The sequence below is a fragment of the Pleurodeles waltl genome, chromosome 4_1, assembly GCF_031143425.1.
Source record: "Pleurodeles waltl isolate 20211129_DDA chromosome 4_1, aPleWal1.hap1.20221129, whole genome shotgun sequence".
Taxonomy (NCBI): Eukaryota; Metazoa; Chordata; class Amphibia; order Caudata; family Salamandridae; genus Pleurodeles; species Pleurodeles waltl.
Window position 1 is genome coordinate 307,159,297 of NC_090442.1, and position 144,179 is coordinate 307,303,475.

Below are 144,179 nucleotides of genomic sequence, written 5' to 3' on the forward strand. Positions count from 1 at the left end.
TGGTTTTCCGACCGCGGCTTTACAGCCGCAGTCGGAATGGGCAATGAAGCACCGCCAGCCTGTTGGCGGTGCTTCAGTCATCCGTGGCCCTGGCGGTCTTGGACCGCCAGGGTCAGAATGACCCCCTAAGACCTGAGAATTCAGAACTTAAGCGACCACTGTTGGAAGTGCGAGAGTTAATAGCTACTCGAATTGAGAAATTACACTCTTTGATCATCAGGAATATCTCACTCACACAAATGCTGAGAGTGATAAGGCGGGAACCCCCATAAGCATGGCTCACCAACCTCACTGCTCAGAATTCCATGATTCTTGAATTGGAATCAGAGGCCAAATCACCCCTTTGTGGTCAGTCTGCTATTAATAATAGTTTCGGGGGTATTTTATGACTCTTTATGCCCCACTGCTTGCACTTCTGCACTGCTTGATTGAGGACTTTCTCACACCTGTCATTCTTCCAGTGCTCCCACCAGACACTGCAGATACCTTTGAGGGAGCCATTACGATCCAGGAAATTAGAGCAGCCATCAACTCCGTGGCGCGTGGTAATGTGCCTGGAGTAGCTGACTGCCATTTTAGTTTTTTGCTTCCTATGGGGATCTTTTGGTGCAGAAGTTGATCGAACCCCAGGCAGCTGCTCGCGAGGCAGGTCACCGATCAGTATCAACTTGCGAAGCATTAGTGGTGCCACACCTGAAACCTGGGTGCACTCACACCGATGTCTGTGCTTATCACCTACTGCCCTTGCTAAATGCAGACTACAAGATACTTAGGCCCTCATTACAACATTGGCGGTAAATCCCGCTTACCGCCGTGCAGAAGACCGCCAACACACCGCCGCAGCCACGGAATTCCGCCACAGCTATTACGACCCACAGCTGGGAATCCACCAAAATCCAGACACCCACACAAGTCCGCCACACCACCTCCACCGTCACACCAACAGGAATATACGCCCACATTATCACGACCCACGAATCCAAGCAGCTGTCTTTCAACCGTGATAAACCATTGGCGGTACACATTGCCGCGCTCAAAATACACACTCACTTACAAAACACTACCACATTGGACAATTCCTAATATGCACACCTGATACACATACACACACCACTCCCACACACCCACACCACTATTAAACACATCCCACATCACCCACAAACCCTTACTACCTAAAATATTGACGAAGGCCAGAGAGATAGCACAGCAAAGACAACACCACCATACAGAGACACATAACACCATCACACAAAACACACACCTCTAAACATCACCCCACACATCACAACACACACCACCTCACACATCACCCACACAACCCCATGGCACCGCAAAGACATCCCAGGTTTTCCGAGGAGGAGCTCAGGGTCATGGTGGAGGAAATCATCCGGGTAGAGCCACAGCTATTCGATGACAGGTGCAGCACACCACCATAGCTAGGAAGATGGAGCTATGGTGCAGAATCGTGGACAGGGTCAACGCAGTGGGACAGCACCCAAGAACACGGGATGACATCAGGAAGAGGTGGATAGACCTACGGGGGAAGGTGTGCTCCGTGGTATCAAGACACCACATCGCGGTTCAGAGGACTGGCGGCGAACCTCCACCTCCTCCCTCACAACTAACAACATGGGAGAAGCAGGTCTTGGCTATACTGCATCCTGAGGGCCTCACAGGAGTAGCAGGAGGAATGGACTCTGGTAAGTTAAATTTTAACTACTTCATCCCCCACCCTACCTGCATGCTAACACATACCCCCACCCTCACCCTCACCCCCATCACTCCAACTCCTCACAAATGTCCCACTATCACAAACCACACATCCCACCACCAAGCCCTGCATGCAACACCAAAGCATGGACACCCATCACCAATGCATGTCCACTGCACATACCCACTCAGACCCCTAAACAATTATCGCACAAGGTCCCACACAAGAATGCAAACACTGGGATACAGGGTCACCCACCCATTGCACACCATGGCACACACAGATGCAATAATCATGCTTTTATACCCCTGCAGCACCCCTACCCAACGTCACCGGACAGGAGGGTCCAGACATGTCCACTCCACCCACAGAAGAGGCCCACAGTGATAACAGCAGCTGTGTCCAACTGGATCTAGATGACCAGCCCGGCCCATCTGGGACCTCGGGACATTCGGTTCCCCTCACACTGGCACAAACCACAACAGAGCCTCCCCCCTCTGGAAACACCAGCACAGCACCCACCCAGCGGGCCCATACCTCTGTCCCCAGGACACGTCAAGCAGCAGTGTGTCCACCACTACAGGAAACCCAGGCTAACCCACCACCCCAAGAATAGCAGGGACCTGGGGGCAGTGGTAGTGGGCACACAGTTCAGGGGACAGAGGCCCAGGAACACAGGGGAACTGGAAGGGCTGCTGTGCGACAGAGGGAGGACAGGCCCAGGGAACCCACTCTCCACAAGGCCCTCTCCAACATCATGGGAGCCTACCACCATTCCCAGGAGACGATGGCAACTGTACTGCCCAAGTTTCAGGAGACCCAGCAGCTGCAGGAGGAACAGTATTTTGGGTTCAGGGAGGAACTCAAATCCATCAGTACCACCCTGGGCACCATTGTAGGGGTGCTGAAGGAACTCGTGAAAACCAGGAGGGACACTGTGGCACCACAAGGGGCCCCTGACACTAGCCTGGATGATGAACTGCCCACCACCTCTGCCGGCGCTAGTGGACAGGAGGCACCGCCACAGGACCACGACGCCAGCACCCCACCCCCTGCAGATGGAGAACCACCCCGCAAGCGATCCCTGAGATCCAGGACAAAGTCAGAGAACAATGCCAAGAACCCCACCAAGAAATGAGACCACCCTGATTGTCATCCTTCTGTCCCACTTTGTCACCCTGTCCATCCATCAACTGCCCCAGCTCCACTCCCTATGCACCTGTGAGACAAATAGACTGGACTCTGTTGTGGACATTCCTCCACCATCACCCCTGCCCATTTTACAACCCCCTCCACTATTTAGCACTTAAATAAACACCCTTAAATCACAAAACTATCTGGAGTCAGTCTGTGCTTTCACAAATGTGTATTTGCAATAAGTGAGGGAAATAGCAATATCTATTGTACTGTCAGCATACCTATGTCACACAGCTCTAGTACACGAGGAAAAATAGCAGAGGTCACACAGTGGGACCCACATCTGTGAAATCGAAAGGGAAAGTGACAAATCAGGGTCCATACACTGGGTGAAAGTGACAGACAGATGAGAGGTAGAACTAGTGTATCAGATGTAGTAGGCAGTGATGTCTTCTTACCTGTGTCTCACTGGAAGTATTGATGAATCACGGTGTTTCTGTTGTTGATATCCTCTTCTTAACTGTCCACAGGCTCCACAGCTGCCACAACACCTCCTTCAGGACCATCCTCCTGCAGAAAAGGCACCTGTTGTCGCAAAGCCAAGTTGTGCAGCATACAGCAGGCCACGATGATCTGGCACACCTTCTTTGGTGAGTAAAATAGGGAACCACCCGTCATATGGAGGCACCTGAACCTGGCCTTCAGGAGGCTGAAGGTCCTCTCTATAACCCTCCTAGTTCGCCCATGTGCACCATTGTAGCGTTTCTCTGCCCTTGTCGTGGGATTCCTCACTGGGGTCAGTAGCCATGACAGGTTGGGGTAGCCAGTCACCTGCAAATGTTGAGGGACAACTGTTAGACACACACTAACCCTTAGGGACAACCCCAGACAACTATTTACACTGTATAGGGTCCATGTCCTCACCTAATAGCCACACACAGTGCCTCTGGAGTTGCCCAATCACATAAGGGATGCTGCTATTCCTCAGAATTTATGCGTCATGCACTGAGCCAGGAAATTTGGCATTCAAATTGGAGATGTACTGGTCGGCCAAACACACCATCTGCACATTCATAGAATCGTAACTCTTCTGGTTTCTGTACACCTGTTCACTCCTGTGGGGGGACCAAGGCCACATGTGTCCCATCAATGGCACCTATGATGTTGGGGATATGTCCCAAAGCATGGAAGTCACCTTTCACTGTAGGCAAATCCTCCACCTGAGGGAACACGATGTGGCTGCGCATGTGTTTCAGCAGGGCAGACAACACTCTGGACAACACGTTGGAGAACATAGGCTGGGACATCCCTGATGCTATGGCCAATGTCGTTTGAAAAGACCCACTTGCCAGGAAATGGAGTTCTGACAGCACCTGCACTAGAGGGATATCCCTGTTGGATGGCGGACAGCTGACATCAGGTTCGGCTCCAACTGGGCACACAGTTCATGGATTGTGGCACGGTCCAGTCTGTAGGTGACAATTACATGTTGCTCTTCCATTGTTGACAGGTCCACCAGCAGTCTGTACACCGGAGGAGGCCGCCATCTCCTCACCTGCCCCAGGAGATGTGCTCTATGGAGGAGAACAGCGAGCAGAGGGTCAGCCAACACTGAGGTACGAAAACACAACTTCATTGGACACATTTTTCAATCCGCTTTTGGCCTGTCTTAGTGGGTATGCAAAGCCTAGATATGTGTGGCGCAATTACAAATTATGCCATGTGTCCCCCTGAAATGGCGGCTTCCTGACCTGTAAGGTGCGACAATGGGATATGAGGAAACTGCGCTTGTAGTTTTACACCGTCGTGGTAGGCGGTTGAAGACCGCGGCGCAATCCTGCATTGGTTAACATTGGGGTCAATGGGTCCCAGGAGCCAATGACAATGTACGCTGGTGGTGACGGTACGCACCGCCGCCGACGTGACCGCCATTTTCTATCTGTTCACTCACTTGATACCTGATCTTCGACAGGAGAAGACCTACACTGCAAGAGCTGCTGTGACCTCAGTCTGGAAGCGACAATGGCTCATGTGTCTGGGGAAAGGGCCCGTGCCTTCACCACAGAGGAGGTGGAGAAACTAGTGGATGGGGTCCTCCCCCAGTACATGCTACTGTACGGTCCTCCAGTCAAACAGGTAAGTACACTGTGAGCATGCTGTATGGGCACTGCCTGTGTGGAGTGGTGTGGATGTAAGATACGGGGGGAGAATGAGGCGTGCATGAAACGACAGTGAGTGTATGTGCGTCATGGCAAGGGTAGGAACGCGGGCCAATGACTGTGACAGTCCGGACAGTTATATCTTCTCCTTTTCCCCTGTACTATTTCTGTAGGTCAGTGCCCACCAGAAGAAGGATATTTGGCGTGCCATCACCAAGGAAGTCTGGACCTTGGGGGTCCACCACAGAAGGAGCACCCACTGCCGGAAAAGATGGGAGGACATTCGCCGCTGGAGCAAGAAGATGGTGGAGGCCCAGCTGGGGATGGGCTCCCAACATGGGAGGGGTGCTTGAGAGCATCACAGCAGCCACAAGGGGGTGAGTACACTCTCATTCAGCTGAATCAGCGTGCATTGGAGGTGTGTGGGTGGAGGAGGTGGGCTGTGGGTACCCCTAGGCCAGGGCTAGTTTTGTAGGCAAAGTCCCTTTGTAAGGCAGGCCATGTGGGACCCCACCGCACCAGTGTTAAAAGCCAACTACACCTAGTCAGGATCCTGTGACGTCCATGTGTGCAGCAATCGGGCATAGGCCTTGTACACCATGGCCCTGTGATTAATGAGGGAACTCTAAGTGCATGGCTGCTGTGTCTGTAGTGTCCGCCAAGAGTAGCGGTATTGCATGCACTGAACATGTCTTTCTTCTGTCTCCCCCCCCCTTTATGTGGTCTCCCTGTTCTTGTGTGAAAAAGCATCATCAGGCAGAAGAGAAGTGGCACCGGAGCAAGCGGGAGCTGCATCCCACATGGCCCTGGAGGGTGAGACAACAGACTCAAAATTCACCAGTGGGACGGAGGGCGAGGGGAGCTCCACGGCGGGGACAGGAGCTGAGACCAGCGACATGGACTCCCCCTCTGATGGGAGCTCCCTTGCGGTGGCGGGCCCCTCTGTGCCCCCCGCATCTACCGGTACAGCAGCCACTCCCCCTACCAGCACCGCCCTCCCAGCAGCCCCTCAGCGTGTGCCCAGTGGTCGCTCACCCAGGAGGGTGGGCATCTCCTTCGCCCCAGGCACCTCAGCCGCTGCCCCTGTCAGCCCTGCTGCCCTCAGTGAGGAGGCCATTAACCTCCTCAGATCCCTCACTGTTGGGCAGTCTACCATTCTGAATGCCATCCAGGGTGTAGAGAGGCAGTTGCAACAGCCGAATGCATTCCTGGAGGGCATTCATTCTGGTCAGGCAGCCCAACAGCAAGCTTTTCAGACTCTGGCCTCAGAACTGATGGCAGCCATTGTCCCTGTGTTCAGCCTCCCCCTCCAGCTTCGTCCACCCAGCCCCAATCCCCTGTACCTCAGCCTATCCCAAGCACACCAACAGACCAGCATGCACACACCTCAACACACAAGGGTGGCTCTGGCAAACATAAGCACCACACATCCCACAGGCACTCACACAAGCATCATACCCATGCACACATACCAACATCCACTGCCTCCACTGTGTCCCCCTCCTCGTCTCCCTCCTCCCTCCCTGTCATGTCTCCACTCACACCTGCATGCACTACATCTTCAGCCACTACATCCATCACCAGCACGCCCTTCACCACACACCGCTCACGTGCACTCACCACCCCCACTACCATTCACACATCCCCTGTGTCCTCTCCCAGTGTGTCTGTGAGCCCACGTCCCAAAGTACACAAATGCAGTCACACACCCACCCAAGAGCCATCCACCTCACGGCAGCCTCCAGCCCATGCACCTTCACCCAAAGTCAGCAAACGTACACCTCCTACAACCACTACCTCTTCCTCCACTCCCAAACCCCCTCCACCTACCCGTCCCAGTGTGTCTAAAAAACGTTTCCTCTTAAATGTTGACCTCTTCCCTACACCTCCCCCACCCCTTCCATTCCCTAGGGCACGCATTTCCAGGTCCCAACCCAGCACCTCAGCCACCACATCACCGGGAACAGTGGTGCCAGCAGTAACCGGCTTCTGGAGTGCGCCAAGCAGCAGGGCAGCCAGTGTGCCATGGAGCCAGACCACGGACAGTCCCTCACCTCAGAAACATAAGAAGTTGGCCACAGCCCGGAGGGAGAAGGGCAAAACACCTGCCACCAAGGGCTCTCCCAGGACTACAGCTGGGAGTGGCAAGACAGCTGTGCCACCAACTAAGGTGGGGAAGTGGCAGAGAAAAAAGGGAAGCCACCGCCAACCTGCACGGTGGACAAGACTGCCACCAACACCGCTTCCCAGGACACCGTTGCCACCAGCACTGCTTCCCAGGACACTGCCACCACCAGCACCTCTGCCAAGGACACTGCCGCCACCAGCACCGCTGCCAAGGACACTGCCACCACCAGCACCGCTGCCAAGGACACCGCCGCCACCAGCACGCTCACTGAGCCACCCACCAGCACCGCAGGCCCATGAGCGCCACAAGCAACGTCGCTACTGAGGCCGCCGCAAGCACCGCAGCGGCCACGCCACATCATGTGCCAGTGGCACCACCGCAGACATGGCTGCCATCCCCAGTGGTCAGTCGTACAAAGCTGGTGGTCAGTTTCAGGGGCCTGGACAGCTTCCATGTAGGCCCATTGTCAGTGGAGAAAGGCATCCACTACCTCAGCCCTTGGCAGGATGAAGCACTCTGGGCACAAAGCCCCCTCCAGAACCAGTGGAGAAAGGCATCCACTACCTCTGTCCTTGGCAGGATGAAGCACTCTGGGCACAAAGCCCCCTCCAGAACCAGTGGAGAAAGGCACCCACTACCTCAGTCCTTGGCAGGATGAAGCACTCTGGGCACCATGCCCCCTCCAGAACCAGTGGAGAAAGGCATCCACTCCCTCAGTGCTTGGCAGGATGAAGCACTCTGGGCACAAAGCCCCCTCCAGAACCAGTGGAGAAAGGCATCTACTACCTCAGTCCTCTGCAGGATGAAGCACTCTGGGCACAAAGCCCCCTGCAGAACCAGTGGAGAAAGGCATCCACTACCTCAGTCCTCGGCAGGATGAAGCACTCTGGGCACCATGCCCCCTCCAGAACCAGTGAAGAAAGGCATCCACTACCTCAGTCCTTGGCAGGATGAAGCACTCTGGGCACAAAGCCCCCTCCAGAACCAGTGGAGAAAGGCATCCACTACCTCAGTCCTTGGCAGGATGAAGCACTCTGGGCACAAAGCCCCCTCCAGAACCAGTGGAGAAAGGCATCCACTACCTCTGTCCTTGGCAGGATGAAGCACGCTGGGCACAAACCCCCTCCAGAACCAGTGGAGAAAGGCATCCACTTGAGAGACTGTGACTTTGCACTCCCCAGGATGCAGCAGTGGGCAAACCACCCACTGTAAAGACTTGTAAGACTGTGGCTTTGCCCTCCTCAGGATGCAGCAGTGGGCAACCCACCCACTGTAAAGAATTGTGAGACTGTGGCTTTGCACTCCCCAGGATGAAGCAGTGGGCAAACCACCCTCTGTAAAGACTTGTGAGACTGTGGTTTTGCACTCCCCAGTATGCAGCAGTGGGCAAACCACCCACTGTAAAGACTTGTGAGACTGTGGCTTTGCACTCCCCAGGATACATCAATGGGCATGGAGCCCACTCGTGGATCTGGCATCGTGCACTCATCCTGCTGAGGTGCCCTCTTTCCCTTCCCCCTGAGGTGCCTGTTTTATTTCGATCTGATGCCCCTGCAGTGTTCTCTCCGTTTTGGTCAGGTATCTTGTGTGGGCCTCGCCCATGCATTTTGGGCCCAGTGGTCCACCGACTATGTATGTGCAGTACATGGACTTGAAATCTTGGTGTATATATTTGTTAATACCTACTATTTCTTCCGGTTCACGTCGCGGCGCCGGGTGGTTCACGTCGCAGAGTGCAGCGGAGGAGGACAGAGCACGAACGCTGCCGCTACTGCCCCCACCGTCATTGCTGCTTTTGGGGGGCCTGAGGAGAACTTTGCCGGTGGTTCGCGCGTGGAGCACGGAGCACGGAGTTTGGAGCCCGAGAGCTCGGAACTCACTGCGGTGTGCGGTGCAGTGTGCGGCTTTTGGGGTCGGAGGATTCTGCGTGCCTCGGCTGGGTTGGCATTCCGGCAGGGGCGCCCCCCCTCCCTGCACCTTTTCACCGCTGTGTTGTTCCTGTGCGGCGCGGCGGGTCCAGGCGTGACCTGGGCGCCGGAGGAGCCAGAAAGCCGGAGCCAGAAGGAGAAGGAGTCAGAGGGAGTCAGAAGGAGAAGGAGTCCTGCCATCCCCTGCCATCCCCCTGTGGACCCCTGTGACCTCCTGCGGAGGTCCCTGTTCATCCACTGTATACCTGTTATACGGGACCCTTCCTGGCCATTGAACCCCTCTCCTGCTCCTGTTTCTACCCTCGGCTTGGCCCCGGTTCCAGCTCAACCGCGCCACATCCGCGCCACGTCGTCTCACCCTGCCTCACTCAGCCTCACCCAGCCACAGCAACGGCTCTAGCCACAGCCACCCCTAGTCGGCCCTACTTTGCCCATTGGCCTTGGCCTTGGACTTGGACCTGTCGTCATTGTTGGTGGTCTCTTCTAAAGATTGAGCAAGGAAGGAACCCAATAAGGAACCAAGGAGTCGAGGGGAGCGGTGAGCAATGAACGGTGAGCAGTGAACTGTAACCGGAGGATGGTTGGGACAAGAGGAAAAACAAAGAAGGCTAAGGAGGCCAATAAGGCGCTCACTCACCTAGCGGAATTCCAAAGATCAGAGCAGGAGCTCAAGAGTTCACAAGGTCTAGGGTTAGACCAGAACCAGCATCAGGATCAGGACCAGGACCAGGACCAGGACCCCAGAACCATCCAGCAATCCCAGGGGGGATCCGCAAACCTAGGTGAGGACACAGCAGAGGGTGTCCAAGTCGGGTCTCCCGCCAACAAAACCGATTCCGACCCAGGAGAAGTGTCAGGTGGGACATTAGAAGCGGTGACACCGCTTTGCTTGCCAGCCCATACTGACTCTGATGATACAGGGGGTGCCCTACTGAACGCAGAAGAAACTGTAGGCGAAACTGTGGGGGGCCTTCTAAGTCCTCCGCGCAGGAGACTTAAGTATACACCGATGCACCCGGGCCCGGGTGGATCCACGGGAGGAAGGAAAACTAGACCAAAAATAAACACTATTACTAATTATTACAACCAAGTGAACTTGAACTCTGAACAGCCGCAAACGCAAAGTCCCAAAGCCAGTGGCCTCCGATCACAGCCACCGGGGGGAGTGGGTGGCTACAACATGGGGGGGGGCGAACTGGAGCTACCAGTGACCGGGCTCCAGGACACTCGCCTACTTCAGCAGCAACAGCAACCGGTTGGTTTATCGCAATTATTCTGCCCAATGAGTAATCCTCTAGGGGACGGTGAAGTGGAGTTAAATAACCCCCCAAAGTGGAGCAACTTCTCGGGAGAGCAAAGAAAAAGCAACGATTTGCTTTATCCTGACCCCCAAAGGGGACTATCGAACTCCGGGAATTTTTCACTAACATTCTCTCCACAATGTGCCCAAGCAGAATTCATAGCACTCCAAAATGTAATGGGTCCAGTAAAAGATTACTCGCCATCTAAACAGACCCATAAAACTCCAGCGCCACAGTTTCACTGCGGAAGTCAAATTGTTAAAACTAATTTAATGCTGGGCAGATCCAACAGTAGTTCCTTCAGTCTGGAGCTGTCCTCGCTCGACAACTCCGTTATTGGCAATATAGACCCTCAACTAAACAGCATAACATCAGAAGATCTAAATTTCCTGGAATGTAGTATAATAAAAGGCCACAGAGGGAAGGAAGGTAAGAATCCAGAAGGTCAGATAACCAACGAGCAAAGTGGAAATAGAGATGACCTCTCAGTAGATCAACCAATTCTTAGTATCATGAAAGTTATATGTACAACACTGGGCTCAATTGCAACAACGATTATGGCCCAGTCTCAAAAATTTGACGATCAACTTGAACTGACCAAACAACTTACATCCTCAATACAGTCTATAGATTACAGGATGGCTCTAGTAGAGGGCGTAATTAGGGAAAACCTGTTGCATCAAGCAGTGGCCGATAAAATGGACAAGTTGGACGGACAAGTCTGTGGACCACTGCTGGAAAAATTATTGGAAGTCCCAAAAGTAATCAAAGACATAATCGAAGACTGCAAACATAGCCTTAAAAGCACACATGGGTGCAATCACGAGCTAGGAAAAACAGAATCTAGTTTAATTGAATGGCCAACAGACAGAGAAAATATAGAAAGGCACTCCGGCCCAGGACGAGAGAACTATCCAGATGCAAAAAATCAGACACCTAAGAGGGAGAGAACAAACGGAAGTCTTGAATTTGGAATCAAAGTCCCAAACACAGTAGAAAAAAGGCCACCGGGTAAAAGGCCTCAACGAACAGGCAGATGGAAAAACACATGGAAGAAAGCTAGAGGAAAAAAAAAAGCACCAGCAGGAAAGGTCTTAAACATGTTACAACAGATAGGCCCAATAGGTGAAATCAGGAATACAGGTGATGAGATCACCCAACATCAGTATAAAGATAAAAGCATTAAGTCGGAGTTTTTTGAGGAACCCACTGATAAAGTTTTTAAATTTATAAATAAAAATCCCGGATTACTGTGCGACAAAAGTTGCACTCACCACTCCCATATAAACCGCATACCCACTGGCCCCAGGGGACACCAAGCATCTGGGCATGACATAGACAAAGAAAGGTGGTCTGGAAAAGATCCTGGAACAAATCACGGGACAAATGAGGCAAACGAGGTAAAAGATCCTCCAGCCAACGAACAACCCAAATGGAGCCCAGGAACATCCAAACTTAGCATTGGTATCGATAAGCACCTCACAGTTACAAAAACTGAACATTTAGTTAAGGTACACTACTTAAACACAGTAGAAGACCACTACGGAAAATGCCAGCAGCCTCCGAACTTCATTAGTGAGGGGGCAGAACAAGATAATAGCAAAGGCGGAAATAGAAGGGTAGAGACCCCAGAGTTTATACGAAGCGAACAAAGTATAAGAACAAACATGTGCGTGAACAATACAACAGCCCCAATTCCCGCACCCCGGACAAAGGCAAAATATTGTTCTCAGGGCAGCCCTGGAAATTATAACCTTAGTAACCAGCCTGGGTGGATCATTGATTCGCCTGCACCATCGCGCCCAGCACTGGACCTGGAAACCAATAAAATCAAAGGAAAAAGGGACAATTGGCCTCCAAAAAAGCAACCCGACGAAGAACAAAGGAACAAAGAACTGCAACTGGGGAGGGAAAAAGGCCAGGTAAATCGAACATCTATTAGTCGGGCAGTTACCACTCAAGACAGACAAAATGAGAACACCCAATTCCAAGGAAGACTGTCGCAGGAAGGTGGCGGGCACACTGAGATCCGGTCTGAAACAACTAAAAAGCCTGAAGCCACGATCTTGTTTATGCCTGAGTACTCCTCAAGAGGAAGTCACGACATCCTGAACAGGTCTAACATCTTATTTCTTGTCAACTCCCTGCCAGCCTTACAGAATGTAACAACTAAAGATCTCCTCTCAGTAAGATTCATACCAAAAAAAGAATTAGAGAACGGGGAATTAACAGAAACAGTCTGGGCCTCACCTTGGATAGCGGAACAGATCTTAAAATGTTCAAACACGATGAAGACCTGGGGAATATCCATCGCTACTCCGCAAAAAGAACTATATCCAACAATACTTTTTGAGAAAGCTTCAAACCGAAACATGATGCGTAGGCAAGAGACAAAAGGCAATTTTGGCTCGATACTTCAGGGAGCAATCAGCTCCAAACAACAACTCCCTGAACGAATAAACTTGAGTAATATGAGGTTTTGCCTGTTGGCTAATTCCCCTAGAAACAGTAGGGGTAATCCCCCACAGTTAGAGAATTGCAAAGAGCAATCTTTTAGAAGCTCGTAGCAAAAAATGGATAGCTTGAACATAAAAAATAAAATCAGTCCCATATTAAAAATTCTAAGCTGGAACATAGCAGGTTTAAAAAACAAAATGGAAGATAAAGACTGGGTTGAATTTATTAAAAAACAAGACATCAGCTGCTTTCAAGAAACTTGGTCTACTCATGCTATTGACCTAGATGTGTTCTCCACCTTCCACTTACCTGCTATTAAGCAAAAAAAAGGAAGACCCTCGGGAGGTCTGAGTATTTGGATCAAAACTTCATTACTGAGGAACTCCGTAGTAACTCACACCGTACAAAGCAAGGGAATCCAGACGCTTGCAGTCAAATACGAGGAATGGTCACTCGAAATAGTAAATTTGTATTTCCCACCTATCAGCCGGGCTCAAGTTATGCCAGGGGTGCGGCTCCTTAAAGAACATATCCTAAATAAAAGAACCATGGATCGGAGGATCCCAGTACCAGGTCACACGAATATTCGCTCTCTCCAACTTTGTAAAACCTTTTTTTTTATATGTGGCGACTTCAACACTAAACCTCATTCTATCCTCTGGGATGAACAAGTAGCAGAGGAAGATTATGTTTGGAATATCCCAACGCCTCTTATCCAACGTTGTAATGACTCCAAGAAAGGAGAATTAATCTTTGAAGCATTAATAGAAGGAGGATTTCGCACATTAAATGGGAGAACAAAGTCAGATAAAATCTTTAAATCTACCTTTCGAACTGGAAAAAGGCAAAGCATAATTGACTATATGGCAATAAACATCGAAGCCTGGCACTATGTCATCGATATGGAAATAAGGGACAGAATCGAGAGTGATCACGACCCACTGCTAATGGAGATAGTCCATCCGGACACGAGCCCAGGGAAGGCGGAGTCTCCATTCAACGGAAATAGCCTAACAATAACTATGAGACCAAACAGGAAAAACATATTAAGGTCAAATGAGGATGAACCTTATATGAGTGTTCCCAGCCAAACCTGGGTGTCATTACTTAGCACGTTCTTAAACCCATTAGTTAATGACGCTATACCCCTCCTGTACAACTTTAATAATTTGCTATTGCAAACAAAAAAGGAAAAGATCAAGCATCCTCAAATCAATCCTAAAATGATGGAGGGCTGGTTCGACGAAGAGTGTTTAAAGCTAAAAAAGACCTTATCACAAGCACTGAAGAACCGGCACTTGAATGATTCCAATGAGCAACATTTTCATGGATGTAGGCAACAGTACAAAAAACTATTAAGATACAAAAGGAAGATATTTCCACATAAACTTTGGAAAACTTTACTGCAAGCAATAACGGCAGGGAACTCCAAAAAGTTTTGGGAGATTGTCAGGTGGGGATGCGAAGGTCCTCCGAAAAACCTAGAACTGAATATCAACCCTCAACTTTGGGTAAAGCTTTTTACTGCCTTGTATCAGGAAGTGGCCAAAACAGCACCAGGGATGACCAATAACCCAAACATCCTCACTCAAGGGCTGGCAGGCAGAAATCAAAGATTAAGTAAAGTACTTCCTCTTCAAAAGACCCACGCAGCATCTTCAAATCGTCTTGTTAGATCGGTAAACGGAACCCAGAATGTACTAGTCTCCAACGAATTTCCCTGCACAAATTCCACGCAAGTAGCCCATGTCATTCCACGTGCAACGAAGTTAATATCGGAATTCAGCGAAAAAGAGATCAAACAAGTTATCCTTCTCCAAAAGCCGCATAAGGCTGCAGGCCCAGATGGCATCCCTTCAGATGCTTACCGTAACCAGCTAACGTTATGGTTACCTGCTCTAGCCCGTCTATTCAACAGTGTTTGGCATTATGAGGTAATCCCTCCTTCTTGGAAGGAATCAATAATCGTTCCAATTCACAAAAAAGGGCCTCAGGACATGGTGAGCAATTATAGACCTATCTCGCTGCTTGATAGTGTTGGAAAGATTTTTGCCAAATTGATCCAGTCGCGTCTAGACCAATGGCTAGAGGATGGAGATTTAATATCAACACACCAAGCTGGTTTTAGGCGAGGCCAAAGTACAACAGACCAACTTTTTAAGCTAAACATGATCTGTGCTAAATACGCCACCCTTAAAAACTGTCCATTATACCTGGTCTTTGTGGATCTCCAAACAGCCTTCGACAGCGTAAATCGCCAAACATTATGGCAGCTATTGTCAGACATGGGCATACAGGGAAAAATCTTAAGGCTGCTAATTCTATTGCATACAGGAAACACTGCCAGGGTCAGATATTCTATGAGAAATGATTATACGACCGAAATTCCAATTGAGCGAGGTGTAAAACAAGGCTGCGTTTTGGCCCCAACCTTATTCAACTGTTATATAAATAAAGTAAGTCAGGTTTTGAAGGAATTAAATCTGGACGTGCCAAAACTAGCCAATGAAAGTATACCTATCTTGCTCTTTGCTGATGACGCCGTACTACTGGCAAGAACAGAGATAGCAATGCATGGACTACTTAGGGGCTTCGAATCTTTCTGTACCTCAAGGAGCATGGTAATCAATGAGGGGAAAACAAAGTTTATGATTCTCAACCAAAAACAGACGTTGCAATCGACTTTTAGGGCAAATAATAAGCCTTTGGCCCGAGTGGCCACTTATGATTACCTGGGCTGCAGATTAGATGAAAAACAGACATGGAAACCACAAATCTACAAAAGCAGAATCTCCTTGGCCCAACAAGCCGGAGCAGTTCTCAGATTTGCAAAAGCTACAGGCAATCACTCCGTGAGCTCCGCACTGCTTGCATATAAAACAAAAGCAAGAGCCGCAGCACTTTACAGCGCAGAGATCTGGGGATTCAGAAAGATTCCATCAATACAAGTAACCGAGAACAAATTTTTACGCCGATTACTTTGTCTAGGCAATGCTACACCAATGAACGCAATAAGAATTGATCTACAGATGAGAAAGGTTGAGGACTACATCGCTCTGGCTCCAGTAAGATACTGGATCCGTATCTGGACAAAAGAGGCTCTTAAACCATTTAGAGACGTACTTAAGGATATCATGAAGTTGCAAAACCATCGGAAACTGCCCTGGTTCAAACATATTTCAACTATCCTGGCTGCTATTGGCCAGGATGACTTTTGGCTCCATCCAGAAAAAATTGGAAGGCCTAGTCTAGCTGTTATAAAAAAGGCATATTGGGAGCGAAAGACAGAAACTATGTGCGAGTCTCTTAGCCCTTTATTCAAGCGGTATATTTTGTTTAACCAAGAGCTTAAACCAGCAATATTCATAGACAGTATTTATCCGGAGGAAAAAAGGGCTCTCTACTTTAAATTCCGTATGGGCACACTACCAGTGACAGCGGTGGTTAACAGATGGCAATCCGCTCCTCCGGGTAGATTAGAATGCTGTCCATGCCTTCATGGCGGTCCGGAAACACTTTCCCACTTCCTTTTATTATGCCACTTTACGCTCAGACTCCGTAAACTGTACCTTCGTCCACTTTTCAGATCTTACGGAGTTAGGAAGTGCAAGGAGGCGGAAGCGCTATGCATGCGTTCAGATGAGAAATACATTGTGATAAAGGTCTCAACTTATATCTTGGAAGCATGGAAACTTCGTCTATCAATGCACCCACAGTTGGTACAGGCATAATAGCCTATGTTATCCCGTAGCTATTTAGCCTGGGAAATCGGTGCAGGGTAGTGAAAAACTGGGTTAGGCCTCGGGCTTTTATTAAATGGTTGGAAGGCAATGCAAGGCCCCAAATGATTCGTCCCATAATAAGACATTTAAAATATCAGACTTATAATGTTTTTCTAGAATAGGTTAAGTTTTTATGTAAATTATGGTCAAATTAGGTTTTACGATAATACATGGTAAATTGGATACATTTTTGGCACATGTTAAATCAAAAATTCAAGCATATTTTTCTTTTATTGAGATGTTTTATTCAATGTGATTTTTATTGAGTTTGATGGATTGATATCTATTGTGTGATTATTGTTAAGGCCGGATAGGCTAATAACAATTAAATAAATGGTAAATAAATGGTAAATGGTATATTTGTTAATAGTGTATATATATTTTATGAGTACTGGATTTTTATTGATTACAATCGTTCAACTCATTTCCTTTTGTCCTTGCATTCTTCCCGGGGGGGTTGGGAGGTGTAAATGTAATGTATCAACATGTACTTGTGTGTGTGTTGTAGCGGGTGAGGGTGGGGGTGTTTCGTGTTGCGTGTGTGTGTCACTCTCTTTTCCCTCCCCCCCTGTTTCATAGGTGCAGTACTCAGCGTGGTCTTCGCCGCCGGCGTTCGGGCTCCTGGTAGAGGAGCAGGAAGACAATGGCAGGTAGAATATGGAGTTCCAGCTTCATGGCATCCTGGTTCCTCGTGGGGTGTGTAGAGGTGAGCATTTCCCCTTCCAAGTCCTGCTTCTGCCATGTTTTTGTTTGCGGTGAATCCGCCCCGGAAAAGGTGGCGGATTGGCCTCCCATGATACTGTGGGCAGTACATTGTCTTCCGCCTGTCTGTTGGCGGTGACCGCCATGCTGTTTGTTTGTACTGCCGTGGCGGTCGGAGTGTTAAAGTGGCTGTCTATGTTGGCGGTTTCCACCACGGTTGTGATTCCATTTTTTTTACCGCCAGGGTTGTAATGAGGGCCTTAGTCACATATTGGTGACCCGTCTCTTCCCCCATATGACCATCTTAATCCATACCAACCAAACCATTTTCATTCCAGGTCATAACACCGTGACTAATATCCGAAGGCTACTTTTGATTCTGAATGATGACAGCTTCGGTAAACAGACAGCTTCTGTTATGGTGCTGGACATAGGCTGAGCTGGGATTTTCTTTACCGGGTCATGGCGAAGGCAGGTCTGGGTGCAAGCTTTATTCAATGAATAAAACTTCTCTATTCTGCCCCCACGATACAGGTATGCACTGGCAGGACAATATCTGACTCCTACTCTGTTGGAAGGGAACTCTGCAAGGTTGTCTTCTCTCCCCATTGCTGTTTGCTATAGTGGTGGAACCACTGGTCTGCAGTGCGCATACGGGTAGACACTATAATGGAATGATGGTTCAGGGCCGGAAACACTACGTGGCATTATGTGCAGACAATATGCTTCTCCTCCTCCAAGATGCAGAGCTAGACTCCCTGGCGGCAATAGACTTTTTGGTGCAGTTTGGAATGATATCTGGCCTTCATATAAACTGGCAAAAATCCCACCTACTCCCAATTACCAAAGATGCAGTACCGACCCAAGACCTTCACGGTCTTACCTGGGATGAAACTTAGAGTTATATAGCGCAGCTTATCACCCGTGAGAATCTCAAGGCGCTGTCCATGGGCACTGGAGATTAAGTGATTTGCCTGGAAGCACAGGATGTTGCACTGATGCCGAGTCAAACCCAGATCTCCAGCTCCTGAGGTGGTCGCTCTGACCGCTGCGCTACGTCCTCTCCCAGTTTACCTGTTTGATACCTGTTTAAAATATCTGGGGGCTGTTGGAGGCAGGCCCTCTATGCAGTGTACCAAAATCAAGTACACTATGCAGAGGGTCCGAGCAACCACGTTAGTTTTCAGGGGTAAAAATCAGACCACCTAATGCTCTAATTTTTAAGGTAGCTAGTCGAGCAGTTAAGCTAATCCAGGAGATGTGCTAAGTATTTCCTGTACTCACAAATCCAATCATGCACCACACACACTCAATCAATAACTCCAGACCAGAATATATCAAAATACTTCAGACTTTTATATAATTTTTAAAACCAAAATCTTTAGAATACGTTAAGTACTTTTTGAGTTATGATTTTTTACGTTTTTAGCAAAGTTAGCCTTTTTGTTCGTAATTACACACCATTGGAATCAATAGGCTGTCCCTTTGGAAATTCATTAAAAATTGCACAGTTTAGTTACCAGTCTCTTATTTTGCAGGGTGGTCGCAGTGGTCGGTGGGCACCGCATACAAGCTTGAAAGCCTCAGGCAGCTCCCGGTTCCGGTGGGAGCAGCTTTGAAAAAAGTTCTTGGCATAGGCACAGGGCCACCTGAATGGGACACTTGGAAAAGGGAGCTGGATTGCAAATTCAAAGTGGTGCCTGAGGGTCCCCTTGGGCTGTCGAGTTCACAAGGGATTGGGGACCAAGGGCACACAGCAGATCCCATGATGCAAGGCCCAGGGCGGCCAGGTGCAGGGGGTTTTGGAGGTTTTGGATGCTGTGCGCAACGAAATCCACTGGAGCTGGAGGTAAGTCTCTTTGAGGGCTGATTACAGGACTACGGGGGCACTCTGGTCGGAGGTCTGGGGTGTTCCTGAAGTCCCTCGACTAGGGCTTCCTCCTGATCCTTTTCAGCTCGAGGGGAGCTGGTTTTCTCCTGGTTCAAAGTCAGCTGTCCAGGACCCAGAGTATTGCTTTATCTTGGCCACTGAGAGTCGCAGCGCCACTAAACTTGGTACAGTTGGGGGGCACGTCCGGACTGCCATCTGTGTGTTGTTGGGTCTGGCTGTGCCTTCTGGTCACGGAGATATCAGCAATTCAGTGAAGTGCCCCTCACTGATTTCTTGGTCCTTTGCAGTTTTCTTGCCTTTCTGGAGTGGTGCCTCCACTCAGGATGGAGATCTGGGCTGATCCTTGAAACCTGGAGGCCCCCTGGGTTTCTTGGGGTCTGTCCAGTGTTCAGCTCCTCTGCTGTTACGATTGTCGGGACTCTGGTGCAGCAAGCAGGGGTCTTGGAGCCTCTTCTGGTGCAGCAGGTCCTCAGTTCTCGTCCTGGCTGTTTCTCTGGTGCTGGTCTTCCCTTTTCAAATCTAAAATTTTGGTCTAAGGGAGTCCACAAAATACTTAATTTAGCGGGCGTTTTAGGGGGGAACCTGGTACTGTCCAATAGGACACTTACCCTTGGGTGGCTACACCCACTATAGTGACGACTTCCTGTGGGATGGGTCACTTCCCTAAACCTGATTGGCTATTTTTCTCCATTCCAAGATGGAGAAAAATTAAATGAAGGGTCCACCTCGCCTGCAAGCCCCTTAGGGGTGATGCAGGCTAGGTGACGCCTTTCCTCCTACCATTTGTGTGGTTCCCTGCCTTTGCTCCCTCCAAGAGTGGGGGTTTGCAAAGGGGGGGGAGGCACCTGCTGCTAACAGCAGGCCTGGGGGTCGAGTTTCAAGGGCAGTAGCCCTTTGAAGCTCACTGCCAGGGCAGTGCACATTCCTGAGGGAGGGGGAGTTAGCTCCTCCACCCAGGAAGGGCTTTGTTTCACAAACCAGAGAAGCAGCCTCCCTCACAACTCCCCCAAGGTTTGAGGAATGGCTTTCTGGAGGCAGCAGGCTGGATAGAACCAGTCAGCAACCCTGCCAGAATAGTTAGCTTTTTCAGGGGGCACCTCTATGGTGACCCCTGGGTACTTTTTATAATAAATCTAGTACTTGTACCAATTTGGATTTGTTATTCTGAGTTGTTAGATACTAAACAACCCAGGGTTCAGAGTAGCCATTATATAGCTGGGAAACTCATATTGACCAGTGTATAGCACATATTTTAAAATGGCTGCTCTGTTCACTCACGATGTCCCAGGTTTGGCAAGGACACAGTGGGGGCATATTGCTCATGCAGTTATACCCTCACATATAGTATGGTGCATCCTGCCTTAGGGCTGGAAGGCCTGCTAGAGGGGTGACTTACCCATAGAATATGCAGTGTAGGGTGGACATGGCACACAGAGAGTGTGCCATGTCGAGTTTTTATTTTAGGTGTGCACCAGGACACTCAGCCTACTATGGCAGTGATGGGTGCATCTGGATGCGTAGCTCTTGAGGGTGGCACAATCAGTTCCCATAGTACCCCATGCCCTGGGTACTTAAGTACATATTACTAGGGTCTTATAGTGGTAGCTAAAGGTGTATCCAATTACTTACCATATTTAGAGAGAGAACACTGGCACTGGGAACATGGTTAGCAGGATCCCAGTGCACTACAGTCCAAGTTGCATTCAGAAACCAGGCAAAAAGTGGAGGGGTACTGCAACTAGGAGACAGTCTCTCACAGGGGCCAAAATATATCATGGCCCCCGAGACCTACTGGATGGGAATATTGGAGCTGCAATTAGAGCACTTTGCACTAGTGTAAACGTCTGGAATTCACTGTCTCTTTCCATCGCAGGTAAGGTTGCAGTGGCCAAAATGGTTGCAATTCCACGATTACCTTATTTTTTTTGCTACATTGCCACTGCTAATCGCCTGCCGATTGTTCTGTGGAATTGACTCCTTACTCATTGAATTGTTTTGGGGGATGGGCAGAAGCAGAATAGCACTGACAAACTTGAAACACCCTGTCCCCAATGGGGGTTTGGCAACACCTGACAAGGAGGCATATTACCACGCAGTGAAAATGCAATGGTTCTGTAAGTGGATTTATAATAGCCTGCATCCAATGGATGGAGATGCCACCGATCCCCTCGTCTTTTGGACCTTACATCCATCCTCACAATCCCCCAGCATCGCTTCCCTAATGCCTCTCCTGAGATGTTGGTGATGCAAAAATGCTGGCACTGTTTCCTTCAGAAGACCCACACACGTATCCTCTACTGACATGATATGCCAATGAGATGGCTGCAGAGGTTGATCCCTGGGGCAGTGGGAGGGGGGACTGGTGGGGTGGGCGACTAAGGGGCTACGTGTGTTGGAGTTCTCTATAGAGATGGCGTGTTACTCCCTTTTGAAGACTTCTCAGTTGAATTTGAGATACCGAGCGGTCACTTTATTTTACAGAGCTTACTGATCTCTTTGATACGCAACCGTTAGGGCATGGGAGACTCGGAACCTATAGTGTACCGGGGCTACCAGCAGCTTTGTTCTGCAACGGGGTGATTCAAGGCCGTAACATGTATATATAGAGTCATACGTGCAGATGTTATTATACGTTTACATGACCTAAAAGCTAAATGGGAAACTGATTTACCACAATAGATGATGAACGCAAACTGGGATGAGATCCTGGCAAACCTCCTGACTGCGTCACATAATGCCAGGTTTAAACAAATTAACTCATATTTCTTACATAGGGCCTACCTAACACCTGGTAAAATTATTAGACTCTATCCATCAGCAAGGGCGATCTGTCCTAGATGTGGCAAGGTTGGAGTTATCATTTACCATATAATATGAGCATGTCCTTCCAGTTATCTGGAAGGAGGTAATGCTCTATATTAATGAGCCGACCCTCAAGGCCATACCCTGTACTCCCATTATTTGCATCCTAGGAGGGGGGTGGTCCATCAGCCTAATAAATGCAAAATGACCACCCGTGTTACTGACTTGGCATTGGCCATTGATGAAGCAGAAAATGAAGGTTTTACATTTATTAGAGCGTAAACGTAGTGTGAAATAATCATGTGTGACTTTAACCGAACTAATAAAGATTGTACGGGGACAAAATGTGCCCTCAGAGTAGTTTGCCAACATTTATACGCGTGCTTTATATAACGTGGTGTACTAGAATTGCACTAATCCGACATAATCATAAACGTGTGCTACGATTTGCTTGTTTGAAATGTTTTAGCTTAGCATGACTTTAGCGGAGGCTTTGGCCTAGTTGCCTGGTCTCACGGTTTAGATGCTCGTATTTTTCCACTGTGCTAATAAACGTGTATTTTTGCTTGAAGCTGTACTTTTCCACTGAGACCGTTCACATGCTTATCTTAAGGTTTCGTGCCAGCCTGGCATATTTCTCTTTATTCCAAGGTCGATTTGCAGGTGCGGACAATGGAAGCTCTGAAAGTGAGTTAATTGGCATAAAATGTTGCAACTTGCGTACCCATCTCCAAGGATAATGTATGCTTAAGTAAAAGCTTGAGAACTGTCGTTTTTGATTGGACAATTTGAAGCTAACCTATGAACCCTCCAGTGGAAGACCCTACTGGATTTGAACTGTTGTCTATAAAAACCAGGTGCACGAGAAGAAAGTAGCCATTACCAGCTCGATACCCGCCATTTTGCAGACTTCGTAGCTATTATGGCCCACTTTGCTGCGACGCCATTTTGAGAGACTTTGATGCTTTCTCTAATCGAGAGAAAGAGACTTTAAATGATTCTTGCCCTAGAGACTTTAACTTTGATTTGTCCCTTTGCATGAAGTAGTAGTTCTACCTTGCCGCCGTGAGGCAGTTGCCCCGTCCACCCCTGCCCCTTTGCCCCGTCCTATGCTGATCGAAACGGTACCCATGCTGATCGAGAAACGGTACCTGTGAGACGAAGACTTCCTTGATTGCTGATCGTAATTGGTAAATATGAAAGGAAATTGTAAAATTGCATTGTGTTTCTTTTAGGTAACCAACTGCTGATTTTGATAAGATCCCTAGTTAGGAGTTTTTCTAAATTAATGTTACTAAATTGTTTTTGCATGAAGTCCCACATGCTGATGCTAATTTGAGGTTAGATGAGGATCCCATATGTCGCACGATGCAATTTGAGATCTTGTTATGCTGACTAAATGTATGCCATTAGTTCATTACAGATTATCGTATTAGTGATTTGCATAGCTATTATCGAATGCCTTGTGATTCAAATGCTACATAGATTACACTTGTTTCGCCGCTATGGACAGCTATTAATGTTCATATATGTTTATCATTTGGTGTTGAGACACATTTATATTGTGCTAGCTTTGTTAATATAGGGAAATAAAATTCACTAACTTTGAATAAACTGGTGTGATTATTCCTGACTGAAAGGTCAGGGTCCGCCGAAATGTATTCTGGATTAATTGTCAAGTGTTATGTTGATCAAGGTATTGCTTATGTTCGTTATTGATTATTGATTTGATGAAATTGATCGATTAAGAGTACAGAGAGTTCCCACTTAGTCAAAAGATTCATCGGCCTAAAGGAGCGTCCGAAAACAGGTAAAATTATTACTACGGACCGCTCTATCAGTAGATGGTAGCAGAGGACGGTTTCGTCTTTTGGGACCCTGTACTCTTAGAGTACATGGTGTTGAATTAACGGTTACGCATTTTGAGACCCCACTCGAGAAGTTGAATTAGATTTTTCTTGGATAAAACTGATTGACAGAATGATGATGGGCTAGGTCCACCGCGACTTTCCCGGGATCTCGGAGTTTGCGAATGGAGAGAATGGAGGTGTGGAATCAGCGTTGGCGGTACTAGTGATGGTATGAGTGAAGTTAGGGTTTTGCGCTTGCACAGCTTATTGCCGCAGGGTGTGTGAAAAGGTTGCGAGACTGAATTTTTCTTTTAAAGGATAGCGGAGGTGCGACTCCGAGTGTAGAAGTAGAGAAGTCGTCGAACTTCACAGAAATAGCGGAGGTGCGGCTCCGAGTGTGGGAGTAGGGAAGTCGTCGAACTTCATGTGCGTGTGGCGCTTTGTGCATAAAAAAGGTCCACGTGGTTGTTGTTGTTGAGACGGGCCCTGCGAGGTCAAGAGACTCCGGAGTATGTTGATCTATGTTGTGGTCTGGGCGGTTTAGTAGGTTGATCGGGCGTGGTCAACGGGTCGGTACGTGTGTTAGGGAGTGAAAGAAACTTCGACTTCGGGCTTTGACAAGATTCTAAGTGCACTAGAATAGATCATTGACAAGTTGAGAGTAGGTCTGCAGGTCAGATTTGCTTGCGAACGTGGGGACCGAGAAAGACGGAATAGCGGCCGAGGCTAGTGAAAGGTCCCTAAGGTCCTGAAGCGACTGTGTTACCCTTCCTGTAGTAAACCGACAGATCTGTTTTAGTTTTTGGTAGCTCGCGATACATGCAAGAAGTTGTTACGGGAGGAGGTGAGTGAAGGAGGACTAGCCGCGAGGCTTTGTCAGCCGCAGTGTGTGTGAGTGTGACGTCACTAGGAGCCGCGCTGGGATAGGTTGGTTGCAGAGAAGGGTCGCGCACGGATTGGACGCAGTCCGTGGGGCTCGATTGGAAGGGGGAAAGGCAAGCGAAGAGTATTCCGGGAATTAAAGTCACCTATTGATTACAAACTTTGTGAAATAAAAAGACGAGAAAATGAAATTCTTTAAAGCATTTAGGAGTGCGATGAAGGGGGAGTCTTACATTAAAGCGAGCGTAGGAGAGGAGACGCCGCCCGAAGGTACACCAGCTTACATTGTAATGGAAGAGAAGGGGGTAGCTCCGTGCCTTTGGCTAAAGCAATGGCACAAGTTGACAGAGAAACATGGGAGCGTAGCATTCCCGATACATGGGACATTCAATATAAGGATCCTAGAGAATTTGAGATTCACGATGTATGACATGAAGGTGCCTCCAAGGCCAGCCCAGTTTGAGGCTCTAGCGATTTGGGAATTAATGGCTAGACAGCAACAGAAAAATAAGTTTGAAACAAGGATGAGGAAGGTAGAAAAGACACTAGCGGACGCTAGGTGGGATAATGCACAGAAGGTGTGGAGGTCAGATGTATTGCAGGGGATAAAACTGTTTCCAGCAATTACTAAGGAAGAAGAGGAGACAGGTAAGAAAGCTACCTGTAAGACAGACAGGAAGTGTTCCAAGGATAGAGAGGACGAGGAAAAGTTGAGAAGAGAAGAGGAGTTAGAGGATGAGGAGTTAATAATGCAATTGCTGAACGACCGTCCACCACCTTATGCGGAGAATGGACAAGGTCCAAGTACCAGTTCTGCCCCTCCGGCATCGGTACAGAACAGTGAAACTCAGAGTTCAGGAGCATCATCGGGGTCTAAGGACCCGAGTTTATTGTTCACCCCGCAGATACCGCAGGTTAGGAGAATATATCCAGATGTGCCCGTGTTGAAACCAGCAGAAAATTATCAGCCGCAGATGCCAGGGTACTACAACAGTGATAACAGTGCAGGAATGATTCTAGATCCAACCGTAAGGGGAGTACAGAATGGTCACAACCAGACATTGTCACAAGCCGAATCAACCCAGTTTTTGATGCCTCAAAAGCAGATACAAGGGGGAAACGCACATACTCAGATGACGGGGAGCCAGATGGGCATGCCAGCAATGATGACCCATGGTGTGGGAATGAACATGCCTCAGAACATGGGGAATGGACAGAACCCAGATGCGATATCGCTACCCATTACTGTAGGTCCACCGGTACCTTTGTACAGTCAGCCTAATTTAGGTATGAGCGGTCAGGGAACAATGCTGCAGAATGGGACAGAAAGAAGGTGCATAGAAAACACTCCAGGGATAACTCCGATAGTGGCTCAGCCAAATGGATCTGGGACCTTGATGGAGTTTAGTCCCATATGTGCTCAGTCGACACTGGTGAGGTCGAGTCCCCCACTGATAATACCTCTAACATCGAACACTGAAAAGTTGCCGCAACCATCAATGGCAGTCGATGTGAACGCTACGCTGATGGGGGTGAATGCGCAACAGCTGACACAATGGTTCAACAGTCTAAATTCCACACAAAGTTCAGCCAGTGGGAAAGGAGAAGACTATATGAATAGGGTCAGGTTGAACATGGAAGCACAAGAATTGGTGGAAGGGACTATGGGTGTGAATAGGTTAGAGTCCTACACGGAAGAAGAGCTGAGGTATCTATGTCCCAGGATTACGAAGGAAGTGAACAAGGTACATAAGAGCTTGCAGGAAGCAGCTGACAGAAACGGGGTTGACATAGACAAGATGAAACACTTGAGCAGAAGCTACAGGTTGGATTTTGGGACCACAGATTTTGAACACATGAGGTCAGCAGGCATGAAGGCACACCTTAGAGAATTGCTGCAGAGTGCCCAAGTGTGGAGGTGTCTAGACAAGTGGGAAAGCAGGTGGGTAAAGAGGAAGGAAAAGAGGAGGGACAGTGCTACAGAGCACAATGAGAAAAGACCGCAGAGTAGTGATACAGTAACTATGTTACCAATGAGGGAGACAGCAGGGGGAAAGTTAATACATGTACCATGGCACAGAAGCGACATTCAGTCTTTTACGGATGATTTTCCCAAACTGAGAGAGAAACCGATTGAATGGTATCAGCAGACTGACAGGTTTGTGAAGCTTGCAAAATGTCTCTGGGAAGACCTGAACACTCTGTTTGAGATTGTGGTTCCGGCAGATTTGTGGGAGGATTGCAAAAGAGCTGTAGGTTGGCCGACGAGTGAACCAGAGAGAGACAGGGAGACGGGTGCACCATCGCCTATGGTGATGAGCCTGTACTATAAGGTGATTGAGCATTTGAAGACGAAGGTAGCCGCGAAAAATGTGGATTGGCAGAAGATCGATCGAACGGCCCAAGAGGTTAAAGAGTCGATCCATAGTTACTATGAGAGGTTGTTGAAGGCGTTTAAGAATTACAGTGGCACGGAAACAATCGAGGCGAAGGACATGCTTCATTTTGTGTTCAGATTTGTGGAAGGGCTGAGACCAGAGATAAGTCAGATGATAAAGTCGCATTTGATTTGTTGGCAATCGAAACCGATTGATGAGGTGTTGAATTATGCGAAATACTGTAGTGACGAAATTGAAGTGAAACAGAAAAAGCTGAAAGAGAAGGTGATGATGATGCAGCTTAAAGCAGCTCAGACAGGTTTGCAAGGTTTGCAAGGGATGCAAGGGTTCCAACAGCAGGTACCGCAACAGCAGCCGCAGTTGCAGGGAAACATGGCGTTTCAGCCACAGGCGAGAGGCAGAGGTAGAGGAGGTTTTGTGAATAATGGTCCGGATTTGAACACGGTTGTGACTGGTGTGCAGGCAATGAAGAAGGTGATGCCATGTCACGTGTGCGGAATTGTTGGTCATTGGAAACGCGAGTGCCCGATGGTGGTGCAGGAAGGTGCAGGTGCAGGTGCAGGTGTTGGTCAGCAAAACAATGATGTCAATGCATTTCAGACAATGAGGGGACCGAAAATGAGAGGTCCAAGCCCAAATTTTCAGACCGTAAATCAGTTGCAGGGATTGCAACCTATGCAGCCGCAGCAGATGCAGATGCCTCGTATGCAGATGACGCAAATGCAGCCAATGCAACAGCAGTTACCTATGGTACCTAATCAGCAAATGCAAATACCCTTGGCACCAATGAGTCAGCAGCAAGTGATGGTTCCTCCACAGGTCTCGGGTCAGGTAATGAGTACAAATGGCACCGTACAACAGTTCCCTTTACACAGTGAGAGTGGAATAAACAATGTATGGGAGAGTGAAAGTTCAGAAGAAGAAGGAGATTGTGTGCTTGCAGCATCCTTGGAAGTTGATCAAAGGGGTCCGTACGTGGAGGGAAGAGTGATGGGTCATCGTGTTTCATTCTTGGTTGATACAGGAGCCACACGTTCAACTGTTAAGAGTAGTGAAGTACCAAATTTGCCACTCTCAGGGAGGACAGTTCAAGTGGTGGGAGTGGCAAACAGACATCTGACAAACCCAATTACAGATCCGGTACCAGTCAGCATCGGTAACTATCAAGGGGTACATCAGTTTGTGGTATGTGACTCAAGCCCGATAGCACTATTAGGGAGAGACCTATTGTGCAAATTGGGTTGTTCGATCATGTGTTCGAACGAAGGAATAACAATACAGACGAGCAGTGATGGGGAAGAAGAGGACAGTGTAGAGGGGGACGAGATGGAAACTGTAGATGAAGAGTATCCTCTGATTTGTCTTTTCCCGATGATAACTGAAGAAGATATTCCAGCCGAATTACGGGAGACAGTCGGAAAGGAAGTGTGGGACATGACAGGGAAAGAGGTGGGATTGATGAAAGGAGTGGAACCAGTGAAAGTGACTGTAAAGCCCAATGCAATCTTTCCCCAGACCCCACAATACCACATGCCACAAGACACCCTCATGAAAGTTGCTCAACTTATTGACGAATTTGTAAAGCAGGGAGTACTGAAAGAAGTGTTGAGCAGTCCATGTAATTCACCAATAATGGGACTAATAAAGCCAAGCGGAAAGGTCCGACTTGTGCAGGACTTGAGGAAAATAAATGACATCATAGTCAAATGCTGCCCTGTCGTACCAAATCCAGCTGTGATAATGTTTCAAGTCCCTTGCGATGCTGAATGGTTCTCAGTCATTGATTTGTCACAAGCATTCTTCTCGTGCCTCTCCATGAGGACAGTCAACTTCTCTTTTGTTTCAAATTCTTAGACAGAGTGTACGGTTGGTGCCGAATTCCTCAAGGGTTTTCTGAGTCACCGTCAATCTTCAATCAGATTCTAAAGAAAGATTTGGAAGCATTAGAATTGCCATTCGAGTCAACCCTAGTACAGTACATTGATGACTTACTGGTTGCATCAAAGACCGAAAGTGGCTGCACAGCCGATACCATTGCTCTGTTGAACCATTTGGGAAGGAATGGACATAAGGTGTCTCCTTCCAAATTGCAGTTCTGTCAGAAGAAGGTGAAATACTTGGGTCACCAGATAGAGAAAGGGTCAAGGAGAATAATGAAGGAAAGAATAACAAGCGTACTTCAAATGAGTCCACCAAAGACAAGGAGGGAGGTGAGGAAGTTTTTGGGAATGGTGGGCTACTGTCGCCAGTGGATTCCCAACTTCTCGACTCTAGCAAAGCCTTTACTGAAACTGACCCAGAAGGATGCCTTGGATCGAATTGAACTGAAAGGAGATGAGATGGATGCTTTTGTTGAATTGAAAGAATGCATGTGTAGGGCTCCAGCTCTAGGTATGCCTGACTACACAAAGCCTTTCACATTGTTTTGTCATGAACGTGATGCATGTTCTCTGTCTGTCTTGACTCAAGCCCATGGTGGCGTAAACCGACCGGTAGCGTATTTTTCAGCTACTCTGGATCCGGTCGCAGCAGCACTCCCAGGGTGTTTGCTCGCCGTAGCAGCAGTTGGTATCAGCCTCACTCAGAGTGAAGGAATAGTGATGGGACACCCAGTAACAGTCATGGTCCCTCACTCAGTCGAGATACTTTTGACCCGCTCCCGAACGCAGCACATGACTGGAGCAAGACTCACAAGGTATGAAACGATAATTCTGGGCTCACCGAATGTGCAGCTGAAAAGGTGCACTACGTTGAATCCAGCAACATTGCTCCCTGGAGAAAATGCTGAAATTGAGAACGCTGAAGACATCGAGCATGACTGCCTTCAGGTGACTGAATTTTGCACAAAACCTCGACCGGACATTAAGGATACTAAGCTTGATGAAAATGATCAAATTCTTTTTGTGGATGGTTCATGTCTAAGAGATGGGATGGGAATTTTGAAAGCGGGATATGCTGTATGTACTGTAACAGGGGTCTTGGAAGCGGGATGGCTTCAAGGAGTCTATTCTGCACAAGTAGCAGAACTTGTAGCCCTTACCAGAGCATGTCAACTGTCTGCATTGATGAAAGTCACCATTTACACTGATAGTCAATACGGGTTTGGGATTGTGCATGACTTTGGACAACTATGGTCACAGAGAGGTTTCCTGACTTCTTCAGGATCCCCAGTGAAGAACGGGGAGAGGATAAGGGAATTGTTACACGCCATTCAAGCGCCAGCCGAAGTTGCAGTGGTAAAGTGTAGTGCTCATACGAAAGGACAGACTATGTTTCTCTGGGAAATGCATATGCGGATCAAGTCGCAAGATTTTGTGCCTTGAACTGTATATTACTCAGAGATGAATGGAATTCAATAAGTGAGCCGGAACTCGAACCAGCTGAAGCATTTGCCTTGAAGGTCGTAGATACAATAGATTAACTAAAAGCACTGCAGAATAATGTCAGGGAGGATGAAAGAGATTCCTGGATTAAATCACAATGTATAAAGAGACCAGACGAGTTATGGGTTTCACATGAGGGAAAATTTGTTTTGCCAAATAGTCTCTTATCACAGCTTGCGCGGTTCTATCATGGGCAGGCTCACCTAGGGAGAGATGCCATGATAAGATTGTTCAAAACTGATTGGTTTAACCCCAGATTTCGTCAAGCTGCAGAAGCAGTTTGCCATCGATGTGTCACTTGCCAGCAGATGAACCCAGGAAAGGGAACAGTTGTGAACGCGAGCCACATTGGTAGGGCAAGCGGGCCTTTTAGTCGAATGCAGATGGACTTCATTGAGATGCCTGTGCATGGAGGTCTGAAATATGTGTTGGTGATTGTGTGCATTTTTAGTCACTGGATTGAGGCATACCCCACACGTAGAAATGACAGCCTTACAGTTGCGAAGCTATTGTTGAGGGAGTTGATACCACGTTTCGGATTCCCGATCTCTTTAGAATTAGATAGGGGAAGTCACTTCAATAACGAGGTGATAAAGTTACTTTGTGAAGCGCTGAACATTGAGCAAAAGCTGAACTGTAGCTATCGCCCTGAAGCCTCAGGACTGGTGGAGCAGATGAATGGTACACTGAAATCGAGAATGGCGAAAATATGTGCATCGACAAATTTGAAATGGCCTGACGCATTGCCCTTAGTGCTAATGTCAATGAGAAACACCCCTGATAGAAAGACTGGATTGTCTCCGCATGAAATTCTCATGGGCCGGGCTATGAGACTTCCTGCAGTTCCCGCAAACGCGCTTTTGAATATTACAGATGATATGGTGTTAGACTACTGCAAGGGTCTGGCTGACGTGGTTCGCTCTTTCTCTCACCAGGTGGAAGCGACCACCTTGCCACCGATCCAAGGTCCAGGACACGCACTGAAAGCAGGTGACTGGGTCGTGGTAAAGAAGCACGTGAGGAAGTCGTGTCTGGAACCCCGTTGGAAAGGCCCTTTCCAAGTGATCCTGACGACAACTACCGCTGTGAAGTGTGCGGGGGTTCCCAACTGGATTCACGCCAGTCACACAAAGAAAGTGTTGTGTCCCACAGAGGAGGAAGTTGAAGCGCTGAAACTGCCAGTGTCTGACAAAACAGTGCTGAGTGCTGAGACAGAGCAAAACCGAACTGAAAGCGAACGGGCAGAAACGGGAGAGAAAGAGATATTCTCTGAGGACGAAGAGACCAACTTGCTTGGGGGAGACCAAGGAGAAAGTTCAGACAGCGACGAAGCAGCTGAAAGTGACAGAGAACCTGAAGCAGCTGAGGGTAGCAAAGAGCCTGAAGCAGCTGAAGGTGACAAAGAACCTGAAGCAGCTGAAAGTGATAAAGAGCCTGACGAAAGTAACGGTGACGAAGGGCTCAAAAAAGGTGAAAAAGCAGGAGAGCCTGATCAGAGGAGGGCTTTCCCAGAAGCAGACGATACAGAAAAAGAAAAAGAGAACGTGATTGATTCCCCAGAAGGAGGGGACAAGTCAGAACTGAACGAAAAGGTTCAAGATTCCTCAGAAAAGATCGCAGGTCCATCAAATGGACATGGTGCAAAGAGAAGACTAAGCATATCACCAATAAAACAAAGGACTGAAGAAAGTTTGAACGAGGGAGGAAGGCCAAAAGTGAAAGAGAAAAGAAAAGAAGTAATTGTCAGGGCGTCATCCCCGAGTGAAGAAAAAGACTCGACAAAAGAGGAAAGTACCAGCGAAGCAGAATCGAAAAGAGAAGCAAAATTGAAAAGGAAAAGGATACCGAACAGAAGATATTCCGGTCCTGAATGGGCATATGCAGTCAATGACGATTGGACTGACGAGTTTGTATCTCTAAGCATTGAGAACGAAGAAGAAGAAGAGATACCAATAGAAAAGAAAAGTTTTATGGACTCCGTTGATTGAAAGGGTAATAAATGATATTGCTTGCTACAATCTAACGTGAAACAAACAACCAGCTGAGACATTGCTAAACCGGATGAGACATTTGCTAACCTGATAAGACTTTTGAAAACCTGATTGCCAACTATTGCCAAATTGAGACAAAAGCTGCTAACCGATCAGTGACTGGCCTTTTTGAAGAAGACGGTGTGAACATTGCGCTCGCTCAGCTTTGTAACTGAATTGCTAAATAGTTTTATTTTATAGGTGCTTCCAGCTCTCTGATTCTATATAGATCATGACGCAAAACAATAGAAAGAAATATTGTAAATATGTGTGTATAGGCTTGGTAATTACATGTGTACTAATAACAATGGCAATTGTGCTTGGAATGCATGGAAAGGGTGAGAATGAGAATATTGAGGCTTCTACTTTTGCTCCTGTTACTGTCACTGAACTAACCGCATTGAAAAGACTAGCATTGGATGAGAGGCTCTTGCACGATAAGAAAGAGCTTTCGTATAACGTTTTCTATCGCTTGCTAACAGAATATGTTGAGACTATGGATGCGAAGGATTGTTACGTGTGTACACAGATACCGACATCAGTAAAGGAAGGGGTGACTTATCACCACATGCCACTTACATACGGGATTACGTGTAGTATAGTAATGTCCAGGTTTTATGGTCAAACTAACATACAGTATTTTTATTCGAATTATGATGTTACCTTTGCATATGTTCCTATAATAGCGCAGCTAAGCCAGATTGCTAAAGATTGGGATGCTAAAATAATGAGGGAATTTTTCGAGCCAATGCAACCTTTTGAAACGGCTCACGCTCATAGGGAAAATCTTACCTGCTCGCTCTCTGCAGTAGAAATAAGCTTTTTAGATCGCACAGATGATAGAAGGGCACAAATGAAGGCGAAATTAGAAAAAGAGCTACATAAGAGGACTTCAGTAGATAATTATGATTTTGCTGCAATAAAGACACAAGGGAAAATAGCTTTAGATGCTTGGCATGTAGGGAAATTTTGTATATATCGAGGAGAATCCTATTATGACAATATTTTTGTAGGAGCAAGTGAGTGTAAACATACGTTTATCTTTAAGGCCAAATGGACATTCATGATGGACGGACTTGACCCTGTCATTCCAGGTGTATATTACATTTGTGGGTATAATGCCTATTATCGTCTTCCAAAGGGGTGGTGGGGGAGATGTTATTTGGGTATAGTGTTCCCAAAGGTTTATCAACTGGATGACCTATCGATGATTCAAAAGACATCTGGATCCCATCGTATCCAGAAAAGAGAGACCGCAGCTGCTGTGGTAGGAGATATATTTGGAGCCATGATTCCTTCGTTGGGAGTTGTGCTGAATTCCATCAAAATAAGAAAGTTGTCTACTATAGTGGATAACATGTTGACGAAGTTTTCAGGTGCTATAATCCTGATAGATGCTGAACTTGCAGCGGAAAGAGCTATGACTCTTCAAAATAGGCTTGCTTTAGACATTCTTTTAGCAAAGGATGGTGGCGTTTGCAAAATGCTTGGTGCGCGCCACTGTTGTACTTATATTCCAGACAATAGTGTGAAAATTAAAACTATGCTTGCTAATCTAACAAAAGAAAGTGCAGATTTGAAGGAACTGAAAGAACCAGGAGTGTGGGAGAAGGTTGGAAAAGGACTTGCTTCAGTGGGACATTGGATTGGGGGAATTTGGAATGGAATATTGTTAAAAATAATAGAGGGAATTTTAATAGTTATAATTTGCATATTTGGAATTTGGGGAATAAAAAGGGGAATAATAATGATTATGGAAAGAATTAAGAGAAGAAAAGAAGATAAAATTATGAAAAGAATGGCAGAAGAATACAAAGCGCAAACTAGGGGAATTAAAAGGAAAAGAGAACTGACAGAATTTTAATGGAATAAAATTTGTGGGCATGGTTTGGTGTGATGACAAGTAGTCATCAGAGGAGGGATTGATGAAGCAGAAAATGAAGGTTTTACATTTATTAGAGCGTAAACGTAGTGTGAAATAATCATGTGTGACTTTAACCGAACTAATAAAGATTGTACGGGGACAAAATGTGCCCTCAGAGTAGTTTGCCAACATTTATACGCGTGCTTTATATAACGTGGTGTACTAGAATTGCACTAATCCGACATAATCATAAACGTGTGCTACGATTTGCTTGTTTGAAATGTTTTAGCTTAGCATGACTTTAGCGGAGGCTTTGGCCTAGTTGCCTGGTCTCACGGTTTAGATGCTCGTATTTTTCCACTGTGCTAATAAACGTGTATTTTTGCTTGAAGCTGTACTTTTCCACTGAGACCGTTCACATGCTTATCTTAAGGTTTCGTGCCAGCCTGGCATATTTCTCTTTATTCCAAGGTCGATTTGCAGGTGCGGACAATGGAAGCTCTGAAAGTGAGTTAATTGGCATAAAATGTTGCAACTTGCGTACCCATCTCCAAGGATAATGTATGCTTAAGTAAAAGCTTGAGAACTGTCGTTTTTGATTGGACAATTTGAAGCTAACCTATGAACCCTCCAATGGAAGACTGTAGGAAGTTGGCTCTGTATGTGCTATTTCAAAGTAAGGAATGGCATGCACAGAGTCCAAGGGTTCCCCTTAGAGGTAAAATAGTGGTAAAAATAGATAATACTAATGCTCTATTTTGTGGTAGTGTGGTCGAGCAGTAGGCTTATCCAAGGAGTAGTGTTAAGCATTTGTTGTACATACACATAGACAATAAATGAGGTACACACACTCAGAGACAAATCCAGCCAATAGGTTTTTGTATAGAAAAATATCTTTTCTTAGTTTATTTTAAGAACCACAGGTTCAAATTCTACATGTAATATCTCATTTGAAAGGTATTGCAGGTAAGTACTTTAGGAGCTTTAAATCATAAAAATTGCATGTATACTTTTCAAGTTATTGACAAATAGCTGTTTTAAAAGTGGACACAGTGCAATTTTCACAGTTCCTAGGGGAGGTAAGTATTTGTTAGGTTAACCAGGTAAGTAGGACACTTACAGGGCTTAGTTCTTGGTCCAAAGTAGCCCACCGTTGGGGGTTCAGAGCAACCCCAAAGTCACCACACCAGCAGCTCAGGGCCGGTCAGGTGCAGAGTTCAAAGTGGTGCCCAAAACGCATAGGCTTCAATGGAGAAGGGGGTGCCCCGGTTCCAGTCTGCCAGCAGGTAAGTACCCGCTTCTTCGGAGGGCAGACCAGGGGGGTTTTGTAGGGCACCGGGGGGGACACAAGCCCACACAGGAATTTCACCCTCAGCAGCGCAGGGGCGGCCGGGTGCAGTGTAGAAACAAGCGTCGGGTTTGTAGTGTTAGTCTATGGGAGATCTAGGGATCTCTTCAGCGCTGCAGGCAGGCAAGGGGGGGGTTCCTCGGGGAAACCTCCACTTGGTCAAGGGAGAGGGACTCCTGGGGGTCACTCCTCCAGTGAAAGTCCGGTCCTTCAGGTCCTGGGGGCTGCGGGTGCAGGGTCTCTCCCAGGTGTCGGGACTTAGGATTCAAAGAGTCGCGGTCAGGGGAAGCCTCGGGATTCCCTCTGCAGGCGGCGCTGTGGGGGCTCAGGGGGGACAGGTTTTTGTACTCACAGTCTTAGAGTAGTCCTGGGGTCCCTCCTGAGGTGTTGGATCGCCACCAGCCGAGTCGGGGTCGCCGGGTGCAGTGTTGCAAGTCTCACGCTTCTTGCGGGGAGCTTGCAGGGTTCTTTAAAGCTGCTGGAAACAAAGTTGCAGCTTTTCTTGGAGCAAGTCCGCTGTCCTCGGGAGTTTCTTGTCTTTTCGAAGCAGGGGCAGTCCTCAGAGGATGTCGAGGTCGCTGGTCCCTTTGGAAGGCGTCGCTGGAGCAGGATCTTTGGAAGGCAGGAGACAGGCCGGTGAGTTTCTGGAGCCAAGGCAGTTGTCGTCTTCTGGTCTTCCTCTGCAGGGGTTTTCAGCTAGGCAGTCCTTCTTCTTGTAGTTGCAGGAATCTAATTTTCTAGGGTTCAGGGTAGCCCTTAAATACTAAATTTAAGGGCGTGTTTAGGTCTGGGGGGTTAGTAGCCAATGGCTACTAGCCCTGAGGGTGGGTACACCCTCTTTGTGCCTCCTCCCAAGGGGAGGGGGTCACAATCCTAACCCTATTGGGGGAATCCTCCATCTGCAAGATGGAGGATTTCTAAAAGTTAGAGTCACTTCAGCTCAGGACACCTTAGGGGCTGTCCTGACTGGCCAGTGACTCCTCCTTGTTGCTTTCTTTGTTCCCTCCAGCCTTGCCGCCAAAAGTGGGGGCCGTGGCCGGAGGGGGCGGGCAACTCCACTAAGCTGGAGTGCCCTGCTGGGCTGTGACAAAGGGGTGAGCCTTTGAGGCTCACCGCCAGGTGTCACAGCTCCTGCCTGGGGGAGGTGTTAGCATCTCCACCCAGTGCAGGCTTTGTTACTGGCCTCAGAGTGACAAAGGCACTCTCCCCATGGGGCCAGCAACATGTCTCTGGTGTGGCAGGCTGCTGGAACTAGTCAGCCTACACAGACAGTCGGTTAAGTTTCAGGGGGCACCTCTAAGGTGCCCTCTGGGGTGTATTTTGCAATAAAATGTACACTGGCATCAGTGTGCATTTATTGTGCTGAGAAGTTTGATACCAAACTTCCCAGTTTTCAGTGTAGCCATTATGGTGCTGTGGAGTTCGTGTTTGACAGACTCCCAGACCATATACTCTTATGGCTACCCTGCACTTACAATGTCTAAGGTTTTGTTTAGACACTGTAGGGGTACCATGCTCATGCACTGGTACCCTCACCTATGGTATAGTGCACCCTGCCTTAGGGCTGTAAGGCCTGCTAGAGGGGTGTCTTACCTATACTGCATAGGCAGTGAGAGGCTGGCATGGCACCCTGAGGGGAGTGCCATGTCGACTTACTCGTTTTGTCCTCACTAGCACACACAAGCTGGCAAGCAGTGTGTCTGTGCTGAGTGAGAGGCCTCCAGGGTGGCATAAGACATGCTGCAGCCCTTAGAGACCTTCCTTGGCATCAGGGCCCTTGGTACTAGAAGTACCAGTTACAAGGGACTTATCTGGATGCCAGGGTCTGCCAATTGTGGATACAAAAGTACAGGTTAGGGAAAGAACACTGGTGCTGGGGCCTGGTTAGCAGGCCTCAGCACACTTTCAATTGTAAACATAGCATCAGCAAAGGCAAAAAGTCAGGGGGCAACCATGCCAAGGAGGCATTTCCTTACACAACCCCCCCCCAAACGAAAGAGGATGAGACTAACCTTTCCCAAGAGAGTCTTCATTTTCTAAGTGGAAGAACCTGGAAAGGCCATCTGCATTGGCATGGGCAGTCCCAGGTCTGTGTTCCACTATAAAGTCCATTCCCTGTAGGGAGATGGACCACCTCAACAGTTTAGGATTTTCGCCTTTCATTTGCATCAGCCATTTGAGAGGTCTGTGGTCAGTTTGAACTAGGAAGTGAGTCCCAAAGAGGTATGGTCTCAGCTTCTTCAGGGACCAAACCACAGCAAAGGCCTCCCTCTCAATGGCACTCCAACGCTGCTCCCTGGGGAGTAACCTCCTGCTAATGAAAGCAACAGGCTGGTCAAGGCCATCATCATTTGTTTGGGACAAAACTGCCCCTATCCCATGTTCAGAGGCATCAGTCTGCACAATGAACTGCTTAGAATAATCTGGAGCTTTTAGAACTGGTGCTGAGCACATTGCTTGTTTCAGGGTGTCAAAGGCCTGTTGGCATTCCACAGTCCAGTTCACTTTCTTGGGCATTTTCTTGGAGGTGAGTTCAGTGAGGGCTGTCACAATGGATCCATATCCCTTCACAAACCTCCTGTAATACCCAGTCAAGCCAAGGAATGCCCTGACTTGAGTCTGGGTTTTTGGAGCTACCCAGTCCAGAATAGTCTGGATCTTGGGTTGGAGTGGCTGAACTTGGCCTCCACCTACAAGGTGGCCCAAGTAAACCACAGTTCCCTGCCCTATCTGGCATTTGGATGCCTTGATAGAGAGGCCTGCAGATTGCAGAGCCTTCAAAACCTTCTTCAGGTGGACCAGGTGATCCTGCCAGGTGGAGCTAAAGACAGCAATATCATCAAGATAAGCTGTGCTAAAGGACTCCAAGCCAGCAAGGACTTGATTCACCAACCTTTGGAAGGTGGCAGGGGCATTCTTTAAACCAAAGGGCATAACAGTAAACTGATAATGCCCATCAGGTGTGGAGAATGCTGTTTTCTCTTTTGCTCCAGGTGCCATTTTTATTTGCCAGTACCCTGCTGTCAAGTCAAAGGTACTTAAGAATTTGGCAGCGCCTAATTTGTCTATGAGCTCATCAGCTCTTGGGATTGGATGAGCATCTGTCTTGGTGACAGAATTGAGCCCTCTGTAGTCCACACAAAACCTCATCTCTTTCTTTCCATCTTTGGTGTGAGGTTTGGGGACTAAGACTACTGGGCTAGCCCAGGGGCTGTCAGAGCGCTCAATTACTCCCAATTCCAGCATCTTGTGGACTTCCACCTTGATGCTTTCCTTAACATGGTCAGACTGTCTAAAGATTTTGTTTTTGACAGGCATGCTGTCTCCTGTGTCCACATCATGGGTACACAGGTGTGTCTGACCAGGGGTTAAGGAGAAGAGTTCAGGAAACTGTTGTAGGACTCTCCTACAATCAGCTTGCTGTTGGCCAGAGAGGGTGTCTGAGTAGATCACTCCATCTACTGTGCCATCTTTTGGGTCTGATGACAGAAGATCAGGGGGAGGTTCACTCTCTGCCTCCTGATCCTCATCTGTTACCATCAACAGATTCACATCAGCCCTGTCATGGAAGAGCTTAAGGCGGTTCACATGGATCACCCTCTTGGGGCTCCTGCTTGTGCCCAGGTCCACCAGGTAGGTGACCTGACTCTTCCTTTCTAGCACTGGGTAAGGGCCACTCCATTTGTCCTGGAGTGCCCTGGGAGCCACAGGCTCCAGAACCCAGACTTTCTGCCCTGGTTGGAACTCAACCAGTGCAGCCTTTTGGTCATACCAAAACTTCTGGAGCTGTTGGCTGGCCTCAAGGTTTTTGGTTGCCTTTTCCATGTACTCTGCCATTCTAGAGCGAAGGCCAAGTACATAGTCCACTATGTCCTGTTTAGGCTCATGGAGAGGTCTCTCCCAGCCTTCTTTAACAAGGGCAAGTGGTCCCCTTACAGGATGACCAAACAGAAGTTCAAAGGGTGAGAATCCTACTCCCTTCTGTGGCACCTCTCTGTAAGCGAAAAGCAGACATGGCAAGAGGACATCCCATCTCCTTTTGAGTTTTTCTGGGAGCCCCATGATCATGCCTTTTAACGTCTTGTTGAATCTCTCAACCAAGCCATTAGTTTGTGGATGGTATGGTGTAGTGAATTTAAAAGTCACTCCACACTCATTCCACATGTGCTTTAGGTATGCTGACATGAAGTTGGTACCTCTGTCAGACACCACCTCCTTAGGGAAACCCACTCTGGTAAAGATACCAATGAGGGCCTTGGCTACTGCAGGGGCAGTAGTCGACCTAAGGGGAATAGCTTCAGGATACCTGGTAGCATGATCCACTACTACCAGGATATACATATTTCCTGAGGCTGTGGGAGGTTCTAGTGGACCAACTATGTCCACACCCACTCTTTCAAAGGGAACCCCCACCACTGGAAGTGGAATGAGGGGGGCCTTTGGATGCCCACCTGTCTTACCACTGGCTTGACAGGTGGGGCAGGAGAGGCAAAACTCCTTAACCATGTTGGACATATTGGGCCAGTAGAAGTGGTTGACTAACCTCTCCCACGTCTTAGTTTGTCCCAAATGTCCAGCAAGGGGAATGTCATGGGCCAATGTTAGGATGAACTTCCTGAACAGCTGAGGCACTACCACTCTCCTAGTGGCACCAGGTTTGGGGTCTCTGGCCTCAGTGTACAGGAGTCCATCTTCCCAATAGACCCTATGTGTTCCATTTTTCTTGCCTTTGGACTCTTCAGCAGCTTGCTGCCTAAGGCCTTCAAGAGAGGGACAGGTTTCTTGTCCCTTACACAGCTCCTCCCTTGAGGGTCCCCCTGGGCCTAAGAGCTCAACCTGATAAGGTTCAAGCTCCAAAGGCTCAGTTCCCTCAGAGGGCAGAACTTCTTCCTGAGAAGAGAGGTTCCCTTTCTTTTGCTGTGTTGCAGTTGGTTTCCCAACTGACTTTCCTGTTCTCTTGGTAGGCTGGGCCATTTTTCCAGACTCCAGCTCTACTTTTTCACCCTGTGCCTTGCACTGTGCTCTTGTTTTCACACACACCAGTTCAGGGATACCCAGCATTGCTGCATGGGTTTTTAGTTCTACCTCAGCCCATGCTGAGGACTCCAGGTCATTTCCAAGCAGACAGTCCACTGGGATATTTGAGGAGACCACCACCTGCTTCAGGCCATTGACCCCTCCCCATTCTAAAGTAACCATTGCCATGGGATGTACTTTTCTCTGATTGTCAGCGTTGGTGACTGTGTAGGTTTTTCCAGTCAGGTATTGGCCAGGGGAAACCAGTTTCTCTGTCACCATGGTGACACTGGCACCTGTATCCCTCAGGCCCTCTATTCTAGTCCCATTAATTAAGAGTTGCTGTCTGTATTTTTGCATGTTAGGCGGCCAGACAGCTAGTGTGGCTAAATCCACCCCACCCTCAGAAACTAGAGTAGCTTCAGTGTGGACCCTGATTTGCTCTGGGCACACTGTTGATCCCACTTGGAGACTAGCCATACCAGTGTTACCTGGATGGGAGTTTGGAGTGGAACCTTTCTTGGGACAGGCCTTGTCTCCAGTTTGGTGTCCATGCTGTTTACAGCTATGACACCAGGCCTTTTTGGGATCAAAGTTTTTACCCTTGTACCCATTGTTTTGTGAAGAGGCTCTGGGCCCACCCTCCTGTGCAGGTTTTTGGGGGCCTGTAGAAGACTCTTTACTATTTTTAGTTTTGGTTGTCTCATCACCCTTCCCCTGGGGAGTCTTTGTGATCCCTTTCTTTTGGTCACCCCCTGTTGAAGTCTTGGACACCCTTGTCTTGACCCAATGGTCCGCCTTCTTTCCCAATTCTTGGGGAGAAATTGGTACTAGGTCTACCAGATGCTGATGCAGTTTATCATTGAAACAATTACTTAACAGGTGTTCTTTCACAAATAAATTGTACAGCCCATCATAATTACTTACACCACTGCCTTGAATCCAACCATCTAGTGTTTTCACTGAGTAGTCTACAAAGTCAACCCAGGTCTGGCTCTAAGATTTTTGAGCCCCCCTGAATCTAATCCTATACTCCTCAGTGGAGAATCCAAAGCCCTCAATCAGGGTACCCTTCATGAGGTCATAAGATTCTGCATCTTGTCCAGAGAGTGTGAGGAGTCTATCCCTACACTTTCCTGTGAACATTTCCCAAAGGAGAGCACCCCAGTGAGATCTGTTCACTTTTCTGGTTACACAAGCCCTCTCAAAAGCTGTGAACCATTTGGTGATGTCATCACCATCTTCATATTTAGTTACAATCCCTTTGGGGATTTTCAACATGTCAGGAGAATCTCTGACCCTATTTATGTTGCTGCCACCATTGATGGGTCCTAGGCCCATCTCTTGTCTTTCCCTCTCTATGGCTAGGATCTGTCTTTCCAAAGCCAATCTTTTGGCCATCCTGGCTAACTGGATGTCCTCTTCACTGGGGCTATCCTCAGTGATTTCAGAGGTGTTGGTCTCTCCTGTGAGGGAACCAGCATCTCTGACTATTATTTTAGGAGTCAGGGTTTGAGGGACCCTGTTCTCCCTAGATAGGATTGGTAGGGGGGAATTGTCCTCCAAGTCACTATCCTCTTCCTCTGATTTGCCACCCTCAGAGGGGTTGGCCTTTTCAAACTCTGCCAAAAGCTCCTGGAGCTGTATTTTGGTAGGTTTGGGGCCCATTGTTATTTTCTTTAGTTTACAGAGTGACCTTAGCTCCCTCATCTTAAGATGGAGGTAAGGTGTGGTGTCGAGTTCCACCACAGTCACATCTGTGCTAGACATTTTGCTTCTAAAAGTTGGAATACTTTTTAAGAATCTACAACTGGTTCTAGAATCTAATTCAAACTTTTACAAACTTTTAAACTCTAAAAGAAATGCTAAACAGGATCTAACACAAGGCCCTAGCAGGTCTTTTAAGAATTTAGAAAACTTTTCAAATTGCAAAAATCAATTTCTAATGACAATTTTGGAATTTGTCGTGTGATCAGGTATTGGCTGAGTAGTCCAGCAAATGCAAAGTCTTGTACCCCACCGCTGATCCACCAATGTAGGAAGTTGGCTCTGTATGTGCTATTTCAAAGTAAGGAATAGCATGCACAGAGTCCAAGGGTTCCCCTTAGAGGTAAAATAGTGGTAAAAATAGATAATACTAATGCTCTATTTTGTGGTAGTGTGGTCGAGCAGTAGGCTTATCCAAGGAGTAGTGTTAAGCATTTGTTGTACATACACATAGACAATAAATGAGGTACACACACTCAGAGACAAATCCAGCCAATAGGTTTTTGTATAGAAAAATATCTTTTCTTAGTTTATTTTAAGAACCACAGGTTCAAATTCTACATGTAATATCTCATTTGAAAGGTATTGCAGGTAAGTACTTTAGGAGCTTTAAATCATAAAAATTGCATGTATACTTTTCAAGTTATTGACAAATAGCTGTTTTAAAAGTGGACACTGCAATTTTCACAGTTCCTAGGGGAGGTAAGTATTTGTTAGGTTAACCAGGTAAGTAGGACACTTACAGGGCTTAGTTCTTGGTCCAAAGTAGCCCACCGTTGGGGGTTCAGAGCAACCCCAAAGTCACCACACCAGCAGCTCAGGGCCGGTCAGGTGCAGAGTTCAAAGTGGTGCCCAAAACGCATAGGCTTCAATGGAGAAGGGGGTGCCCCGGTTCCAGTCTGCCAGCAGGTAAGTACCCGCGTCTTCGGAGGGCAGACCAGGGGGGTTTTGTAAGGCACCGGGGGGGACACAAGCCCACACAGGAATTTCACCCTCAGCAGCGCAGGGGCGGCCGGGTGCAGTGTAGAAACAAGCGTCGGGTTTGTAGTGTTAGTCTATGGGAGATCTAGGGATCTCTTCAGCGCTGCAGGCAGGCAAGGGGGGGGTTCCTCGGGGAAACCTCCACTTGGTCAAGGGAGAGGGACTCCTGGGGGTCACTCCTCCAGTGAAAGTCCGGTCCTTCAGGTCCTGGGGGCTGCGGGTGCAGGGTCTCTCCCAGGTGTCGGGACTTAGGATTCAAAGAGTCGCGGTCAGGGGAAGCCTCGGGATTCCCTCTGCAGGCGGCGCTGTGGGGGCTCAGGGGGGACAGGTTTTTGTACTCACAGTCTTAGAGTAGTCCTGGGGTCCCTCCTGAGGTGTTGGATCGCCACCAGCCGAGTCGGGGTCGCCGGGTGCAGTGTTGCAAGTCTCACGCTTCTTGCGGGGAGCTTGCAGGGTTCTTTAAAGCTGCTGGAAACAAAGTTGCAGCTTTTCTTGGAGCAAGTCCGCTGTCCTCGGGAGTTTCTTGTCTTTTCGAAGCAGGGGCAGTCCTCAGAGGATGTCGAGGTCGCTGGTCCCTTTGGAAGGCGTCGCTGGAGCAGGATCTTTGGAAGGCAGGAGACAGGCCGGTGAGTTTCTGGAGCCAAGGCAGTTGTCGTCTTCTGGTCTTCCTCTGCAGGGGTTTTCAGCTAGGCAGTCCTTCTTCTTGTAGTTGCAGGAATCTAATTTTCTAGGGTTCAGGGTAGCCCTTAAATACTAAATTTAAGGGCGTGTTTAGGTCTGGGGGGTTAGTAGCCAATGGCTACTAGCCCTGAGGGTGGGTACACCCTCTTTGTGCCTCCTCCCAAGGGGAGGGGGTCACAATCCCAACCCTATTGGGGGAATCCTCCATCTGCAAGATGGAGGATTTCTAAAAGTTAGAGTCACTTCAGCTCAGGACACCTTAGGGGCTGTCCTGACTGGCCAGTGACTCCTCCTTGTTGCTTTCTTTGTTCCCTCCAGCCTTGCCGCCAAAAGTGGGGGCCGTGGCCGGAGGGGGCGGGCAACTCCACTAAGCTGGAGTGCCCTGCTGGGCTGTGACAAAGGGGTGAGCCTTTGAGGCTCACCGCCAGGTGTCACAGCTCCTGCCTGGGGGAGGTGTTAGCATCTCCACCCAGTGCAGGCTTTGTTACTGGCCTCAGAGTGACAAAGGCACTCTCCCCATGGGGCCAGCAACATGTCTCTGGTGTGGCAGGCTGCTGGATCTAGTCAGCCTACACAGACAGTCGGTTAAGTTTCAGGGGGCACCTCTAAGGTGCCCTCTGGGGTGTATTTTGCAATAAAATGTACACTGGCATCAGTGTGCATTTATTGTGCTGAGAAGTTTGATACCAAACTTCCCAGTTTTCAGTGTAGCCATTATGGTGCTGTGGAGTTCGTGTTTGACAGACTCCCAGACCATATACTCTTATGGCTACCCTGCACTTACAATGTCTAAGGTTTTGTTTAGACACTGTAGGGGTACCATGCTCATGCACTGGTACCCTCACCTATGGTATAGTGCACCCTGCCTTAGGGCTGTAAGGCCTGCTAGAGGGGTGTCTTACCTATACTGCATAGGCAGTGAGAGGCTGGCATGGCACCCTGAGGGGAGTGCCATGTCGACTTACTCGTTTTGTCCTCACTAGCACACACAAGCTGGCAAGCAGTGTGTCTGTGCTGAGTGAGAGGCCTCCAGGGTGGCATAAGACATGCTGCAGCCCTTAGAGACCTTCCTTGGCATCAGGGCCCTTGGTACTAGAAGTACCAGTTACAAGGGACTTATCTGGATGCCAGGGTCTGCCAATTGTGGATACAAAAGTACAGGTTAGGGAAAGAACACTGGTGCTGGGGCCTGGTTAGCAGGCCTCAGCACACTTTCAATTGTAAACATAGCATCAGCAAAGGCAAAAAGTCAGGGGGCAACCATGCCAAGGAGGCATTTCCTTACAAAGACCCTACTGGATTTGAACTGTTGTCTATAAAAACCAGGTGCACGAGAAGAAAGTAGCCATTACCAGCTCGATACCCGCCATTTTGCAGACTTCGTAGCTATTATGGCCCACTTTGCTGCGACGCCATTTTGAGAGACTTTGATGCTTTCTCTAATCGAGAGAAAGAGACTTTAAATGATTCTTGCCCTAGAGACTTTAACTTTGATTTGTCCCTTTGCATGAAGTAGTAGTTCTACCTTGCCGCCGTGAGGCAGTTGCCCTGTCCACCCCTGCCCCTTTGCCCCGTCCTATGCTGATCGAAACGGTACCCATGCTGATCGAGAAACGGTACCTGTGAGACGAAGACTTCCTTGATTGCTGATCGTAATTGGTAAATATGAAAGGAAATTGTAAAATTGCATTGTGTTTCTTTTAGGTAACCAACTGCTGATTTTGATAAGATCCCTAGTTAGGAGTTTTTCTAAATTAATGTTGCTAAATTGTTTTTGCATGAAGTCCCACATGCTGATGCTAATTTGAGGTTAGATGAGGATCCCATATGTCGCACGATGCAATTTGAGATCTTGTTATACTGACTAAATGTATGCCATTAGTTCATTACAGATTATCGTATTAGTGATTTGCATAGCTATTATCGAATGCCTTGTGATTCAAATGCTACATAGATTACACTTGTTTCGCCGCTATGGACAGCTATTAATGTTCATATATGTTTATCATTTGGTGTTGAGACACATTTATATTGTGCTAGCTTTGTTAATATAGGGAAATAAAATTCACTAACTTTGAATAAACTGGTGTGATTATTCTTGACTGAAAGGTCAGGGTCCGCCGAAATGTATTCTGGATTAATTGTCAAGTGTTATGTTGATCAAGGTATTGCTTATGTTCGTTATTGATTATTGATTTGATGAAATTGATCGATTAAGAGTACAGAGAGTTCCCACTTAGTCAAAAGATTCATCGGCCTAAAGGAGCGTCCGAAAACAGGTAAAATTATTACTACGGACCGCTCTATCACCCTCACTAAGCAATAACTGGTGAGGCGTTGGAAAGCAGCTTAGGGGCCTAGGCTTGCTAAATGGAAAGAGGAACTGCTCAAAGGGCGAGAATGGCAGAAATGGTGCTGTACGGGGAACTGAAACGGGGAAGATAGTGTACGGGCTTGTGGTAGTGTCATTGACACCCCCATGGGGACACTTATACAGAAGCAGACCCATCATCTAGCTCCCATGTATCCGAGTGGGACTCAGGAGACTGACAAGGATGACCAGTACTGCAATGCAGGGGAATTACGGGCAATGCCCAAATATAAGACAACGTAAAGGTCCTAGATACTCTGTATATCCATATCCTCTCCAGCTATATAAAGTTATGTGGGGCAGTACAGCAGTGGCACGGATGGTGGTTAGGGGGGTTTGGGGTAGTTTTACTGAGGTTATCCGCAATTGACAATGGCTAGGCTCTCCAGTACGACAAACGTAATGCATATATCGGTAGTATTGAAATCTCCTACAGATGTTTCTCAATATCTGCTTGACATGACTTCCAAGAGACCGTATTGTACTTTGATGGGCTGCCATTGTATTGCGTGTTTTTGTTGCAAAAAATAATAACATCTGTTTAAAAAAATATGCTGTTGGGCTGTGCTTGTCCCTCTTTTGAACAGGTGAAGTCGTAAGATTTTGGCAACGCTCTCAGTACTGCTCTCAGCACTGATTTCAGCACTGATAACACAAAATCTTCAAGAGAACTGAAGCTCTCTGCATTCAACCCTAAAAAGCTATTCGCCTTTTGGGCACTACGATTAGTGTTTAGTGGAGGACTGGCAAAATGCATTACAACTGTTGCTTTTGTTAAGTTTTCTGGTGCGGGGCACTGAATTTACCTCTTGCCTTTAAATATTGTTAGCTCGACCCCAAAGTCCAATAAAGATTAAGTTATAAAACGACTTGCCACAGAAATGGGCCTAGTTCAGTTTTCTAGAATGACTTCACAGCCCTGATGCTGTCGCCAGCTGCCTGTAGAATTGCACCGTAATGGAGGGCTGGGTTTATGATGCTTTAATACAAATGTTAATATGCAATTTTGTAGAAATCATATGGTATTGATATTGTTTATTGCCATGCCCATCGTTTGATCTCACTTTGAATTTGTTCAGCATGTAAAATGGATGCTGTTATCTGATGTAAGCAATGCTTCTCTGTTGGTTGCAATGGCCCCAAAAGGCCTGTGCAGTGGTCCTTTTTTTCTGTAAGCTCAGTGCTTTAGCCGTTGTTATTAGTGGGTGTTGTCAGGGGATCCCGGACATCTGGATCACATTGACATCTTGGATTAGTGGTACGGGGTCTGCGCACAATTATTGAATAATGAGTTGTTCTGGGTTGTTTTGCAGTCGATTTACGTAGCCAATTACAATAATAATGAACAGCAGCAGCACACCCTCCATTCCACAGCCCCACGATCTATAATTGATCAGAGGGTAAAATCGCAATATAAATATTTTGTTTTTAAGATCAGAGAAAACATTAAACTCAGTGGGGCTATTCTTGCATGCAGCCTGTATAGTTCTGTATATTTAAACATCTTTCAGTTGATAGAAAATTACATGTGACAAATGAAGTCTTGCCCCCAGTTTAAAAAAATGCCTCGAAGCAAAAAGGAAATACAGAACCCGTGTTTAGCAAAACGATTGGCATAAGCTGTATACTCGGTTCTTACAGATGGGACTGATCTAACCTATGACAAATTCCTCAGTCTGGGCCGGCATCCAAAAGCATTTCAGTCCAAATTGGCAGGAGAACTGAAGGTTGCATTCTGCAATAATTAACGGCCTTCAGGAGAAGACTACCAATGCAAATGCCTGCACACTTCATGCACACGATGTGAAATGGGGACGGTAGGACTGTTAATGGATGGCCCGTCTTGGCTAACGATTTTTTGGCAGCCATTTTGTTGTATAGCAAAATCTCGCGACTGAAATAAAACTCACCTTCAAAAATGATTATAAAACACTGTAATGTGAATTTTCACTAGTTGCGATGTTGATGTGCCCGGAGGAAAATTCTGTACCCTTTGCAGGGAATTAAACACGAAATTTAAACTTTTCATGCTTTTTGTACGTTGTTTGTTTCATAAATACGAGTAACCTGTATATGATCCCGGGTCCCATTTTGAGAAAACATTGTACAGGAGCTTATTTATGAAAAAAATACATCTCCCCCTCAGCATCTCGCAAAGTAATTTCCATTTCACAAACATTGCCAGAAGTACACCTGGAAAGTTTTCCAGCCGTACTTCTGAGAATGTCATGTGACGTTTCTTAGGGGACCTAGCCCCCCCTGAGCCGAATTATCTGTAGTGTAGAATTTCGTACAGGGACAGTAGAGACTCTTATGTAAACGCTCCTTCATTTCTCCACAGAGTACACATTTTTCCACATGAAGAAAGCGCTTCACTTCTACCTTTAATCAGTGGGTGATGTGTTCCATTTCCCTTCATGGAAGGGGTGGAAAGAGGCATAAAGGAGTCTGGGGATTTCCACAAACATAGGTTTGTGGGCATTCCCAAACTTCCCAAGTAAGATACACCTTAGAACACCCATTTATTACCCATTAAGTATGATTAAGGTGACTTGGCTGTACTCCTGACAGGGAAATCCTTTGTAATAAATACATTGATGCCCACCAGAAACCCCCCTGTGAATTTGTGGCAGATATTGTTGGAGTGTGATTTTTAAAATCAATATTAACATGAAAAGCTTGCAATGTTATGTCTAATGAAACCACATAAATGTAATACTAATGCACACGTTTGAAATGTGCCCACGGGGTGTGGCCGCCAATGTATACTATGACTAATGAAACTGACTAATAATGAATTAATGAAGTACTCATGTATGATTTTGTATTAGCATTTAAGAGTTATGGGTTAAGGTTCTGCTAAATTAATCAATAGGCCTTAGTTAGCAAGGGTCTGGGCCTAGCTGCCTGGTCTCATTTTAACTGTGTTTTCTAACGTGCAATGTGCTGCTTTCCTGAAAGACACGACGCTGTATTTTTCCAGAAGCTAGAGATATATGTGTAACCGTAGTAAATTCTTTCTCATGGGACCCGACTTGCTCAAGGAGACATTCTTGCCGAATGCAACAGTGTAATTCGCAACAGGTGCAAGGTCGCCTAAACTGGTAAAGACAATGGAACTACTGACTGGAGCGACAAGTGTAACTTTTCTTACCTGAGATTCCACCCGCTAAAGACGTCAATCACAGGAGCCAATAAACTGCATGAGAACTGTCTTAGGTGAAGATTCTAGTAAGGTGTGCAACAGATTATTGGACAGAGATAACGATGCACCAAATATTGCTCAATGAGAAATTAGGGACTTGTCCAAACACTTTGATATAACAAAGTGACACAACGAGAAACCAGCCATTACTCTGCCGTTCTTAGCCATTTTTCTTCCTAGCCATTACTTTGCCATCTCTTGCCTGTCTGAGAGACTTTGGGGGTCATTACAACATTGGCGGTAAAAGCCACTTACCGTCGTGCAGAAGACCGCCAACACTCTGCCTCGCCCGCGGAAATCCACCACAGCCATTATGATCCACAGCACGGAATCCGCCAACATTCAGACACCCACACAAGTCCGCCACACCAAAGGTCAGTGATAAACTGGCGAAAACAAAACCTCCACCGTCACGCCAACAGAAATACGCCCACACTATCACGACACACGAATCCACGCGGCGGTCTTTCAACCGCAGTATTCCATTGGCGGTACACACTGCCGTGCTCAAAATACACACACACATACAAAACACAACCACATTGGACAATTCAAAATACACACACCTGATACACATACACACACCACTCCCACACACCCAATACAATATAAAACACACACCCACATCACCCACAAACCCCTACGACCACAATTGAGAAAGAAGCACAGAGAGAGACACCACCATCAACAATACTAGCATCCACAGGCACACAACACCATCACCCACATAACTTCCACGCACCTCACACAACACCCCACTACATTTCAGCACACTTATCACCCCACACACCACCCACAACACCCCATGGCACGGCAAAGACACCCCAGGTTCTCGGAGGATGAGCTAAGGGTCATGATGGAGGAAATCATCCGGGTAGAGCCACAGCTATTCGGATTACAGGTGCAGCAGACCTCCATTGCAAGGAAGATGGAGCTATGGCGAAGAATAGTGGACAGGGTCAATGCAGTGGGACAGCACCCAATAATTCGGGATGACATCAGGAAGAGCTGGAACGACCTACGGGGGAAGGTGCGTTCCGTGGTCTCAAGACACCACCTTGCGGATCAGTGGACTGGCGGCAGACCCCCACCTCCTCCCCCACAACTAACAACATGGGAGGAGCAGGTCTTGGCGATTCTGCATCCTGAGGGCCTCACAGGACTAGATGGAGGAATGGACTCTGGTAAGTCAAATCTTAACTATTACATCCCCCACCCTACCTGCATGCCATCACACACCCCACCCTCACCCCCATCACTCATCCTCACAAATGTCCCAACATCACAAACCACACATCCCAACACCAAGCCCTGCATGCAACACCAAAGCATGGACACCAATCACCAAAGCATGCCCACTGCACAAACCCATACACCCCCCTAAACCATCATCACACAAGGTCCCACACAGGAATGCAAGCATTGGGGTACACGGTCACCCACCCATTGCACACCATGGCACACACCACCTGCAGGACCCCTGCTCAACGTCACCGGACAGGAGGGTCCACACATGTCCACACCACCAACAGAAGAGGCTCACAGTGATGACAGCACCTCTGTCCAACTGGATCTAGATGACCAGCCCGGCCCATTGGGGACCTCGGGACAGTCGGTTCCCATCACACAGTCACAGGCCACTACAGAGCTTCACCCCTCTGGAAACACCAGCACAGCACCCACCCAGCGGGCCCATACCTCTGTCCCCAGGACACGTCAATCAGCAGTGTGTCCACCACTACAGGGAACCCAGGCTAACCCACCACCCCAACAACAACAGGGACCTGGGGGCAGGGGCAGTGGGCACACAGTCCAGGGGACGGAGGCCCAGGAACACTGGGGAACTGGGAGGGCTGCTGTGCAACAGGGGGAGGACAGGCCAAGGGAACCCACTCTCCACAAGGCCCTCTCCAACATCATGGGAGCCTACCACCACTCCCAGGAGACGATGGCAATAGTACTGGCCAAGTTTCAGGAGACCCAGCGACTGCAGGAGGAACAGTATTTGGGCTTCAGGGAGGAACTAACAGCCATCAATTCCACCCTGGGCACCATTGTAGGGGTGCTGAAGGAAGAACTCAACACCAGGAGGGACACTGTGGCACAACAAGGGGCCCCTGACACTAGCCTGGAAGATGAACTGCCCACCACCTCCGCCGGTGCTAGTGGACAGGAGGCACCACCACAGGACCACCACACCAGCACCCCACCCCCTGCAGAGGGAGAACCACCCGCAAACGGTCCCTGAGATCCAGGACAAAGACAGAGAACGATGCAAGACACCCGCCAAGAAATGAGACCACCCTGAATATCATCTTTCTGTCCCACTTTGTCACCCTGTCCATCCTTAAACTGCCCCAGCTCCACTTCCTATGCCCATTTGGGCAATGCACCTGTGAGACTAATAGACGGGACTCTGCCATGGACATTCCTCCACCATCACCCCTCACCATTTTGCAACCCCCTCCAATATTGAGCACTAAAATAAACACCCTTGGAGCACAAAATAATCTGGAGTCAGTCTGTGATTTCGGAATAGTGTATTAGCAATTACTGTGGCAAAAAGCTCTTTCAACTGTAATGTCAACATACCTATGTCACACAGCTCTAGTCCATGAGGAATCAAAGCAGATGTCACACAGTGGGACCCACATCTGTGAAATCGTAAGGGAAAGTGACAACTCAGTGACCATACACTGGGTGAAAATGACACACAGTAGAGAGGGAGTAGTGTTAAAGTACATGTAGTAGGCAAGTTTTGTATTCTTACCTGTGTCTCACTGGAAATATTGCAGGATAACTGAATCCCTGTTGTCCATGTCTTCTTCTTCTGCTTCCTCGTCTTCACTGTCCACAGGCTCCACAGCTGCAACACCGCCGCCATCTGGACCATCCTCCTGCAGAAAAGGCACCTGTCATCGCAAAGCTAAATTGTGAAGCATACAGCAGGCCACGATGATCTGGCACACCTTCTTTGGTGAGTAGAATAGGGATCCACCTGTCATATGGAGGCACCTGAACCTGGCCTTCAGGAGGCCGAAGGTCCGCTCGATTACCTGCCGTGTTCGCCCATGGGCCTCATTGTAGCATTCCTCTGCCCTTGTCCTGGGATTCCTCACTGGTGTCAGTAGCCATGACAGGTTGGGGTAACCAGAGTCACCTGCAAATGGCGAGGGACAACAGTTAGACACACACTAACCTGTAGGGATAACCCCAGACCCAGACAACCATTCCCACAGTCTTACTTCCAGGTGCTCACCTAATAGCCACACGCGGTGCCTCTGGAGTTGACCCATCACATAAGGGATGCTGCTATTCTGCAGGATGTAGGCTTCATGCACTGAGCCAGGGAACTTGGCATTAACATGGGAGATGTACTGGTCTGCCAAACATACCATCTGTACATTCATCAAATGATAACTCTTCCGGTTTCTGTACACCTGTTCACTCCTGTGGGGGGGGGGGACCAAAGCCACATGGGTCCCATCAATGGCACCTATGATGTTGGGGATATGTCCCAGGGCATAGAAATCACCTCTCACTGTAGGCAAATCCTCCACCTGAGGGAAAACGATGTAGCTGCGCATGTGTTTCAGCAGGGCAGACAACACTCTGGACAACACATTGGAAAACATAGGCTGGGACATCCCTGATGCTATGGCCACAGTTGTTTGAAATTACCCACTTGCAAGGTAATGGAGTACTGACAGCACCTGCACTTGAGGGGGGATTCCTGTGGGTTGGCGGATAACTGACATCAGGTCTGGCTCCAGCTGGGTACACAGTTCCTGGATTGTGGCACGGTCAAGCCTGTATGTGATGATCACATGTCTTTCCTCCATTGTCGACAGGTCCACCAGCGGTCGGTACACCGGAGGATGCCGCCATCTCCTCACATGTCCCAGCGGAGGGTTCCTATGAAGGACAACAGCGAGCACAGAGTCAACCAACTCAGAGGTACGTCCCCACAGCTTACACAGAACACGAATCATAATCTAAAAAGTGGCCTGTATGTGTGTTGAGTCTAGGCCTAGGTATGTGTGAAGCAGTTAAAAATGAAGCCATGTGGGCCCCTGAAATGGTGGCTGTCTGACCTCTAAAGTGGGACAGTGGGATGTGAGGTAACTGCGCTGGCGTTGTACACCGTCACGGTAGGCGGTCAAAGACCACGGCGCAATGCTGCATTGGTTAACATTGGACCCTATGGGACGTGACCGCCATTTTCTATCTGTTCAATCACTCGATACCTGATCTTCGACAGGAGAGGACCCACACTGCAAGTGCTGCTGTGACCTCAGTCTGGAAGAGACAATGGCACGAGTGTCTGGGGAAAGGGCCCCTGCCTTCACATCGGAGGAGTTGGAGAAACTCGTGGACGGGGTCCTCCCCCAGTACACGCTACTCTACGGTCCTCCAGACAAACAGGTAAGTACACTGGGAGCATGCTGTATGGGCTATGCCTGTGTGGAGTGGGGTGGATGTAAGAAGGGGGGGGAGATTGAAGCGTGCATGAAACGAAGGTGAGTGCATGTGCCACATGGCAAGGGTAGGGATGGTGGCCAATAACTGTGACAGTGCAGTTGGTAATAAGTTTCTCTTCCCCCTGTACAATTCATGTAGGTCAGCGCCCACCAGAAAAAAGATATTTGGCGTGCCATCGCCAAGGACGTCCGGACCCTGGGGGTCTACCACAGACGGAGCACCCACTGCCCGAAAAGATGGGAGGACATTCGCCGCTGGAGCAAGAAGACGGCGGAGGCTCAGCTGGGGATGGCCTCCCAACGTGGGAGGGGTGCCCGTCGCACCATGACCCCCCTGATGTTCAGGATCCTGGTGGTGGCGTACCCTGAGTTGGATGGGTGCTTGAGGGCATCACAGCAGCCACAAGGGGGTGAGTACAGTCTCATCCTGCTAATTTTGCGCGCAGTGGAGGGGTCTGGGTGGGGGAGGTGGGCTGTGGGTTTCCCTAGGCCAGGGCGAGTTTAGTAGGCAAAGTCCCTCCGTAAGGCAGGCCATGTGGCACCCCACCCCACCTCTTTAGAGTGCCAAGTTCACCTAGTCATGCCCCTGTTTCATCCATGTGTGCAGATGTCGTGCATAGCCTAGTAGGCCATTTCCCAGGGATTGAACAGTGGAGCCCAAGAGCGCAACGTAGTGCAGGGGGCTTCTGTGTCTGTCGTGTCTGCCAACGGTAGCGGTAATGCATGCACTCAACATGCCTTTCTGCTGTCGCCCCCCCCCTTTTTCTGGTCTCCCTGTTCTTGTGTGCATTAGCATCATCAGGCGGAGGAGCAGTGGCACTGGAGCACGAGGGGGCTGCATCCCACATGGCCATGGAGGGCCACACTACGGACTCGGACTTCACCAGTGGGACGGAGGGCGAGGGGAGCTCCACGGCGGGGACTGGAGCTGACACCAGCGACATGGACTCGTCCTCTGATGGGAGCTCCTTTGTGGTGGCGGCAACATCTGTGCCCCCCCATCTACAGGTACAGCCACCAACCCCCTACCAGCACCGCCCTCCCAGCAGCCCCTCAGCCTTTGCCCCGTGCCCTCACACCCTGGAGGGTGGGCATCACCTTTGCCCCAGGCACCTCAGCCCCTGCCCCAGTCACCACTGCTGCCCTCAGTGAGGAGGGCATTGACCTCCTCAGGTCACTCACTGTTGGGCAGTCTACCATTTTGAATTCCATCCAGGGTGTAGAAAGGCAGTTGCAACAAACAAATGCATTCCTGGAGGGCATTCATTCTGGTCAGGCGGCCCTTCAGCGAGCTTTTCAGACTCTGGCCTCGGCACTGATGGCAGCCATTGTACCTGTCTCTAGCCTCCCCCCTCCAACTTCCTCCACCCAGACCCAATCCCCTCTACCTCAGCCTATCCCAAGCACACCCTCAGACCAGCATGCACACACGTCAACACACAAGGGAAGCTCTGGCAAACATAAGCACCACACATCCCACAGGCACTCATGCAAGCATCACACACATGCAGACACACCAACATCCAATGCCTCCACTGTGTCCCCCTCCTCCTCGTCTCCCTCCTCCCTCCCAGTCTCGTCTACATTCACACCTGCATGCACTACAACTACACCCACTACTGCCATCACCAGCACACCCACCAGCACACCTCACTCACGTGCAGTCACCACCCCCACTACCATTCACACGTCCCCTGTGTCCTCTCCCAGTGTGTCTGTGACGCCACCTCCCAAGGTACACAAACGCAGGCACACACCCACCCAACAGCCATCCACCTCACGACAGCCTCCAGCCCATGCACCTTCACCCAAAGTCAGCAAACGAATACCTCCTACAACCACAACCTCTTCCTCCACTCTCAAACCCCCTCCAGCTACCCGTCCCAGAGATCCAAAAAACTTTTCCTGTCCAACCTTGACCTCTTTCCCACACCTCCCCAACCCCGTCCGTCTCCTAGGTCCCGAACTAGCACCTCAGCCACAACATCTCCGGGACCAGTGGTGCCTGTAGTCACCGGAATCTGGAGTGCACCGGCCACCAGCCAGTGTGGCACGGAGCCACAGCACGGACAGTCCCTCAACTGTCAAGCATCAAAAGTTGCCCAGTGTCCGGCAGGAGAGGGGGAAGACTCTAGCCCCCAAAGCCGCTCCCAGGAGTCCCGGTGGGAGTGTGGAGTCAGCTGCAACACTTTCCAAGGTGGGGAAGGGCCACAAGAAACCAGGAAAGTCTGGGAAGAGCAGCATGGCGGAGGAGACCGCCATCTTCTCCACTGCCCAGGAGGCCACAGCCATCATCCCTGCTGCCCAGGAGGCCACCGCCATCATCCCCGCTGGTCAGGAGGCCCGCTGGGACAGAGAGGACCGCCAGCACAAGCCCCACTGGGACAGAGAGGCCCATCAGCACAAGCCCCGCTGGGACAGAGAGGACCGCCAGCACAATCCCCGCTGGGACAGCTGAGTCACTGCAAAGGAGCCCGCCGCCTCAAGCACCGCTGAACAGGGCACCGCCGCTCCAAGCACTCCTGAACAGGGCACCGCTGCTCCAAGCACCGCTGAACAGGGCACCGCCGCTCCAAGCACCACTGAACAGGGCACCGCCGCTCCAAGCACCGCTGGCCCATGAGCGCCAAGGGCACTGACGCTACTGAGTCCGTGACGAGCAGGATGAAGCACTCCGGGCACAGAGCCTCCTCCAGAACGAGTGGAGAAGGCATTCACTACCTCTGTCCTTAGCAGGATGAAGCACTCTGGGCACCATGCCCCCTCCAGAACCAGTGGAGAGATACATCCACTACCTCTGTCCTTAGCAGGATGAGACACTCTGGGCACCATGCCCCCTCCAGAACCAGTGGAGACTGTCATCCACTACCTCTGTCCTTAGCAGGATGAAGCACTCTGGGCACCATGCCCCCTCCAGAACCAGTGGAGAGATACATCCACTACCTCTGTCCTTAGCAAGATGAAGCACTCTGGGCACAAGGCCCCCTCCAGAACCAGTGGAGAGATACATCCACTACCTCTGTCCTTAGCAGGATGAAGCACTCTGGGCACAAGGCCCCCTCCAGAACCAGTGGAGAGATGCATTAACTTGAGAGACTGTGGCTTTGCACTCCCCAGGATGGAACAGTGGGCAATCCACTCACTTTAGAGACTTGACAGACTGTGGCTTTGCACTCCCCAGGATGGAACAGTGGGCAATCCACCCACTGTAGAGACTTGTGAGACTGTGGCTTTGCACTCCCCAGGATTGAACAGTGGGCAACCCACCCACTGTAGAGACTTGAGAGACTGTGGCTTTGCACTCCCCAGGATTGAACAGTGGGCATGTGGCCCTCTTGTGGATTTGGCGTCGTGCACTCAACCGGCTGAGGTGCCCCCCCTTTCCCTCCCCCTGAGGTGCCTGTTTTTTTGCTATCTGATGCCCCTGCAGTGTTCTCTCATAATGGTCGGGGATCTTGTGTAGGCCTCGCCCATACCGTGTGGGCCCAGTGTTCCACGGACTTCATTGGAGCACTACCTGGACTACTAAGCTTGGTGTATATTTTGTTTATGCTATATATATATATATATTTTTGCCTACTTGATTTTAATATATTACAATGGTTACACTAATTTCCTTTTGTCTTTGCATTCTTCCGGGGGAGGTTTGGGGGGGTGTAACTATAATGTCTAAATATCTATTAGTGTGTGTGTTGTAGTGGGTGAGGGTGGGGGTGGGGGTGTTGCATGTGTGTGTCCCTGTTTTTTCCCTCCCCCCTCCTCTGTGTCGTAGGTGCAGTACTCACCGTGGTCTTCGCCGCCGGCGTTTGTGCTCCTGGTAGAGGAGCAAGAAGATGAGTTCTGGCAGGATGTGCAGCTCTGGTTCCATGGCGTCCGGATTCCTCGTGGGGTGTGTAGAGGTGAGCGTTTTCCCTTCAAAGTCCTGTTTCTGCCGTGTTTTTATCCACGGTGAATCCGCCTCGGAAAAGGTGGCGGATTGGTAGGTTGTGACACTGTGGGCGGTACTTTGTCTTCTGCCTGTCTGTTGGCGGTGACCGCCAAGCTGTTTGTCTGTACCGCCGTGGTGGTCGGAGTGTTAAAGTGGCTGTCTTTGTTGGCGGTTTCCGCCACGGTCGTAATTCCAATTTTTTTACAGCCGGCCTGTTGGCGGTCTTACCCCCGCTTTAACACCGACTGCCAGGGTTGTAATGACCACCTTTGTCTTCTACTTTAAACCATCCTCGCCTTACCCCTTACCTAATATGCACTTCTACTCCTCATGAGGGAAGAGCCTTTTTGCTATGCCTTGCTGAGTCTTACCTGCTTATCCTAGCTGATGGCGAATCGACGGATGTCCTGAGGACGAAGACTGACACTGTATGCTGCCCCATTTGGATGTGTAATTATCTGATGATATATTGTAATTGTCTGTTTGCCTTTTCTTTCTAGGTACCAACTGCTCTTTTGACAGAGGCCATAGTTAGATGTTTTTTTTCCAAATTCATATTGCTAAATTGTTTTGCATGAAGCCCAACATGCTGATGCTAATCACAGGTTAGTTAAGGAGTTCACTAATATCGGGTGTAAATTGACAAATGATGGAATCTTTGCTTTGTTGAATAACGTACTAATGATACTCTGCTAAAGTTGATTCATGTTGACGTCGTGCTTTGTTCTAATGTTCATGATCTATGCTTTGATAAAGTCTTACTGGAGTTGCCATATCGTAGTTTTGCTGATGTGCTTACTGATATTGAGACTAACGAATATGCTAATTGATTGTAACTAATAGGGAATAAATATTCTAAATCTTACTAGATTTGTGTGGTTATTCATGGCTGAAAGGTCATGGTGTGTTTCATTCTTAATAAATGTTATTGAGTAGTTTGATTGAATAAGTTATCGCTAATATTGATTAGGTTATTGATCTATTGATTGACATGCTAGATAGATATCTCGTTCTGGGAAGTCCCCAAACGTGGTCAAATGATTCATTGTCCTAAAACGAGTCCCCTTGTAAATTAAATTAACAATGTTTGGACGCATTATCAGTTCTGGTAGCAGAGGACAGTTCCGGCCCTTTGGGGCCCTAGGACGGGGGACCATTGGTTGAACATTGTTTTTGAGATAATGCAAATTGGAGGGATGATGTGCCCCTAAATCCAAATGACTTTCCCGGAATCTCGAAGCTTTCCGAAGTGTGTTGGGGTATGTTCTCTCCGTTCTAGTGATAGAATGAGTGACATAGGGTTTGCCCTTGCACAGCCTAGGCATACCGCAGGTGAATTGTGAGGTTTGTGAGAATTTTAGGCCAGGTAATGTTTTAGTCGGAGTGTGCGTACTCCGCAGTATGAGAGTAGGGATGTTGGCGAACTTCATGTGATTGTGGCACTTTGTGCTCAAAAATTGTCCATGTGGTTGTTGGTGATGTACGGACCCTGCGTGGTCTAAGACTCCGGAGTATATTGATGGTTTATGTTGTAATTTGTGCGGTTTAAAAGGTCAATCGGGCGTGGTTGACGAGTCAAGTTTGAGTCATAGTGAGTGATTGAAAACTTCGATGGAGATTTGGTAAGTTCTAAAGTGCACTAGGACGAACCATTGACAAGTCGAGAGTAAAATTTGCGGGTCAAATTTTGCTTGCGAGTGCGGGATCTGAGAAGGAGAGAGTAGCGGCTGAGGCTAAGAACAAAATCTCTGTAAAGTTCTGAAGCGATTGTGTTACCCTCCCTGTAGTAAACCGGCAAATTTGAGTTTTGTTAGTGCGCGCAATATATTGCATTAGTTTTTGTGTGAATCAAGAGTGAGGAAGACAAGCCGCAAGACTTTGTCAGCCGCAGTGTGTGTGAGTGTGATGTCATTGGAGCCGTGCTGGGATAGGTCAGTTAGTGAGAAGGGTCATGCACGGATTGGCTGCCGTCCGTGAGAGGCAATTGTTTGAGAAGGGAGGCGAAGAGAGTTCTGGGAATTAAAGTCACTTCCTGATTCAATTGTAAACAAAATAAAAGACGCAAAATGAAGTTTTTCAAGGCTCTAAGGAGCGCTTTGAGGGGAGATGTGTACATTACCGTGAGTGTGGGGGAGCCTACCCCGCCCGAGGATTCTCCGGCTTATGCCGTAATGGAGGAGAGGGGAGTCGCGCCATGTCTTTGGCTAAAGCAATGGTGCAAATTAACAGAGAAAGATGGGTGTTTGGCGTTTCCGGAACATGGATTGTTTAATATAATGATTTTGGAGAATTTACAGAAGGTGTTAAATGAGCAAAAGCCACCTCCGAGGCCAGCACAGTTTGAGGCGTTATCAATTTGGGAACTGATGACCATACGACAACTGCAACAGAAATTTGAGAGGAGAATGAGGAAGGCAGAAAATACGCTAGCGGAGGCTAGGTGGGATAGTGAGCACAGGATGTGGAGAAGGGAGATAATAGATGGAGTCAGGATGTTTCCAGCAAAAACTCAAGAAGGAAGGAAAGCCATCTGTAAAACGGATAAGGGGTCTAGCAAAGATAAGGAGACTAAGAAGTCTTGGGCAGAGACAGATGACTCAGATGATGATGAGTTCCTTAATCAGTTGCTACATGATCGACCACCGCCATATGCCCTAGATGATAATAGACCAAGTACTAGTGGGGGTCCTGTAAATTCGACACAGAACCAGGGAGCAACAAATACAGCACAGGTAAATACAGTTGCAACACCAGCGCCGGGTACAGAATAGTGTCAGTGTGTCTACTGCCCCAGAGATGCCGACACAGTTGCAGCTGCCACCAGTTCAGAGGCTCTATCCTGATGTCTCAATATTAGAGGCTACTACGAGCTTGATGGTGCCATCTGATCCGGCATATACAAGACCAAAATTAGTTCAGATTGAGCCAACTCCACTTTTACTGCCTCAGGCACAGTAACAGATGGTTCCAAATTATACTTCGGTCACAGGACCACAGTTAGCCACAGCACCCACAATGAACCAGAATATGGGGGCTAATGCTCCACAGTGTTTGGGAAGCAGGCTGTCGCTGAAGCAGGGGATGAAGAAAATGTTACCTTGTCATGCGTGCGGGGGCGTTGGACACTTGAAGCGGGAGTGCCCGATGATGGTGCAGGAGGGTGTTGTTCAACAAATCAATTATGTCAATGCATTCCAAAATGTTAAAGGACCAAGAATGAGGGGTCCAAATCCGAACTTTCAGAATAACATGGTTCAAATGCAAGGTCTCCAACCCATGCAACAAGTGCAGATACCACGTGTACAACCAGTGCAGATGCAGCAAGTGCAACAGCAGATTCCTGTGGTACCTAGACAGCAAATGCAGTTGCCCTTAGCGCCAATGGGACAGCAACAGGTGATGCTTCCTCAGCAGGTCACAGGTCAAGGAATGAGTCAAAATAATGCAGTACAACAGTTCCCATTGCGTGGTGAGAATGGAATAAACGATGAATGGTCGGATGACAGTTCAGATGGCGAGGAGTGTAGACTTGCTGCGTCCCTGGAGGTAGATCAGAGAGGGCCCTATGTGCAAGGGAAAGTAATGGGTCACAAAGTTTCATTCTTGGTTGACACAGGAGCTACATGCTCTACAGTCAGAATTGAGGAAGTTCCGAAATTGCCTCTTTCGGGACGTACCATAAAGGTAGTAGGAGTAGCATATCAGCTCTTGACTAACCCGATCAAAGATCCGGTCCAGGTTGAGATTGGCTCCTTTCAGGGGTTGCACAGATTTGTGGTTTGTGACTCAAGTCCCGTGTCCCTACTGGGAAGAGACTTACTGTGCAAGACGAGGTGTTCTATCACCTGTTCTAACGAAGGGATTGAGGTGCAGACAAACAGTGACGATGAAGGGGATGACGGACAGATTTCAGATCCTGAGACGGAGACCACAGATGAGGAATACCCCCTGATAAGCTTCTTCCCAATGTTCACAGTGACTGATCTGCCAGCGGATTTGCAGGGGACAGTAAAGGAAAAGGTGTGGGATTTGACAGGAAAGGAAGTGGACTGATAAAAGGAGTGGAACCAGTTAAGGTCAGTGTGAAGCCAAATGCTGTGTTTACCCAGGTACCGCAGTACCATATGGTGCAAGATCTCCTCATATAGGTAACACAGATAACTGCAGACTTTGTGAAGCAAGGGGTCCTGAAAGAAGTGATGAGCAGTCCATGTAATTCACCAATAATGGGACTGAGAAAGCCTTGTGGGAAAGTTCGAATTGTGCAGGATTTGAAGAAAATCAATGACATAGTGGTGAAGTGTTGCCCAGTAGTGCCAAATCCAGCTGTGATCATGTTCCAGGTTCCATGTGATGCAGAATGGTTCTCAGTTGTTGATTTGTCCCAAGCGTTCTTTTCTGTGTCTCTTCATGAGGACAGCCAATTTCTCTTCAGTTTCAAATTCTTGGACAAGGTTTACAGTTGGTGTTGAAATTCCTCAAGGGTTTTCGGAGTCACCTTCAATCTTCAATCAGATACTGAAGAACGATTTGGAGTCACCAGAATTGCCTTTTCAATCGACTCTAGTACAGTACATTGACGATTTGTTGATTGCATCCAAAACGAGAAATGATTGCAAGTACGATACCATTGCCTTATTAAACCACTTGGGAAAGAACGGGCATAAGGTGTCCGCAAAGAAGCTGCAGTATTGTCAGAAAGAGGTGAAATACTTAGGTCATCTAATTGAGAAAGGGTCGAGGAAAATATCCAAGGAAAGAGTGACCGCCATATTGCAGATGAGCTCCCAACAACACAGAGAGATGTTAGGATGTTTCTGTGAATGGTGGGCTACTGTCATCAGTGGATCCCGAATTTCTCAGTTATCTCCAAGCCATTGGTAAGACTGACAGTTAAGGAGGTTAAGGATGGCCCAGATACCATAACTTTGTCCGAGAAAGAGATGAGGGTGTTCATTGAGCTAAGGGAGTGTATGTGCAGGGCTCCAGCTTTAGGTATGCCTGATTACACAAAGCCTTTTGTCCTGTTTTGTCATGAACGTGATGCATGTTCTTTGTCTGTCCTAGCACTGGTCCATGGAGGTGCAAACCGACCAGAAGCATATTTTTCAGCTACTTTGGACCCAGTCGCAGCAGCCTTACCAGGTTGTCTGCATGCAGTAGCAGCAGTTGGTCAAAGCCTCACACAATGTGAAGGCATAGTGATGGGACATCCTTTAACAGTTATGGTCCCACAGTCAGTCGAGATCTTGTTAACCCGAACCAAAACGCAGCACACGACAAATGCAAGACTGACAAAATATGAAACGATCATATTGGGGTCACCAAATGTAACTTTGAAAAGATGTATAGTGCTGAACACGGCAACTTTGCTTCAAAATGAAAATACAGAGGTGGAAGATGCTGATGATGTAGAACATGATTGTCTTGAGGTAACAGAAATGTGCACCAAACCGAGACCTGATATTAAAGATACCCAATTGGAAGAGAATGATAACATTATCTTTGTTGATGGTTCATGCTTGAGAGACTCAGCAGGAGTGCTGAGAGCCGGATACGCTGTATGTACAATCACTGGTATTCTGGAAGCGTCTTGGCTTGAGACAGTATATTCTGCTCAAGTGGCTGAGTTTGTTGCTCTTACTAGAGCTTGCCATGCTGCTGCCCAATTAAAAGTGACCATCTATACTGATAGCAGATACGGATTTGGAATTGTTCATGATTTTGGTCAGCTGTGGTCACAGAGGGGTTTCCTGACCACTTCTGGCTCTCCAGTGAAAAATGGTGAAAGAATTAAGGAGTTGTTGCATGCGATTCAGTTACCTCATGAAATTGCCATCGTAAAATGCAGCGCTCATGCGAAATCACAAGACTTTGTTTCAGTGGGAAATGGATATGCGGATCAAGTCGCAAGGTTTTGCGCATTGAACTGTATATCGTTCAAGGATCAGTGGGAATTGTTATCTGAAACAGAAAATGCAACATGCACAAGTTACGCCTTAAGTGTGGTTGACACATTGGAAGAATTGAAATTGTTGCAGGGACGTGCCAGCAGAGATGAGAAACGCACTTGGCTAAAGATGCAATGTGTACAGAGACCAGATGATTTGTGGGTTTCAGATGAGGGAAAAATGGTTTTGCCGAACAGTCTTCTGTCATAGTTTGCAAGGTTTTACCATGGTCAAGCATATATTGGGAGAGATGCTATGATCAGGTTTTTCAAGATTGATTGGTTTAACCCAAAGTTCAGACAAGCCGCAGAAGTGATTTTCCACAGGTGCATCATCTGTCAGCAGATGAATGTGGGGAAAGGGACAGTGGTGAATTTGAGCCACATTGGGAGAGCAGGAGGTCCATTTAGTAGAATGCAATTGGACTTTATTGAGATGCCTGTGTGTGGAGGTCTGAGATACGTGTTGGTGATTGTGTGTATCTTTAGTCACTGGATTGAAGCTTACCCTACATGCAGAAATGACAGTCTCACAGTAGCAAAGCTGCTACTTAGGGAATTGATTCCATGTTTCGGGTTTCCGATCTCTTTAAAATCAGATAGGGGAAGTCACTTCAACAACAAGGTGGTTAAGCTATTGTGTGCATCATTAAACAGCGAGCAGAAGTTGCATTGTAGTTACCGCCCTGATGTATCAGGATTAGTAGAGCAGATGAACGGTACCCTGAAGTGGAGAATGGCAAAAATGTGCGCAGCTACAAATTTGAAGTGGCCTGATGTGTTGCCCTTAGTGCTAATGTCAATGAGAAATACACCCAACAAGAAAACAGGACTGTCTCCTCATGAAATTCTCATGGGCCGAGCTATGAGACTGCCCGCAGTGCCTGTAAATGCTCTTGTGAATATCACAGATGATATGGTGTTGGACTACTGCAAGGGTCTGGCTGACGTGGTCCGCTCTTTCTTTCACCAGGTGGAAGCTACCACACTGCCACTGATAAATGATCCAAGTCACAATCTGAAAGCTGGTGACTGGGTTGTCATCAAGAAACACGTAAGGAAGTCATGTTTGGAGCCACTTTGGAAAGGGCCATATCAAGTAATACTAACAACTACTACTGCTGTGAAGTGTGCGGGAATTCCAAACTGGATCCATGCCAGTCACACGAAAAAGGTGGCGTGTCCAACTGATGAGGAAAGTGAATTGTGGAAAATAACAGCTGCAGAAAAGGGAGTCTCAGGGCCGGAAAATAATTAAAGGGGAACTGAGACAGAAGGAGAGCCTGTTGAGGACGGCTTGGTCACTCCAATAAGAAACGCGATCCAGAGGGGTGATGGTGGGCCTATCTCAACTGAGGCGCCAGGATGACCGACCCAGAGAGAGGTTCTCCCAGAACCAGACGGATGCAGTATTGAAGTAGAGCCCCTAACAGACCCAGAAGGCGAAGGAGTTGAGGCGGAAGAGAGTCAAAGTGTCCGGACTCCTCCTGAGCAAATTGCAGGTCCATCAAGAGAAAACACCATAAAGTCAGAGGAGGGCAATGAGCTGCCACAAGGAAGATCAAAGACCAGAGAGACGCTGAAAGGAGATAAGTGGTCAGAATCGCAAGTGACAAAAGGAAAAGTGGTTGTCGATGATACAATAGAGGAAGAAGTTGATACAGCAAGGAAGGAAGATCTGAGTGAAGGAGAGTTTCAGGGTGATCGCAAGTTGAAGAGAAAGAGAGTAGCAAACAGAAGGTATGCAGGTCCTGAATGGGCATACACAACATCAGCTGAGTGGCAGCAAGAGTTCTTGGCGTTCTGTTTTGATCGAGAAGTCCCAGGACCATACTATGATACCAGAGTCTGGCCAGAGAAAAGAGACTGTGCTAATGTGAACAAATTGAGTAAAGAAAACTGAGGAAAGAGACTGATAAATTACCGGATGTGACACTGTTATCCTGAATTGACTTTTGAGAACTGATTTTGACAAGCTGCTAACCGGATTTGACAAGGATCCTGGGAGTGAATGTGGAAGCTGTAAATAATTGCTGCAGAAAGACTTACGCTCACTTTGACTTGCTGAAAAAAAAAGGAAAAAAAAACGTTAACCATCCTCGGTTGGTCGTTGTTGGAACTTATAGCGCTTTACTTTCTGATTCTTTACAGATCATGCTTAGCACTAGAGATGATAATTGGGGAAGTAGGCGTTGTAAATGTTTGGGTGTTACTTTGGGCGTTGCATGTGTGATATTCATTATAGTTCTGATTGTGGGAATGCCTCTGGTGGATAAGAGTGAAACTAACAATGCTACAATTCCTGAGACCGCTACACTAACACCTTGGGAGAGGTTTTAGAAGGATACAAAATATTTGCATGAAGGAACTAACATGAAAGGGGAACTATCTACTAATGTTTTCTATTGCTTGCTGAGTCAGTTTGTTGACGCTATGGATGCGAAAGATTGTTATGTGTGTACACAAATTCCTGTTTCCGTACAAGAGGGAGTTACCTATCATAGCTTGCCTCTAACTTATGGAATAAGCTATAGTTTGTTATTAACTCGATTCTATAACCAGGAAGAGATTCAGTACTTTTATTCTAATAATGATATTGTGTTCTCTTATGTGCCTATCATAGAGGATTTGAATAGTGCAGCGAAATATTATAACATAAAGTTAGTTAGGGGTTATTTGAGGCGATGTTAGCAATTAGTACATCTTATGCACACTGCAATAATCTGACATGTTTGCTTACACCCGTAGAGAAAACCTTTCTGGATCACACGGAAGATAGAAGGAGAGCATTGAAGGGGAAGTTGGAGAAAGGATTGCAGCAGCGAGCTTTTGTGAATAGTGAAAGCTATAGTGCAATTAGGGAACAAGGGAAATTAGCTTTAGATGCAATACACGTAGGCAAGCTTTGCATAACGTCATATTATGACAATGTGTTTGTGGGACTGAGTGAATGTAAGCATGTGTTTTTGTTTCAGAGTAAGTGGACGTTCGTGTTAAATGGACAGGATCCAGCGATCCCTGGGATCTATTATATATGTGGACTTAATGCTTATTACTGTCTTCAAAAAGGATGGTATGGGATGTGTTATTTGGGGATAGTTTTCCCAAAAATATATCAGTAGGAGGATTTGAAAAGGTTTCCGAAATTGTCTGAATTACATTGTGCTAGACAAAGGAGAGAGATTGCTGCTGGTGTAGTAGCAGACATATTTGGAGCAATAATCCCTTCAGTGGGAGTTATCTTGAACTCCATAAAGATTCGAAAGTTTCTACTATTGTGGATAACATGCTGACAAATTTTACAGGAGCTATACTCCTGATGGATACTGAACTTGCTGCAGAGAGGGCTATGACTCTTCAAAATAGGCTTGCTTTAGACATTCTTTTAGGGAAAAATGGCGGAGTCTGTAAGATGTTTAATGAGCAACATTGTTGTGCCTATACACCTGACAATAGTAATGAGATTAAAAGTATGCTTACTAACCTACCAAGAGATAGTACAGATTTGAAGGAACTGAAAGAACCAGGTGTTTGGGAAAAGGTTGGAAAGGGGCTTGCTAAATTGGGAAGCTGGTTTAGTAATATTTGGCATGGGATATTAGCAAAAATAATACAGGGAATATTGATTGTTTTGGCTTGCTTATTTGGACTATGGTTGTCATGCAAAATTAGTAAAAGAATTAAATTGAAAAGGGCGAAAATTATCAGAGGAGGGAAGAAAAGAAAAGGGAAAAATTGTTCAGAGAAAAACTAGACGCAACAAAAATGGGGGATGAAATTGAGATGAAGGAATTCAGAAAATGAATAAACTCTAAAGGAAAGGTTTGTGTGATGACAAGAGTCACCAGAGGAGGGATTGTTGGAGTGTGATTTTTAAAATCAATATTAACATGAGAAAGCTTGCAATGTTATGTCTAATGAAACCGCATAAATGTAATACTAATGCACATGTTTGAAATGTGCCCACGGGGTGTGGCCGTCAATGTATACGATGACTAATGAAACTGACTAATAATGAATTAATGATGTACTCATGTATGATTTTGTATTAGCATTTAAGAGTTATGTGTTAAGGATCTGCTAAATTAATCACTAGGCCTTAGTTAGCAAGGGTCTGGGCCTAGCTGCCTGGTCTCATATTAACTGTGTTTTCTAACGTGCAATTTGCTGCTTTTCTGAAGGACATGAAACTGTATTTTTCCAGAAGCTAGAGATATGTGTATAACCGTAGTAAATTCTTTCTCATGGGACCCGACTTGCTCAAGGAGACATTCTTGCCGAATGAAACAGTGTAACTCGCAACAGGTGCAAGGTTGCCTAAACTGGTAAAGACAATGGAACTACTGACTGGAGCGACAAGTATAACTTTTCTTACCTGACATTTTACCCGTTAAAGACATCAATCACACGAGCCAATAAACTGCATGAGAACTGTCTTAGGTGAAGATTCTAGTAAGGTGTGCGACGGATTATTGGACAGAGATAACGATGCACCAAATATTAGCCATTTTTATTCCTAGCCATTACTTTGCCATCTCTTACCTTTCTGAGAGACTTTGGGCCAGATGTATCAAATGAAATCGGCCGTTTGCGAGTGCAAAATTGTGGTCTGCAATGCATCACAGGCATTTGCAGACCACAAAAAGAAAATCGCAAAAATTGCGATTTTCTGTGTTGCGACCTGGATTTTGCGAATCGCAATTTGCTATTCGCAAAATCCAGGTCGCAAAGCAATTCTGCAAAAAATAGCAAATTGCGATTTTTCGCAGAATGGTATTTTGCACATGCAAAATACCATTGTCTGCAACCAGGTGGTAACCTGGTGCAAAATTTAAAAGTGCAGTAAAACTGCATTTTTAAATTTAATATGTAAAGCACACATGCCCCTTTGGCATGTGTGTACTTTACATGGAAAAAAAAAAATGGGGTGCAGGAGAGGGGGCCTTAGGGCCCCAGCACCCTGGCCTTTTGCATTTCCCAAATTGCGATTTCTGTTTCAGAAATCGCAGTTTAGGAAATGCAAAAAATTTGCAGCTATGGGCCAACAGGCCCATAGCCGCGAATGGGACCAGTATCGCAATTTGCAATTCGGTAATTGCATTTTGATTTTTAAGAAATCGCAATTACCGAATCGCAAATGTGATACATGGCCCTTTGCGAGTCGGTAATTGCGACTTCTTAAAAATCGCAATTACCGAATCGCAATGGGCCAGATTTATACATCTGGCCCTTGGTCTTCTACTTTAAACCATCCTCGCCTTACCCCTTACCTGATATGCACTTGTACTCCTCATGAGGGAAGAGCCTTTTTGCTATGCCTTGCTGAGTCTTACCTGCTTATCCTGGCTGATGGCGAATTGACGGATGTCCTGAGGACGAAGACTGACACTGTATGCTGCCCTATTTGGATTGGTAATTAACTGATGATATATTGTAATTGTCTGTTTGCCTTTTCTTTCTAGGTACCAACTGCTCTTTTGACTGAGGCCATAGTTAGATGTTTTTTTCCAAATTCATGTTGCTAAATTGTTTTGCATGAAGCCCAACATGCTGATGCTGATCAGAGGTTAGTTAAGGAGTTCACTAATATCGGGTGCAAACAGACAAATGACTGAATCTTTGCTTTGTTGAATAACGTACTAATGATACTCTGCTAAAGTTGATTCATGTTGACGTCGTGCTTTGTTCTAATGTTCATGATCTATGCTTTGATAAAGTCTTATTCGAGTTGCCATATCGTAGTTTTGCTGATGTGCTTACTGATATTGAGACTAATGAATATGCCAGTAGATTGTAACTAATAGGGAATAAATATTCTAAATCTTACTAGATTTGTGTGGTTATTCAAGGCTTCACTCTTAATAAATGTTATTGAGTAGTTTGATTGATTAAGTTATCGCTAATATTGATTAGGTTATTGATCTATTGATTGACATGCTAGATAGATATCTCGTTCTGGGAAGTCCCCAAATGTGGTCAAAAGATTCATTGGCCTAAAACGAGTCCCCTTGTAAATTAAATTAACAAGGTATGGACGCGCTATCAATGTAAATTAAGTATTTTCGGCTATAAACTTACATTTCTTGCCACAAATACTGTGGCGAATTAGGCCTTACGTTACATGAATTAAAAGTTGATGCGTCACAAACGTACATTGATAATATTCCAAGCTTTTATTAAAATGAACGTGTTATTCTGCCCACCCTCACATTTTCCGGGCTACTGCAATACCAGGGCGTAGCAATGTTCCCTGCACCTCAGTGGCTTGGGCGGGCAACCCTTCAGGGCCCCCCAAAACCTTCAGAGGGTTAGCATTCCACCCAACGTCTATCAATATTTGTGGGATATTGGAGACTCTGGGGACCCTCTAGATTCTGCAGGGAGGACTCTTTTTTCAAAACACAAATGTGCAGTAAGCGCTGATTTGCAACTCATAAATTCAAATTATGGCAAGGCTGACTAAGTCTACATTTGTTCCAAATCAAGTACCATAAAATCAGTCATACCTGTTATTTACAGTGCTTAGAAACTTTGGAGTATGGCATCAAGATCTACCTAAAAAACTAGTTATTATTATTACAATTCTCCGTGGAGCTTGAATGTTGCACTATCCACTGCACACGTGCAAGCAACTATTGCAGAAGAGCAAAATCTAAAATCTGACAAGAACATTTTGGGCCCCATTGTTACACTTGTGAGACTTAGGGTTGTCTTTCCCCAAACTATTTGCCTTACTCCTTATTTTTCTGATCTGGTTTTTACTGGCCTTAGGACTCTGTGCATTTTACTACTGCTACCCAGTGCTAAAGTGCATATGTTCACTCATTAAAACACAGTAACATTGGTTTGTGCCCAATTGGCATATGTAGTTTTCTATAAGTCCCTAGTAAAGTGGTACTACATGTACACAGAGCGTATAAATTAAATATTATTAGTGGGCCTGCAGCACTTGTGCCATCCAGTTAAATAGCCTTGCAAGCCTATCTCAAGCATGCCACTGCAGCCTGTGTGTGTGTAGGAGGCTGGCCTGGTTTGTAGTTGGTACCTTGAGTACTAACACCTTATACCAGGTCCAGTTATCCCTTATTAGTGAAGTAGTAGTGTTCTAGAAGCTTAGGCTTATAGAAGTAGCTATAGCAGAGCAGCTTAGACTGAACTAGGAGACATGCAAAGCTCATGCGATACTACTTATAGTTGCCCAGTACTCATACACAAGTAAAGACAATACTCAGTGTTACAAAAAATAAAGGTATTTATTTGGGTGACACAGCACCAATAATATCTTAGAGGCAATACTCCTTCTGGAGGTAAGTATTATACACAATATATACACTAGACACCAAAATTAGACAAGTAATTAGTCATACAATAGTGCAAACAATAGGAAATGCTATAGAATGCAATGGGAGAAACTAGGTCTAGGGGCAACACAAACCATGCACTAAGAAAGTGGAATGCGAATCACGAATCCCACCCTAGACAAGGGTAGTGTGTGCAGAATCGCTGGGAGAGAAAGAATACACTAAAGGTAAGTAAATTACCCCACCCCAGAGTACAGAAAAGTAGGAGTAAAGTACTGCAAGTTTCCTTAGGACACACTACACCTCGTGATTGGGATTTTTTAGTAACCAACCAAGTCTGCAAACAACAACTGCTGGATTCCTGGACCTAAAGACCTGAAAAAGAAGGGGACCAAGTCCAGAAGCCGAAAAAAGTTCCAGGAAGGACAGGAGCCCCTGCCAACCCAGAAGAGGGTGAAAAAGAAGAGTCCCCAGTTAGTCGAAGACTGCAGGAATGCACCCTAGGAAGATGCCAGTGGGTTCCTGCACGATGCAAAAGATGTCCAACGACGTGAAGATGGATGCAGACATGATTTCGTGTTGGAAGTCTCCAACAAGTCTTATTTATGACAAATATGTGTTTTGCGTCAAAATGGCACTGGCTGGACCCAGGAAGAACCTGGGGGCCTCAACTCTGTGTTTGGAGGAAGAGGGGGCTCTCAGCACTTTAGAGAGTCCTCAGGATGCCAGGCAGCTACCACGGGAGTCCCAGGACACGGGGACAAAGGAGGTGCAAAATGTGGTTGGTGCAGCACAACAAAGGAAGGTCCCACGCAGCCGGAAACAACTCAGCGAGTTGAGCATCGCAGGATGAAGTGCTGGGGACCTGGGCCAGGCTGTGCACAAAGGAATTTAGCAAATATTGCACAGAGGCCTCAGGAGGTGAATAAGGCACAGTACACAGGATTACCGTCGCTCTCAGGGAAGGGAAGGTCTTACCTCCTCCAAATTGCATCAGTAGGACCTCAGGACAGTCTATGTCGATGGGGTCCACCCTCTGTGTCCATAGGAGCATGCTCGTCACTGTGAGAGGAGTCCAAGGGTACCGGTCGTCGTCTTAGAAGGTGCCTGCGTGAGCAGGGGAGTGACTCCGTCACCCCACGGGAGATTTATTTGTTCGTTCTGGTGCAGGATGAAGACAGGGAGTCCCCAGAGCATGCACACTGTGGAAACTGTTGCAGTTGCTGGCTGGAGCTGAAGTTGCAGAGGAAAAGTATCCCTTGTGGATACTTTGTTGCTGTTACAGTGGTTCCTGCAGCAGGTTGCGGTTGATCCGAGGTCAGAGGATGAAGTAGTAGTTGCAGAGGATTCCTGAAGGAAACTTGGAAGCAGAATCTGAAGAGAACCCACAGGAGAGACCCTAAAAAGCCCTGAGAGGGGGATTGGCTACCTTATCAGGTATGGACCTATCAGGAGGAGTCTCTGACGTCACTTGCTGGCACTGCCCACTCAGAGCCCACCAGAGTGCCTCCACACCTTGCAAAGCAAGATGGCTGAACTCTGGGACACACTGGAGGAGCTCTGGGCACCACCCCTAGGGTGGTGATGGACATGGAGTGCAGCATTCTTGCCTGGGTGAGAAAGACTGGACCTGAAACCTTGTACCCAGGACCACCAGAATGACTCCAAAGACTAGCCTCTTGTAAGGAGCACCTTGACTCTGCAGCTGTGAGTCCTACCCTGCCAAGTGATGCCACCCAAGTCCTGGACCCTTGGAGGTAGACCCAGCAGAACCTATGCATCTCCTATGTTGCGTGGCAAAATGCCAAGCAGAACCAATGCATCGCCTCTGCTGAGTGGACTCTCTGGCACCAGGACTTCGCATTACCCTCACAGCGCACAGCCTCAATGGAACTGCTATTTTGTGATGCATCCCTGACACAGGTCCTCACATTCCAAGCACCTTGTTGATGGCATCCTCGATGACAACACAGGATTTCACATTACAAGCCCCACAGCTTCTTATGAACCACCTGGTGCCTGATGTATCCTCAATGCAGCACTTTACATCGCAAGGCCCCTTATCGACTGCCTCCTTGATGATGATGCATGACTTCACATCACAGACTCACAGCTCTCTGGAACCAACACTGCGTGACATATCTCCAACCCATACCTCGCATCACCTCTGCTGTGTGAACCATCCTTGCCACAACCAGGATTTAAGGTATTCTTCTTTAATGGGCCTAACTAGGTCTTTGTAGCCGGCCAATGATCTATCTCGGTTGGCGTGAACTTGTGACTTTGTCCCAGTCCGGAGTGATCAGATAGCCACAGTTGGTGCTTTTGTGCTTTTTGCCACTATTTTCATTGAAATCTTGAAACTTGCATATATCTCTGTTTCTGCTGATTGGATTTTTGTTGTTTTGGTCTTGTTTTAATTTATGAAAACGTATTCTGTTTTTCTATTTGGTATGGTAGTCCTCTTTTGTTGTGTATTCATGGTATTGCTGTTTGAAATGTTGCAGAAATACTTTACACATTGCCTCTAAGTTAAGCTTGACTGCTCTGTGCCAAGCTACCAGAGGGTTGAGCAAAGGTTAATTTGAGGGCTGCTTGTGACTTCACCCTGACAAGGATTGTGGTTGCTGCTTGAGTAGAGATTTACCGCCCTCAACCAGTAATCCAATTTCTTACACACATTTAATAGGACACTGTCCTTCTACAATATAGTTGAAAATAAACACAATAGCCTGAGAGGCCACCATTTGGTGTACTTTCATAAACAAGTGCAGCAAACACTGGCATAAATTAAATACTATTTATGATGGACTTTGATCTCACTGTGGCAGCTTCCTTGGCCTTTTTCATTTTTAGAGTAATCAGGTGGATTCTTCCTCTCTGGCTTTTTAACAGAGGGTAAATGCAGTGTATTCTTTAATTTCTTCCCTCTTTAAGTATGCTAATGGTATGCCATTTAGTTTAATTAGTTGGTTAATATTTGTCTACCGTCCTCTCTCTAAAAAGGTAAGATCTTGCTATGATCTGTTTTGGACATGCCTCTCCTTTTGTTCTTCCAAATTTGGTGGCTTCACCATTCCAGTTCCTACGGCTCAGTTATGATATACATAGCCCGTTTAGCTCTGTACTACCTGCAAACCCTAAGATCCTGTTTTGCTGACTTATGACAGACAGTGATACTGAGAGTGGACTTCGGGTCTGCTTCTTGTTCATGATGAGATGTTGCCATCTCACTACAGACAGCTTTAGTTGCCTGCCACAGAAGCACATTAACCAAAAGTTTAACATTTACACGAAGTGAGCTTTAGATCTGCCCTTGCTTATGTTTGGATAGCTTTTTTGTCTATTTCAATTCCCTGCCCCAATACAATGGATGACTTCCTTATTCTTGTGCTTGCACCGCCTTGGATCATTTAAGTTTCAACCTGCTTTTTGACTCCTTTGAGCGTACCCTTGAACGACTAACTGCAGATTTTATCCTGACATTTGATATTTACCAGTCTATGGGAGTCTGCCGTTCTTCCCCACTACCTTTTCTCCCCTCTCCAGCTACCTCAGCCAACTTTGCACCCCCCCCAAATCCCCATGCATACACTGACTCCATATCATTCTCTCTTTCTTTGAATGTTACTGGGGCCAATTGAAGCCGAGTTGCTGGTTGTTGTCTTCAGGTCTCCTTGATGTGAAATGAGCTCTAGATTGATGTCTTCCTTGAATTAAGGGTTATTTTGTTACTCGCAATTACCACATAGCTGGTTACCTTAGTGGCTGGCAGCAGCTGGCAACTGTGCTTAACAATGTACAGGTTTGTATTCCTATAACGTTTTGTTGTCCCTCTTAGCCCTTTTACATCTTAGCCCTTTTACCCTTGACAAGGGTCCTCTGCTTTGCAATACATCATGGCCTTCTTTGCTGTTTCATATTTCTTCCATGCATACTCCCATTGTCTTGGTACCAGTGCTAAAGTAGCTTCTGATCAATATGGCATTTCACAGTGAGGAATATTGTCAGTTTGCTCCACAGGTAAAAAGCTATCAGGCTCATTTTTGCTAGAGACCTTGTTAAACCTTCTTTCTATACTGGGGACACTAGTTTGAGTGGTGAACAAGATAAAGGTAAGATTGAAAAGGTTCCATTTTCGCTCAGTGTTCCTGTTAATGGTCAGATTTTACTTCCATTACTAACCTACAAAAATTGGATAGCTGATGTGCAGTGCTGATATTCAGTGTCATCTTAAGGATTTTTGGGTGCAGGAAAGACATATTTCGGGGTCTCCTGCTCGTAATAACTTTGAACTTTAATACCCACTATCTACTAATTGAAGCCCACACGAGTCGAAACATACTTTCAGTAATGGGGATCACACAAAACAGCTGAAATATGTCTTTCGAGAGTACCCAAAAATTGTTAACACAACACCGGTCAGAGAGACGAAGTCAAAGGTAAAGGTGACCAGAATAAGAGAGGCTGGGTTATAAAAAGAGACCGAGGTGAGATACAGGTAAATAATATTTACTTTCCCAGGAGGTCCCCTGGAACTTTAGGCCCTGGGTAATTGCCCATTTTGCTCATGCCTTAAAACATCTCTGCTGATACTAAGAGTACAAACATATATTTAAACACCTCACCAGAGACTGACTAAGCATCCCAGTGGAGCTCTTGTCTTTGGGATGTGTGGTTAAGGGTTCATTTTGTGATGCAACCAATGTGCCTATACATCGCATTACAAAATTTTCATCTGCAAGAGGCCACAGAAATACCTGCCTAAGATATTTTAATTAGGGAGGTCACTACTTGCAACCGACTGCACTTGGCTACAAACTCAGGGATAGTGACCTACAAGAAGCAGCAGACCTCGATCTCTGCATTTGCATTTCCTAACCAGAAGCATGTTTTTTTAAAGCAGGCTCTGTTCGATAAAAGAATAATTGCTACTTTTACAAACGTTTTCCATTAGGGAAGACATTGGAAGAGAATGCAGTGGTCCCTCACCATTGTCTGCTGACCTCCGACCTGCTGGGGCTGCCTGATATGATTCCCAAAGGGAAAGCTGTCCCCACCGGGAAGCTTCCCCTTTGTGAATCAGATTCCACACCAATTTGTGTATTTCGTTTTTCAGATCAATGATTTAGGACTGCAATTGCAGTTGCAAATTATTGAAATGTGTAATTGCAAATCATAGTTAGGTGAGGATGCTCCTTTCACACACCTTCGAATTATGATTCATTATGAGTTGCAAACCCCCTTCATATGTAGATGACACACAATTTATCATCTCTTTCGGACACAATCCAGAAAATGCCAAAAGGAGATTCAGTGAATGCATGCAGAAAGTTGTGTGCTGGGTGATTTCAAACTGCTTACAGCTGAACTAAGACAAGATTGAGATTCTGCTGTTTGGCAAGTCCCAGGACTAATGGTCAGATGACTGCTGGACGTGTGAGCAAGGTTTCGCACCGCACCCCAAAAAGTTGGTAAAAAATCTTGCCATTCTAGTGAACGAGGACCTCTCCATGAGAGAGCAGGTTATGTCCACTTGCGGTGCATGCTTTATTAAGCACATTTGTAAAAAGGTATTTTAGTGGCTCCCTTCAAACTCTAGGAGAACTCTTACTCAAGCATTCATTGTGAACCACTTGGACTAGGGAAAAACCCTTTTGGAAGCTGCTAATGAGTAGCTCACTCTCTGAACTGCAAGTGGTTCAGAGCACGCCTGGTCTGCAAACTCCCTTCTCACTCCCCCTCAGAGCCCACATTCAAAGTCCTTCACTGGCTGCCTGTGAAAAAATGTACTTTGTTCAAACTTTTGTGTATTTTCACAAATCTCTGTTTAGTTAAGACCCACTCTATATTCGAGAGAAACTTCGTCCATACTTATCTAATTCGAATCTTAGAGCACAGTACGGTTAAATACGGTGGTCGGTCTTTTTCCTACCGTGTCTCCCTTCATTAGAACAAACTTCCTTTTCACAACCAGTCTTGCTGTAATTTGAACAGTTTTGAAAAACTTCATAAGACCTGGCAATTCTGACCTTCTCTTCTACCTACTAGTGCGCTGAGCGTGGAGATATTCTTTTGGGTGTATTTTGCTTCACTATATTAAGGGGGTCATTACGACCCTGGCGGACGGTGTAAAAGGTGCGGTAATACCGCAAACAGGCCGATGGACAAAAAAAGGGAATTATGACCCTGGCGGAAACCGCCAACAAAGACAGCCACTTTAACACACCGCCCGCCACGGCGGTACAGACAAGCAGCGCGGCGGTCACCGCCAACAGACAGGCGGGAGACAATGTACCGCCCACACTATTACAACCCGCCAATCCGCCACCTTTTCCGGGGCGGATTCACCGTGGATAAAAACACGGCGGAAACAGCTTGTGCTATGGGAAAACGCTCACCTTAACATATCCCACGGGGAACGGCGACTCCAAGGACCCCGAACTCCAAATACTACCAGCCCTTGTCTTTCTGCTCTTTTACGACCAACAGCGAAGTAGGCGCAGAAGATACCGGTGAGTACTGCACCTACGACACGGGGGAGGCAAAAGTTAGGGGGACACCCCCACCCTCGCATATTACAACATAAACACCAATGCAGTCAAAAATATCACATTAACAACCCACAATCCCCCCGGAAGAATCCAAAGACAAAGCGAATTTCGGTCAAACATTGTAATGTGCCAATATACATGTCATACAAAAATATACAGATATATATGTCTAAATCACTCATAATTATATATACAATACAAGAAGTAGTGCAGATATGTACACAACAATGTCCGTGCACCAACAGTCCAAAAATGCATGGGCGAGGCCCACAATAGATACCTGACCAAAATCGGAGAGAACACTGCTGGGGCATCAGATAGAAATAAAACAGGCACCTCAGGGGGAAGGGAAGGGGGGGCACCTCAGCCAGATGAATGCAAAGCCAGATCCACGACGGGGCTCCATGCCCATTGATGTATCCTGGGGAGTGCAAAGCCACAGTCTCTCAAGTCTCTACAGTGGGTGTCTTCCCCACTGTGCCATCCTGGGGAGTGCAAAGCCACAGTCTCTCAAGTCTCTACAGTGGGTGGCTTGCCCACTGTGCCATCCTGGGGAGTGCAAAGCCACAGTCTCTCAAGTCTCTACAGTGGGTGGGTTGCCCACTGTGCCCACTGTGCCATCCTGGGGAGTGCAAAGCCACAGTCTCTCAAGTCTCTACAGTGGGTGGGTTGCCAACTCTGCCATCCTGGGGAGTGCAAAGCCACAGTCTCTCAAGTCTCTGCAGTGGGTGGGTTGCCCACTCTGCCATCCTGGGGAGTGCAAAGCCACAGTCTCTCAAGTCTCTACAGTGGGTGGGTTGCCCACTGTGCCCACTGTGCCATCCTGGGGAGTGCAAAGCCACAGTCTCTCAAGTCTCTACAGTGGGTGGATTGCCCACTGTGCCATCCTGGGGAGTGCAAAGCCACAGTCTCTCAAGTCTCTACAGTGGGTGGGTTGCCCACTCGGCCATCCTGGGGAGTGCAAAGCCACAGCCTCTCAAGTAGATGCAGGTCTCCACTTGTTCTGGAGGGGGACTGGTGCCCAGACTGGATGCGTCTCCCCGTGAAAGTTCCTGTCCTGTCACTGTCCCAGCTTCACTTTGGATAAGGATGCCTGATGTGGCGGTCCATTCATTCCTACACGGTCCATGCCCTGTTCAGCGGTGCTTTACCATGGCGGTCTTTGCCCTGTTCAGCGGTGCTTTGCCATTGAGGTTCATGACTGTTCAGCGGTGCCTTTCCATGGCGGTCTTTGCCCTGTTCAGCGGTGCTTTACCATGGCGGTCTTTGCCCTGTTCAGCGGTGCTTTGCCATTGAGGTTCATGACTGTTCAGTGGTGCTTTACCATGGCGGTCTTTGCCCTGTTCAGCGGTGCTTTGCCATTGAGGTTCATGACTGTTCAGCGGTGCCTTGCCATGGCGGATTTTGCCCTGTTCAGCGGTGCTTTACCATGGCGGTCTTTGCCCTGTTCAGCGGTGCTTTGCCATTGAGGTTCATGACTGTTCAGCGGTGCTTTACCATGGCGGTCTTTGCCCTGTTCAGCGGTGCTTTGCCATTGAGGTTCATGACTGTTCAGCGGTGCTTTACCATGGCGGTCTTTGCCCTGTTCAGCGGTGCTTTGCCATTGAGGTTCATGACTGTTCAGCGGTGCTTTACCATGGCGGTCTTTGCCCTGTTCAGCGGTGCTTTGCCATTGAGGTTCATGACTGTTCAGCGGTGCTTTACCATGGCGGTCTTTGCCCTGTTCAGCGGTGCTTTGCCATTGAGGTTCATGACTGTTCAGCGGTGCCTTGCCATGGCGGTCTTTGCCCTGTTCAGCGGTGCTTTATCATGGCGGTCTTTGCCCTGTTCAGCGGTGCTTTACCATTGAGGATCATGACTGTTCAGCGGTGCTTTACCATGGCGGTCTTTGCCCTGTTCAGCGGTGCTTTGCCATTGAGGTTCATGAATGTTCAGCAGTGCTTTACCATGGCGGTCTTTGCCCTGTTCAGCGGTGCTTTGCCATTGAGGTTCATGACTGTTCAGCGGTGCTTTACCATGGCGGTCTTTGCCCTGTTCAGCGGTGCTTTGCCATTGAGGTTCATGACTGTTCAGCTGTGTTTTGCCATGGCGGTCCTGATACTGACATTGGTGTGTGGCATGACGATCTCTACACTGGGCATTGGTGTGTGGCATGACGATCTTCACACTGGACATTGGTGTGTGGCATGACGTTCCATCATTGGCCAGCGGGACTGTGGCATCCTGTCCCCTCCTGTGCTGTGACTCTGGCGGTGGTCTCTGGACCAGTGACGATAGTGGTGCCCTCCTGTGCTGTGACTCTGGTGGTGGTCTCTGGACCAGTGACGATACTTGGGCCCTCCTGGGCTGTGACTCTGGCGGTGGTCTCTGGACTAGTGACAATACTTGGGCCCTCCTGGGCTGTGACTCTGGCGGTGGTCTCAGGACCAGTGACGATACTTGGGCCCTCCTGGGCTGTGACTCTGGTGGTGGTCTCTGGACCAGTGACAATACTTGTGCCGTCCTGGGCTGTGACTCTGGCGGTGGTCTCTGGACCAGTGACGATACTTGTGCCCTCCTCGGCTGTGAATCTGGCGGTGGACTCTGGACCAGTGACGATACTTGGGCCCTCCTTGGCTGTGACTCTGGCGGTGGTCTCTGGATCAGTGACGACGGTGCTGGCGTTTGTGTCTGGACCGCCGAAAAGAGGGCGCACTTCTCTGCCCTGACACTCACAACAGGCTGAGCATACTTCCTCTGGATCTTCCCCACCTTTTTTGGAGTTACAGCTGACTCGCCAATCGCCTTCGATCCCATTTTACTTGTTGTCCCACCAGGAGTCTTGACACGGTCCCGTTGTCCACTCTCCAATTTTGGAGCCTTTACAGGGGGTTGGCTGCCAGTGCCTTGGCTCCGGGTCCTACTGCCTGCCCTGGTAGACGGTGCACTCCAAAAACCTGGAACACCACCACTGGTACTGGAGGCTTTTTGGCTGAGGCGCTACGACGGGACTGATGAATTGGAGGGGGGGGTGGGGGCAAAAAGGTCAATTTGACAGAGGGACAGTTTCTGACGAACACTGGGATGGGTAGCTGGAGGGGGTCTGAGAGTGGAGGAAGAGGAGGTGGTTGTAGGAGGTGTCACTTTAGCTGTTTTGTGTGCAGGTGCAGGTACTGGAGGCTGTTGTGAGGTGGATGGATGTTGGGTGAGTGATTGCCGGCGTTTGGGTACTTTGGGAGGGGGCGTTACAGACACACTGGGAGAGGACACAGGGGACGTGTGAATGGCAGTGGAGGTGGTGAGTGCAGGTGAGCGGCTTGTGGTGCTGGGTGTCCTGGTGCGGGTCCTAGTGCCTGTAGATGTGGTGCATGCAGGTGTGTGTGTAGACGAGACTGGGAGGAAGGAGGGAGAAGAAGAGGAGGGGGACACAGTGGAGACAGTGGATGTTGCTGTATCCGTGTGTGTGATGCTTGTGTGAGTGCCTGTGGTGTGTGTGGTGCCTATGTTTGCTTGAGCTACGTGTACAGGGGATTGGGTCTGGGTGGAGGAAGTTGGAGGGGGGAGCCTAGACACAGGGACAATGGCTGCCATCAGTGCTGAGGCCAGAGATTGCAGGGTTCGCTGAAGGACAGCCTGACCAGAATGAATGCCCTCCAGGAATACATTACCGTGTTGCAACTCTCGTTCTACACCCTGGATGGCATTCACAATGGTAGACTGCCCAACAGTGGGTGACCTGAGGAGGTCAATGGCCTCCTCACTGAGGGCAGCAGGGGTGACTGGGGCAGGGCCCGAGGTGCCTGGGGCGAAGGTGATGCCCACCCTCCCGGGTGAGCGGGCACGGGGCGAACGCTGAGGGGCTGCTGGGAGGGCGGTGCTGGTAGGGGAGGTGGCGGATGTTCCTGTAGAAGTGGGGGGCACAGATGGTGCCGCCACCACAAGGGAGCTCCCATCGTCAGACGAGTCCGTGTCGCTGGTTGCTGATCCGGTGGCCGACGTGAAGCTCCCCTCGCCCTCCATCCCACTGGTGCATTCAGAGTCTGTGGTGTGGCCCTCCATGGCCATGTGGGATGCAGTTCCCTCATGCTCCGGTGCCACTGTACCTCCGCCTGATGATGCTGATGTACAAAAGGACAGGGAGAGCAGAAAAAGGGGGGGGGGAGACAGAAGTAAGAGAGTTTTAGTGCATGGCATACTGCTACCGTTGGCGGACAAGACAGACGCAGCAGCCCTATGCATTACGCCGTGCTCCTGGCCTCTGCACATGCAATTTCTGGGATATGGCCTACATGGCAATGGTGGACATCTGCGCACATGGATGCCACAGGGGCAACTATACCTCAACTTGGCACTCTTCTGAGGTGGGGTAGAGTGCCACATGGCCTACATTACGGAGGGGCCTTGCCTACCGATTTCGCCCTGGCCTAGGGACACCTACAGCCCACCTCCCCCACCCAGACACCTCCACTGCACGCAAAGTCAGCAGAATGAGGTTGTACTCACCCCCTTGTGTCTGCTGTGATGTCCTCAAGCGCCCATCCAACTTCGGGTAGGCCAGCGCCAGGATCCGGAACATCAGGGGGGTCATGTTGCGACGGGCACCCCTCCCACGTTGGGAGGCCATCCCCAGCTGAGCCTCTGCCATCTTCTTGCTGCAGCGGCAAATGTCCTCCCATCTCTTCCGGCAGTGGGTGCCCCTTTCTCTGGTGGGCCACCAGGGTCCGGACCTCCTTGGCGATGGCACGCCAAATGTCCCTCTCCTGGTGGGCGCTGACCTACATGACATGCACAAGGGAAGAGGAACAGTCATTACCAACTGCACCATCAATGTGAGTGGCCCCCTCCCTACTCTGACCATGTGGCCCATTTATTCCCATTCTTTACTGTAGTACGAACTCTGCCCCCTTCACTCTCCCCCCCCAGCCCTGTCCACCCAGGCCTAGCCCATACAACGTGCTCCCTGTGTACTAACCTGTTGGTCTGGAGGACCGTAGAGTAGCATGTACTGGGGGAGGACCCCATCCACAAGTTTCTCCAACTCCTGTGCAGTGAAGGCAGGGGCCCTTTCCCCAGACGGAGCAGCCATCGTCGCTTCCAGACCGAGGTCACAGCAGCACTAGCAGTGTAGGTCCTCTCCTGTCGAAGGTCAGGTATCTAGTGATTTAACAGATAGATAATGGCAGTGACGTCCGCGGCGGTGACGTCCGCGGCGGTGCGCATCATCACCGCCAGCGCACCTGTTCATTGGCTCCTGGGACCCATAGGGTCCAATGTTAACCAATGCAGAATTGCGCCGCGGTCTACGACCGCCTACCGCGACGGTGTGAAACGCCAGCGCTGTTACCCCACAATCCCATTGTCCCAGTTTAGAGGTCAGGCAGCCGCCATTTCAGGGGCCCACATGGATTCATTTTCAACTGCGTCACACATACCGAGGCCTACACTCAACACACATACAGGAAGGGTTCATCGTCTGGTGTAGTCTTGTGTGTGACTGTGGGTACATACCTTGAGGAATATTGACTGGTTATTGGCTGTTGTCCTTCGTAGGCACCGTCAGCTGGGACATGTGAGAAGATGGCGGAATCCTCCGGTGTACCGACCGCCGGTGAACCTGTTGACAATGGAAGAGAGACATTTAATCGTCACCTACAGGTTTGACCGTGCCACAATCCAGGAACTATGTACCCAGTTGGAGCCAGACCTGATGTCACCAATCCGTCATCCGACTGGAATCCCCCCTGACGTGCAGGTGCTGTCAGTGCTCCATTTCCTTGCAAGTGGGTCTTTTCAGACAACAGTGGCCATGGCATCAGGGATGTCCCAACCTATGTTTTCAAACGTGTTGTCCAGAGTGTTGTCTGCCCTGCTGAAACACGTAAGGAGATACATCATTTTTCCTGAGGTGGAGGATTTGCCTACAGTGAAAGGTGACTTCTATGCCCTTGGACATATCCCGAACGTCATAGGTGCCATTGATGGGACCCATGTAGCTCTGGTCCCCCCGCAGGAGTGAACAGGTGTACAGGAACCGGAAGAGTTATCATTTGATGAATGTTCAGATGGTCTGTTTGGCAGACCAGTACATCTCGCAGGTAAATGCTATGTTCCCTGGCTCTGTGCATGACGCCTATATCCTGCGCAATAGCAGCATCCCTGATATGATGGGTCAACTCCAGAGGCACAGTGTATGGCTATTGGGGGACTCTGGTTACCCCAGCCTTTCGTGGCTATTGACCCCAGTGAGGAATCCCAGGACCAGGGCAGAGGAACGCTACAATGATGCCCATGGGCGGACTAGGAGGGTTATCGAACGCACCTTCGGCCTTCTTAAGGCCAGGTTCAGGTGCCTCCATATGACAGGTGGGTCCCTATTCTACTTACCGAAGAAGGTGTGCGACATCATCATCGCCTGCTCCATGCTCCATAATTTAGCAGTGCGACGCCAGGTGCCTTTTCTGCAGGAGGATGATCCAGATGACGGTGTTGTTGCAGTTGTGGAGTCTGTGGAGCCTGTGGACAGTGATGAGGATGAAGCTGAGGAAGAAGAAAACGACAACGGGGAGTCAATCATACAGCAATATTTCCAGTGAAACTCAGGTGAGTACATTTTCCGGTGTAACATTACATTAACTTTCACACGTCTACTTCTATCCCGTACCTACATTTCACTCACTATTTGTTAACTGAGTTGTCCCCTTCCATTTCAGTTTCACAAATGTGGTAACCTACGTGTCAACTGCTTACATCCTTGAAGGGCTTGTGATGTGTGACATTGGTATGTTAGCCGTCCAATGGGTAACCCATTATGACACTGTCATTGATAATAGAAAAATACAAGTCATAGACTGACTCCAGTTTTTTTAGTGTTTCAAGGGTGTTTATTTAAGTGCTAAAAATGAAGGGTGGTTGTAAAATGGTGACGGGTGATGGTGGAGGAATGTCCATGGCAGAGTCCAGTCTATTAGTCTCACAGGTACATTGCACATCTGCCCATTGGAAGTGGAGCTGGGGCAGTTCTGAATTGGACAGGGTAACAAAGTGGGACAGTGGGGGGACAATCAGGGTGGTCTTATTTCCTGGCGGGGGTCTTGCCATCTTGCTCTGTCCTGTTCCTGGATCTCAGGGACTGCTTGCGTGGTGGTTGTCCATCTGCAGGGTATGGGGTGCTGGTGTGGTGGTCCTGTGGCGGGGCGTCCTGTCCACTAGCGCCAGCGGAGGTGGTAGGCAGTTCATCGTCGTGGCTAGTGTCAGGGGCCCCTTGGAGTGCCACGGTGTCCCTCAAGGTCTTTTGAATGTTCGTCAGCACCCCTACGATGGTGCCCAGGGCGAAGCCGATGGTCCTGAGCTCCTCCCTGAACCCCAAATACTGCTCCTCCTGCAGACGCAGGGTCTCCTGCAACTTGTCCAGGACCGTGGCCATCGTCTCCTGGGAGTGGTGGTATGCTCCCATGATGGAGGATAGGGCCTCGTGGAGAGTTGGTTCCCTTGGCCTGTCCTCCCTCTGTCGCACAGCAGCCCTCCCAGTTCCCCTGTGTTCCTGTGCCTCCGTCCCCTGGACCGTGTGCCCACTACCACTGCCCCCAGGTCCCTGTTGTTGTTGGGGTGGTGGGTTAGCCTGGGTGCCCTATAGTGGTGGACCCACCGCTGATTGACCTGTCCTGGGTAGGGAGTTTTGGGCCCGCTGGGTGGGTGCTGTGCTGGTGTTACCAGAGGGTGGAAGGTCAGTGTTGGGCTGTGCCTGTGTGAGGGGAACCGACTGTCCTGAGGCCCACGATGGTCCGGGCTGGTCATCAAGATCCAGTAAGGCAGAGCTGCTGTCATCACTGTGGGCCTCTTCTGGGGGTGGAGTGGTGTTGTCTGGACCCTCTGGTGTGTTGACGTTCCTTCGGGTTCCTGCGGGGGTATGAGTACATGATTATTGCATGTGTGTCTGTAATGGTGTGCAATGGTTGGGTGTGCGTGAACCCCAGTGCAGGCATTCCTGTGTGTGAGATTGTGTGCTGATGGTTGGGGGGTGTTTTGAGTATGTGCAGTGGGCATGCTTTAGTGATGAGTGTCCATGGTTAGTTGTGTCATGCAGGTCTTGGGGTTGGGATGTGTAGTTGGTGTTCTTAGTACATTAGTGAGGAGTTTGGGTGATAGGGGAGGGTATGAGGGTGGGGGTGTGTGATAGCATGCAGGTAGGGTGGGGGATGTGATAGTTAAGATTTGACTTACCAGTGTCCGTTCCTCCGACGACTCCTCCGAGGCCCTCAGGATGCAAGATGGTCAAGACTTGCTCCTCCCATGTTGTTAGTTGTGGGGGAGGAGGCGGGGGTCCGCCGCCAGTCCGCTGCACCGCGATGTTGTGCCTGGAGACCGTGGAACGCACCTTCCCCCGTAGGTCGTTCCACCTCTTCCTGATGTCCTCCCTATTTCTTGGGCGCTGTCCCACGGCGTTGACCCTGTCCACTATTCTGCGCCATAACTCCATCTTCCTGGCTATTGATGTGTGCTGTACCTGTGATCCAAATAGCTGTGGCTCTACCCGTACGATTTCCTCCACCATGACCCTGAGCTCCTCCTCGGAGAAGCGGGGGTGTCTTTGGCGTGACATGGGGTGGGGTGTGTGAGTGTGGGGTGGTGTATGTGGTGATGAGTGTGGTGAGTGTAGTGGTATGTGGTGTTTTGTGCGTGGATGTTGTGTGGGTGATGGTGTTGTGTGGCTCTGTGTGATGGGGTTGTCAATAGCTGTGCTCTCTCTCTCGCCTTCTCTCCGAATTTCTGGTTGTAGGGGTTTGTGGGTGATGTGGGTGTGTGTTTTATATTTTGTTGGGTGTGTGGGAGTGGTGTGTGCATGTGTCTCAGGTGTGTGTATTTCGAAATGTCCAATGTGGCGGTGTTTTGGAGATGTGTGTGTATTTTGAGCGCAGCGGTGTGTACCGCCAATGGAATACCGCGGTTGAAAGACCGCCGCGTGGATTCGTGGGTCGTAATTGCATGGGCGTGTTTCTGTTGGCGTGGAGGTGGAGGATGTGTTTCCGCCAGTTTATCACTGACCTTTGGTGTGGCGGTATTGTGTGGGTGTCTGAATTTCGGCGGATTCCGTGATGTGTGTCATAATAGCTGTGGCGGTCTACCGCCGCGGCGGCGGTGTATTGGCGGTCTTCTGCACGGCGGTAAGCGCCTTATACCACCAGGGTCGTAATGACCCCCTAAGTCTCTCTAGCGTAACACACATTTTTGATGTTGTTAACGCGTCCCAGCTTTGATAATTTACTTACAATGGGACTCGTTTTAGGCCAATGAATCTTTTGACCCTGATTGGAGACTCCTCAGGACGAGATATCTATTTAACATCCCAACCGCTAGATCAATAACCAAATCAATATTTGCAATGACTAATCAACCAAACTAATCAATAACATTTAACGAGAAAGAAACACACCATGACCCCTCGGCCACAAAATAACCACACAAATCTAGTAAGATTTTGGATATTTATCCCCTATTCGTTACAACCTACTAGCATATTCATTAGTCTCAATACCAATAAGCACATCAATAAAACTACAATATGGCAACTGGAATAAGATTCTATCAATGCAAAGATAATAAACATTAGCACAGAACACGAAGTCAACATGAATTAAACTTTAGCAAGTATTATTAGTACATTATTCAACAAAGCAAAGATTCAGTCATTTATCTATTTGCCCCGTTTTGGTGACTAACCTCTAATTAGCATCAGCATGTTGGGCTTCATGCATTACAATTTAGTAGCATGAATTTAGAAAACATCTAACTAAGGCCTCTGTCAAAAAATCAGTTGGTACCTAGAAAGAAAAGGCAAACAGACAATTACAATTCATCATCAGATAGTTACCCATCCAGGTGGGGCGGCATACAGTGACAGTCTTCCTCCTCAAGACAGCAGTCGATTCGCCATCAGCCAGGATAAACAAGTAAGGCTCAGCAGGGTATAGCAACAGGCTCTTCCCTCATAAGGAGGAGAAATGAAAATCAGGCAAGGGGTAAGGCGAGGATGGTTTAGGGCATCAAACAGCTAAAGACAAAGGTGGTCATTACAACTTTGGCGGACGGTGTTAAAGCGGCGGTAAAACCGCCAACAGGCCGGCGGAAAAAAAATTGCAATTACGACCGTGGCGGAAACCGCCAACAAAGACAGCCACTTTAACACTCCGACCGCCACGGCGGTACAAACAAACAGCGTGGAGGTCACCGCCAACAGACAGGCGGAAGACAATGTACCGCCCACACTATTATGACAGGCCAATTCGCCACCTTTTCCGGGGCGGATTCACCGCGGATAAAATCACAGCGGAAACAGGAATTTCAAAGGGAAAACGCTCACCTCTACACACCCCATGAGGAACGATGACACCATGGACCCGGAACTCCAAATTCTCCCTGCGAAAGTCTTCCTGCTCCTCTACCAGGAGCACGAATGCCGGCGGCGAAGACCACAGTGAGTACTGCACCTAAGACACAGGGGAGGGGGAGGGAAAAAACAGGGACACACACACGCAACACACAATACCCCCACCCCCACCCACTACAACACACACACTAATGCATATTAATACATCACAGTTACACCCCCAAACCCCCCAGAAGAATGCAAAGACAATAGAAAATTAGTGTAACCATTGTAATATATTAAAAACAAGTAGCCAGAAATATATATATACACCATGTACAAAATATATACCAAGCATAGTAGTCCAGGTAGTGCACTAAGATAGTCCGTGGAACACTAGGACCACACGGTATGGGCGAGGCCCACACAAGATACCCGACCATGACGGAGAGAACACTGCAGGGGCATCAGAGAGCAAGAAAGCAGGCACCTCAGGGGGAGGGAAAGGGGGGGCACCTCAGCCGCTTGAGTGCACAACGGCAAATCCACGAGGGGGCCACATGCCCAATGTTACATCCTGGGGAGTGCAAAGCCACAGTCTCTCAAGTCTCTACAGTGGGTGGGTTGCCCACTGTTCAATCATGGGGAGTGCAAAGCCACAGTCTCTCAAGTCTCTACAGTGGGTGCGTTGCCCACTGTTCCATCCTGGGGAGTGCAAAGCCACAGTCCCTCAAGTCTCTACAGTGGGTGGGTTGCCCACTGTTCAATCCTGGGGAATGCAAAGCCACAGTCTCTCAAGTCTCTACAGTGGGTGGGTTGCCCACTGTTCAATCCTGGGGAGTGCAAAGCCACAGTCTCTCAAGCCTCTACAGTGGGTGGGTTGCCCACTGTTCAATCCTGGGGAGTGCAAAGCCACAGTCTCTCAAGTCTCTACAGTGGGTGGGTTGCCCACTGTTCAATCCTGTGCAAAGCCACAGTCTCACAAGTGGATGACAGTCTCCAATGGTTCTGGAGGGGGCATGGTGCCCAGAGTGCTTCATCCTGTTAAGGACAGAGGTAGTGGATGTCAGTCTCCACTGGTTCTGGAGGGGGCATGGTGCCCAGAGTACATCATACACCCCGTGACGGACTCAGTTGCGTCAGTGCCCCTGCCGCTCATGGGCTAGCGGTGCTTGAGATGGTGGCGCCCTGTTCAGCGGTGCTTGAGATGGCGGTGCCCTGTTCAGCGGTGCTTGAGATGGCGGTGCCCTGTTCAGCGGTGCTTCTGATGGCGGTGCCCTGTTCAGCGGTGCCTCAGATGGCGGTCTCCATTGCAGGGTCTCAGTTGCTGACGGTCCTTCATGGCCCAGCGGGGCTGGCGCTGGCGGTCCTTCATGGCCCAGCTGGGCTTGTGCTGCTGGTGGCCTCCTGGGCAGCTGGGCTGGTGCTGGCAGTGGCCTCCTGGGCAGCTGGGATGATGGCGGTCTTCTCCGCTGTGCAGCTCTTCCCAGACTTGCCGGGTTTCTTGTGGCCCTTCCCCACCTTTGAAGGTGTCACAGCCGACTCCACACTCCCAACGGGACCCCTGGGAGCGGCTTTGGTGGCTGGAGTTTCCCCCCTCTCCCGCCAGGCACTGGCCAACTTCTGATGCTTCACAGGTGGGGGACTGTCTGTGCTGTGGCTCCATGCCACACTGGCTGCCCTTGTGGCCGGTGCACTCCACATTCCGGTGACTACAGGCACCACTGGTCCCGGAGATGTTGTGGCTGAGGTGCTAGTTCGGGACCTATGAGACAGACGGGGTGGGGGAGGTGTGGGAAAGAGGTCAAGGGTCGACAGGAAAAGTTTTTGGGAGACACTGGGAAGGGTAGCTGGAGGGGGTTTGGGAGTGGAGGAAGAGGTGGTGGTTGTAGGAGGTGTACGTTTGGTGATATGGGTGAAGGTGCATGCGCTGGAGGCTGTCGTGAGGTGGATGGCTGTTAGGTGGGTGTGTGCCTGCATTTGTGTATCTTGGGAGGGGGCGTCACAGACACACTGGGAGAGGACAGAGGGGACGTGTGAATGGTAGTGGGGGTGGTGACTGCACGTGAGCGGGGTGTGGTGGTGGGTGTGCTGGAGAGGGACGTAGTGGCTGTAGCGGTACTGCATGCAGGTGTGAGTGTAGACGAGACTGGGAGGGAGGAGGGAGACGAGGAGGAGGGGGACACAGTGGAGGCAGTGGATGTTGGTGTGTCTGCATGTGTGTGATACTTGCGAGAGTGCCAGTGGGATGTGTGGTGATTATGTTTGCCTGAGCTTCCCTTGTGTGTTGACATGTGTGCATGTTGGTCTGTAGGTGTGCTTGGGATAGGCTGAGGTACAGGGGATTGGGTCGGGGTTGAGGAAGTTTTAGGGGGGAGGCTAGAGACCGAGACAATGGCTGCTATCAGTGCTGAGGCCAGAGTCTGAAAAGATCGGTGAAGGGCCGCCTGACCAGAATGAATGCCCTCCAGGAATGCATTGGTTTGTTGCAACTGCCTCTCTACACCCTGGATGGCATTCAAAATGGTAGACTGCCCGACAGTGAGGGACCTGAGGAGGTCAATGGCCTCCTCACTGAGGGCAGCAGGGGTGACTGGGACAGGGCCAGAGGTGCCTGGGGCGAAGGTGATGCACACCCTCCTGGGTGAGCGAGCACGGGGCAAAGGCTGAGGGGCTGCTGGAAGGACGGTGCTGGTAGGGGGGGTGGCGGCTGTACCTGTAGATGCGGGGGGCACAGATGTTGCCGCCACCACAAGGGAGCATCAGAGGACGAGTCCGTGTCGCTGGTGTCAGCTCCTGTTCCCGCCGTGGAGCTCCCCTCGCCCTCCGTCCCACTGGTGAATTCGGACTTCGTAGTGTCGCCCTCTAGGGCCATGTGGGATGCAGCTCCCTCGTGCTCCGTTGCCACTGCTCCTCCGCCTGATGATGCTAATGCATACAAGAACAGGGAGACCACAAAAAGGGGGGGGAAGACAGAAGAAAGACATGTTGAGTGCATGAATTGCCGCTACCGTTGGTGGACACGACAGACACAGAAGCCCCCTGCACTACGCCGCGCTCTTGGGCTCCACTGTTCAATTTCTGGGAAATGGCCTACAAGGCTATGGATGACCTCTGCACACATAGATGACACAGGGGCATGACTACCTGTACTTGGCACTCTACAGAGGTGGGCTGGGGTGCCAAATGGCCTGACATACGGAGGGGCCTTGCCTACGGAACTCGCCCTGGCCTAGGGAAACCCACAGCCCTCCTCCCCCACCCAGACACCTCCACTGCGCGCAAAGTCAGCAGAATGAGAGTGTACTCACCTCCTTGTGCCTGCTGTGATGCCCTCAAGTGCCCATCCAACTCCGGGTATGCCACCGCCAGGATCCTGAACATCAGGGGGGTCATGGTGCGACGGGCACCCCTCCCACGTTGGGAGGCCATCCCCAGCTGAGCCTCCACCGTCTTCTTGCTCCAGCGGCGAATGTCCTCCCATCTTTTCCGGCAGTGGGTGCTCCGTCTGTGGTAGACCCCCAGGGTCCGGACGTCCTTGGCAATGGCATGCCAAATATCTTTCTTCTGGTGGGCGCTGACCTACATGAAATGTACAGGGGAAAAAGAGAAGTTATTACCAACTGCACCGTTGAAGTGATTGGCCCCCATCCCTACCCTTGCCATGTGGCACATGCATTCACCGTCTTTCATGCACGCAGCACTCTCCCCCCTTACTTCTTACATCAAGCCCTCCCCACACAGGCATAGCCCATCCAGCATGCTCCCAGTGTACTTACCTGTTTGTCTGGAGGACCGTAGAGTAGCGTGTACTGGCAGAGGACCCTATCCACGAGTTTCTCCAACTCCTCCGATGTGAAGGCAGGGGCCCTTTCCCCAGACACTCGAGCCATTGTCTGTTCCAGACCAAGGTCACAGCAGCACTTGCAGTGTAGGTCCTCTCCTGTCGATGATCAGGTATTGAGTGATTGAAGTGATAGAAAATGGTGGTCACGTCCGCGGCGGTGCGTACCGTACATCGCCATTGGCTCCTGGGACCCATAGGGTTCAATGTCAACCAATGCAGCATTGCGCCGGGGTCTTTGACCGCCTACCGCGACGGTGTACAACGCCAGCGCAGTTACCTCACATCCCATTGTCCCACTTTACAGGTCAGGCAGCCACCATTTCAGGGGCCCACATGGCTTCATTTCCAACTGCGTCACTCATACCTAGGCCTAGACTCAACAAACATACAGGCCACCTTTTGTGTATGATAGGTGTTCTGTGTAAAACTGTGGGTACGCACCTCTGAGTTGTTTGACTCTGTGATCGCTGTTGTCCTTCATAGGCACCGTCCGCTGGGGCATGTGAGGAGATGGCAGCATTGGTGGACCTGTCGACAATGGAGGAGCGACATTTGATTATCACCTACAGGATTGACCGTGCCCCAATCCAGGAACTGTGTACCCAGTTGGAGCCAGACCTGATGTCAGCAATCAGCCATCCCACAGGAATCCCCCCTCAAGTGCAGGTGCTGTCAGTGCTCCATTTCCTTGCAAGTGGTTCCTTTCAGACAACAGTGGCCATGGCATCAGGGATGTCCCAGCCTATGTTTTCCAACGTATTGTCCAGAGTGTTGTCTGCCCTGCTGAAACACATGCAGAGCTACATTGTTTTTCCTCAGGTGGAGGATTTGCCTACAGTGAAAGGTGATTTTTATGCCCTGGGACACATCCCCAACATCATAGGTGCCATTGATGGGACCCATGTGGCTTTGGTACCCCCCCCCCCACAGGAGTGAACAGGTGTACAGAAACCGGAAGAGTTATCATTCTATGAATGTGCAGATGGTGTGTTTGGCCGACCAGTACATCCTCCCATGTGGACGCCAAGTTTCCTGGCTCAGTGCATGACGCTTATATTCTGCGGAATAGCAGCATCACTTTTGTGATGGGGAAACTCCAGAGGCACCGTGTGTGGCTATTAGGTGAGCACCTGGAAGCAAGTCAGTGGGAATGGTTGTCTGGGTCTGGGGATATCCCTCCAGGTTAATGCGTGTCTAACAGTTGTCCCTCACCATTTGCAGGTGACTCTGGTTACCCCAACCTGTCATGGCTACTGACCCCAGTGAGGAATCCTAGGACAAGGGCAGAGGAACGCTACAATGAGGCCCATGGGCGAACTAGGAGGGTGATCGAGCGGACCTTCGGCCTCCTGAAGGCCAGGTTCAGGTGCCTTCATATGACAGGTGGATCCCTATTCTACTCACCAAAGAAGGTGTGCCAGATCATCGTGGCCTGCTGTATGCTTCATAACTTAGCTTTGCGACTACAGGTGCCTTTTCTGCAGGAGGATGGTCCAGATGGCAGTGTTGTTGCAGCTGTGGAGCCTGTGGACAGTGAAGACGAGGAAGCAGAAGAAGAAGACATGCACAACAGGGACCCAGTGATCCAGCAATATTTCCAGTGAGACACAGGTAAGAATACAGAGCTGCCTACTACATGTACTTTGACACTACTACCTCTCTACTGTGTGTCATTTTCACCCAGTGTATGGTCACTGAGTTGTCACTTTCCCTTACGATTTCACAGATGTGGGTCCCACTGTGTGACATCTGCTTAGATTCCTCATGGACTAGAGCTGTGTGACATAGGTATGTTGACATTACAATTGAAAGAGCATTTTGTCACTGTAATTGCTAATACACTATTTCGAAATCACAGACAGACTCCAGATTGTTTTGTGCTTTAAGTGTGTTTATTTAAGTGCTCAATATTGGAGGGGGTAGTGAAATGGTGAGGGGTGATGGTGGAGGAATGTCCATGGCAGAGTCCAGTCTATTAGTCTCACAGGTGCATTGCCCATATGGGCATAGGAAGTGGAGCTGGGGCAGTTTCAGTATGGACAGGGTGACAAAGTGGGACAGTAGGATGACAATCAGGGTGGTCTCATTTCTTGGCGGGGGTCTTGGCATCTTGCTCTGTCTTTGTCCTGGATCTCAGGGACCGTTTGCGGGGTGGTTCTCCCTCTGCAGGGGGTGGAGTGCTGGTGTGGTGGTCCTGTGGCGGTGCCTCCTGTCCACTAACGCCGGCGGAGGTGGTGGGCAGTTCATCGTTCATGCTAGTGTCCGGGCCCCTTGTAGTGCCACTGTGTCCGTCCTGGTGTTCACAAGTTCATTCAGCACCCCTACGATGGTGCCCAGGGTGGAGCTGATGGTTCTGAGTTCCTCCCTGAAGCCCATATACTGTTCCTCCTGCAGGTGCTGGGTCTCCTGAAACTTGGCCAGTACTGTTGCCTTGTCTCCTGGGAGTGGTGGTAGGCTCCCATGATGGAGGAGAGGGCCTCGTGGAGAGTGGGTTCCCTTGGCCTGTCCGTCCCCTGTCGCACAGCAGCCCTCCCAGTTCCCCTGTGTTCCTGGGCCTCCGTCCCCTGGACTGTGTGCCCACTACCACTGCCCCCAGGCCCCTGTTGTTGTTGGGGTGGTGGGTTATCCTGGGTTCCCTGTAGTGGTGGACACACAGCTGATTGACGTGTCCTGGGTACGGAGGTATGGGCCCGCTGGGTGGGTGCTGTGCTGGTGTTTCCAGAGGGTGGAAGGTCTGTAGTGGCCTGTGACTGTGTGATGGGAACCGACTGTCCCGAGGTCCCCGATGGTCCGGGCTGGTCATCTAGATCCAGTTGGACAGAGGTGCTGTCATCACTGTGGGCCTCTTCTGTTGGTGGTGTGGACATGTGTGGACCCTCCTGTCCGGTGACGTTGGGTAGGAGTCCTGCAGGGGTATAAAAGGATGGTTATTACATCTGTGTGTGTCATGGTGTGCAATGGGTGGGTGACCGTGTACCCCAGTGCTTGCATTCCTGTGTGAGACCTTGTGTGAGGATGGTTTAGGGGGTTGTAAGGGTATGTGCAGTGGGCATGCTTTAGTGATGGTTGTCCATGCTTTGTTGTTGCATGCAGGGCTTGGTGTTGGGATGGGTGGTTTGTGATATTGGGACATATGTGAGGAGTTGGGGTGCTGGGGGTGAGGGTGGGGGTATGTGATAACATGCAGGTAGGGTGGGGGTTGTAATAGTTAAGTTTGACTTACCAGAGTCCATTCCTCCACCTACTCCTGCGAGGCCCTCAGGATGCAGAATCTCCAAGACCTGCTCCTCCCATGTTGTTAGTTGTGGGGGAGGAGGTGGGGGCCCGCCGCCAGTCCGCTGAACCGCCAGGTGGTGTCTTGAGACCACGGAACGCACCTTCCCCCGTAGGTTGTTCCACCTCTTCCTGATGTCCTCCTGATTTCTTGGGTGCTGTCCCACTGCGTTGACCCTGTCCACTATTCTTCGCCATAGCTCCATCTTCCTTGCAATGGAGGTGTGCTGCACCTGTGATCCGAATAGGTGTGGCTCTACCCGGGCGATTTCCTCCACCATGACCCTGAGCTCCTCCTCCGAGAACCTGGGGTGTCTTTGCCGTGCCATGGGGTGGTGGTGTGGACATGTGTGGACCCTCCTGTCCGGTGACGTTGGGTAGGGGTCCTGCAGGGGTATAAAAGGATGGTTATTACATCTGTGTGTGTCATGGTGTGCAATGGGTGGGTGACCGTATACCCCAGTGCTTGCATTCCTGTGTGAGACCTTGTGTGAGGATGGTTTAGGGGGTTTTAGGGGTATGTGCAGTGGGCATGCTTTAGTGATGGTTGTCCATGCTTTGTTGTTGCATGCAGGGCTTAGTGTTGGGATGGGTGGTTTGTGATATTGGGACATATGTGAGGAGTTGGGGTGCTAGGGGTGAGGGTGGGGGTATGTGATAGCATGCAGGTAGGGTGGGGGTTGTAATAGTTAAGTTTGACTTACCAGAGTCCATTCCTCCACCTACTCCTGCGAGGCCCTCAGGATGCAGAATCTCCAAGACCTGCTCCTCCCATGTTGTTAGTTGTGGGGGAGGAGGTGGGGGTCCGCCGCCAGTCCACTGAACCGCCAGGTGGTGTCTTGAGACCATGGAACGCACCTTCCCCCATAGGTCGTTCCACCTCTTCCTGATGTCCTCCCGATTTCTTGGGTGCTGTCCCACTGCGTTGACCCTGTCCACTATTCTTCGCCATAGCTCCATCTTCCTTGCAATGGAGGTGTGCTGCACCTGTGATCCGAATAGCTGTGGCTCTACCTGGACGATTTCCTCCACCATGACCCTGAGCTCCTCCTCCGAGAACCTGGGGTGTCTTTGCCGTGCCATGGGTTGGTGTAGGTGATGTGTGGGGTGGAGTGTGTGGTGATATGTGTGGTGATATGTAGTGGTGTGTTGTGTGAGGTGCGTGGAAGTTCTGTGGGTGATGGTATTGTGTGCCTGTGGATGCTGTTGTTCTTGCTGGTGTTCTCTCTCTGGCCTTCTCTCCGTAATTGTGGTCGTAGGGGTTTGTGGGTGATGTGGGTGTGTGTTTTATATTGTAATGTGTGTGTCGGAGTGGTGTGTGTATGTGTATCAGGTGTGTGTATTTCAAATTGTCCAATGTGGTAGTGTTTTGTATGTGTGTGTGTATTTTGAGCGCGGCTGTGTGTACCGCCAATGGAATACCGCGGTTGAAAGACCGCCGGGTGGATTCGTGTGTTGTGATAGTGTGGGAGTATTTCTGTTGTCGTGCCGGTGGAGGTTTTGTTTTCGCCAGTTTATCACTGACCTTTGGTGTGGCGGACTTCTGTTGGTGTCTGAATTTTGGCAGATTCCGAACTGTGGGTCATAATAGCTGTGGCGGAATTCCGCGGCCACGGCGGTGTGTTGGCTGTCTTCTGCACGGTGGTAAGCGACTTTTACTGCCAATGTTGTAATGACCGCCAAAGTCTCTCAGGATAGCTAAGAAGAATAACGGCTTCAAGAGTGGCAGGGTAAAGCCGAGTAATGGCTCAATAATGGCTGATTTCTCCTTGTGTCACGTCGTTATATTAAAGTTGCCGGACAAGTCTCTAATTTCAAATTGGACAATATTTGGTGCATCGTTATCTCTGTCCAATAATCCATTGCTCACCTTACTAGAATTTTCACCTAGGACATTTCTCATGCAGTTTATTGGCTCCTGCGATTGACGTCTTCGACGGGTAGAATGTCAGGTAGGAAAAGTTACACTAGTCACTCCAGTCAGTAGTTCCATTGTCTTCCCTTGGTTTAGGCGACCTTGTACCTGTTGCGAATTACACTGTTGCATTCGGCAAGAATGTCTCCTTGAGCGAGTCGGGTCTCATGAGAAACAATTTACTACGGTTACACACACATTTCTAGCTTCTGGAAAAGTACAGCATTGTGTCCTTCAGGAAAGCAGCACATTGCACTTTAGTAAACACAGTTAATATGAGACCAGGCAGCTAGGCCCAGACCCTTGCTAACTAAGGCCTAGTGACTAATTTAGCAAAACCCTAATACATAACTCTTAACGCAAATACAAATCATACATTAGTACAATATTTAATTTATCATTTGTCAGTTTCATTAGTCATCGTATACAGTGGTGGCCACTCCCTGTGGGCACATTTCAAATGCATGCATTAATACTATTCTAACACCTTTTCTATGCAGCTTTATTATACTTATTTTGCAAGCTTTTCATGTTAATATTAATCATAAAAGTCAAACTCCAACAATGTGCAAAAGGTTTTTGTAAGTTTATTAAATAGCTGTTTTGTGGTTGCAAACCCTGCAATTTTACAAATTGTAGGCTTTTAGACCAGTGAAGTTCTACGACCTTCAGCCGTAAGTTTCCTGCACTGAAAAATGTTTATATAAGGTGAGCCCCATGTTGTAAAATGAGTGAGAAAAGCTTTGTTTCATGGGATCCAATGTTGTCTGCGGCCTTAGTTGCTAAATTGTTAATAGGAGGGTGCCAGGTTCATTTAACAGAAAGTCGTTTCTCTCTGAGCAAATTACTTAATCTCTCTGTGCCAAAAATGGTCAAATTCAAACCGTGCCTGCTTATTCTACTTCCGGCAAAGTGGGCTTACGCTCTATAGACTAAGGGCCAGATGTATCAAAGGTTTTTTCCCATTCTGTGTCAATGGGAACATGTGTTCGTACATATGGCCCTAAGTTTTTATGTAGATGCCAGGCTATCATTGCACATTCTTGTGTTATACGCCATGCTATGGCTTGCAGTGCTCTGAAGTATACAAAAAAGTGTTGAGTGAAATGCTTGGATAAATCTCAGCCACTGGTAATCAGTCACTCCGGCCGCATCCTGATCTATTATTTACTTGCACACCATGCCATTTCAGTTTAGACTCAGCCACTTGCACATCATTCTTAGCTCTGCTCCAATGGGAACAGCCGAGCATAAACTGAAACGTGTCACATATCACATATAGTTAGGGTGAAATGAGGCATGGTGGGTCTGCTCTCTGCCAGTATCTTAAGTGGCCTGCAATGCCATTAAATGTTACCATTGATGCTTCCAGAATACAGCTTATTTGTCAATATCTTGCTGTTAACATCATGACTTATCTGTTTGCTCAGCAAATGAGTTCCAGCACCTATTGTGCTAAAGGTAAAAAAGTTAGCTGTAACAAACACCGAGAGTGCAGCATCTCAACCACAGTACATTTTCATAAATGTGTGCAGACCAAAAAAAAAAGCACACAACGTTGCACCTGAGACAGTATAGGCAATGAGAAGGTAGGAGTGGCACGAATTTGGACCACGTTTTTAGGTGTCTTCGGATTCACCATTTAATATATCAGCTGTTAATTCCTATGAATATTAAAAGTCAAGGTTTGTCTGGCCATGTCTGTTCCCCAGGCACCCTACTGCGACTGTCACAAACAATATTGTAACCAATCCTTTAACGTACAAGCGGTCTTTGGGTCCGCCCCTTGCTCATGACTTTGGGGTGTTCTTGCCTATTTCAATTCTCTGCTCCACATTCCTTCCCATTCTTGCATTTGTCCTGGGCCTGGAGCATTAGGTTTCACCCTATTTTTTGAATGGCTGAGTGTATTGTTCTGCTGCTGGCACAAGGAGCTACTTTTCTGTTTTTGCATGGTTCTCTGCCAAATTAGCTTTAGCACTCAGTAGGAGTGCATGTCCTGCTCATACTTCTTTCTTTCGCTCTCTCCTTCCCTTTCTCTCTATTTACCACTCCCTCTTCACCAGTTCTCCTGAGTATTTCTCTCCCTCTGCCTCCCCCTCTCTTTTCCATGGTTGGCTTTGCCGTTGCTTGGAGAATTGAGCCACAAGCACTTGCATAGCCATTTTGTATACTTTCTGAATGGCTGACAAGTTGCATCTAGATGTAACTGAAGAGCCACCATGCCATTTTCTGACAATATTATTTTGTTCACTTATTGTTACACCATTCCAAGATGGCAACCTGCCACTATTGAGTTTGCTAATGCTTGCTTTAAAATTATAGAAACATTGGGAAAACCAAAACCAACCGTGAACAAGCAGCAGCAAAATGAGGCTGGTTGGCTTCTTCAATCACTTTCTGGAATGTTTTCATTTTGAAATTCATAATTTATTTCCCCATAAAAAGAGCTGCTCTTTTCGGAATTTAAAATTATATTGGTATTAATAGGACTAAGCTAGGGCAACTGCAGCCTACGGAGACTAGCAGTTTAATTTGTATTATTCAGATCCGCATACAATATCTTATAATTATACAGCAGGACAGATATTTACTTCCTTTGTTCTCATATGTCATTCCTGAGTTCGAAAAGTTCTTTAGAGTGCATTTAACTGGTGATATATAGCAACCTTTTCAATGGAGGCCCACACAGTGGCGAGGGAGTGGTAAGGTTGTTTCTTCTACAGTTTACTGTTGTTTCAGTATCCAAGTGAGGGCACCTAACCATCTTTGAGAGAGAAGATGACAACTAGACAAGCAGGTGCCAACTCCTAATAAACTACACACAATATCATTTACATTTATATTATGTAGCAATGCTTGCAGGAAGTCCCGCTTTATAGATTCGGGGCATTCTGTTTGTGTTTAGGTTTTCAGCATGTTTCTGTATGTGTTTAGGCAGGGTTGGCAGAGCTCAAAGCATCTCCCCCTTACCTTTTTTGGCATGTTTCTGAACAGAGAATAGGGTTGGATTTTTTTGGCGTGTTTCAGCAGATCTATTTTAATCATGCTCTGTTTTTGCATGGTTCTCTGCCAAATTAGCTTTAGCACTCAGTAGGAGTGCATGTCCTGCTCATACTTCTTTCTTTCGCTCTCTCCTCCCCTTTCTCTCTATTTACCACTCCCTCTTCCCCAGTTCTCCTGAGTATTTCTCTCCCTCTGCCTCCCCATCTCTTTTCATTGGTTGACTTTGCCGTTGCTTGGAGAATTGAGCCACAAGCACTTGCATAGCTATTTTGTATACTTTCTGAATGGCTGACAAGTTGCATCTAGATGTAACTGAAGAGCCACCATGCCATTTTCTGACAATATTATTTTGTTCACTTATTGTTACACCATTCCAAGATGGCAACCTGCCACTATTGAGTTTGCTAATGCTTGCTTTAAAATTATGGAAACATTGGGAAAACCAAAACCAACAGTGAACAAGCAGCAGCAAAATGAGGCTGGTTGGCTTCTTCAATCACTTTCTGGAATGTTTTCATTTTGAAATTCACAATTTATTTCCCCATAAAAACAGCTGCTCTTTTCGGAATTTAAAATTGTATTGGTATTAATAGGACTAAGCTAGGGCAACTGCAGCCTCCGGAGACTAGCAGTTTAATTTGTATTATTCAGATCCGCACACAATATCTTATAATTATACAGCAGGACAGATATTTACTTCCTTTGTTCTCATATGTCATTCCTGAGTTCGAAAAGTTCTTTAGAGTGCATTTAACTGGTGATATATAGCAACCTTTTCAATGGAGGCCCACACAGTGGCGAGGGAGTGGTAAGGTTGTTTCTTCTACAGTTTACTGTTGTTTCAGTATCCAAGTGAGGGCACCTAACCATCTTTGAGAGAGAAGATGACAACTAGACAAGCAGGTGCCAAATCCTAATAAACTCCACACAATATCATTTACATTTATATTATGTAGCAATGCTTGCAGGAAGTCCCGCTTTATAGATTCGGGGCATTCTGTTTGTTTTTAGGTTTTCAGCATGTTTCTGTATGTGTTTAGGCAGGGTTGGCAGAGCTCAAAGCATCTCCCCCTTACCTTTTTTGGCATGTTTCTGAACAGAGAATAAGGTTGGATTTTTTTGGCGTGTTTCAGCAGATCTATTTTAATCATGCTCCCCTCTTCCTTCCGCCTTCTGAGTCTTTGTTCTCTAGTGGACTTAACCCCTTCACTGCCAGACCTGTTCCCTCCTGTGCCAAGCCTTTTTATGGCTATTTAGGGCAGTTCGCGGTTAAGCCCTCAAACATTTTTGTCCACGTAAGCTACCTATGCCAAATTTGCATCTTTTTTTTTCAACATCCTAGGGATTCTAGAGGTACCCAGAGCTTGTGCGTTCCCCTGGAGGAGACCAAGAAATTAGCCAAAATACAGCAAAAAATGACGTTTAAAAAAAAAAAATGGCAAAAAGGGCTGCAGATAGAAATCTTGGTGGTCATTACGCCCATGGCGGTCTGAGACCGCCAGGGCTAAAGTGTCGTCCGTACCGCCAACAGGCTGGCGGTACGGAGACCCATATTTCGAACGCGGCGGTAGCCGTTTTAGCCCTGGCGGTGATAGTCCGCCAGGACAGCGCTGCAAGCAGCGCTGCCCTGGGGATTATGACTTCCCTACCGCCAGCCTGTTTCTGGCGGTTTGCACCGCCAGGAAGAGGCTGGCGGTAAGGGGAGTCCTGGGGCCCCTTGGGGCCCCTGCACTGCCCATGCAACTGGCATGGGCAGTGCAGGGGCCCCCTAACAGGGCCCCATGCAGCTTTTCACTGTCTGCATAGCAGACAGTGAAAAGCACGACGGGTGCAACTGCACCCGTCGCACGGTTGCAACACCGCCGGCTCCATTAGGAGCCGGCTCCTATGTTGCGGCCGCATCCCCGCTGGGCCAGCGGGCGTAAACTAGGTTTGCGCCCGCCGGCCCAGCGGGATGTTGTAATGGGCACCGCGGGAGTGCGGCCGCATTGGCGGCCGCATGGCGGTTACAGCTTGGCGGGCGGTGGAAGCCGCCCGCCACTGTTGTAATGACCCCCCTTGTGTTTTTTCCCCTGATAATGGCATCAACAAAAGGTTTTGTGGTCACCATCTTCCCAGCTTTCAGGAAAAAGCAGACTTGAATCAGAAAACCACATTTTCAGCACAATCTTGGCATTTGACTGGGGCATACCCCATTTTTAGGGTTGAGCCTGCGTCGCATGCACTTGCACATGCGTTTTACTAAGCGAGACGCTTTAGTAATTAAAAAGGGCTCAGAGCCCTGTCCACGTCACGTCAGTGTCTGTCATTGGCTTGTGGGCTTGCCTGTTGGAATGTGCTTGATTTCATTAGTGGAAGGCATGCACATGTCATGCCTTTTCCGGTGGATAGCCCTTTTGAGCGCATCGACCAAGTACAGAAAACTTGAGAGGCTCGCTGTTTTCTGTCCGGCTCGTGGACTACTTTTTCTCTATTTTCTCTATTTTCCCAGCGAGATCTTGCTTGGCAGAAGTCGAGCGCTTTACATAATATCGGCCCTGTTACACAGTTAATTGCACTTTTTCGGGTTACGTACATAAATGCACTTTTGCCGATAGGTTTCATTACCAATGAAAAGTCAGGTTAGGAGTTTACAACGCTGTCAGCTCTAACACGAGCAAACCCGAGACCCGTTGCATTGCAAATGCTTGTTACTATTTATTGTGCTTTCAGCCTCCTTCCAGTTAGTGACAGAAATGGGTGTGACACCAGTGCTGGATCCCAGACAGCTAAACATTTCTAAAAAAGTAGACAAAATTCTAAATTCAGAAAGTGGTCAATTGTGTAGATCCTTTAAGATTTTCCTACACAGAGTAACAGCTAAAATAAACAAAATATTGAAATTGAGGTAAACAAAAAGCCATTTCTGTTCACGTTTTCTTATATAACTTTTTCCAGCAATGGCAGATTTTTAAAAGCAATATACTGTTACATCTGCTGGACATTTATCATTGTGGGGATATATAGGGCTTGTAGGTTCATCAAGAACCCTAGGTATCAAGAGCCAATAAAGGAGCTGCACCTTGCAATGGGTTTTGCATTGTATGCCGAGTATATAGCAATTCATTTGGTGAAATAGAAAGAGTGAAAAATAGGTATCAAGGAAACCTTTGTATTTCCAAAATGGACACAAGATAAGCTGTTGAGAAGCAGTGGTTATTTGCACATCTCTGAATTCCGGGGTCGCCATACTAGCAAGTGAATTACAGGACATTTCTCAAATAGACTTCTTTTTTACACACTTTTACACACTGTCTTACATTTGGAAAGAACAAATTTAGAGAAAGACAAGGGACAATAACAATTGTTTTTCTATTCTGTGTTTTTACATTAAAATCTGATGTGTTTTTTGGAAAATGCCTAGCTGTGGATTTTGGCTTCTAGCTCAGCCGGCACCGTAGGGTAACCTACCAAACCTGTGCATTTTTGAAAACTAGACACCTAGAGGGATCCAGGATGGTGTGACTTGTGGGGCTCTCACCAGGTTCTGTTACCCATAATCCTTTGTAAACCTCAAAATGTTGCAAAAAACACCTTTTGCTCACATTTCGGTGATGGAAAGTATAGGAATCTGAGAGGAGCCACACATTTCCTTCCACCCGCCATTCGCTCAAGCCTCTCGATAAATATGGTACCTCACTTGTGGGGGTAGGCCTACTGCCCGCGACAGGAAATGCCCCAAAACACAACATGGACTGATCACATTTTCCCAAAGAAAACTGACCTGTTTTTGCAAAGGGCCTTGCGATGGATTTTGGCCTCTAGCTCAGCCGGAACCTAGGGAAACCTAGCAAACCTATACATTTCTGAAAACTAGACACCTAGAGGAATTCAGAATAGGGTGACTTGTGGGGCTCTCAGCAGGTTCTGTTACCCAGAATCCTTTGCAAACCTCAAAATTTTGCAAAAAAACACTTTTTCCTCACATTTCGGTGATAGAAATTCTGGAATCTGAGAGGAGCCACAAATTTCCTTCCAACCATCATTCCCCCAAGTCTCCCAATAAAAATGGTACCTCACTTGTGTTGGTAGGCCTAGTGCCTGTGACAGGAAACGCCCCAAAACGCAACATGTACACATCAAATGTTTACATTGACAACTGACGTATTTTTTGGAAATGGCCTAGCTGTGGATTTTGGTCTCTAGCTCAGCCGGCACCTATGTAAACACACGAAACCTGTGCATTTTAAAAAACTAGACACCTAGGTGAACCCAGGATGGGGTAACTTGTGGTGCTCTCACCAGGTTCTGTTACCCAGAATCCTTTGCAAACCTAAATATTTAGCAAAAAAAACACTTTTCCTCACATTTCGGTGATAGACAGTTCTGGAATCTGAGAGGAGCCACAAATTTCCTTCCACCCAGCATTCCCCCACATCTCCTCATAAAAATGGTACGTCACTTGTGTGGGTAGGCCTAGTGCCCGCAGCAAGAAATGCCCAAAACACTATGTGGACACATCAAAATTCTCAAACACAAAACTACCTGTTTTTGCGGGGGAGGAGGGCACCTAGGTTTTTGGTCCTGGGCTCAGCAGCCATCTAGGGAAACCTACCAAACACAGACATTGCTGAAAACTAGACACCCGAGGGAGTGCAGGGAGATGTGACTTGCGTGGATACCCCAGTGTTTTCTTCCCCCGAGTCCTTAGCAAACCTCAAAGTTAGCTAAAAAAAAAATCAAATTTTCCCCACATTTCTGTGTGGGATCACTGCACCAGCACAAATTTCCTACCACCCAATATTCCCCTCAGTCTCCAAAATGATACCTCACTTGTGTGGGTGAGCCATGTGCCTGTGACAAGGAAGAGCCAAAAACATGTCCAAATTGAGGGGGAAGCAAAGCAGGTCCAAAAGGGCAGTTTGAAAAAAAATGCTTTTAGGCAGACAAGTGGGGCAGAATTTTTATTGGTATAGATGGGACAATGCTGGGTGGTAGGAACTTGTGGATTCTTGCAGATTCCGGAAGATTTCATCACAACAATGTGGGAAAAATGTGTGATTTCAAGCAAAGTTGTAGGTTTGCAGGGCATTGTGGGTAATAAAATGGTGCGGGTGCATGTAAAGCACACCACCTTGGACTCACCCAGATGTTTAGTTTTCAGATGTGTCTAGGTCTTGTAGAATTTTCTACATTGCAGCGTCCCAAAGTCCAAAAAGTGCAGCCTCACCATTCCAAGTGGGACAATTTTGAAAGTTAGACAAGCTCTCATGGCCCAAATGTATAACCAAAACCCAAAATAATCAAATGTCCTCTTGCTTACCATTGGGATAAGATCTTTTAGTATGCGGGGGAGAGCTGAAAGATTTTTATCACCTTCAGTTGGGGTGGGGGCATAACCATGCCCATACTGGTTGATAGCCACCACCCCACTATTTCTTTTTTATTCCCTAGCATCTAGTAGGCTTTCTGCCCCCTCCTCCCCCCCAGGAGTGGATCAGGGGTAGTTGCCCCATCTGCCCACTGGTGGGCATAAGAACTTTAGCCCCATTTATTAGGGGTGGCAATATGGCCATACCTCCACCCTCTTTTTAAAAAATAGATTCATCCCTGATGGGCTTTCTACCCCCCTTGGGCGCAGATGGGATTGACAAAGTTAGGCCAATGTGCACCAGGGTGGCAGAAATGGCCAACAGTAATGTGCCCCCCTGGGGAGTGACCCTCGCCCAAGGGGGTTGCCCTCCAAAACAAACACACACACACACCAATCCCGGGTGCCTAAGTCGTTTCTTCCCCCCACCCCGGGACAGATCAGCCTAATAGAAATAGGCCGATCTGCTCCCAAGAGGGGCAGAAATGGCCTAAAAATAAATTTGGTCCCGGGGAGTGACCCTTGCCTCAGGAGTGAAATTGCAGTGAAATAAATCCCTTGTGTCTAGTGGTTTCCCTTGGGTGCAGATTGGTCTAATAAAAATATGGCCTAAAAACAATTTGCCCCCCAAGGAAGCGACCCTTGCATAAGGGGTCGCTCCCCATGTGTAAATAAATAATAATATATATCCCTGTCGTCTTGTGGCAGAGCAGCCTAATTGAAATAGGCCGATCTGCCCCCGGGGGGTCAGAAAAGGCCTGATAAAAACATGCCCATTTGGGGAGCGGCCGTTGCCCAAGGGCCCGCTCCCCTCATGTGTTTACAAAAGTAAATAGAAATCCCTGGTGTCTAGTGGACATTTGTGCAGCCTGATCCCTTTTTGACCGGGTTGCAGAAATGCTCAGAAAGACATCAAACGAAAGGAAATCCCTTTCCTTTCCTTTGATGTCTCTCTGCCATCCCCCACCCCCGATTGGAAGAGAAATGCAAGGTCGGGCACAAATCGCTGAGGAAGTATGGCTGCTGTATAAAGGAACAAAGGGGGTCATTCCGACCCTGGCGGTCATGGACCGCCTGGGCCGGGGACGTAGGAAGCACCGGCAACAGGCTGGCGGTGCTTCAGGGGCAATTCTGACCGCGGCGGTAAAGCCGCGTTCAGAAAAGGGAAACCGGCGGTTTCCCGCCGGTTTTCCCCTGCCCCAGGGAATCCTCCACGGCGGCGCTGCAAGCAGCGCCGTCATGGGGATTCCGCCCCCCTTCCTGCCAGCCTGTTCCTGGCGGTGTGGCGGGAACGGGTGTCGTGGGGCCCCTGCAGTGCCCATGCCAATGGCATGGGCACTGCAGGGGCCCCCTAACAGGGCCCCATTAAGATTTTCAGTGTCTGCAAAGCAGACACTGAAAATCGCGATCGGGGCCACTGCACCCGTCGCTCACCAGCAACTCCGCCGGCTCCATTCGGAGCCGGCTTCATCGTTGCTGGGGCTTTCCCGCTGGGTGGGCGGCCTTTTGGCGGTCGCCCGCCTGCCCAGCGGGAAAGTCAAAATGACCGCCGCGGTACGGTCTTTTGGCGGTCTCCGCCCGGCGGGCGGCGCCCGCTGCCCGCCGGGGTCGGAATGACCCCCAAAGTGTTAGAAGAAAGATGGCGCAGCCTCCAAAATAAACAAGTGGCACAGACAGGCATTCTGCAGCCTTTACAAAACGGGGAACGGATACAGACTATACCTTGACCAAGTCAACAGGAGGCAGAGTAAAGCCCAGAAAGGCCCTGTAAAGTGTTGCCCACACATATTGGATCATGCTCATTATCACCTTGTCCTCTGGTAGTGCTGACCTCTATATGCGACACCAACTGATGCGCATGGGCACTGTAACACACAACCCCCACCCCATTGAACTCTCCCATTGGTTTTGCTGCTTAATTGAGTGATTGTTCACGTAGCAAGGATGTGGCATAGTGGTAGAGATGCCAACTATGGAGCTTGGGAACTAGGTTCAAAATTTGCATTTGGCTTTAACATCCTGTGTTTTTGAGCAAATCACGTAATCTCTCTGTCCCTTCAAAAGCAGGCGCATGTAGAAAATAAGAAAGGCTTGCAACCTCCAAAGCTGCTTCTATGCTCAGTAAGGGGGAGTGGGAGGGGCTACAATGCTTCATGCCTCTACAGAGAGAAAACAAACAGTGTGGCGTGGGGTACCTGGGGAAAAAGATGAAGTGCAGGAGACATAAAGTGTGCGATGTGGTGAGCATGACGAATGTACAAAAAAAGCTAAAGTGTGGTGGAAATGAAGTGTGCTCCGAGCTGAGCTTGAGGAACAGATAAAAAAAGATAAAGTGCGGCAGACATGAAGTGTGCAATGTACTGAGACAGGGAAACACAAGGAAAAAAGTGGCCCCAAAAAAGCACATAACCACCTAAAGTGTAAGGATACAGTACTTGGCTGGTGCTCTGTGGTGAGGAAGCAAAAAAAAGGAAGGACAAAGAGTAAGGAATGTTCATTAGCAAGTAAGGATTTTGAAAGGACAATGACATAGACAAAAGGGAAACAATGGGCAGAGTTAAGGCCCACAAACCATATACGACAGGGTGCTAAATGACAGCACAAGCGCTGTCTAGACTCGACCTAATGAATGAAGGGCAAAAAGGAATGAAGGAAGGCAAAAAGGAAGGAAGGGGTAGCAGGTAAAAGGAATGGAAGGAAGGAAGGCAAAAAGAGAGAAAGGAGGAAAGAAGAAGCAAAAAGAAGAAAGAAAGAAAAAATGAAAGAAGGCATGAATGAAAGAAAGAAGGTAAGAAATAAACAAACGAAAAGAAAGAAAGAAAGCAAAAAATAAAGAAGGAACAAGGATAAAAGAGAAAGAAGGAAAAAAGAAAAAGGAAAGAAAGAATGATAGAATGGCAGAAGGAAAGGAAAAAGAAAGAAGGAAAGAAAGAAAGAAAGAAGGAAAGAAATAAAGAAAGAAAGAAAGAAAGAAAGAAAGAAGGAAAAAACAAAGTAGGAAAGAATGAATGAAATGTTATGTTATGTGAAGCTGATTTATAGAGAGCAACTTATCACTCGTGAGGGTATCCAGGTGCTGGAGCAGGAGTGTAGGGTGAGCAGACCTCCTAGTTTAACAACCGGGTGTTCTGTTTCTTGTGGAAGTAGTGGGAGTCCTGATGTGTTGAGGAAGGCCATTGCAGGTTTTAACAGTGATGTAGGAAGAGGATCAGCCTCTTGTTTTGCTTCTGCGAATGAGAGGGATATGTGTGAAAGAGAGAGAGAATGAGTGTAGTTATTTGGTTGAATGGTAGAAGTGAAGTCAATGGTTGAGGTAGGCAGGTCCTACTCTGTGGCGGATGTTGTAGGCGTGGGTGAGTAGCTTGTATTTGCAGCATTTCTCAGTGGGTAGCCAGTGTCTCTGAGGTGGGGAATCAGGTGTGCACTGCTGGGATGTCTAGGATGAGTCTGGTGGTGGTGTTCTGGGTGGTCTTGAGTCTTTGGGTGAGCTAATTGGAGATGGCGGCATAGAGTGTTGCGGTAGTCTATTCTGTTGGTTATGAAATCCTGAGTGACCGTTTGACTCATCTTGTTCGGGAGACACTTGAATGAGGAGAAGGGGGAAATAAAGGAGAGCAAGTGAAGAAAAAAGCAAGATAGAAGCTAATAAGGCAAAAAGAAAGAAAGGAAGAAGGCAAGAAAGAAGGAAGAAGAATGTAAAGAAGGCAATAAAGATACAAAAAAGGAAAGACAAAAGGAAACAAGGAAAGAAAAAGGAATTTAGACAAAAAGAAAGAAAGGAAAGAAGGAAAGAAAAAAGTTAAGATGGCAAAAAAGAAGGGAAGGAAAAAGGAAAGTAGGCAAAGAAGAATCAAAGAAGGAAAGAAAGAATAAAAAGGCAAAAGGGAAAGAAAAAAGGAAAAAAGAAAGAATGAGAGAAGGAAAGAACTAAGGAAAGAAGAATAAATGCAGGAAAAAAATGAAGGAATAAAAAAAGAAGGCAAAAAAGAAAGAAAAAGAAAGGAAAGAAGGCAAACAGAAAAGAAGGAAAGAAAAAAGGAACGGAAGAAGAATATAATTAGAGGAAAAAGGGAAGAAAGAAGGCAAAGAAGAAATAAAGAAGGAAAGAAAGTAGGAAATAAAAAAGGAACAATAGTTCACAGTATAAAATATTGGATAATAAATCCTAAATTACACACTACCGAGTGTCCTCCAAATTAAACATGATACAGTTTTTTTTTTTTCCACAGAAAAAGTTTATGAAAGAACCATTGGTGAAACCGTGTCCAGGGACACAATATGTATTTTTAATATGTTTTATTACGTTTCATAGACATTATACAAAGTTTAAGACAAGTATGATCGCAGGCATAGTGACATTTCCCAACTAGCCATGTAGAGGATATCAGCTGAGCATGTCATTACAATCATTAGTTTATGCCAATGATTGGAATCAACATGATGAACACATGCACAAATAAACAGCTATTGAAAGTTTGCAAGTGTGGAGTCTGCTTTTAATAACAGTGTGGTGGAGTGTGTAGGATGGCCTGGGTGTCAGGGCTAGGTCGTCACAGTAGGTCCCTCACGAGGGGGTGGCACGTATGCAGGGCATGTTAGCAAGCAACGTCAGTAGGGGGGTATCAGCCCGATGTCACTGTGTGCTCAGGGAGCAGAGCGCGTGTCCCATGGAGTCATAGAAGTGGTGGCTGTGTGAGTTAAGGGTTGCGCACCGGGGGAGTGGTGCGGCTGCTCTGCACAAGGTGGGAGACCCACGCATATACGTGCAAGTGCGATATGAAGCGTGTGATGGGGAGACATGATTCACAAGGGATGTGTATAATATTTGGCTTTAAACCAAAGCAAGAAGGTGTCCCAGAATTTGCCACCAATCCTTGTGCCCCCCTGTACCCAGAGTATCTGCAAGGTATTCTGCCTGCCTCTGCCTGAGTCCATGTCAGCAGTGTCGGTAGCCAGCGCTGGAGGTCTTCCATGCCATGACTATCAGCCTTTTGAATTGCAGAAAGGCGAGATCAATGAACCTGTGGAGATGCCTATCCCCTGTCACATTGGTGCATGGTCCCAATAGACTATAGTAGTAGTAATTGCATGGCACTAGCTATCCGCACTTAGAAGTGGATGCAGCATGGTGAGTGTGGAGGGCTCACTGTCGCCACAACGCAATGTAGCGATCAATGCCCCTTGTATTGTGTGGAATGTTAAGAACTGACCAGCTCCTATTCCGCAGATGTGCATGTCATCCTGAAAGGACATGATGGAGCCCTCTGTGTAGAGTTCCCTCAACTCTTCTTCATTCCAGTGGGTCATGTCACCATTGCATGATGCTGGGGTGGTCCCAGGTCACTATGGACAGTGAGTATGCGAAGTGGGCAGCTGTGACATGCACGTATCTGCACCCGCAGGAGTGGGCCGCTGCCATCTGATGAGTCTCATAACAGGAGTGGGTTTCAGCTTGGATAGCCATGTGTAGATACTCAGGGTGCTCATGACTGCCCGCATAGGTACCAGTTCAGCCAGTTCAGGACCTGTGAGTATGCACAATCAGGTTAGCAGGCATTACAACTGAGCTGCTGCATAGTAAAGCTCAAAGTTTGGTGCTCCAAGGCTGCCCTCTGACAGTGGACGTTGCAGAGTGGTAAGTGCAACCCAGTGACGTCCCTCGCTCCAGATCAGCTTGAGCAATAAGCCATGCAGTTTGCGAAAAATCTAATAGGAAACACTAATGGGAGCACAGCAGAAATTCAGTTGGCGACGGAGCATCAACTTTTTGGAGATCACCACGTAGCCTAGCGGGGACAAGGGCAGTGACCACCAAAAGTTTAAGTACCAATGGATGGAGCCATTCTCCTTGTAAAAAATTGTCCTCCTTGAGGTCTCTCTCTGAGTGATAGATTAGAACACCCAGGTACTAAAAGGTGACATAGCACCACTGGAGACAAGTCCACAGAGGATTGATTCGAAGTGAGGAAAGGCGTGGTACCAGGGGGAATAGGCATGAATTGGCCCAGTTCACTTGAACCCTGAGACGTCCGCTGATTCTTCTAGCAAGCACATTATACTTCAAAGAGGGGCCTCCACATCACACAAATAGACCAGAACATCATCTGCGTAAAGTGATATGAAGTGATTGTCCCACAGCTCTGGGATACGCCAGTCAGGTGTCCGCCTGTGAAGATGGTAAGCCAATGGTTCCATGGTAATTGCAAGGAGGAGCGGGGATGGTGGGCAACCCTGCCTGGTGCCTCTTTGAATAACGAAGATGTCAGAGATCACCTGACCAGTCTTGACCCTCGCTGACAGACTATCATATAACTTGTTAACCTAATCCAAGAAGCCCAGGCCAAACCTCATTAAAGCAAGTGGAGGAGGAGAAAGTCCCAGCTCAGGGTGTCAAACGATATGGTCACTTACTGGAAAGTGTCAGTTAGAGTATCAGGCATGAAGTGTAGGAGGTGGCAAATGTTGGAAAAAGTGCTTCACCGCAGTATGAATCCTGACTTATCGACATGGACCAGAGCAGTAATTATTGGGAGGAGACGATGCGCCAGCACTCTGCCCAGGATTTTACAACTGAGGTTCAGCACAGATAAAGGGCTGTAAGAGCAAACATCAAGGGGGTCCCTTCCCAGTTTAGAAAAGACCATGATCAGGGCCTCATGTAGTGAGACCTGAAGACACCCCAGTGTTTTGGCCTCAGTGAACATGTCCAGCAAGTGTTGAGTGATTTGAGTGAAAAAGGTTGTGTAATACTTGATCGACAGGCCATCGGAGCTCAAGGTCTTATTGCCGACAGTTTGTGATATGGGGATGCATATTTTATCTAAGCGTAGAGGTTTGCTCAGTTCAGCCCACAGCAACGGGTTCAGCTTGGTCATTGGAGGTTACAAAAAAAAATGCATGCATGCCCTGGTGTTGGGGGAATTGGTGCTATATACTGTCGTAGTTTGACTTTTGCTCTAGGCAAGGCTGCCGGTTTAAGGGTGACAGTACTTATGTTTGTAGGCGACTATGCCAATCCTACAACAAATCTCAACTGTCGTACCAACCCTCCCAACTCACAAGCAGTACCTCACATAAAAAATCCAAACAGTAAAAGGTGATTTGTGGCAGCCTTTACACATGGACTCAAGAGTGTGACATCTCAGGGAGTGTCACGGTTAAACAGAGATTACCCCTTTCTCATGTTAACAACATGTCTCAATCAAACACAGGGAATGAAGACGATGCAGTAAGGTTTCAATAAGTTTTAATTTAACAAAACTGCAATCTACGATAAGTTGCACGGGCTGCAATGATTAGGATGATGAATAATGCAAGAAACAGAATGGTAAAGACAATACAAAGACCCCCACCATCTTACAATGACATTAAATGACATAAAGTATGAGATATGTCCTAATACCCTAATTTGATGTACCTAATCTCTAACCTAAAAGAGAGCTAGGCATGTTAAACCTAATCTGCCAATGCCATGTGCATGAGAAGAGCCCCTCAACCCTCGTTACCTTGGAATGAGGTCTCTAGGACACGAAGACTGGGTCAGCGTCAAGGCCACGTGCAGCGATGGCATCCGGTTAGAATCCCTCTGACTATCTGTCTAAGTGAGGTGCATTTATACAGATCTGCTCAGACCCCTGACGTAGGTCTGTTCCCAAACAATAGATAACAAGACATGCTTGGGGCGGTAATTTATATAAACAATTCCCTCAAAGGCGTGAAGAGGGAAAGTACCTAATGTCAACACCTGCAGTTTGTTTATCTTTGTCGCTTGATATTGATGCCTTATCGGTGGCACTGATAACGTGAAACAAAAACATAGGCCTAACTAAAAAACAAGTCAGTCATCTTAAAAGATATAATTAAATAAATGCACTAAAACAGAGCAAGCTAAGTAGGGTAAAAGTCACTAGGTGACGGGGCACGAGTCTGCAAGCCAAAGGCTAAGCTAACTCCTGTTTCTCATTAAGACAAACTAGGATTCACTACAATACAGCTTCCAGTAATATTCACGAAAAGTGGCATTCATGGCTCGTTCAGAGGAGATGAATGTGCCATCATCCAGGGGGAGCACCCCAATTGGAGTGCTTCATCAGTCCTTCTTTATGAGGTCAGTGCTGAGTCTGTTTAGTCCACTCAATTAACTAGCTTGTGATGATCTGCTCCTAAAAGGTTCACGTCCAAGCATTGATTTTCATCTTGAGGGACCTTTTAGTGTCCAGAACGGTGTGGAGAACTTTTTTTAACTGAGTGGAGTGCTTGTCCGGGGTGGTGTCTAGGGGCCAGATGTAGCAAACACTTTACGACTCGCAAACGGCGAAAATCGCCGTTTGCGAGTCGCAAATGCGTGTTTGCTATGTAGAAATGCATTTTGCGAGTCGGAACCGACTCGCAAAATGCATTTCCGAGTCGCAAATAGGAAGGGGTGTTCCCTTCCTATTTGCGAGTCACAGTGGTATGCAATTCCATTTGCGACCGCGTATAGTCGCAGTTACCATCCACATAAAGTGGATGGTAACCCACTTGCAAACGGGAAGGGGTCCCCAAGGGACCCCTTCCCCTTTGTGACTGGACCCAAAATTATTTTTACAGAGCAGGCAGTGGTCCCTTGGACCACTACCTGCCCTGAAAAAATCCGAAACTTAAGGTTTCGTTTTTTTTTCTAAGTGCAGCTCGTTTTCCTTTAAGGAAAACGGGCTACACTTGGAAAAAAAAAAACTGCTTTATTGAAAAGCAGTCACGGACATGGAGGTCTGATGTTCCCAGCAGGCCTCCATCCCCGTGAGTGCCCTGAGTAGCTATGGGGTCGCAAATTGCGACCCACCTCATTAATATTAATGAGGTGGGTCTTTGCGACCCCATAGCGACTCGCAGAAGGTGTCTGAGACACCTTTCTGCATAGCTAATTGCGACTTGCAATTTGCGAGTCGCACAGACTCGCAAATTGCAAGTCCCAATTTGCTTCTTTCCTACATCTGACCCTAGGTTTCAAAGGCCCAGCTCCCAATGTGTGGTCAGCAGAGGGTGGGAGCGACCTGATGTGTCGGGGTCAGGGAGTGAGGTCTTGGCAGTCCTGATTTTCTCTGTTACGTTTTGGTGAAGACTGGAGGCAGACATCAGGAGGCATTGGTAGCATGCAGGTCAGGGCTACCCCACTACAACAGTTCTGCCATTGCATGTAGTGAACAGCCAGGAGGCCAGAAAGCCAGAACTTATCCAGATTTATAGGGGAAAAACATGGCGGAGGTGGCAGGCCTTGTGTGCAATCTCGGATGAAGGGCACCCAGCTTGTAAGGGAGCACACTGGGAGGCAGACTGCCACTGCACGCTAGAAGGCACAGTGCATGGGCTTTGTCCAGCCCACAGGTTGAATGTAGAGCTCCTGGCTCCAGGATCTTTACAAAGGTGAAGTGACACACCAATGCAGAAGTTCAAGGGCTGAGGGTGATCCCCACTAGACCACACAGCATACAAAGACACAGGTGGTGATGCCAGCACAGGTGTACTCCAGAGCGCAGAACCCAGATGCCTCCACAGAGAGACACCGACGGGGCATATCCAGATCAATGGCCTGCAGGGTGCCCATGTGTTGTGGGAGTGCGGCAGCAGCAGTCAAGGGGCCAGCAGTTCTCAAGGGCCAGGGACAGGCAGCAGCAGCACTAGGGGAACATCCAGAAGCCCCACTACATTGTAGGATGTCCACGGGGGTGCATGTCCAGACATCCTTCTCAAATGTATCTGAAAGCCTGTGGGTTGATGCAGCATTTAGGCGGGACCCAGTACCTCAGGGGGCATCTCCAGATCAGGCAATTCACGTGGAGTAATTGTACAGTGGCCCCAGTCACTGGACCCATATAATTGTGGGGGCCCACTGCATGCGAGGCAATCCAGTCAGTGCACCCAGGAAAAACAGGTGGGCACAGGGTGCCTACCATCAGGTATAGGGGAGCATGCGTCCTCATACCCCTCCTCTTCGGAGCAGCAGGAAGGCCACTTGCAGCAATGGTGCAGCAAAGGCCTAGCACCTCCAGCAGTGCACCACTCCTGTAAGTCCTCCTCCAGTACCTCAAGCACAGCTCTGTTCAGGTGGGCAGAGGCAGGCATACAGCCTCCTTGGTGCGCTAGGGGATACCACGATTTGGCCTGTGCTGCACTAGCACCAGTCACTGGGAGCCCAACCCTGAGGAGCGTGGGCTCACCTCGGGCAGCGAGGGACAGCAAAGATATCAGGGAGCCTCCTCCCAGGTGAGGGATGCTCCGGCAACAGCGGTAACAGTTAAGAAGCACCCAGGTGGGCATGTTTGACTCAGACGGGGTCCCACTAAGGTGTACAGGCAAGAGAAGGGTCAAGGATGAGCACAGTAGCATTGAAACCAGCCTCCTGGCAGGTTGCGAGTAGGTGCCTTCATGGCCCGGGAACACCAAAGGCCGTGCACAGTGTTGCGGTCCTTCAGTCTTGCACAAGCATTCTGCAACAGTGCATTCACCAACAAGTAAGCTCCGTGGCAGGTGGGATGGCTGTGGTTATTGCAGAATATTGTGCAGAGCCAGCATGCAGCTCAACGACCAAGCGACCACTGCGACCGCCATCTTGGCCACACCCCTGAACACAATATGGTTTCTTGTGAAAAAGCAGCAGTCTACTTCAAAAATAACTTACAACCACATTGGAAGGAGACAGGAACTTATAAAGTTGGAATGTGCCCTGTGCTCACTTCAAATGCATCATACTATTACATCAGGCAATACTGGTACTAAAACTACTACCTTGTTTGCTGATGTGCTTATTATGAAAGAGCAAAATGCAGTCACTCAACTTCCACTTGACAGAATCACCTATAGGAGCATCATTGGGCCTGAATATTCAGTCTGATTTGGCCTGAGGGTACACCTGGGTGTAGCTGTGACTACAAGCTGGCCTGATCACCGAGGACCTGTGAAGCCTGAATTTTGCTTTATCTATCTTATCAAGCAGTTAAACCAAATGGGTGCTGCCTTCTATTAGCATGCAGAGCACGTGTAGTAATGTTGCACCAGTACACTTTTAGGAGAGGATTCAGGGAGTAAAATCTTTGGTCCTGAAGAAAAGCCATGGGGATTGGCTACAAACATGTAGACCCATAGAAGGTAGGGAGATTAACAGCTATGTTTTCTATTCTTCTTCCCAATTTTTACTGGACAGATATTTTAAACTTTTCACTATATAAAAATAAACCCCTACCAACTCCTATTTCTTTAATCATTTAGAGCATACCTCTCAGTGTTACCGCGTATACAGCAGCTCACAGCACACCCGTTCCTCCAGTGAAATGGGAGGAACCCTGTGATGAAGAATGCCTCCAAGGGGCAAACCTAGTGGGTGAGGGTTATATATAAAGCCTAGTGCTTTTCTTCACCCTGTAGAGGTTTTAGCATAGCAGAGAACTGATGGGCTCTTGTTTGAAGTTATACATGATTAGGAGGGAGAGACCCTCTGGGATATTCCTCTCACCTCCCTCCTTTTTCTGGAAAGGGCATTTTATCTAACTAAAAATTCCTTAATTTTATTCTCCAGGTGCTAAACTAGATTCAGGCGTTTTTACAGCAGTGCTCCTGAGCAAAGCTAGATGGTGTTGTGCAGATCTCAAATCTGGGACCTCTTAGATGGCAAAAAGGAGGCCACTACATAGAACGGGGAGGTGGAAGAGCAATGAGAATTCTATGGCTTGGCAGAATATCCACAAGAAAGAGCATTATTGAAGATAGATAACTTGTTCTTTTGATGGCTACTTCAAACTGCAGGCTTCTTAACCCTAGAATAGATAGTAAAGCAGTCCCTCTCAGAGGTGAAGAGTCTCTTGATTGAGTTCAGGCCTGAAAGCCCTGAGGGACCGAATAAGTGAAATACCCTTCCCGTTCAACCTGACTGTCAAGACATTACTGCTTCCTGAATGTGTACAGTGACACCCATGCCGTGGTCTGGCTGTCAAGAACCCCTTTTGCCAATACAGTCATAGCAGACTTGGCCCAGATGGAATAAGCCCTCAGTCCTTCTGGAGCTTCTTGGGCAATGTGGAGCAAATCTTAATGCAGAGGACTATCCACCTTAAAAAAGTCCTTTTCTGTATCGCCTTACCTTTTTTGCCCCAGAGAATTCCACAAAAAGCTGATCATCCACCCAATGGTCATTAGTGCAATTGATTTATGGTCCAGTTGATAGAGTCTCTCCGCCTCTTTCTAGGATTGAAGTAGGGCAAAGAACATTGACAAGGTAATGGATTGCCCAGTGTGAAAAAGTGTTAGGACTTTAGGCAAAAAGCTGTCCTGTTTCCCATCACTAGTTTGTCAGGGCAAAGGTGTCATAGGGTAGCTCAATGACAGAGTCTGGAGCTCACTCATTTAATAACTTGAACTGATCACAATGAGGAAAAATATTTTTAGAGGCAGAAGACACAAAGGGTAGCTGTGCATTCTCTCAAAGTAGGTACACCTAAGGACCAAATTCACACCCCACTGTGGCATGACAGATGGTTTAGGAGGGACCAGGCGAGACAAACTTTTAAAGAACTGTATCACAACCGGGTATTTAAACAATAATGATTTGTCCAGGAAACATAAAATGTCCGGAAGGGCCAACAAGTAACCTTTAATAGTGCCCACTCTAAAACCTTGCTGAGCTAAAGGTAAAACAAATAACAAAACAGCTGACAATTTGGCTTGTAGGGGGTCTGTACTGCAGACTTCATACCACGCCACAAAATTAACCCAGTGCCCTTTGTCACTAAATTTTATAAAGGGATGCCTGGCTGCGCGAATGGCATCCAAAACCTCAGTAGCACTGCTTACTTTGAGCCAGTGGTTTCCAGTGCCCGTCACTAGCACTTAATTGTCAAAAACAGCGCTTATGACAGTCTGCCATGCAGTGGCACTGTTTTTCTACTGTAGAGACAAGCACAACATATTAACTCAATATACCTTAAAATGCCAATTACCTGCCTTCCTACAGCAATGGGGGTCTTGAAAAGTCTGAATTGTCACACTTGTAGGGTTTCATGGTTAGTAGCATTGGTTCTGCCATAGGTGGTGCTGACAGGAGCAATGGGCCGGTGCAAGCCGCAGTGGCCTCTCAATGAGGGACCTGGCACTTATTTTTTCACAAATTAAGCACTGCTCAGTAGATACATCAAAGTCAGTTAACTGCATCCTTTTGATCTCCACACATGTAGCTGAAGCAGGCTCAGGTGCAGAACCCTGCCATGCTGCTGTGGCAGAAGTTCCCCCAGAAGCAGAAGACCAATCGGAGGACAAATGCTAATCCCCCAAGGTTCTGGATAACACATTCGCCTGGCCCAAACCAGACCCACTTTGGATAACCTGGGCCCTGATGATCTCTCAGAACTCTGGGGAGAAGATGCAGTGGTGGAAAGGCATACAGGAGTCCCATGTACCACTCTAGCCGGAATGCATCTCCTTTGTGAGAGCCTTATTGGGACTGCCAATGTACATACATTTTGACACTATGGTGGTCATTATGACATTGGTGGCGAGTGATAAAGTGGCTGTAATGCCGCCAACAGGCTGGCGGTAATTACTGCCAAATTATGACCATGGCGGTGATAACTCCCATAGACAGCCAATGTACCACATCAACAGCCAGGCAGCAGACAAGGTACCGCCCACCATATTATGACATAGCACAACGCCACGATTTCCAGGGTGATACAAACGCCATCAGAAGTTTGGCGGAAACAGAACACGAAAGGCTCACCCTCGGAGACACAGAGAAGATCAAGACTGACATGGAACCGGAACTTCAAGTCTTCCAGTTACTCTTCTACGCCATGCTCCACCTAGAGTACCAATGCCTACGAAGACAACAACGGTGAGTACAGCCGCCTAGCACACAAGGGAGGGAGGGAGGGAAAGGAGAGTGACACACACACGCACAACACGCACCAGAGACACACACACCAGACACACAACCAGCTGCAGAGGAAAACCAGTCTCACAGGACCCACGTCATAATAATGCATGGACTACAGCATTCCAGAACTGAAAGTGTAATTGGATGAAAACAGCCACCATATTGTCCATGTGACAAGATACACATGAGTCACTGTGCAGTAAGGGCCAATGCCCAGTCCAAAGTACAAAAGGCTCACCTGGCCACAGGGCACAGTCCAAGCCCCAACTCTTACCCTGATGTAATCCGCACTACACTGTGCAGGGGCATCATGGTGGAAATGGCTAGGCACCTCAGGGGGAATGGGGGTCGGGGGCACCACAGCTGAAGTGGGGAACTTTCCCACTGGTTCTGGAGGGGGATCCATGCCCATTTCACTTTGCTGGGGAGTGCAAGGTCACAGTCTCTGAGGTGGGGAACATGCCCACTGGTTCTGGAGGGGGCTCCTCGTACAACAGTCCCTGGGGGTGGCCTACATGCCTTCTGCTGGAGGTGAGGGCTGCTTTTTCCCAGCCTGAGGTGAGGGCTGCTATGTCCCAGCTGGAGGTGAGGGCACCTTGACCACTGCTGTTGGGGAGCCTCTTGCCCCTCTTAGTTGGTGGAGTGGGATCCTTCCTTTTCCTGGGTGGTGGAGTGGGATCCTTCCCTCTCTTGCCTCCACGACTAGGAGGTGCCTCCACTGTCCCTGTGGACTGTTTGGCTGAGGTGCTGGGCTGGGTCGTTGGTACCCTGCTCTTACGGGCAGGACAGAGGGTTGGAGGGGGAGGGAAGAGGTCAAGACATATACGAAAAGCTTGTTAGGGGCATTGGGGCAGGATGTGGGACGAGCGATGGGAGTGGAGGTTGAGGGAGTGGTTGTTAGCGATGTACGTCTGCTGGACTTGGGTGCAGGTGCATTGGCAGTGTGCTGATGTGAGGTGGATGGCTGTTGGGTCTCTGTGTGCATGCGTTTGTGTCTCTTCAGAGGTGGTGGGGCAGACAGGGTGGGAGAGGACACAGGGGACGTGTGGATGGATGTTGTGGAGGTGTCTGCAAGTGAGGTGTGTGTGCTGCTTGGTGTGGTGATGTTGGTGCTGGCTGTTGATGCAGTGCATGCAGGTGTGAGTGTGGATGTGACAGTGAGGGAGGAGGAGGAGGGGGAGAAAGTGGAGGCAGTGGATGTTGTTGTGTGTGCAACTGTGTGAGTGCTTGTGGCCTGAAGTGTGCTGCCTGTGTCACTTTTGTATGATGATTTGTGTGCATACTTGTCTGTAGGTGTGCAAGGGATGGGTTGGGGATGAGGAGACTGGGACTGGGAAGTGGTAGTTGGAGGGGGGATGGTAGGAACAGGGACAATGGCTGCCATCAGAGAGGAGGCCAGAGCCTGAACGATCTCTGTTGGGCCTCATATACTCCGTGAATCCCCTCCAGGAATACATTGCATTGCTGCATGTGGGATGCCAGCCCCTGGATGGCATTCACAATGGTTGACTGCCCTACAGAGATGGTTCTAAGGAGGTCAATAGCCTCCTCACTGAGGGCAGCAGGGCTCACTGGGGCAGGGCCTGAGGTACCTGGGGTGAAGGAGATGCCCACCCTCCTGGGTGAGCGGGCACGGGCAACTCAGTGAGGGGCTACTGGGAGGGCGATGCTGGTACGGGGTGGCAGCTGTACCTGTAGCTGGGGTGGTCTCAGAGGTGTCTGCCACCACCAGGGAGCTCCCATCGGAGGAGGCATCAGAGTCTGTGTTGTCACATCCTGTCTCCGCCATAGTGCTTCCCTCGCCCTCTGTCCCACTGGTCCCCTCGGCGTCGGTGAACTCTGCTTCCTGGGTCCTGTGGGATACAGCTCCCTCTGTCGCCGGTGCCCCTGCTCCTCTGCCAGATGATGCTAATGCACACATGGACAGGTTGACAGAAGAAAAAAAGGGGGAGGTAGAGAGAAAGGGAGCAGTGGGTCAATTACCGCACCAACACCACAGATGGCATACACATTACCATCACACACAGGGATCAGGATTGTATCCCATGCATCGCATTGGCATTACATTGGCTAGGTACCACAGCAAGATGAGAGCCAAACACCGCAAACTGCACCCCCCCGGACCCCATACACCCTGTCTGACATGGTATGCAACCTAGCTATGTTTGCTAGATTTAGCAATACACCCATTACCCTTGAGCTGGATTACGCTGAGTTCTCTGAGCTGGCATTAAGGGGCACCCACTAACTGACACCCTCCACCAGGTTCCCATGCCACCTACCATTCATAGTTGTAACACACTGTACTCTCCCCCTTGTGGCTACTGTGATGCCCTCAAGCACCCATTCAGCTCTGGGTAGGTCACCACCAGTATGCAGGCCATAAGTGGGGTCAGGTTCCGACAGGCACCCCATCCTCGTTGGGAGGCCATCCCCAGCTGAGCCTCCGCAGTCTTCCGGGCCCAGCGTCTTAGGTCCTCCCACCTCTTCCTACAGTGGGTGCTCCGCCTGCTGTAGACCCCCACGGTCCGCACCTCCTTGGCGATGGCATGCCACAATCATTTCCTCTGATGGGCGCTGACCTGCAGAGGAAACACAGACACGAGGACACCATTACACATACAATCCAGCCATCACACATATGGCCCACAAATCCCCTTCCATCCCCATTGGAGCACATATTACTCAGCGTCCACCATGTACACTACCACCAGACATACGACCCTCTCCAAATGACACAATGCTTGCACACACATCTCCATGCAACCCTGTCACATGCCTTTTGCCCAAGGTGTGCTCACCTGTTGGTCTGGAGGCCCATACAGCTGCCCATACTGAGGTAGGACCCCATCCACCAAATGCTCCAACTCCTCTGAAGTGAAGGCAGGGGTCCTTTCCCCGGTCACACAGGCCATGGTAGGATCCAGACACAGGTCACAGCAGCACACGCAGTGCAGGTGTTGTCCTGTCGAAAGTCAGGAATCAAGTGAGGTTATTGTCAGAAAATGGCGGTCAAGTCTGCTGCGGTGTACACCGTCACCGCCTCCGGTGATCCCCATTGGCCACTGTGCTCCATAGAGCCCCATGTTATCCAATGAGGAATAGCATGGTGGTACAAGACCGCCTTCCACCACGACACGCAATACTGGCAGAGTTACCTCACTTCCACCTGTCCCTACATACAGGACAGGCAGTCAACTTTTTATGGTGGTGGACAATACTAAGATAATCGAGAACTGCGTCATTTCCATTTTTGCACATACATTGCCATTCCCAGTGTCCAATCTCGTTCCTGCTCTATGTACACTGAGGTGGTGGATCCATTGTTTAAATTGTGACAGCCCACTCACTCTTGTGTCCCTTAGATCACCTACCACTGCGGAGGAATCAGAGGAGGAGACAAGCCCCGTTTACAGACCCCTTGTGAACATGGCTACACTGGAGGAGAGGCATATAATACTCACCTATAGACTGGACATGGCCACAATCACAGAGCTATGTGCTCAATTGGAGCCTGATCTGAAATCAGCTACCCATCATCCAACTGGGATTCCCCCTCTAGTGCAGATTCTATCAGTGCTCCTTTTCCTGTCAACTGGGTTATTCCAAGTGACAGTGGGCTTGGCAGCAGGAATGTCACAGCCAATAATATCAATTGTGCTGGCAAGTGTTTTGTCTGCCCTGGTGAAACACGTGCAGCTACATTGCTTTTCCCCAGGTGGAAGATTTGGCCACTGTGAAAGTAGGATTCTATGCAATGGGACCTATACGTAACATTATTGGGGCGATTGATGGTACATATGTTGCATTTGTCCCCCCCCGCCAAAATGAACAGGTGTTCAGGAATCGGAAGAGTTTCCACTCACACACTGTGCAAATGGTGTGTCTGTCTGACCAGTACATCTCCCATGTCACTGCCAAGTACCCTAGCTCGGTGCATGAAGCCTTCGTACTGAGGAATAGCAACATTCCACATGTGATGGCACAACTACAGACGCACAGGTTGTGGCTAATTGGTGAGGCTGAGTCCCCATCCAATGTATCTCAATGTTTGCCTTCTGGTGTTCACCCCATACCATTGTGTAAGGCTAATGTTTGTCCCTCAATATTTGCAGGTGACTCTGGCTACCTAAACCTATTGTGGCTCCTGACCCCTGTGAGGAATGACAGGACAGGTGCTGAGATTCGCTATAATGATGCACATGGGAGAACCAGGAGAATTATTGAGAGGACCTTCGGCCTCCTGAAGGGCAGGTTCAGATGCCTCCATCTAACCGGTGGATCCCTGTACTACTCACCTGATAAGGTCTGCCAGATAGTAGTGGCATGCTGCATGTTGCAGAACCTGGCCCTCAGAGGACATGTGCCTTATCTGCAGGAGGAGGAGACTGGAAATGCCCCTGTGGCAGCAGTGGACCCTGAGGACTGTGAGGATGAGGCGGCAGAGGATGAGGATGTGGACAACAGAACATCAGTTATACGTCAATACTTCCAATGACACACAGGTGAGACAGTGGAACTGACCATTCCTCTGATTATTGCTGTGTTATGTGTGGCTGTAGCAGGATGGCATTCATTTCCTTTGCATCTCTACTTACTGTCACCTTTGGCTTCTCATTTTGCTGATGCTGGTGATATGACAACAGTGTACTGATGTGATGTAAACAGACAGATACATGTCTTGAAATGTATGCTATCACAGTTTTCAGCTCATTTGCACAAGATGTAACCGTTTCCATATATGCACATTTTCTTCACATAAAACACTTTCACTTAGGTTGTGTTCAAGGGTATTTATTGTAGTGCAAATAATTGATGGAAAAGTGCAATGGAATGGGGTGATGGTAGAGGTTAGTCCAGGATATTGTTCCAGACTGTTTGCAGCACAGGTCCAGTGTCCAAGGGACCATAGGAAGGGGAGCAAAGGTAGTTCAAAGTGGCCTAGGTGACAAGGTGGGACACAAGGGAGACACTCAGGAGGGTCTCATTTCCTGGCGGTGGTCTTGGGCTTGGCAAGTGTCTCTGGCTTCTGTCTGGGTCGCAGGGAACGTTTGTGGGGTGGTTCACCTTCTGTAGGAGGAGTGGTGCTGGTGGCCTGTGGGTCCTCTGGCAGGGCCTCCTGCAGACTATCTGCAGAAGAAGTGGTGGGCTGGTCACTAGACTGGCTAGAAGTAGGGGCCCGATCGTATGCTGTCCATTCCCTCTTGATGTTGGCCATATCTGCCAGCACCCCTGCTATGGAGACCATGGTGGTGTTGAGGGCATGCAAATCCTCCCTGATCTCCTAATGGTGTATCACCTACAGCTGCTTGTTCTGCTGCATGTTGGTAAGGATCTGACCCATCTTGTCCTGGGGTAATGTTGGTAAGCCCCCAGGTCATTAGTTAGTGCCTACTGGAGAGTCGGTTCCCTGGGCCTGTCCTCCCCCTGGCGCACATCGGTCCTCCCAGTGTCCCTGTTTCCCTGAACGGTGTGCCCACTGCTACTGACCCCAGGTCCCTGATTGTCTTGGGGGTGAGCTGAGGACTGGGGTCCTTGTACAGGTGGGCACACTGCTGATTGACGTGTCCTGGTACAGAGGTGTGGGGTCGTTGGGTGGGTGCTGTGGTGTTGGATACTGATGGGGGAGGCTCTGTGGTGGACTATGAGTGGGCTGGGGTGGCCGACTGACTAGTGGTCCCTGATGGGCCAGGTAGTTCATCTAGATCCTGAAGTCCAGAGTTACTGTCATCACTGGAGGTGTCTTCTGTTGGGGGACTGGTTAATCATGGCACCTCCTCGCCACTGAGATTGGCTGGGGCACCTGTTGGGATGTAAGTGATGTCTGTGACAAATTGTACATCCCTTGCTTCCCCGCTATTGTTGCTGTTGCCCTGATGTAGGAGGCTGGACTGGCTTATAGTGGGTACCTAGTGGTACTTACACTGTGTGCCAGGTCCAGTTATCCCTTTTTAGTAGATTAGAGGTGTTCTAGCAGCTTAGGCTGATAGAGGTAGCAATAGCAGAGCAGCTTAGGCTGAACTAGGAGACATGCAAAGCTCCTACTATACCACTTATATCACATAGCACTATGGCCCTCATTCTGACCTTGGCGGTCTTTTCGCAAGACCGCCGAGTTACCGCCGCGGTGAAGACCGCCGACCGCGGCGGTATGCCGCTGTGCGCATTCTGACCGCTGGGAGCGTTCCGCCGGAAAACCGCCAGCAGCCACACTGGCGGTCGGCGGGAAAGTGGAGACTGGTCAACCTCCACCGCCACGCCAGCAGAACACCGCCCACAGAATTACGACCCACATTTCTGTGTGGCGGTCTTCTGTTGGCGGTCTTCTGTTGGCGGTCACCTCCCCATGGCTCCCGTCGCCTCCCGGAGGACCAACGCACAAGGTAAGTTGACCGTCCGTGAGGGGAGGGGGTGGGGGGGTGTTGTGTGATGTGGGCGTGCATGGGGGTGTGCGTGTGAGTGTGTAGAGGGGGTGTGTGAGTGCGTGTATGCGGGCGGGGGGTGCTGCTGTGTCTATGGGTAATGTGTGCTGTTCGGCAGGTGCGCATGTCTGCATGTATGTGTGCGGGTATGTGTCCCCGTTGTGTATGTGTGTGTAGGGGGTGTGTATATGTGCATGTTGGGGGTGTGTGCATGTCGGGGTGCATGTATGTGCATGTCGGGGTGGGGGTGGGGAGGGGGTTCGTACCACCTCTGGGGGGTGGCAGGGGGGTGGAGGGTGTGGGGGGAGGACTCGGGTGGGTAGTGGGGGGTGGGGGAGACCCCTATCAGTGCCAGGGAAGGAATTCCCTGGCCCCGATAGTGCTTACCGCCATGGTTCGCACGGCGGTTCCCGCCCGCAAGAAACCGCGGCGGTAGGCAGGGTCATAATACCCTTGGCGGTCTTGGGACGACCGCCGGGCTGGAGTGCGCAAACTCCAGCCCCGCGGTCATGACCGCCGTGGCGGTCGGAGTGGAGAAGTGGCGGTCGGTCGCGGCGGGGACCGCCGCGGTCAGAATGCCATTTTTAATACCGCCGGTCTGTTCGCGGTCCGACCGCCGTCTCTCCGCCGACCGCCAGGGTCAGAATGAGGGCCTATATCACAAGAAAACACAATACTCAGAGTTACTAAAAATAAAGGTACTTTATTTTAGTGATAATATGCCAAAAGTATCTCAGAGGATATATTCCCTTAGGAGGTAAGTAATATACACAAAATATACACACAAACCAAAATCAGGTAAGTAAGCAGTTAGAAATGTAGTGCAAACCCTGTAGAACACAATAGAATGCAATAGGAGACAATAGACCTAGGGACGACACAAACCATATACTCCAAAAGTGGAATGCGAACCACGAATGGACCCCAGGCCTAGTGTAGTGTGTAGAGGGTCACTGGGAGTGTAAAAGAACACTAAGGGTGTCTAAGATACCCCACCCCAAGACCCTGAAAAGTAGGAGTAAAGTTACCCTACTACCCCAGAAAGACAGTAAAGTTGGATTCTGCAAAGACAACAACCGACTGCAAAGCACTGAAGACGGATTCCTGGACCTGAGGACCTGCAAAGGAAGGGGACCAAGTCCAAGAGTCACGCAAGTGTCCGTGGGGGCAGGAGCCCACTAAACCCCGGATGAAGGTGCAAAAGGGCTGCCTCTGTGTGGAAGAAGCTGAAGATTCTGCAACAACGGAAGGTGCCAGGAATTTCTCCTTTGGTCAGAAGATGTCCTACGGCGTGCTGGAGGATGCAGAGTTGTTTCCAAGCAGAAAGACCATGAGGAAGCCTTGCTAGCTGCAAGAATCACGTTTGAGGATTTTGGGTGCTGTCAGGGCTCAGGAACGACCAGGAGGTCGTCCCTTGGAGGAGGAGACAGAGGGGGCGCTCAGCGACACAGAGAGCCCACATAGAAGCAGGCAGCACCCGCAGAAGCACCTGAAGAGGCATTCAGAAGATCTGAGCATGACGGTCAACTCAGCACAACAGAAGAAGGTCCCATGAAGTCGGAGTCCAACTCAGTGAGTTGGGCAATGCAGGATGGAGTGCTGGGGACCTGGGCTAGGCTGTGCACGAAGGAAGTCTTGCAAAAGAGCACAGAAGCCCTAGCAGCTGCAGTTCACGCAGTACACAGGATTACTGTCTGGTGTGGGGAGGCAAGGACTCACCTCCACCAAATTAGGACAGAAGGGCCACTGGACTGTCGGGGACACTTGGATCCAGCTCCTGTATTCCAGGGACCACGCTCGTCAAGATGAGAGGGGACCCAGAGGACAGGTGATGCAGAAGTTTGGTGCCTACGTTGACAGGGGGAAGATTCCGTAAACCCACAGGAGATTTCTTCTTGGCTTCCAGTTCCGGTGAAGTCAGACAGCCCTCAGAGCATGCACCACCAGGAAACAGTTGAGAAAGCCGGCAGGATAAGGCACTACAATGTTGCTGGTAGTCTTCTTGCTACTTTGTTGCGGTTTTGCAGGCGTCCTGGAGCAGTCAGCGGTCGATCCTTGGCAGAAGTCAAAGAGGGAAGTGCAGAGGAACTCTGGTGAGCTCTTGCATTCGTTATCTGATGAGAAACCCACAGGAGAGACCCTAAATAGCCCTCAGAGGAGAATTGGCTACAGAGAAAGCCAAGCACCTATCAGGAGGGGTCTCTGACATCACCTGCTGGCACTGGCCACTCAGAGATGTCCATTGTACCCTCACACCTCTGCATCCAAGATGGCAGAGGTCTGGGACACACTGGAGGAGCTCTGGGCACCTCCCCTTGGGAGGTGCTGGTCAGGGGAGTGGTCACTCCCCTTTCCTTTGTCCAGTTTCGCGCCAGAGCAGGGCTGGGGGGATCCCTGAACCGGTGTAGACTGGCTTATGCAAGGAGGGCACCATCTGTGCCCTTCAAAGCATTTCCAGAGGCCAGGAGAGGCTACTCCTCTCAGGCCCTTCACACCTATTTTCAAAGGGAGAAGGTGTAACACCCTTTCTCAGAGGAAATCCTTTGTTCTGCCTTCCTGGGACTGGGCTGCCCAGGCCCCAGGGGGGCAGAAACCTGTCTGAGCGTTGGCAGCAGCGGTATCTGCAGAGAAAACCCCAGAGAGTTAGTTTGGCAGTACCAGGCTCTATGCTGGAGCCCCGGGGATGCATGGAATTGTGACCCGATCCTAGACATGTTACATGGCCATGTTCGGAGTTACCATGGTGAGGCTACATATAGGTATTGACCTATATGTAGTGCACGTGTGAAATGGTGTCCCCGCACTCACAAAGTCTGGGGAAATTGCCCTGAACAATTTGGGGGAAGCTTGGCTAGTGCCAGGGTGCCCTCACACTAAGTAACTTTGCACCTAACCTTCACTATGTGAGGGTTAGACATATAGGTGACTTATAAGTTACTTAAGTGCAGTGTAAAATGGCTGTGAAATAACGTGGACATTATTTCACTCAGGCTGCAGTGGCAGTCCTGTGTAAGAATTGTCTGAGCTCCCTATGGGTGGCAAAAGAAATGTTGCAGCCCATAGGGATCTCCTGGAACCCCAATACCCTGGGTACCTAGGTACCATATACTAGGGAATTATATGGATGTTCCAGTGTGCCAATCATAATTGGTAAAATTTGTAACTAGCCTGCAGTGACAATTTTAAAAGCAGAGAGAGCATAAACACTGAGGTTCTGATTAGCAGAGCCTCAGTGATACAGTTAGGCACCACACAGGAAACACATACAGGGCACACTTTATGAGCAATGGGGTCCTGGCTAGCAGGATTCCAGTGACACAGGCAAAAACAAACATACATACAGTAATATTGGAGGTAACATGCCAGGCAAGATGGTACTTTCCTACACCTACCACCTTTGTTTGTGTATGGTTATTGAGTGTGTGTTTGTTAGTTCTCCATGCTGTGCATGCTTTGGTGATGGGTGTCATGAAGGGCTGGGAGGGTTGTCCATGCATTGGTATAGCATGCAGGGCTTGGCCTTGGGGTTAGTCATATGTTTAGGTGCAGTGTGTGGGATGGAGTGGAGTGATGGGAGTGATAGTGAGGGGGTGAGATGGCATGCAGGTATGGACAGTGATAAGTAGTAAATATTGACACACCAGTGTCCAGTCCTCCGGCTAGTCCAGAGAGCCCCTCAGGATTTGGTATTGCCAAAGACTTGCTCCTCCCATGCTGTGAGCTATGGGGGGGAGGTGAGGGTCCATCGCCAGTTCTCTGGATGGCGAGCTGGTGCCTTGCTGCCACGGAACGTACCTTCTGTCATAGGTCGATCCACCTCTTCCCGATGTCGTCCCTTGTTCTTGGATGCTGTCCCACGGCGTTCACCCTGTCCACGATTCTCCGCCATAGCTTCATCTTCCTGGCAATGGATATTTGCTGCACCTGTCCTCCAAACAGCTGTGGCTCTACCCTAACTATTTCCTCGACCATGACCCGCAACTCCTCATCTGTGAAATGGGGGTACCTTTGTGGGGACATGGGTGTTGTGTGGTGTTGTGTGGTGTGTTGTGTGTGTTAAGTGATATGGTGGGGTGTGGGGTGCGTGGTTGTAGTTGTCTCCGTGGTCTTTGTGTTAGTCTTGTGGCGCTTATTGGTATTTGTATAGGGTGGTGTGGGTGTGTGTTTTATAGTGCTATGGGTGTGTGGGTGTGGTGTGTGTATGAGTGTCAGGTGTGTGTTTAGTTTTGGCCAATATTGTTTTGTTTTATATAAGGGTGGCCATTCTGAGCACAGCGGTGTGTACCGCCAATGGTTTACCACCATTGAATGCTCACCGTGGTGATTCGTGGGTCATAAGGTGGTGGATGTTGTTTTGTTGGCGTAACGGTATGGGTGTTTGTACCGTCACTTTAGCATTGACCTTTGGGATGGCAGATTTGTGTTTGTCGCAGTATTCTGTAGGTTTGGTGTGTGTGTCATAATATGGCGAACGGTTATGCAGTGGAATGTTGGCGGCCGTCACCGCAGCAGTAAGCAGGATTTACCACCAATGTCATATGAGGGCCTATATATTGTTGATGGTGGCAAAAAGATCTAGCCAGGGCTGTCCCCACTGTATTAAGACAGACTGCACGACCTCAGGATGCAACTGCCATTTGTGATCCAGCAGGCATCCCAACTGAGCTGATCCGTCCTGGTGTTCAAAGATCCCACCATGTGGTTCATGATCTGGGGATAGCCTGATACTCTAGCCATCTACAGAAGCAAAGCGAGTCTTGGCAGAGGACCCAGGAACCCATCTGCAGTGCCACATGGTGATGGTGTTGTCCATGAGAACCTGTAAAGGCCATCCCTTGATGGACAGCAGGAAGGCCTTTAACGTCAGGCAGATGGTCCAAAACTCCAACAGATTTATGCTAAGCAAAGTTTCCACCCAAGACCAGAGTCCACTAATCTCCATCTCTCCCAGATGAACTGTGCAGCACAGCAAGGATGCATCCATCACCACCGACAGGTCCAGGAAGGTAAAACAGAGGAATTTGCTGCTCATCAGGTTGCGGTGTAGTATCCTCCACTGCTGATCTTGTGAAGCCTCCTCTGAAACCTGGATGACATCTGACAGATTCACTTTGTGCTGGGCCCACTAAGAATTCAAATCCAACTACAGAGCCCACATATTCCATTTGGTGAAGTGGACAAGCAGAATGCATGAGGCCAACATGCCAAGAAGCCTTTCAGATCCACTCACCGAGATTCAGGACAAAGGCTGAAATATCAGACTCATAGCCCATTGGACCTGGAATTGTTGTGACAGAGAACTGTAAAATCTCCAGAGTAGCTACAATAAGGAGAGGCCTCTGTGAAGGAGTCAGTTGTGATACCCCTATGATGTCAGGAGGCTTGCTGTCACCTGGACGTGGTCCATGACTGACTTTAGTGAGCTGGCCTTCAACAGCCAGTCAAGATAGAGCAAAATTGCTGTCCCCAACCTCAGGAGATAGGCCGTTTTGTGACATCTGAGGAGTGATGGTGAAGCTGAAGAGAAGCACAGTAAACTGAAAATGTTCCTTGCTGAAATTTCTAAACTGCAGAAAACATCCACAGGACTGCAGGGCATGCACAAGAAATTATGTGTTCTGTTTGTCAGATGTAACCATGTAGTCACCCTGATCTGGGGCAGGCAGAACCTGGGCAAGTGTGAGCATTTGTAATCTATCCTTCTGGAGGAAGGCATGTAGAGAGAGAAGATCCAAAATATGACAAAGGCCATCAGAAATAATGGGAGGAACAATCCAACACTACTTCTAAGGCTGGCACCCTCTTGATGGCCCCTTTGGCAGCCTGCACCTCTTGCAGCAAGATGGGTAGGTGTTGCTCTGAAATTGCTCTAATCCTGGAAAAAGTTGAGAAGGGTCCGAAAGGAATGGCAGGACATAAACCTGCTGGAAGTTCTAGAGGACCCATCTGTCTGATGTAAATATCTGACATCCTGGAAGGAAATGTCTGATCCTGCCTCACACAGGGTGGCTATGCACCATTAAAGGCAAATAAAAGTGGCTTGAAGGCTGAGGCCACACCTGGAGGGCTAGTAAGAAAGGCAGCCCTTGTGACTTGCACTGTGTCTGCTTGATCCACATCCCCAGCCACAAAAGGGCTGGGGTGACTGCTTGCTGTGGTGTTAGTGAGACATGCCAAGAATCTGAATTAGCCCTGGGGCAATCAGGACTGCTGATGAAACTGTCAGACAGATGTTGAATGGCCCAAAGAATGGGCTGCAGCTTTGCTTTCTTTAAAGCATTCCAGGGCAGAATTAGCCTTTTTGCCGAAGAGAGGAACCCGTCAAAGGGCACATCTGTTAGGGACTCCTATATGACTCCAGAAAAACCAGTGGGTCACTTTCAGTGTGTTGATGGTGCACTCCCCAAGCAGTCAGTAGTATCCAGGCCAGGCCGAATGACATATTTATTAGGCCTGTGTGGAGTTTGCAGAGTTCTGCTATGCAGAACTCAGAGAAGTGCTGAAAAAACTCCACTGTGCTACGTGGAGCTCTGATAAGTTCAAGTAAGTCGAGCTGTTCGCACTGATTTTCAGTGCCAGGGATTTCTCTCATGCTGTAAAGTCAGCACAAGCATCATACAAAGCGCCAGAGGATGCTAACCTCTTTCTGCCGCTCGAGTAGATTTTCTACTCAAGCGGCAGCTTCCTCAATGCGAGCTGCAGCTTTCTCATCACGAGTGGGAGTGACCAGCCGCGACCATCTGCGTTCAAAAATCTCTCTCACCAACATACCGATTTCTCTTGCACGTCAACTTAACATTGGTGAGCCGCACCAGGGAAAAAACTCTTCTTGTCACTTCGCTGAGTTTTTTAAAACTCTGCGTGGATCGCAGAGTAGGAAAAACTGAATGAACTTCACTGGCGTAGCGGAATTCTTTTCCCACCCTAGCTGTATCCTGGCCGTCTTGAATGGATAGAACCAAAGAAGTCCAAAACTCCTCTGGGATGCAGCAAAAGGCTTATGATCCGAGGTGGGTTTGAGGAGCATAGATGGAGTTGAGGATGGATCCACTAGTTGTAACCAACATGAGGCCCCTGTGGATTCTTTGGGCCCAAAGGCATGCTAGAGAGAGTGGTAAGAGTGCTAGAAATACACAACATGGTGTTCTTAAAGGTAAAAGTTTCAACCTGCTATGACTTTGTCAATGGTCTGTGAAATGTGGGGCACAATGGGACCAGTTGTGGAACTGGCCCTTCTGTCATGAAAGAAGCCTTGAGATTGGAATAAGTCCACACTCTTGACTTGGAGCAGGACTTACATAAGAGCGCAGAGTGGGGAAAACTCAGTGAACTCCACCGGCGTAGCGAAATTCTTCGCCCACCCCTAATATTTAGCTGCATCCTGGCTGCCTTGAATGGATAGAACCAAAGAAGTCCGAAACTCCTCTGGGGTGCAGCAAAGAGTATATGATCTGGGGTGGGTTTGAGGGGCACAGATGGAGCTGAGGACAGATCCACCGGTAGAAAACAACTTGATGCCCCTGTTGATCCTTTGGAACCAAAGCATGCTTGATAGAGTGGTAAGAGTGCCAGAAATACACAACATGGCGTTCTTAAAGGTAAAGGTTTCAACCTGCTGTGACTTTGCAGATGGTCCGTGAAATCTGGGGCACAACGGGACCAGTTGTGGAATTGGCCCTTCTGTCATGGAAGAAGCCTTGTTATTGGAATAAGTCCACAACCTCGACTTGGAGAAGGACTTACACAAGGTCTTGGCTTTCTTTGGTATTCAGTTACATACCTCACATTCCTGGATCCCTTTCATGTGCATGAGGGAACACTTTTCACATGACGTGAAGTCCTGCCCTGAGTGCAAACTCCAGATGTATACCTCTTGTGGGTCCATCACTAACATCTGCATCCAGCAGTGATGGCATTGCTTAAACACTGTGGTCTTCTATGGGGACATTTTTCCCTTGAACACTGGAAAACATTTTTGGAAGAATTTATCAACCAACTAAAGGGGGACAAATGGGTGGTGCCTCTATGCCGCTCTGCTCCATCACGTCCAGGGTGGAATAAGGTCAACAAGGAGCTGCAGGGCCTCACCTAGCAGCTTGCAGGAGCTCTGCTGTTAGAACTTCCGGATCCAGTCGGGGACTGGGAAATATTCTAAAAGTGAATAATCTGGGGTTCAAGTATCCATGAGAAAGACTTTATTAGCTGTTGCATTTGACTCAAGAGGGACTTTTACAGCAAATTGGGGTACCTCAACTTAGTAACTGCTTTCTAAGCAGCTGGGTATGACTGGAGACGCACATTGTGCAACCATTTGTTCTGCAATTTTGTGTAAAACTTTTCAAGCACTTGCACTGGAATCGAAAGTGACATCTAGTAATAGCTTGCAGTTCTGCAGGTTTGGAAATGTCTTGCAAGGCTCAAGCTATCCAGACAATTCATACTTAAACTAAATACACATATTTTAGTGGCATTTCTTTATCCATTAGTTTGTTCAACTGTCTTTTTTTTAAACTTTGTTTATTGGTTTTTCAAGACATTACATCTCATAATCAGTGCAGGCATAGCATGGTATTTATGTCATATACAGAATCCAGTAGTAATATTGTCTTCTGGCAGTTTACAACAGTGGGACCGTGTCTATTTCAGATTCATACATTAGGTCCAGTTGAGGCAGTCAGTATGCATGTTCCCATGGATTATTACATTAGGGGCGTCACATCTGAGATCCATTATTCAGCATTATCGTGGTGTTACCAATCAAACTTTTAAACAAAACTAGTAACATTTAACATAGCGCATGAGGAACATTTCTTTATGTAAGTGTGTAGGGGTATTCAGGGTGTGGTGGTGGCACCCAGTAGGTGGAGCCAGCGACTCTAGACATTACAGTCTCCATCAGCGGGGCAAGGTCCTTCTAATTAGGTATAGGGTGCATTTATAGTCAGCACGTATAACTGGTGCCCTGCGCAGCGGTATACACTCCGCAGTTGTGCGCCCATCAGCCCCCTCCTGTGCTCGTGTAGAGTGGTGTCTGGAGTGTGTGTACAAGGTGTGTTCCTTTCTTGGGATCTCATCCACTCAGGGGTTGGGTCAGAGTTTAATCAGGTTATATGCACACTGTCCTCTGCTTCCCGGCCATCCTCCCGCTCCTGCATCTCCCACATCTTCAGCACCTTGGACCACAGAGATACAATGGGGCGCACACACACTCCTTGTGCCTCCTCCCTTTTCAACGTGCACACCTCTGTCTGTGCCCAATTCGTAAAACATCCTGCTTCCAGTCTGCCAGAGCCGGGCCTGTGGGGAACTTACAGGCCATAGCTGCCCTGCACCTAGCCACTACCAAAGTGAGATCCAAAAACTTGCTACCAACTTTCTGGGGGTGGGTCTGGGGAATAATCCTAGTAGGCAGAGAGAGGGACCTGGTGTTAGGGGCTGGTTTCCACTCAAGGGTTCCCAGGGCCTGACACCAAAACTGCTGCAACCTAGGGCACTCCCATGTCATGTGATCAAAGTCTGGGTTAGCTGCTTTGGTTCTGGGGCATCCCCTGGGATCCCCGCCGTATATTGTCCTAGGTCTGTGGAGTGTTAAGTACGTTCTATGGACATAATTATGCTGAGTGTATATAAATCGTGAATTATTGGACACCCTGTGGGTGTAGGCCAGCACCCTCTGTTACTCTGTGTCTGTTACCTCCCCTCCCAGCGTTGCCTCCCATTTGGTTCTCAGCAATTCTGATCAGAGTCAGCTTCTTAAGGGCCCCGTAAAACACATTGTCAGGAAGAGCTGTAGTATTTGGTGCACATCAAGCTTTGTGGTCACCGTGCTACACAGATCCCTCACAGCATGCACCAACGCTCAGTAGGTGAGAAATTGCCCCAGCGGTACTGAAGTATCTGCAGCGAGTTCCTCAAGTGATTTTAGAACACCAGTCCTGAAGCAGTCCCCCAATGTCGTCACCTGTGCCTCCATCCAGGCCCGTATCTAGCCAGCCATGAAGGGGTATGCCGGGGACCCATAAGGTATACCTGTCCAGGGACGTATGGGACCTTCACACCAGTGCGCTTCAGGCTCCTTCGCCAACAGGTCAGGGCCACCTTTAGTAGCGTACTCTGGTTCGGGAGGTGAACCTTGGGGTCCAGCATCTTTGCTAACAACAAGTCAATGTTAACCCTTCCCTGGGATGTGGCCAGGTCCAGGTGGTTCATACCTGCAAGCCATTTCGCAATCCACTTTAGTTGACCAGCAAAGTAATATAATTCAAAGTCTGACATCCCCAGGCCTCCGCCATCGGTAGGTCGGCGAAGAGTAGAGAGGAATGTCCGTTGTCGGCCACTGTCCCAAAGGAATTTCCAAAGGAGGGTGTCTAGGTCTTTAAACCAATTTGTTGATATGTTCATTGCTAGATGTCATCAGGGAGAGTCTAAGGGAGCGCCAGAATGTTACACAAGAAAGCAGGGACATGAGCACTTTACCTAGGTTTCCATCATAGAGATCTAGCGGGTTGTGGAATATTTGTATCCCCAGGTATTTAAACATGCGGGGAGACCAGGGGACATCAGGGGATGGGTCACTCCTTGTCTGCAAGCAATAGGAATACACATGTTTTCTTCCTGTTCACTTTCAGGCCTGAAGGGCCCCCAAACTCCTCAAGTAAATTTAAGGTCCAAGGGATCACGGTTGTTCCATCCCACACGTAAACTAAGAGTTCATCTGCATACAATGAAATAATATGATTAGTACAATGAGGTAATATGATTAGTGGTGCCCAACAGCACTCCCCTGTCATGGCACTTCAGGTGGAACTGAGCTGCGAGGGTTTCAATAGCTATGACAAATAGTAGGGGGGAGAGAGGTCAGCCCTGCCTGGTGCCTTGGAATATTCTGTAGGCTTCCAATAGTGTCTTGCCTTTCCTCACTCTTGCCAGTGCAAAACTATATAGTAGCTCCACCCACTGCACCCTTCATTCACCTAGTCCCATCCTGATCATCACCGCCCATAGGTAATCCCACCTCAATGAGTCGAATGCTTTCTCTAATTCAATTGAAAGGAGCATACCATTGGGTTTTTGCATGTCATGAGATACCTGCAGAAGCGAGTACAAACGTCTAAGGTTCAGAGATGTGTTATGTGTGGGTATAAAACCATTTTGGTCGTCATGTATCAGTTGGGAGCTGTGAGGGAGTAGTCGGTTAGCCATAGCTTTGCTCATTATCTTGGAGTAGCAGTTCAGCATAGTTAGAGGCTAGAAATTGGTCACTAAGGGGGTCATTACAACATTGGCGGTAAAAGGCGCTTACCGCCGTGCAGAAGACCACCAATACACCGCCGCAGCGGCGGTATTCCGCCACAGCTATTATGACCCACATCTTGGAATCCGCCGAAATTCAGACACCCACACAACACCGCCACACCAAAGGTCAGTGATAAACTGGCGGAAACAAATCATCCACCTCCATGCCAACAGAAACACGCCCATGCTATTATGACCCACGAACCCACGCGGCGGTCTTTCGACCGCGGTATTCCATTGGCGGTACACACCGCCGCGCTCAAAATACACACACATCTCCAAAACACCGCCACATTGTTCAATTCAAAATACACACACCTGATACACATACAAACACCACTTCCACACACCCAACACAATATAAAACACACACCTACATCACCCACAAACCCCTACGACAAAAAATTCCAAAAGAAGGCCAGAGCGAGAGCACAGAATAGACAACTCCATCACACAGAGGCACACAACACCATCACCCACACAACATCCACGCACAAAACACCACACACCACTACACTCACCGCACTCATCACCACATATACCACCCCACACATCACCTACACCACCCCATGTCACGCCAAAGACACCCCTGCTTCTCCGAGGAGGAGCTGAGGGTCATGGTGGAGGAAATCGTACGGGTAGAGTCACAGCTATTTGGCTCACAGGTACAGCACACATCAATAGCCAGGAAGATGGAGCTATGGCGCAGAATAGTGGACAGGGTCAACGCTGTGGGACAGCACCCAAGAACTAGGGAGGACATCAGGAAGAGGTGGAATGACCTACGGGGGAAGGTGCGTTCAACGGTCTCCAGGCACAACATCGCGGTACAGCGGACTGGCGGCGGACCCCCACGTCCTCCCCCACAACTAACAACATGGGAGGAGCAAGTCTTGACCATCATGCATCCAGAGGGCCTCAGAGGAGTCGGTGGAGGATGGGACACTGGTAAGTCACATCATAACTATCATATCCCCCACCCTACCTGCATGCTATCACACCCCCCCACCCTCACACCCTACCCTATCACTCCAAATCCTCATTAATCTTCCCATAACACAAACCACCCATCCCAACACCAAGCCCTGCATGACACAACTAAGCATGAACACCCCTCACTAAAGCATGCCCACTGCACATACCCAGAACACCCCCCAACCATCATCACACAAACCCACACACAGGAATGCTTGCACTGGGGTACACAAACACCCACCCATTGCACACCATTACACACACACCTGAAATAATCATGCTCTTATGCCCCTGCAGGAACCCGAAGGACCGTCACCACACCAGAGGGACCAGACAACACCACTCCACCCCCAGAAGAGGCCCACTGTGACGAGAGCAGCTCTGCCCTACTGGATCCTGATGACCAGCCCGGACCATCGTGGGCCTCGGGACAGTCGGTTCCCCTTGCACAGGCACAGCCCAACACTGACCTTCCAACCTCTGGTAACACCAGCACAGCACCCACCCAGCGGGCCCAAACCTCCCTACCCAGGACAGGTCAATCAGCGGTGTGTCCACCACTACAGGAAACCCAGGCTAACCCGCCACCTGAACAACAACAGGGACCTTGGGGCAGTGGTAGTGGGCACACGGTCCAGGGGACGGAGGTACAGAAACACAGGGGAACTGGGAGGGCTGCTGTGCGACAGGGGGCGGACAGGCCAAGGGAACCCACTCTCCACGAGGCCCTATCCTCCATCATGGGAGCATACCACCACTCCCAGGAGACGATGGCGACGGTCCTGGACAAGTTGCAGGAGACCCTGCACCTGCAGGACGAACTGTATTTGGGGTTCAGGGAGTAGCTCAGGACCATCAGCTCCGCCCTGGGCACCATCGTTGGGGTGCTGAAGGACATACAGCAGACCTTGAGGGACACCGTGGCACTCCAAGGGGCCCCTGACACTAGCATGGACGATGAAATGCCCACCACCTCCGCCAGCGCTAGTGGACAGGATGCCCCGCCACAGGACCAACACACCAGCACCCCACCCCCTGCAGACGGACAACCACCATGCAAGCGGTCCCTGAGATCCAGAACAGGACAGAGCAAGATGGCAAGACCCCCGCCAGGAAATGAGACCACTCTGATTGTCATCCCACTGTCCCACTTTGTTACCCTGTCCATACTTAAACTGCCCCAGCTCCACTTCCTATGCCCAGATGGAAAGTGTACCTGTGAGACTAATAGACTGGACTCTGCCATGGACATTCCTCCGCCATCACCCCTCACCATTTTACAAACTCCTCACATTTCAGAGCACTTCAATAAACACCCTTGAAACACAAAACAATCTGGAGTCAGTCTGTGATTTAGAAAATATGTATTATCAATGACAGTGTCATAATGGGTTTACCATTGTAAGGCTAACATACCTATGTCACACATCACAAGCCCTTGAAGGATGCAAGCAGTTGACACGTAGGTAACCACACCTGTGAAACCGTAATGGAAGGGTACAACTCAGTTACCAAATAGTGATTTAAATCGAGAAACAGGACAGAGGTAGACGTGTGAAAGTTACGGTAATGCTAAAAATGAAAATTTGCTCACCTGTGTTTCACTGGAAATATTGCTGTATGACTGACTCCCTGTTGTCGTTGTCTTCTTCCTCAGCTTCATCCTCATCACTGTCCACAGGCTCCACAGACTCCACAGCTGCTACAACAACGTCATCTGGATCGTCCTCCTGCAGAAAATGCACCTGGCGTCGCAAAGCCAAATTATGGAGCATGGAGCAGGCGATGATGATCTTGCACACCTTCTTCGGTGAGTAGAATAGGGATCCACCTGTCATATGGAGGCACCTGAACCTGGCCTTCAGGAGGCCGAAGGTGCATTCGATCACCCTCCTAGTCCGCCCATGGGCCTCATTGTAGCGTTCCTCTGCCCTGGTCCTGGGATTCCTCACTGGGGTCAATAGCTAGGAAAGGTTGGGGTAACCAGAGTCCCCCAATAGCCATACACGGTGCCTCTGGAGTTGACCCATCATATCAGGGATGCTGCTATTCCGCAGGATATAGGCGTCATGCACTGACCCAGGGAACATAGCATTTACCTGCGAGATGTACTGGTCTGCCAAACAGACCATCTGGACATTCATTGAATGATAACTCTTCCTGTTCCTGTACACCTGTTCACTCCTGTGGGGGGGGACCAGAGCTACATGGGTCCCATCAATGGCACCTATGACGTTGGGGATATGTCCAAGGGCATAGAAGTCACCTTTCACTGTAGGCAAATCCTCCACCTCCGGGAAAATGATGTATCTCCTTACGTGTTTCAGCAGGGCAGACAACACTCTGGACAACACGTTGGAAAACATAGGCTGAGACATCCCTGATGCCATGGCCACTGTTGTCTGAAAAGACCCACTTGCAAGGAAATGGAGCACTGACAGCACCTGCACGTCAGGGCGGATTCCAGTTGGATGGTGGATTGGTGACATCAGGTCAGGCTCCAACTGGGTACATAGTTCCTGGATTGTGGCACGGTCAAACCGGTAGGTGACGATGACATGTCTCTCTTCCATTGTCAACAGGTCCACCAGCGGTTGGTACACCGGAGGATTCTGTCATCTTCTCATATGTCCCAGCTGACGGTGTCTACGAAGGACAACAGCGAAGAACCAGTCATAATTCCTCCAGGTATGTACCCACAGTTACACACAAGACTACACCACTCACAAAACCCTTCCTGTATGTGTGTTGAGTGTAGGCCTAGCTATGTGTGACGCAGAGGTAACTGAAGCCATGTGGGCCCCTGAAATGGTGGCTGCCTGACCTCTAAACTGGGAGAATGGGATTGTGCGGTAACTGCGCTGGCGTTGCACACCGTCGCGGTAGGCGGTCGTAGACCGCGGCGCAATTCTGCATTGGTTAACATTGGACCCTATGGGTCCCAGGAGCCAATGAACAGGTGCGCTGGCGGTGATTATGCGCACCGCCGCCGACGTCACCGCCGCCGACGTGACCACCATCTGTTCAATCACTAGATACCTGACCTTCGACAGGAGAGGACCTACACTGCTAGTGCTTCTGTGACATCGGTCTGGAAGCGACGATGGCTGCTGCGTCTGGGGAAAGGGCCCCTGCCTTAACTACACAGGAGTTGAAGAAACTGGTAGATGGGGTCCTCCCCCAGTACATGCTACTCTACGGTCCTGCAGACCAACAGGTTAGTACACAGGGAGCACGTTGTATGGGCTAGGCCTGGGTGGAGAGGGCTGGTTGGAAGAGGGAAGGGGGCAGAGTTCATAGAACAACAATGCATGGGAATGAAAGGGCCACATGGCCAGAGTAGGGAGGGGGCCACTCAAAACGACGGTGCAGTTGGTAATGACTGTTCCTCTTCCCTTGTGCATGTCATGTAGGTCAGTGCCCACCAGAAGAGGGACATATGGCGTGCCATCGCCAAGGAGGTCCGGACCCTGGGGGCCCACCAGAGACGGTGCACCCACTGCCATAAGAGATGGGAGGACATTCGCCGCTGCAGCAAGAAGATGGCGGAGGCTCAGCTGGGGATGTCCTCCCAACGTGGGAGTGGTGCCCGTCGCACCATGACCCACCTGATGTTCTGGATCCTCACTGTGCCACTGGATTCAAGCTAGCCTGGCTGATGAGGGGTGAAACCCCGAAACCGGTCCCAGGATGCTTGTTTCCGGTCCAGGGAGAACCTGGCCTGGCAGTTCGGGCTGGACTGTTCCCATGAGGAACAGGGTCAAGACTGATTTGCATATGGCTGGGTTCAAACTGGGGTGGCATGGTGAGCAAAATAATGGATGGATTAAACCCAGATCTTTGACTGGGGGTGAATGTTTGATTGGTTCTTCATTCCGTCCATCCAGTTACGCTCTCCCACAGCGTTTATATTTTGCTTTGCTTTTGCCGCCCTAAGTGCGCCGGGTATGCCCAGACGTGGGTCCCGGGCTCACTGTGCCACTGGATTCAAGCTAGCCTGGCTGATGAGGGGTGAAACCCCGAAACCGGTCCCAGGATGCTTGTTTCCAGTCCAGGGAGAACCTGGCCTGGCAGTTCGGGCTGGACTGTTCCCATGAGGAACAGGGTCAAGACTGATTTGCATATGGCTGGGTTCAAACTGGGGTGGCATGGTGAGCAAAATAATGGATGGATTAAACCCAGATCTTTGACTGGGGGTGAATGTTTGATTGGTTCTGCATTCCGTCCATCCAGTTACGCTCTCCCACAGCGTTTATATTTTGCTTTGCTTTTGCCACCCTAAGTGCGCCGGGTATGCCCAGACGTGGGTCCCGGGCTCACTGTGCCACTGGATTCAAGCTAGCCTGGCTGATGAGGGGTGAAACCCCGAAACCAGTCCCAGGATACTTGTTTCCGGTCCAGGGAGAACCTGGCCTGGCAGTTCGGGCTGGACTGTTCCCATGAGGAACAGGGTCAAGACTGATTTGCATATGGCTGGGTTCAAACTGGGGTGGCATGGTGAGCAAAATAATGGATGGATTAAACCCAGATCTTTGACTGGGGGTGAATGTTTGATTGGTTCCGCATTCCGTCCATCCAGTTACGCTCTCCCACAGCGTTTATATTTTGCTTTGCTTTTGCCGCCCTAAGTGCGCCGGGTATGCCCAGACGTGGGTCCCGGGCTCACTGTGCCACTGGATTCAAGCTAGCCTGGCTGATGAGGGGTGAAACCCCGAAACCGGTCCCAGGATGCTTGTTTCCGGTCCAGGGAGAACCTGGCCTGGCAGTTCGGGCTGGACTGTTCCCATGAGGAACAGGGTCAAGACTGATTTGCATATGGCTGGGTTCAAACTGGGGTGGCATGGTGAGCAAAATAATGGATGGATTAAACCCAGATCTTTGACTGGGGGTGAATGTTTGATTGGTTCCGCATTCCGTCCATCCAGTTACGCTCTCCCACAGCGTTTATATTTTGCTTTGCTTTTGCCGCCCTAAGTGCGCCGGGTATGCCCAGACGTGGGTCCCGGGCTCACTGTGCCACTGGATTCAAGCTAGCCTGGCTCATGAGGGGTGAAACCCCGAAACCGGTCCCAGGATGCTTGTTTTCGGTCCAGGGAGAACCTGGCCTGGCAGTTCGGGCTGGACTGTTCCCATGAGGAACAGGGTCAAGACTGATTTGCATATGGCTGGGTTCAAACTGGGGTGGCATGGTGAGCAAAATAATGGATGGATTAAACCCAGATCTTTGACTGGGGGTGAATGTTTGATTGGTTCCGCATTCCGTCCATCCAGTTACGCTCTCCCACAGCGTTTATATTTTGCTTTGCTTTTGCCGCCCTAAGTGCGCCGGGTATGCCCAGACGTTGGTCCCGGGCTCACTGTGCCACTGGATTCAAGCTAGCCTGGCTGATGAGGGGTGAAACCCCGAAACCGGTCCCAGGATGCTTGTTTCCGGTCCAGGGAGAACCTGGCCTGGCAGTTCGGGCTGGACTGTTCCCATGAGGAACAGGGTCAAGACTGATTTGCATATGGCTGGGTTCAAACTGGGGAGGCATGGTGAGCAAAATAATGGATGGATTAAACGCAGATCTTTGACTGGGGGTGAATGTTTGATTGGTTCCGCATTCCGTCCATCCAGTTACGCTCTCCCACAGCGTTTATATTTTGCTTTGCGGTGGCCTACCCGGAGTTGGATGGGCGCTTGAGGGCATCACACTAGACACAAGGGGGTGAGTACAACATCATTCTGCTGACTTTGCATGCAGTGGAGGTGTCTGGGTGGGGGAGGTGGGCTGTGGGTGTCCCTAGGCCAGGGCGAGTTAGGTAGGCAAGGCCCCTCTGTAATGTAGGCCATGTGGCACTCTACCCCACCTCAGCAGAGTGCCA